At 38.6% G+C, this 132,116-nt stretch overlaps 8 protein-coding genes across 14 annotated transcripts; 4 read left to right on the top strand and 4 right to left on the bottom strand.

The window, feature by feature from the left end:
• Positions 1 to 4,003: 4,003 nt before the first annotated feature.
• On the bottom strand, positions 4,004 to 9,284 carry LOC121638681 (homeobox protein unc-4 homolog). The gene is made up of 3 exons (XM_041983603.1): positions 8,748 to 9,284; positions 7,825 to 8,000; positions 4,004 to 5,492 (listed from the first exon to the last, which is right to left on the bottom strand). The coding sequence occupies exons 1-3, from the start codon at positions 9,004 to 9,006 to the stop codon at positions 4,335 to 4,337; spliced, it is 1,593 nt and encodes a 530-aa protein (XP_041839537.1). The 5' UTR covers positions 9,007 to 9,284; the 3' UTR covers positions 4,004 to 4,334.
• A 15,297-nt stretch (positions 9,285 to 24,581) lies between these two features.
• Positions 24,582 to 29,639, top strand: ubn1 (ubinuclein 1). The gene is made up of 14 exons (XM_041982427.1): positions 24,582 to 25,085; positions 25,494 to 25,595; positions 25,669 to 25,764; positions 25,926 to 26,054; positions 26,192 to 26,283; positions 26,372 to 26,933; positions 27,045 to 27,115; positions 27,542 to 27,671; positions 27,743 to 27,867; positions 28,634 to 28,717; positions 28,812 to 28,940; positions 29,041 to 29,088; positions 29,196 to 29,515; positions 29,626 to 29,639. The coding sequence occupies exons 1-14, from the start codon at positions 24,648 to 24,650 to the stop codon at positions 29,637 to 29,639; spliced, it is 2,340 nt and encodes a 779-aa protein (XP_041838361.1). The 5' UTR covers positions 24,582 to 24,647.
• Positions 29,640 to 30,996: 1,357 nt separating this feature from the next.
• On the bottom strand, positions 30,997 to 37,526 carry LOC121638679. The gene is made up of 7 exons (XM_041983601.1): positions 37,245 to 37,526; positions 35,161 to 35,368; positions 33,467 to 33,539; positions 32,346 to 32,481; positions 31,934 to 32,266; positions 31,764 to 31,856; positions 30,997 to 31,593 (listed from the first exon to the last, which is right to left on the bottom strand). Exons 1-7 carry the CDS (start codon positions 37,297 to 37,299, stop codon positions 31,529 to 31,531), a joined length of 963 nt encoding a protein of 320 aa, XP_041839535.1. The 5' UTR covers positions 37,300 to 37,526; the 3' UTR covers positions 30,997 to 31,528.
• Positions 37,527 to 39,957: 2,431 nt separating this feature from the next.
• On the top strand, positions 39,958 to 42,433 carry LOC121638680 (pyrin-like). Its single transcript, XM_041983602.1, has 3 exons — positions 39,958 to 40,103; positions 41,125 to 41,398; positions 41,492 to 42,433. The coding sequence occupies exons 2-3, from the start codon at positions 41,134 to 41,136 to the stop codon at positions 41,629 to 41,631; spliced, it is 405 nt and encodes a 134-aa protein (XP_041839536.1). The 5' UTR covers positions 39,958 to 40,103; positions 41,125 to 41,133; the 3' UTR covers positions 41,632 to 42,433.
• A 4,465-nt stretch (positions 42,434 to 46,898) lies between these two features.
• Positions 46,899 to 56,918, top strand: LOC121638565 (protein GPR108-like). Its single transcript, XM_041983410.1, has 18 exons — positions 46,899 to 47,486; positions 47,746 to 47,865; positions 49,623 to 49,673; positions 49,862 to 49,953; positions 50,052 to 50,122; positions 50,212 to 50,396; positions 50,484 to 50,546; positions 50,639 to 50,740; positions 50,815 to 50,951; positions 51,682 to 51,757; positions 51,846 to 51,919; positions 52,001 to 52,118; positions 52,205 to 52,335; positions 52,762 to 52,805; positions 52,894 to 52,943; positions 53,402 to 53,485; positions 53,824 to 53,945; positions 55,336 to 56,918. Exons 1-18 carry the CDS (start codon positions 47,391 to 47,393, stop codon positions 55,421 to 55,423), a joined length of 1,704 nt encoding a protein of 567 aa, XP_041839344.1. The 5' UTR covers positions 46,899 to 47,390; the 3' UTR covers positions 55,424 to 56,918.
• Positions 56,919 to 67,752: 10,834 nt separating this feature from the next.
• soul5l (heme-binding protein soul5, like) lies at positions 67,753 to 73,754 on the top strand. Its single transcript, XM_041984124.1, has 7 exons — positions 67,753 to 67,866; positions 68,616 to 68,675; positions 69,875 to 69,956; positions 70,052 to 70,172; positions 70,258 to 70,397; positions 70,988 to 71,151; positions 71,527 to 73,754. Coding segments are annotated over exons 1-7 (1,146 nt in total). The 5' UTR covers positions 67,753 to 67,864; the 3' UTR covers positions 72,104 to 73,754.
• A 2,126-nt stretch (positions 73,755 to 75,880) lies between these two features.
• Positions 75,881 to 95,831, bottom strand: LOC121638831 (calmodulin-regulated spectrin-associated protein 3-like). 6 transcript variants are annotated; one of them, XM_041983854.1, is made up of 19 exons: positions 95,618 to 95,831; positions 91,197 to 91,474; positions 90,630 to 90,770; positions 89,379 to 89,465; positions 89,016 to 89,051; positions 88,424 to 88,471; positions 87,325 to 87,463; positions 86,853 to 86,992; positions 85,289 to 85,382; positions 85,111 to 85,162; positions 83,296 to 83,357; positions 83,180 to 83,210; positions 80,560 to 82,924; positions 80,148 to 80,269; positions 79,708 to 79,994; positions 79,512 to 79,611; positions 77,934 to 78,031; positions 77,708 to 77,826; positions 75,881 to 77,597 (listed from the first exon to the last, which is right to left on the bottom strand). In XM_041983854.1, exons 1-19 carry the CDS (start codon positions 95,748 to 95,750, stop codon positions 77,268 to 77,270), a joined length of 4,662 nt encoding a protein of 1,553 aa, XP_041839788.1. In that variant the 5' UTR covers positions 95,751 to 95,831; the 3' UTR covers positions 75,881 to 77,267. The 6 variants fall into 6 exon arrangements, with proteins under 6 accessions (XP_041839788.1, XP_041839785.1, XP_041839784.1 ...); XM_041983851.1 differs by having other exon boundaries at positions 77,934 to 78,028; positions 80,560 to 83,026; XM_041983850.1 differs by having other exon boundaries at positions 80,560 to 83,026.
• Positions 95,832 to 103,371: 7,540 nt separating this feature from the next.
• lpar2b (lysophosphatidic acid receptor 2b) lies at positions 103,372 to 122,677 on the bottom strand. Of its 2 annotated transcripts, XM_041983548.1 has the most exons (6): positions 122,586 to 122,673; positions 122,298 to 122,396; positions 115,904 to 116,395; positions 112,711 to 113,205; positions 109,551 to 109,810; positions 103,372 to 104,162 (listed from the first exon to the last, which is right to left on the bottom strand). In XM_041983548.1, exons 3-6 carry the CDS (start codon positions 116,157 to 116,159, stop codon positions 104,100 to 104,102), a joined length of 1,074 nt encoding a protein of 357 aa, XP_041839482.1. In that variant the 5' UTR covers positions 116,160 to 116,395; positions 122,298 to 122,396; positions 122,586 to 122,673; the 3' UTR covers positions 103,372 to 104,099. The 2 variants fall into 2 exon arrangements, with proteins under 2 accessions (XP_041839482.1, XP_041839481.1); XM_041983547.1 differs by having other exon boundaries at positions 122,298 to 122,677.
• Positions 122,678 to 132,116: the final 9,439 nt, after the last annotated feature.

The following is a 132,116-nucleotide window of genomic DNA, read 5'->3' on the forward strand; positions in this document are numbered from 1 at the left end:
CTTGTGTTAAAAAGCTTATAACTAAATAAAGGCTGCAGCTGAAGTTGAGTATTTATGTGAAGCTTCTATAACAATATGATTTGATAAGTTAAACTCTAAACTTGAGCTGACTGGCTGATAAGGAATTAAATGTCAAATAGGCTACTACATTGCTTATTTTGGGTTCACATAATTTCACAAAGTAAGTTTCTTTATTTGTAAACGGTTTGTTGCATGAAAAAAAAAACGAATTAATCAGATGAAAATGAGCTTTAAAAATTGGCTAATGAAACTGTTTCTTTTTTCAAAGAACTCATCACGTTCCTCCTCGTCATTGATCACTGACTAATTGTCTCGTTCTATAAATAATGATGTTGTTTATTGATATATTTTCAAAGACAAAATACTGACAGCTTGACAGACATGATGATTAAAAGTTTGTGCTAAACAACTTTTTATTAAGATTGTGTTTGAACAAAGCAATTTAGAAAAAACTAAATCTCTGACAATGCATGGACCAGGCCTATAAGCGTTTATTTATTTATTTATTTATTTTTGCAAGTTACATTTTTTGTAATAAAAACAAATAATAAGTTTGATTTAACTTTCCCATATGACAGCTGTTCCAGGCTGTTCGGGAGACCGCTGATTTCAGAGGTAAGTGGGTTAAACAGAGGTTCACTGATGTGTGATGTTGGCTGTGGGCCCAGTCTGAATCAAAGACTCCTGAATCTAAAGACCAAAGCTTAATTGATTGAAGAGTCAGAGATGTTTGGAGAAGGCTGAAGGGACAGTATTTGGTTCTTGAAATTAGGCTTGTAATTAATTGTGCAAATTTGTTTCTATTCAATAAATATAACATATGAATAACTCAATTTGCGTTGATTAATCCCTCCTCTAAACTGTGAAATAAAAACATGGCGGATTGGGATACAGTGACTGTGATCCTCTGATTCTTTGTAACCTCCGGGATTTTTCTTCGTTGGTGGAGGTTAGACAGCCATTGGACTCTCCCCTCTTTTCTGCTATTTCTTCTTCTTCTTTTCTCGTCTCCTCTTGAGAATTGGAAATGGGGGATGGAGACGGGGAATGTTGAAGGTGCTAAATTAGCTGGCTGATCCGCACTCATTGCCGCATACACATCCCCCTATTACTGCGCCCCGGCGCCGCTTAATATTCCGGGCATGGCGGGAGCGCCAAGATAGCAGATTTATCAAATGGGAAAATGAATGTATGATGATCAGTTAAATTGAAAATCAGCGCCCGGGTGACAGGCCGCGCTGACACCTCGGTAATTAGAAAGAAAAATGATGGCGTCCGAATGCATAATAGAGCAAAAACAATTTGCGCTATCCCCCCACGCCGTAATGATCGCGAGTTCAAATTGAAAATTTCTCCCGGTTGAAATTGAATTCATAAAGTGTGATGCATGAGCGGCATGGACACTGCGGGAGGGCCTTCCCGGTCCAGGTTAGGCTTGATCGATTGGTCGTTTGTGTTGATGCAAACCAAAAGACACATACACACACTCTCTCATCCTCGTTCACCCAACGCTCCAATATAGCCCCTAAACTGGGCATAGATAGATAGATAGATAGATAGATAGATAGATAGATAGATAGATAGATAGATAGATAGATAGATAGATAGATAGATAGATAGATAGATAGATAGATAGATAGATAGCAACGATACCAGCCTTAACTAACTTTCCATACTTCAAAGAAAAAGTAAGACCCCCCCCCCCCACCCCCCTACACACACACACATAGAGAGAGAGAGAGAGAGAGAGAGAGAGAGAGAGAGAGAGAGAGAGAGAGAGAGAGAGGAAAGTAAAAAGAAAAGGATGGGCTGTTAGGCTATATTCTTGCTGCTAAATGCCATTTAACATAATTGTTTCTAAATAAATTCAAGCTCCATAAACGTAACACCTTCTTGATTATGAGACCTTAAATAAACCCACGAGTCATAATAAACCTTTTGATTAATAGGGATTTTACCTGCAGTGCTTACATTTAAAGCTAGTTTCCGCAGCTTGTGAAGAATCAGATAATATGGATAAAAATAGTAGTATGGATGCCTGTTTAAGCTGAGTTTAATTCATAGTTATTTTTCAAGTTTATTGCAGAAATGATTTTTCCAAAAAGTTTCTAATTTAGTTGAAAATACTCTTTTTTCATATTTGTCCTGTCTCAGCACAGTAGTTCGTGCGCGCGCACACACATATACTAGCCTACATGAAGGCCTTGTTGAAGGGAGATCAAACCTATATTTTCTAATTAATCGCGCTCTTGAAACTAACCGATTATAATAAAGCGTTTCTCTCTCACAAAAAAAGAAAAAAAAAGAAAGAGAGAGAGAATAAAAGTAGGAATTTCACACAGCGAACGCGGAATGAACGAGTTAATGTGATTGTTTCGGTCGAAGGGGACGTTTCCTGGGGCCTTATGGGGAAATAATGTCCTTATGAATTAAATAATAGGGTTATTACTTTCATTGATTTTAGCTGTCTGGGAATTTAGTGTTCAGCTTCGGTCTTAACCCATCCTCCCCCTGCTGTTTTTCACTCTGGCTCCCTCCTCATCCTCTTGTCTAATTATTTTTTCCTGCAAGACCCCCGCTTCCTACAGCGCAAATAGCAGAGTCACTGAGCGAAAATTATGTAAATATTATTAAAGGGACTCAGGCACGGAAATTCATTTTAGGTCGGCGCAGCAAAGTAAAGCTCTGTCCCTCGGATCTCCCTCAATTTATTTGCAAATAAAGGCGAGGTGACCGGGAGGGATCAGGGATATTTAGCCGGGCTGTCAACACTGCTCCTCTGTGCACCAGCTCGCCAGAATTAATGGTTTTAATAATTGGGATTTCAGTTTCCAGGGAATTGGTGTCGTTTACACTTCATAAGCCAAACACACTCTTTTCTAAACGGGCAATGGCGCGCGTCCAGCTAGTGCACGCATGCAGGCCAGAGTACATGAACATTTGGGAAGCGCTGTCTCCTAAACATCTTTAATTCACCTCTTCTTTGTCCACTTTTTTTCGTTTTTCTTGAGTTCAGACAACAACTGATCAAAAACATATTAATGCATGCCCAGCACATCACTCGCATCCTCTCTCTCCTCCTATATCTTTATCTGTCTCCCCCCCGAGGGACTTGCAGTCCTATTAGAACAAATGACGAGGGGCCCAGGCGCTTTTGTAAAAAGGCGCAGGCAGGCGGGCGCGCGCCTGTCCTATTATGTGCGACACATGATCAATAGGGCGATAACACTGCAACATCAATATAAGCGACAGAACAATGAGGGATATCATCGAACATCTATCTTAATATAGCCGACTACAAGGGCCGTCTGACAGCCGCGGCAGCTCATGAAAATTCCGCCCCACGAATCTACCATCTCATCCTCCTCCTCCTTGCGCTCAATAGACTATGCGCACTCACGCACACGAGTCGCACGCAAACACACATTGATGGTGCAGCTGGCGCGGCTATTATTTCCCCATTTCAATTTGACACCCCTGCCTTTCATGCTAATTCTATTATTGTAGGAAGTTTATGTGATTCCATATCACTAGAAATCGGTAATGTCTAATAACCCTTTGGGCTGAAAGGGGGGGGGGGGGGGGGGGGGGGGGGGGGGGGTGACTGCCTCGAGACCCGCGGCAGCCAGTGGGAAAATAATTACTTTCATATCAAAACTCAGCAGGAGGCGCAGGGTCCTATAGCCCGCGGCCACTAACCTCATTCCAGCTCGGCCTTTCAAATGAATAAATTTGTTAAAGCAATAAATACAAACAGCCAGACGGACTTGAGCCCCAGCTCTGGCTCACTACACATAGAGAAAAGGGGGATTTATCTGCTGTAACATGACAAAACTCCAGCCGCCATGATCCAAGGCTCTGCCACACAGCAACTACCCCTTTTTTTTCCCTTCACCCCTCAATATGGCCCCGGAAAGACAGTGATTCAATTTAAACAATAACTTTATTTATCAAAATGTTAACATATAAATATCATTTTCTGATTTTTTTTTTTTACAATATCTGAGGATTTATGTTGTGTGTATGTTTATTGTAGCCTAGGTTTTATTACAAGTTGTTCACTGAAAAGAAAGAAAGAAAAGAGAGACCTGCTTCTGAAGGTGTTTGCAGGTTCAGAGTTGGCCTAAAGCCTGATTATTGGGGCAACCACAGCTTTGGGGAGCCATGTGGATTCATCACACCTTCTGATTAAAAAATAGATGAGGATTAAGTCTCCTGATTCCTGATATGCTTCACTCAGCAGAGCTTTGGGAATGTTTGAATAGTCAGAGGGTTGTTCCTGGTCCTTTGTTTATGTTTGCTCCTTGAAAGTGTTAGTCCATATCGAGATCCTCTCCATCTGTTCCGGGTGTTTCTTGACAGTCTGTGTTTGTCTTGAGACACTCGGAGAGATCTGGAGATGCTCGCTCCTCTCTTGCACACTTTTCTTTTGCACACAGCTCAGCAGACTGGCAGCCATTGGCCACAACCTCTGTTTGAACTTTGAGACTCTTCTCGCTCGTGTCACTGGACTGTGTGGAACTCAGCCTGGTCAAAGCTATCTGAGTCATATTGTTTGATGGGGGACAAACATGGAGTTTTTCATTATTGCAGTCACCGCCACACTCATCTGTGTTGCTTCCCTCTCTCCTGCTCATGTGTTTGTGGTGATGCTGTGTGTTAAGCTCCATATGATCCAAGTTCAAAGGGTTGGTGTTGCTGCCAAAGCTGGAGAGGTCAGAGGGAGCCGGGCTCCCCTCAGTTGGCACACACCTTTGTCCCTGACTAAGTCTGTTAATGTCCTGACATGGTGTGGCCTTCAGGGCTGTTTGGGGCACTAAAAAGCCCAAAGGCTGATGGGTAATGGGGTAAAGCAAGAAATGACCCTTACCCACCAGAGTTCTCTGGTTGGGCAGTGAAGGGAAGTCCAGGTGTGATTTCCGTCGAGGCATGGTATCAGAGAGGAGGCTCTCCACGCTGAAAGGGTTTCTTTTCTGCAGGGCAGAGGACCTTTGACCTGCAGGACTAGAGCTGTGCGTGCTGCCTGGAGATACCTGCTCTGGTTCTTCTGTGGTTCTTTGGTTTGTGTGGTTTTGTAGGTGACTGAAGTTATGTTGTGTTTGGTCACAGCTGGAATTGGTTTGGAGTTCCCCTGCACCTTTTGTTGCTGGCAGTTCGATGTGAATAGTCCCATTAATGCTTGCGGGCTGCTGCTCGCTGTCAGTGAACTGTGACACTCCACTGTCACTCTCCGAGCCTCCAGGTGTGTGGAAGCTTTCACCTGCAAGAAGTTTATTCTGTGACTTAAGCAGCTTCCTCTCCTGTTTCCGTTTCTTCTTTTCTGCCCGCTCGTGCTCCCTTCGTGCAATCTCCTCGGGGTCCATGGGCTCTCCGCTGCAAGTGGTCGGGTGGGAGTTGTGAGCGGGTCGTCCAGGCCCTTTCTTTGTGTTCTCCTTTTTTCTCCATTTAGCTCGTCTGTTTTGGAACCACACCTATGCATATGTACACACATAAATACACACATGAAGATATTTACATTTTGCTTGAGAACAGTGCTGTTCTTGCTAACATCTGTCAAACGGCAGAATGTGGTAAAGAAACAGCAGGTCAACATTGGTCTTTGTTGATTGCAGGTAATTATTATGATATCTTATTAAATTGTTGTAAACATATAGTTCAAATTGTAAAGATGTGTTGTTATTCTTTCTTTGGTATGAATGTTTATGCTTTTTCTAATTTAAATATATTTTGGTACTTTGATTCATTCTGTTATTTGAAATCACAATGGAAACTTATCAGCAATTAACAATAATAATTACAATTTTAAGTGCAACATAGTCAGGACTATGATCATACAGACTTTGTGTATCAAGTTGTTTTTGTTTAGTTTTTTTATATATATATATAGCTTAATTCAACAGTAACACACACATTATGATAAGGTCTAAAATATTTACTTTGATTTTGTGTAAGAAAATAGCTACTTAAACAAGTGTCTTTTTATCCCGACTTACACAAAAAACTATGCATTAATTCACTGATGTGGGCTATCAAGCAAATTCGCACCTGAGTCTGATAACAACAGACTTCAAATCTACCAAAATAAAGTGATAAAGAAGAAAAAAAAAAAAGCTAGATAGTGTACAAATCCACATAAATACCAAAAACCCTGAAACATCTCAAATTACTGATCTGTCTCACTGGGTCTTAGCAGTTTTTTAACACCTTAAGACCACACAAGGCTAATAGGTCACAGCCGAGGACCGGCAGATGCACAGATGTGTCTGTGTTAATTACCAATGAGTCTGTGTAATGGGCACCTCCGCAAATTACATTTAATTGTTCCACAGCTAAATCAGCCATATCCCGTCTGTGCATATTCTTCCACACCCAGCCGTCTGCTCATTCGTATGGGGCGCGGAGCACAGCAGTACCCCTCTCCTCACCGAGCCAAGACAGGGAGCTTCCCCCGCCTTGGAGCTCTTACTGGCTGGACTCTGGGCGCTCTAACAGCCGCCTGTTTGGCACTGATAGCACCGGGAGTTTAGCATGCACAAGTAGGATCTGAGAACATTGCATAATAAGAATGGGAGACCAACATCATGTGTGACAATGGTGCTTCTTATGAATTGTTAATGTTGGTTCTATCTTTCTCTGGCAAACCTGGTGATAAAAGAGCATTAAGCTGCTTGAGGGAACAATAATCTGAGGTTTAGGAACCAAATCCCCAAACAACATTCAGCAACAGCAAGCTCTGTTTCTGTCCCGCTTGTATACCCATCGAGAAAGCAAATTGTATGTGGCCTATACATTTATAAATGCATGGATAGCAACTGCCTACAAATTAAACATTGAACAAAAGGAGTAGGTGCCTACATTAAATATAACAATAACAATCAGAAACAGCTATTATATCACTAAAAACAAATTATTATTATTATTATTATTATTATTATTATTATTAACACATTACAGAATAGCAAGCTATAGATGGCAGTCCTTTCATTTTTTAATAAAATGTTGCTTTTGGTTCCACGATCAATCAAATAAAAAAAATTGCATACCCCCAAGCTCTGATAAGCTGTTACATAAATTATTATTATTATTATTATTATTATTAATATTAATAATAATAATAATAATATATTTTTTTTACTTTTCTGATAAGTAAAATACTTAGGTAATGTTACTAATATTAAATAACTGCACAATAACACTAAATGATTACATTAAGTCACAATTATTATTGCTTTTACCACCGCCACTAATACTAGTACTACTAGTAGTAGTAAAGATAGAATTAATAATAGAATGGTCTTATTGGTTTATTCTAAAAATATAAAAACTGCAATTCAGCCATTTAAACCAATAAAACATGCTACAGTGTAATTGTGATCAGTTAAATAGGGTATTATATGAATATTATCAAGTAAAATAATAATAATAAATATGTACATTTAAAAAAAAAACATATCTCAATTCTATCCGTTGATTTTTCCTAATATTTTTTTTTATTTTTAATTAACACATAAATCAATAGGTTGTCTTCATGTATAATTCAAAAGAGGTTCTTTTTTTCCCCAGTGCTTTGATTATTGACAGGCTATCTCAGTATGGGACAGGCCTTCGTGGGCCATCATAAAAAAAAGACTCTGTGGAAGTTGGTGCTAATGACAAATTGAAAAAAAAATATATAAAATAAAATAAATAAATAAAAAATAAAATAAATAAAAACTCGAGTACAGCTGATATCAAACAACATGAAAACGCCAACCTTCACAAATGAAGTCTCTTAAAATGTGTGATTTATTTGCTTGTCTTTACCTGAACTCTTGACTCCACGAGGTCAAGCCTGAGCGCGAGCGCTTCCCGCATGAACACATCCGGATAGTGACTCTCGTTGAAAGCCTTCTCCAGCTCCTCCAGCTGCCACCCGGTGAAATTCGTCCTTGTACGTCTCCGTTTGCAACCGGGACTGTCCTTATCAGGGTCCCCGGAATCTGCAGACGCGTGTGTTTGTTAATGTGTGTGTGTGTGTGTGTGTGTGGGTGGGTGTGTGTGTGTGTGTGTGTGTGAGAGAGAGAGAGAGAGAGAGAGAGAGAGAGAGAGAGAGAAAGAGAGAGCGAGAGAGAGGAAAAGTGTGAGAGACACAGGCGTTCATACGTTTGGTGGCACAGCTGGCTTGGAAATTTAAACCAGTATTTTTTTTTTTATTTGTTAATTTCTTTTCGTTTGTTTTAATTTTTATGTGAGCGGTAAATAATGTCTAAAAAATTATCCTAATACACTCTTTGTGACTATGGCTGTATAGGGTAATTAGTTAATTGTTATTTGGCAAGGCTTCCGACTAACTGCAATAGACCTGTGTTGTGGGCACTGATTGGGCCTGTAGGACATTTAATTTAACAGCCTACAGGCTAATGACTAGATAGTTTCTATTCCAGCCTGTATTTGAACTTTGATGATAAAATTATTTAAAATAAGCATTTATTTATTTATGCGTTTATTAATGCATTTATTTCATCCCTGAGCCCTAAACGTGTTCTCCCCTCTGTTGTCTTCTTTTAGATTTCTCAAAACTCGCCTTCAGTTTTGATTCATTAAACTTTTGTAGAAAGCGCCTTTGTGGTTTTAAAGTAGGCTACTTTTAGGGAAATCTATGAATACACTTCTTATTAATAGCCTATAGTTTCCACTCACCGGTGTTAATGGTTAAAAAGATATTGGACAAGAAGAGCCAGGCCTACCTGAGAGTTTGAACTGCTGACCATCGGACGAAAGCAGTGGATTGGAGCTGACCACCGAGGCCGAGCAGGAACCGTTTAGTAATCCGTCTATAGAGAAAGGTACGGCGGCCGCGGACTGCAGCTGGTGTCCGCTTGTGAGCTCGTAGACGTGCTGGTGATGGTGGTGGTGATGGGGACCGAGCGGGTACGGGAAACCCACCAGCCCGCCCAAGGAGCCTCCGAACTGGGCGTGAGGATGCTCGAGAACCCGACTGTCCATGCTCGCCGGGGCTGCGGCGGGGCCGAAGTGAAGATGCAGAGGGAGGCAGTGTGGCTGAACATGCAGTCAAAAAAGTCAGGGAACGGAGGAAGAAGCGGCGGAAGGGAACAGAAGGAGGAGGTGCAAAAGCGGAGGGGGAGAGAGGGGAACCAGGCAGACGGCCGTCTCTCGCGGCCACGTTGAGGTCTAAAGTGAAACGGTGGTACCTGGCTTTGGGAGACACTTCACGTTTACGATCCAGTCGAGATGTTAACCCTGCTCTTTCTCTCCGTGAGCCAGCTCATTAGGACTCCTCCATCTGCTCGCGGGACCAATAAGAAACGTTAATCGCTGTGTGACGTCAGAGACGAGATTAATAGAGTAAAGGGAAGGCAAGAGAGAGAGAGAGAGAGAGAGAGAGAGAGAGAGAGAGAGAGAGAGTAAAAGGGAAGAAATGGTTTTTTTCCCCCTCGTTTTTTTAAACTCTTTTGGATCAATCGCTAATTACCTGGCGCGGCCCTTTAATTCAGACTTGTCAAAACAATGAAGACAAGCCTTGTCACAAGGATAAACTGGCACCTGGAAATTATCTCATTAAGTAACTGATAAGCCACTCCATGAAATTCTAAAGAATAATAATAATAATAATAATAATAATAAAACACATAAAATACTAACTAAGCAATAGGTCCAGGAAATAGTTCTCTCGGTTATTTCAGAGCGTACTGCCGCTTTGTTCATATAAGTGGTTTACAGAGACGTTCAGATTGATCCAATAACAGCGCCATGTCATCCCCTTTTCCTGAGCTGTCACATCATATTTTAAACTACAAGCCCCTTTCCACACGACCACACCCACCCAAACACACACACACACACACATAAAAGAACCTCTCTAGTGCGTACTCCGCATTTTATTTTCGAGTTTTCATCTGAACAGCTCATGTCAGTGGTGGTAAAGTGGACATAGTCTGATGGGTTTCCTACAGATCGCATTGAATTGGTGGCTGATTATAGAGGATAGCCATGAAAATTTCTTTAAATAAGCTGAAGGAATTGTTTACCTTTAAACCTAACCATGAACAAACAAAATAACTTCAAAATCTTTTGAGTCATGACAGAGAATGTCCAGTAATAATGGGTTTGCAAAACATACAGAAACATATTTTATTTAAAAGTTGAGTTTAAAACTTTTAAAGCAGTGGTTCCCAATCTGGGGTCTCTGACACCCTAAGCCCCCCCCCCCCCCCCCCAAAAGAGCACAGGGTGTCCCCAAAGTTTTGACTGTACAGATCATATGTGATTATTAAAATTAAGGCCATGTCCACACAGGTGTATCTGCTTAAGTTTTTTTTTTTTTTGTTTTTTTTTTTTTTTTTGTGTGTGTGTGTGTGTGTGTGTGTGTGTGTGTGTGTGTGTGTGTGTGTGTGTGTGTGTGTGTGTGTGTATTAATAATAATTCCTAAAATTTCATATTTGAAATGCTAACTTTTTAAAAGATGGTTAATTAACCATTTTAAAATTTGCTTTCGTGTCTGGAAATATGTTTTTGTCCTCCTCCAGTGACCTGTCAATCACCTGAAGTGGCACCTGGAGTGTCCCATCATTTTTTTTTTTTGTTTTTTTTTTTTTTGTTTGTTTTTTTTTAGAGATGGCCAGGTTGGCCGGTGTGAACTGTTGCTTTAAATGACAGTAGTTGCAGATTGGTCTTACTTCCAGTCTTCTGTATTTTTTACCTCTCAAAATCCAGCTAAGTAAGATTAGCCTATATGCTTTAACTAATTTATCAGATGCATATTGTAGTTCAGGTCTTTTCTGGGTAATTAAGCAGTCACCTATCAAGTAAACTGGTGGTTGTGGCCTAGAAGATAAAGTGTATGTTTTCCAATCATAAGGTCATAGTTTGATCTCTGGTTTTCTCAGTCCACATGCTGATGTGTTCTTGAGCAAAATACTGAACCCTCTGTCTTCTTAGGGTGCATTCAGACTGCTAGACTCAGTCTGATTCAGGACCCGGTTCAGTGGGGTGCGTGCAATATTCTTCCAGATCGAGACTGTGTTCACACTGCACTTTTCAAACAGATTGAACCTTTAAGACAATATGTTCCACTCTCCGCCAGAGTCGGCACTGCACCAAGAATTACTGAAGAAGCTAAACAATTCTTCCATGTCCAAAGTAGTTCTCCCATCCAGCAGAGCCACCTACTGCCCCACATGTATGTTTTGGTTATGTTTACCCATAGTGCCGTGCACCAAACCCACAATGCATTTTGCTTTGTAGTCTGCTTCCTGTATTTGGTCCGCTTGAAACAGACCAAGACCTGCATTTGTAGGTGGACCAAGTCCACTTCTTTGATTAGAATCAGAATTTGTTTGCACATTCACAATAACTGAAATGAAGTGGACTTTCTGATAAAAATGGAATGTGAATCAAAAGGCTGGTTTGAATGCACCCATAGAAGTTTGAATGTGTGTATGATACGTAAAGCATCCTGTACAGGCTAAAAGGAGCTGTATAAATATATGGCTGAATGTGGCTTGCAGAGTAAAGCACTTGGAATTATCAAAAAGAATAAATAGTGCTTGCAGGCCATTGTAGAAGAGGTATAGTCATTCCAGGGCCTAAAGCAAACACAGCCATGGGGCAATCCACTTTCCTTATTTTTCACCAATTTTAAATGCTTATTTATCTAAGACCTACTTGCAGCTTTATTTAGACTCAAAAGTCCATTCTGAGTGGCCACAAAATGCAAAATTAAGGACTTCTGTGGTTCAGAATTTTAACTAATCCTCTCATTTCTTGCAAATGATGTGCCTTAAAATAAATAATATCTTGGTTCAATTCGTCTATGGCTCTGTGGATTTGTAGCTTCTCTGACAAAATGATGGCTATTCATCTTTGTGATGTGTTCAACAGACTTTTTTAGAAAGCTAGAAGATTTTTCCATTTATCTCCACTAGCTTCTCCATTCATTTTCCAAATAGGTAGCATCAAAAGTGCATAAAACAGCTATTTCTTTTCACTGTAGACAAACCTAAATCTTTTTCACTATTTTTAATTTGCATAGTAATAATTAGTGACTGTGATCAGCACCCCTATTGATTCCTTTGTTTTTTATTGTGTCATTTACTTTTTGCACTGTTGAGCAGCACTCTTTTAGTTATCTTGGAGAGTGATTAAGGCAGCTCTATAATTATTTTACTTTAATCAGTTAAGCATTTTTTTAATTAAATTTTATGCTTTTTGGGATGAACTTTATTATTTTGTAAAACATTTAAATACAATTCTTCAGTTAGTTGATTGGATATTTATAGTAGTCCTTGGTAGCTTTGCTGGGCCCAAGGCAATTGTTGACCTTTACCTGATAATAAAGTCCACCTCTGGTCTATTTAGCAGTCCATTTAAAATGGACCATGTTCTGCCAGACCAGCTTCATTGATCCTTGGCATTGATACTAAAATGCTGCGGAAGGCTGATAAAAAGATGAACACCATTCTTCTAAAAGATTTTCAGTCATTTGTGTTTTGATTATACTGAAGGAAAATGAAAAAGAAACTGTTTGGCTGGGAGGGTCATATATATGTATACTGCATCAACAAACCATTCATTGACCTCTAGTTACCAAAGGATGATGGGAATCAGCACCTTTTGAAGAGATTATTCCCACATGGAGATCTTTTTTTTTTTATCATATGATGAAGATTATCATTCAAAACAACTTTGTATAATATTTGCAGTCACCTTTTCTTCTAAGAGAACCAGCCAACTTCATTGTGCCCCACTGTTAACAGTCAAGATTCCCTTTCTGAAGAAGTTATGAGTTCAAGTTTCTTCTTTATTTCTTGCCTGCTGGAGCTGATCAAAGCAAGTATGTGCAACCCTGAGCCTTTTTTTTATTAATGCAAAAACACAAAAATGATGATTGTTTTAAGTGTCATGTCTTCACCATTAATATGCTATAACAAAAAAAACAAAACAAAAAAAAACACTATTTTTATTTACATTACAAGCTGATTTAAACACCAAATGTGACCAAAAGATTCAAACTGTAGTAGAATTTTAACCACAAGAATTGGCTTACTAAGGCACACATGCATAGAACATCCACAGCATCAAACTACAACAGCTACATGGTAGACACAAAAAATTGGACTGCATGTGGAAATACATACACATAGTTAATGAGCAGACTTTGGCTTGCTGGTCCGGATGGTATCATCAGCCATTATTTTTACTTTACAGCAGAGTCCAACATCATGAAATCTGGTCAAGGGCGAACACAAAACCATACTTTAAATTAAGCAAGGCCTTTTTGAAATAAGTATTAAAATTAAATACTTGGGCTACTGAATCAACAATAACTTTGAAAGGGATCCGTTATTGTGACTATGGCAGATTTGAGCTGTGAAATTTGCACAACACTGAGTCATAACAATAGCAAAACAAATAGTACAAACAGGAACAACAATGTAAACATTAAAAGTCCTCCTGTTGCATCATGTAAGCATAGTTAGGTGTGAACACAACGGATGGTTTAGATGGATGGATGGGTGTAAATAAGAGACTAGGTGACAGAGCAAAATGAAAAGTCAAACTGTTTAAATTTGTCTCATGAGGTAATGAAGTTCAGGACAAGCCATCATGTGACTGACAAGACAATTCACTCAAAACCACAAAGGTTAGCCTTAAAGTGGTGGAGGAAAAGTTTCTGCTTTACTAAAGTGAAGTTAACTTTTAGATATTGTGAACATCAGCAGAATATTTTGTTCCAGTTCAAATGATTAAAAGATCAGATAGATTGATGCTAGGCAATGGACCAGCCAGCCATCGTATACAGCAAAAGCTGCTAAAATACAAACCACAAACTGTATGATGCCATAAATAACATGGACACTGTCTTTTCTAATGACCTAAAGACTATTTTAGCAAAAGTGAGCAGAACATGTAGAGCATTTAGAGCAGTCCTCTTGTGTATGACTGGTGGATTTTTAAAAATAGGAGATGGCTGCAATTAAAATTTCAAGTTATCCTATCACATGAAGGGTCTGGTCTATTGTGGGGGGAAATGGTGCTCAAATTGAAGTGCACATTGGAAAATGGAAAATGAAAGGTTTAGAGCTTCACAATCATTGCAGAGGCCAGGAGCAACTGGGTGTCCAGGTGGACATCTTTGGGGAAGCGATGGAGAGAAGGAGAGAGAGAAAGATTATACATATAAATTGTAAACGGTGTCGCAGGGGCCAAATCTTGCCCGAGGCAGTGACCGCTTCATTTTGTGTTAAATTTCTTGACAGAGAGCCACCCTCGTGCTGGTGAATACTGAATGGTAATCAGAGCTGGTTGAATAAGTGCCTCCCCCCTCCCTCTTCCATTACTGTGAATTAATTCGACTTTATTTATCCAATTTCTGGAGCTGACAGAATGTTAATTTGAGTTGAGATTTCTCTCTGCTGTTCTGCCTATGACCCGTAGCCCTGGGATTGGCGTGTTGTAATAACCTGAATCTTTCACCAGAAGCTCCGATAATTGTTACCTTATTAGCATGTAAATTGTTTAATTAATATTATTATGGAGAACCATATAATCCCTCCGTTACTTGACCCTGAGTCCACACATGAGCGGGCTCTCTGCATTTCAATGTCTCGTTTTTAAATGGACTCTTTAATGTTGGCTGGTCGTCTGGCTGTTATAACCACCCCACCCCAAAATCTTAGAGCAACTTTGAACGACTTGAGTGGTGCTTTTCATGTCACCCTTCTCTATCCCTCTCCGTTTCCTCTTTTATTTCTTTGCTGCTTTCTCTGATGTGTATTTATTTTGTTGCTGCCATTTCCAAACATCAAACTCCAACGCCTCCTTGTCATTTGCTTATAAAAGGTTTTTTTTTTTTTTTTTTTTTTGTAAAGACCCCCTCCCTCCACTTTCCCAGTGGCGATGTGAGCCAAACACATGCGGTGCTGAATGAAAAGCAGCCCTTGACATGAGGTCCTAAGAGACCGCAGCATTTAAATTCGCTTTTCTTCCTTCCTTCTCCTTTTTGCTGGGCACGAGCGACATTGTCAGATGCTAGCTTTAATTAACTTGATAATAAGATGGGCGACTCACACACAGGCCAGGGTTCGGCTTCCCTTGCCTCCAGCCCTCCTCCCCTTTCTCATCTCTCTGTGTAGACAGCACCACTCGAGGAGGAAAAGATAAAACCAAAACAAAAATGTGCTCCCTATTGAATTGACCTAACTCAAAGCTATTGTCATCTGAGATCTGAAGCAGCTTGAGGAACAACACCTAAATACACTTTTAATTTGGTCAAAAACAGGAACCAGAGATCCTGGACAAGTTGGAGGGGAACCCCAAATAAACACCAACTTTCTATTATAAGCTGATGACTAAGTGGAATCAGAAAATTTATAGATGCATTAAAACAACCTTCTGTCCAAAGAAATGCATTATCCTGTTACAGCAGGATGAACAGCACTAATCTGGGAAATTGCTGACTTACTTAAACATATTTGAAAAAGCAAACATTTCCCTTTTTATGTTCCTGTTAAAAAAAGATGACTCAAACAAATTTTACAAAAATGATTAAACTGTGGTCATTTTTAAAAAATCAAGATTTAGCAGTAAAACAAACTCCTCAACATAAAATGTAGGTAAATGTCTCACATTTTTAAATCAATGAAGTTATAATCGAAAGTTTCATATAAGGTGCCAATGACTATAACTGCTTTCAAGCAGAGATCTACAAATGTGCTCCCTGTTTGCTGAACATCAAACCAACATGTAAAGAGCTCTCTGAGGCCTTAAAAAAGCAAGGATGCCTGTAAGCCTGGCAAAGGATAAACAGTATCTGCAAATTATTTTAACAGAATAGCTCCTTACAGAGAATCATCCACATGTTTTACAAACAAGTTTATCCCAGACAGCAGGGAATTTAATCTCAGTCTTTGGCATCTCTAAAATTAATTTATTTAATCTGCAAATAACTCTTATACCTGTGGATGTAAAAACAGAGTTGACATTTATGAAAGGGTTGCACAAATTTGACCTGCACGGAGGACATGCCTTGGAAAAACACACACACAGAGACACACAGAAACAAAAAAATATGTGTATCTTAGTCACAGACCAATATTTATTAAAGGTTTTTCAGCATCCACTTATTTTAAAAGCAGTTTAAGCTTGATTTATTAAAGAGGAAACAGAAAGAGTTCTTTCTGTTTTTGTTTCTGGTGATTAATCTTTAAAAAGCAGCCTTTTTTAAATTGTGATCATCACTAATATCTGCAGCCATACGTAATGGTCATGTGCAAGGATGGCTGCTCTGTTGATGTTGGAAGACCCTGCTAATGAGATTTTAGGAGAATAAATGTTAAGGAGTCATTTTGATTTTAAGGCACACTCATTTAATTATCTGCATTTCATATTCAGCAAAATGATCAATTTTCATCCCTGTTATTTTAAATGTAATGTGTATTTAACTGTAGTGCAAACTGTGTTTTTATATGTAAATCATTCCTTATCCTATCCCATTCATGAAAAAAAGATGTGTTTGGATAATTAGGCTTAAGCATGAGCTTTCACAGTGGCTGATACTTAAAAGAGAGTGCTTGCACAGCTTCATAAATGCAGTGTGTACTCAGAGTTTAGACATTAAACTTCAGTTTTATATCTGACTCAAAGTCTTTTGGAATAATATGTATTGAACAGGTAAATAAAAGATAGAGTTGTTTGGTATTAACATCAGAAATGTTTGATGCAGACCAAAAGCCTCATTACAGCTGTTTAGCATGGTGGTGGAAATATTATGATTTGAGGGTTCTTCACTGCCTCAGTGACAAGGCAGCTTTGGCTGATTAACTAAATTTTGAATTCTCTATATTAAAAATTGTGTTTCCAAAATATAATGATGACGGCAAAATTCTTAAATCCACCAAAGAATGGTTTAGTGCAGGGTTAGCCTAATCAAAGGCTAAACTATAAAAACCCACAGTGGGGTTTGAAATAGACAACTGTGTAAAATAAGAAGCAATTTTTGTAATACAATTGAATAAGTTCATTTTTTTCTAAAAAAAAGAAAGAAAGAAAGAAAGAGATAGAAAGAAAAAGTACTTTGTCTTTATACTTTTGCCTAATAAATGATTGATTTGACAGTACAAACATAAATGATTCATGTATACTCCCAAGAATTATCACATCCAGTCATTGTTCTTGACCTTTTCCAATATGAAGCTAATGAGACTACTAATCACAGAACTGGCACTGAAGCGTGCACATGCCCTTCAAAGGTGTCAGATTGAAAGAATCGTCACTTCCTTTATCCACTCTCGGTTTTAATTATGATCTAAAAACTAGCAGCATGACATACACAGGCGCTTTAGAAAGTCTGTGATTTTGGCCCTTATTGTCAATGAACGTGGCTCAGGCCATTGCAGTCTGTAATCCAAGGCCTAGACAGGATGCGTTCATAAAACAAACTAATATACTGTCAAGCTTAGTAGCAACTCTTTAAACAAAATTTCAGTGTAGCCACAAATTACAAAGTTCTTTAATAAGCTGGATCAATCCTCCTTCAGATGATAGACTGTCACACATCTATTCCTCTGAGACAGAGTGTTTAGTTTCACTGAAGAATTTACTCAGCAAAAACGTCTTATTAATAAGTCTTACATTTATGTGATTTGTCTCTTAAACTTAATGGTTTCAATTTTTCAAATGAATGTAGCTAAATAATTTTTTGTAGACATGAAATGCAATTTTCTGTCATTTACATTGGAAAAGAAGTAATCATTACTAAACACACCATTATTGTCTGAAGATTTTTAACTTTCCCAATTAACTGTCCTCTCAACGAACAGGGCTGAAATTACACAAGCAAGAACATCTGCAGTAATTTGAAAGCTAACAGGAGGTGTGTTTGTACTGGGAAGTCAGAATTCCTGAGATCCCACAAGAAATTTCCAAATGGAAACAAAAAAATTCAGGAAATTGAGGGATTAAATTCCAATCAAGTCCAACATGGTTGTCCTGGAAAAGCTGTTGTCATTTCCTGTTTATTAGCGTTTGTATTTTAATCTAACTAATAAAATCTGTTACACATAAAGCAGTGTTAAATCAATCAAAAATCAGACTTTTGAATTGCATGTAAACGTGTTTGCTGAGCTCAAATAGTATGAAATCGAAGCTTTCAAAACTCGAATAACATACTCAGATAATGTGGTCGAAGGCAGAGGAACTGTGTGTAAACGCTCAGGTACACTTAAATGGGTGCATGCTCCAAAATCCTCATTTGCTGTATCTTCGTGCAGCTTTTTAAAAGTAAAGCAGAAGTGTATGTCAATACAGACGAATTCTAAAAGTTGCTCCAATTCCTGTTTCTGTTTGTTTCATCAGACCCCCCCCCCCACCATTCAGATAAGTTCAACTTCAGCTATACTTACATGTATGATGTTTAGGTAGAATGTCTTTAACATTTTCTTACAGAAATAACCTGATCAACCTTTAGTACATGTACACCAGGACAAGGACGATGGTCAAATTAAACAGCCAGGTTTTCAGCTAATTGTAGCTCAATTCAGCTGTGGACATAACCACGGTGTGTGTTCCGATCTGAAAAATACAGAGGGAGCCATTGTTATGAACTACTAAGCTAATAGAGTGAAAGAACAAACCTGGCTTTCCAGCTTATAGTGTTGGAACTTGTTTGACTTTGTTGTGACACTATTCTAAGCTCCATCATCTCACCTCCAAGATAAGTGGTCTAAGTAATGCATTACAGTATGTTTGGTATTCAATCAGTCTGTGCACCTGCAGAGAGAAGCCAGGATAAGACGACAAATGGGTTGAAATTGTTTAGTGTGTGAAGGTGATGATCACACAAAAATAGAAACCTTATGAACATATAAGTGAAAATTATTCACAACAAAGTCTGAGGGTGATCCAATTTTCCCTGAAAAAACCTGAGCGTACGAATATTCTATTTTTTCTATTAAAATTACTTCCAGCAGCTTAAAATGTAGCAACAAAACTGGATTGGCTTAATTTACATTTGCAGAGCTCCACTGAATGAGTACTGATGAAAGACATCAAACATTTTAATATATCCTGCTATTTTAAAACCCCTCCACCTCTTGAGTAGGGCACTCGTGTAGCACAGCTACCTCAAAGAGGAAATTCTTAGGAAAAGTTGTGTCTGTGGCTTCCAAACAATAAACAAGTTTCCCAACTAAATTTACTTTGGTCTCTTTTTAATAACCAAAGTTTGAGACAAAGTTTGGCAAAGTTCAAGTCAGGTTGGAAATTGTTTGTGTAAAATGTTAATCTTCCAAACGCAGATACAATGGAGTGATAAGCAATGGAAACACCATTCAGAAGAAATCTGTCTGCAAAAAAAGGCTTAAGGTTATATATCTTTTCATTTTAAACATGGCTTGTGTAAAAAAAGATGAATCTCTGACCGTGTAGGTCACGACATACATAATGAAAATCTCTTTTGAGCCACCAAACCCTCAATCTGCCTCTTGAGAGGAAGAACCAGGTCGTGTTTATTTTTTAATTAGCAAACTAAGGTGAAGTGGTGGAGAATTAATTACTCAATTACCGCTTGCAAGTTAATTTTTAACCAGCTGAAATGAAGTCAGTCATTATTTAGTCGATTGGTTGATAATTAACAGTCTAATCTAAATGAAATGGTGGGAGATGGTTTTGATCGTCCAGCGTGCTTCGTGCAGACTTTAACTTGGAGAATAGATGCAGTTCCAATTAAAAGTGAAGGGACTTGATGTATTGATGCTTTTTTTTTTTTTTACAGAAATCTTTTTTTGTAACAGGAAATGGAAAAAACCTATTTCTCTCCATTCAGTTATAAACTTCCATCAAATTATGAGCATAATTGTGTCTCTAACAGAGTGTTGGGAAGAAATACAAATTAGTAATTTTCTTTAATTCACATCTCTTGTTCTTACGATTAAACTTTACGCTTTTAGAATAAGAGCTGTTAAAGTTGAGAGTATGTTTAAAACTGAGTAACTTCCTAATCCATTTTAATTAAAAATGATTTATTATCTTTTCCTAAAGTGTGTTTATTGTATCCAAAAAAAGAGAAAAATAAGCATGATAGAATCTAAAATAACATTTTAATTCTCATCAGTGAGTCAGATCCCTCTCCTTCCCCCTCTTTCTCCCTCTTTCCTCTTTCTTCAGCCCGTCGTCCTTTTTCCTTGGCTGTCTTGGCACAAGCTGCACGGAAATAGACCTAATTAACCCTGTTCCCCACAGGGGAGTCCGCTATGCAAATTAACAATTTCAAAATATAGTAATTTGAGTACTGGGGATGCCAGTTTTTAATGCACTGACTCCGAGTATTTGCATACACATTTAGAAGGACAATCAATAACTCCCTCCCCATCTCTTAATCAACTGAAGCAAACACATGAGCATAAATCTGATGAAGTAGTGCACATAAAGGAAAAATGGATGGGCTTGTTCGACCACTGGCTGACTACTGGAGCCCAACAAAACCATCTGCTGAGAATGAAGATGTGGAGGAGAAGAAGCAGGCTGCTCAAAACACAATCAAAGAGCTCACCCTAAAGCCGCTTGGTCGATGAGGAAGAATATTTTAATTAGGAAGCAATTCATTTAAATTTCGCATCTCATTTAAATCACTTTAATGAACAGTTCAATCAGAGTGGCCCATGAGCCCTGACAGAAAATAACTGATGTAGTCCAAAATAAAAGCTTTTTTCTGTTGACTCGATTCATGTTTTGTTTTCTGAACACTGAACAAAATGATCCTTTTGATAGGCATATGATGTAGGTGATAACTTTGTATTCTAAAGTCCAGAAACTCTTAACAACTCAAGTAATCTTACTCTGCTAATGCTGCTTAATCAAATGCACAAAAATTAAATTAATGCAAACCTATTAAATGTATGGAAAAAAAAAAACCAAGAAAGGGCCATAAAAATACGAGGCTGTTCTTTATTGTTGGTTCCCCTGATGAGTAATGAAGTTTACTCTGAGCCACAATCTATCAAAATCATGGTTTTACAATACTGAGAGATTTCACTGTTTGATATCACTGTTGTTTGGACATCTTTCACTGCTCTGGCACCAGGTTTAGCACAATTTTGTTTATTACTTGCTGTGCTGGATCAAGAATCACATGTAGCATCCTTTACAATGCTTATCAATTATCAAATCCTCATGAGATTCTTATATGCAAGTCACAAACACAGTACAAAATTCAGGAATATTTTAAGGCTGTTTTTCACTTTGAGCCATATCAGCACATTCAGTTACTCAGCTCATAATTAACTGGTTTGCAAATATTGTGGACACAGACTTCTTATTGCTTTTATGTTTGTTTTTTGTTTGTTTTTGTTTCTTTTTAAATGGTTACCTGATATTCTTGAGAAAATGTTGTACACACAAAACAGTTAAAAGCCTTTTTCCAGCCACTTGTGCTAATCCTTCAAAATACTCAAGGGCAGGTGTGCCATGCCAACAGATTACTTGTTTATTACAGTGGTTCTTTTTATAATTGAAACAACCACTTTTGTTGCTGTATTTCTTCCAGGTTTTGTTTTATAAGGCATGATAACACGCAGTCAATGACACACAGCCAACATGACAGGACAGTTAAAACAATTAATGTTAAAAAACATCAATGAAAGCAAATAGTTTTCACATAAACTGCCACTCAACCAAGCGCAGTCTGATGATACCCTCTGGAATATCCCATCCTAACATATGCCTAATTGTTTACCACCACTTGTTTACATAAATAGAAAATGCTGCAGGGAAGGATGGGAGAAGAGGGGGTGGAGAGAGGGGGTAATGGGGGGTGTAGAGGAGGGTTTAGAGTTGGTACATTTCATGACAGAGCTGGAGAATTAATAACAATTTGTGGCAAATAATTACGTATCAATTAAAGCTGTTATCCTGCCTAATTAGGTAACGTTCATTAAATTCAGCCAATTTAAACCTTAATCAGAGTTAGCAGGGCCTGACAGCACAGCCAGGATCAGTGGAGGAGCGCCCCCCAGTGGAGGTGAAGGGAAATTTTACGTGGAAAGAAGGGAAAGCTTTTTCATATTTATAGTCAGCTATCATCATCAGTGTTGTAATTAGTCCTTAAAAGCTTAGCAAATTTAACAACAAAATCCACCACATAGCTCAGTGGAAATGTTTCCATCTGAATTAATACATTATTGTGTACCAAAGTTTTTTATGCTTTTTATTAATTTTCTGTTTGATGGAATAACTTACTTTGGATTTAATGAGCAATATCCATATAAGTTGTATGTGTATCCCACCAAAAATCTACCAGGCACAAAAGTGCAAAAAGCATTAATCTTTGAGAGTTACCTCTGAAACGTAGATGCGTAGGAGAAGGAGGAAGAGTAAACTAGAATGTGCACACATGTTCAGATTAAACTGGAACCATAGCATGAGCTGCTGCATGAACAAGTTTTTCATTCATTTACTTCAGTGTTTTCTGCAGCTGAGCAGCCGCACTTTTAAGGTTACTCCATTGTCCCCCAAAAAATTATTAACTTAGTTCTCACTGTTAATATGAGCTTTAATTTACCCTAAAAATGTTCAGTATAAAAAGTACAATTACCCTTGCCAACAGCAGGGCCAGTAATACTAGCCAGCAGTTATTTTCCCCAGATGATAATGCTTACTGGTGGCAATAAATACTAGCAGTATGCTACTTCAGTTATGTTTTTAGGTGGTGAAAACACTTACAATTTTCTGAAGTAAAACATTTTTTTTTTTTGGCAAAACCAGCATAAACAATGGATTTAACAAAAACCTACACATATTAGGCACAATCAAAGTATTTCCCTACAATCTAATTTACTGAGGAGTAGGAAAGGTACACCATTTTCCTCCACAATGTAGATTAATAGGGTTTAAAGTTTCAGAAAATTTGTATCAACAAAGTCTGCACAGAAGAACTGGGGCAGCTGATTTAGTTGTTTCTCATTTTTCTATTGAGAAACATAAAGTTCTGCTTTTGAGCACCTAATGATTCCTAACAGCCTCACTTACCCACTGGCCTGTATGGCCTGATTCTAAAGCTTGTACGTCCAAGAATGTGGTGGCCATTAGACAACAAAGCACGCGCTTCACTGGGAGCGAGGCACAAGGACTGAGTTAATTAATATTGGCTCTTGTTTGGTCTAGTTAATGAATGAGTAAATTATGCACCTCTGGGACACTGCCTCCCCAATTGCTTTAAATTATCCCCCACACCCCTCTTCCAACATTGTCCTCCAATTTCCCTGCTCTGATCCAGCTCTGATGGGGTCCCTGTCACTAACCAAACCACCACACATGCACACTAACACACTAACACACACACCCAGACCAAGGCTACCCCTGCCGTCTCCATCTGTCTGTCTTTGTCCTGTTTCGGTGTACTCAGTTCATTGTGCCCGGCACATTTATTGATGCCCTCATTTTTCTTTTCTTTTTTTTTTTTCTTAAAAAAACACTTCTGTTCAACCTTGCATCTCAAGCTTTGGGAGGCAAATAACTTCTATTCCATTAGCTCATTTGAGAGGAAAGGCTAATCAAACAAAGCTTGTCCACAATCTGATCCTCTGCACACGCACTCACTCATACTCACAATGACACATTCAGTCCTGTTGGCAACAAAAAAAAAAAAGGATCCATATTATTTGCATTAAAAGCCTTGCACCATGAAATTCATTTATAATTACAAAGTGGGGTACCATGTGTGTTATGCAGATCAGGGGCATGTGTGTAGAGGGAATCTGGTTTGGATTGGTTATTTTGTGATGGGCTAACACTGAATGTATAGTGACAGATTGCAATTATCCCATTATTGTAATTGTCAAAGTCACTTCTTTGCAAGCTGCATGCAGCAGTATGACAAGTCAAGTATTTGCAGATTTGATTTGTTTTCTTAACAACAAACACACTGCAGTCAGGACTTTCAGTTGTTTTCAAATTTGGGTAAGGATTTAAGGTTGTTTATTACTTATGTTAAGTGTATTATTATTTTTTAAGTCTCAGTAAAAGGTAAACTATCTTTGATATATATCTTTTATTATTATTATTATTATTATTATTATTGTTGTTGTTGTTGTTGTTGTTGTTGTTGTTATTTTACATTAATTAGCTAAGTATTTTATGATGTTCAAAATATTTTATATACACTGACAGTGGCTTTAAGTTTCATTTGACCTGTGTGTTTTGCCAAATAAAATCTGTCCTTTATGTGTGTGTGTGTGTGTGTGTGTGACCAGCAATTTGAATGCACTGTAAACTCCACCTGGAATACCTCGGCTTCAACTGAGTTTTTCCTGTTCTCATGGATCTGCAGCTACCTCTCGTGGTGAATGAGATACAGTGCAGGTCTTCATGCAACAAGTGCAGCTTCTTGAACATCTTGTCTGTGCCTCTTCACTCATAAACAGTTCCCGACTATGAAACAGAAGAAAAGACTATTTTCAGTCCAACAGCAGCCCCTTTACATTTAAAAATAACTGTCCTTTAATATAATTTGGTTAACTTTTGTAACAACTTTTGTTTTTATATTACCAGAAAAAAATGCACTATAACCTTTACAGGTGGACTTAATTTTACCCCACCTCTAAACTAAAGCAATAAACACCAAATATTGATCTATGAACGGAAAAAAATTTCAAATTATATTCTGGAAACGCCATTGGCCGCAGTGTCCGGAACTGACATTGAGCGCGTGTCGGGGGGGACGCGCGCACACCTGCATCTACTTTTACTTAATTAGATTTTCTGTCCCCCAAATCAGACCACAGAGTCGTCGTGTGGTAGCAGGTGCGATGGCTGAACCCCGCAGAATTCAGCTGACTACTCTGAGATGCGATGCGCCTCCATTTAGTGATGCATCTGCTTCGGTCCGAAATCCTTCCTCAGGTGTTCTGAAAGTGAAAGAAACCCGCTCCAGCCGGTCAGGTGACACCAGCACAGTTCGTCTCGAGCTCAAGTTATTTGAGCCCGACGAGCGGAGCTTCCCAGAGTTCAACTACTGTCATCTTGTTGAGAAGGAGGTGGAGCTGCATCCTGGCTGTGCTCGAGAGAAACTGGTGTGTGAGGGTGTCATTAAAGAGGGAGAGAAAAGAAACTGGTGTAAAACACCAGCATGTAGAAACGTTGACAAAGTGCAGGAGTACATTCGCGTCTTTCAAATTTGGAAAATATCATTTTAATCACTAAGTTTTTTTTTTCCCCTAAAGTTAACTAAACGGGCTATTCTCCAGCTGTCGCTGATTTCTTTAGTGTCAGAGCTCCTTTAGAGGTCTAGTTTTCGCCTGCATAAGCTACAAAACCAGGAATGAATGAAAGCAGTCATCTTGTAAAATACTGGCTCTGCGCTGTTGGCTTCTTCACTGCCAACAGGCTTGAATCTTACTTTATCATAATTAGTCAAATCTGACTGAAAAATGGGATCTTTTTTTACCTTGTTCAGTGTGATTTGTTGTCAAACTTGACAGATCAGCCAAACAGATGATGTTCAACTGAGCAGACTTGAACAAGAAGACAAGAGAGAAAATGATGAAATTGCTGCTATTGCAAGAAAGTTGGAGCAAAAATATGTAAGTAACTTTTTCCCATTTTACCAGTGTTGGCATAGACATTTTTTAAACACCCTTTTTAATCTGGTTGCAGGGGTGCAAACATAAGAAAAGGGACCGCATTCAGGACTTGATTGATATTGGATATGGTTATGATGACGAAGATTCTTTTATTGACAACTCTGAAGCTGTGAGTCATTATAAAGCAGCTTTATATTTTCACAACCTTGTTTCTAAGGCTTTTTTTAACCAGTGGGCTTTCCTGACTGCTGGGTTAGTTAATATGGTTGAATCACATCTACCTATATTTATTAAATCCATGATGTTATATCACTTTTGGCTGGTCTCCAGTATGATGAGTTTGTGCCATCCTCCATCACAACCAAATTCGGAGGATTCTATGTGAATTCAGGTGTGCTGCAGTTTCGCCAGGCCTCTGACACGGAGCCTGACAACCTCCCAGTGGAAGAAAAAACAGAAGTAAGTAGTGCATCATAGATGTTTGTCAAGTTCAGTTTAGAAAGGTTCTCTAGTGCAGCTTTATAGAGAATTCCCAAACCTTTCTCACCAAGATTTAGTGTCATGATTAGAACTATATCTTTATTACATATTCTTAGAAATGTAAAGAAATTGGCGAGCCTGATAAGCCAAAGAAGAAGCGGTGCAGAGCGAGTGGAAAGAGGAAAATTGATATGGATTCAAAGTTGAGGTGAGGAACATTAAAATATGATCCTGTTAAGTCGGCGTGAACGTTGAACTTTATGAAAAACTTTATTAAGCATGTGTTTGTCTTGTAGCACTTTATCTGCAACTGGGCCAGATGGTAACAGGATCAAAAAGAAGAAAAAGGCTGTTAAGACACTGAGTGTCACCACCATGCTGAAAAGGTTCCAAAGAGAAAAGGAAAAGGAACGACAGAGGATGGAGAAGGTGGCTGTGAAACCACCAGTGCCCCACCTGTTTCCAGCAGATGCAGCTGGCAGTGGCAGCTCGGGACTAACTGACCCGCTGCTCAGCTTGATTGGCTCCACCACTGACCATGCTCTTATACAGGCAGCCAGCACAGTGGACTTTGACATCGATTTGGACTCCTTGTTAGATGTCAGTGATGACCCCTTGTCACCAAAATCCCTTCCTCAAACTGCTACAGAGCTCATCCAAACCAGAGCAGATGATCAGACACAGCTGAACGCTTTGTTCGATGCTGAAGCACAAGTTCTTAATGCAAAGTCAAGTTCCCAGCCACAGCTTCACTCAGAGCAAATCCAGTCTGAATCCAGCTCTGCTTCACCACAGTCTACCCCCCTACCCGAGGGGCTTCCCCCAGGGCTGGAGGACAACATCAGAAAGCTCATGATGGTAGGGTTTAGGTATTTGTAAAAGCTGTATAGGATTATGTACATGTGCTGAAAGCATAAATACACAAATGCAGAGTTAATATAAAAGTATTCACTCCGTTTTCCCCCGAAGGTTGCCAAAACATCAGAAGGGGAGTCAAAACTCAAGTTCTTCAATCCAGATATTAACTCAATCCTACTGGAGTAAGTTTGTCCAACAACACATAAAATATTCTGTTTTCTCTTAAATCAGAAGTACACTGGGAAACTTTTAATTTTTTCAATTCAAAAACAATTGCAAAACACCAGAAATCATACATCAACAGTTTTGTAATTTACTAGTTTAAACAATAAAATCAGAAACCTGTTCTTTTTACACTTTAAGCCTAACTGCAGTTGATCCTGGTAATAAAAGCACACATTGGTTCTTTAAACCCAGAGTAGAATTTGATCACCATAGCTGGTTTTAGTTCATGCTCTTGTGTTATTGGCAAAACATTAAAGTCCTTATGGAAGCTTAAACAATGAGTTAAACACAACAGTGGATTAAAGCCCATTCTGATTGACTATTTGTGCAAGTATGCCATACTAAATACAGTGTTTTAGGTGCATTGCTCTGTCTTGATCCAGTATTGAGTTGCAGTGTCAGGGGCACGGTGGTCAGCTTCGCTCCAAGGTGTACCGACACCTGTCATCTTTCATGCCCTGCAGCAAAGATACCCTTCTGAAGAGAGTAAAGAAACTTTTAATCACACATGTGGTGAGTATGCTCAGTGTTTCAACTGCATTTTTGTTACATGGCAATATTTAAGTATCTTGCTTCTCTGTAAGGAGGAGCCCCCTAGTGTGGAAAATCCCTTGCAGAAACTGAAGGAAGCCATTGAAAGATCGATGCCTGAGCAGATTGCATCTTTTAATGAAAGCTGCCAAGTATATGAACAAGTCAAAACTTCAAAGTAAGTTCTGTTAGCATTTTTTAATTTTTTATTATGTATGAAAAATCTTTTTTTTTTTTTTTTGCATGAGAGATCACCACTTCTCTCTACAGCTGTTTGTGCTAATGTTTGATTTTTCACCAAATGTGATGTTTACTGCAGCCAGATAACTTCAGACAAGAATAGCCCATGTCTTGCACGTTTCTCCTTTTTTTTTTCCAATAATCTCTTACTATGAAATGATGGAAAGTTTTTTTAACTTGTATAAATATCCTTTTATAACTATTTCCACATTGACAGCGATTCCTTCTAAGATCAGACATTCATTACTACACCATTTTGCTTCTCTTCCACACAGTCTAGTGCAGGGCTACTCAATTCAGTCCTACGAGGGCCGCAATCCAGCAGGTTTTTCATGTATCCCTGCACCAACACACCTGAGTCAAATTAGGTGGCTGTAACAGCCAATCAGGTTCTACACAATGACTTATTAATTTGACTCAGGTGTGTTGGTGCAGGGATACATGGAAAACCTGCTGGATTGCAGCCCTCGTAGGACCGAACTGAGTAGCCCTGGTCTAGTGTCTTAGCTACCACATATGGATATTAGGGTGTGGATGCTTCCAACACCCAAAACTGCCCTGTAGTGGCTACCTCAATACAAGCAGAAAGTGTACTTGTGCACCAGGCAGCTACTTGCACTCTTAATGCCTATAGAAACAAGAATATTTAGATATAAAAAATGTTGTGATTGTCTGTCTGACGTCTGGAACTCTGCTTCTGTCAGGGCCACTGAGGAGGAAAACATGGAGGAGAAAGGTGGGAGAAAAGGGGGTCCAAAGAAGTTGTTCAAATGGAATCAGGAGATTAGGTCAGATTTAATGAGTTTATATTTCACTTCTGAAACAATGAAAGTAGGGACTGAATTTTTTTAACTATACCAATTTGATATTTGAACCCATCAGAGAGTGCTTGGGTCATGTACTGAGGGTGAAAATAGACAAATGTAAAGAGGGTCAGGAGTTGGAGGACTGTATTAAAATCCTGCTGGACGATATCAAACCTCTTTGGCCCAAAGGATGGATGCAGTCTAGGTATGCAACTTTACAGCTTTAATACCTGTATTCCTTCACATAACTGCACAGGTACATATAAACACTTTTTTTGTTCTCTTGATCATTGCTCTTGTTTCAGGGTGCTGATAAGGGAGAGCAAGAAATTGTTGGGTCTTACTTCCTTACCGTGAGTTCAGGAGAGTGCAGCTGCAGTTAAAATAAAATTTTACTAGCATAAATGTGGTTGAAATTTTCATTAAAACTGTTTGCTAACATTGTAAACTCTCTGTTCAGAGGAAATAAGGCCAAGTGTGTCAAGGGAACATCTTCTATAAGTGGTACTTCCAAACCATCAGATGGCTGCAAGAATCTTCAGGAAACTCAAGTGTTGTCTGAAGTCCCCCAAAGAGCAGATCATGTTCTCACAGAGGCAAGAGATGTGTCCAGCCACATGTCTCTTTCTGTTGACCAAAACGAGAATGCTGCTTTAAAAAAGGGTGAGGTTAAGATGGAGTTGGGTGCCCATTTCTCATCACTTGCAGATGGAAACAACCCTCCAGTCAACGCCAAATCTGCTCCCACGCATTCAGTCTTTGCTAATGAAGCACTAGCTTGTGAGCAACCTCTAACACTTTCTCCGAAGTTCTTTGCAGCAGCTGTTGCAAAGCACTGGAGCTTCTGTGTGGACTCCAGTTGTCCTCCTCTCCCTCACCTTCCTCCTCAGTCCCACCCAGTTGATTTTCCTATGAGCAGCATGTGTCAGGTTGTTCTACCTGGGCTGCTGCAGGCTGGAGATGTGAGACTTGAGGGTTCTGGCCAGGTGCCGATTGGCTGTGATGATGCTGATGTTACCGTACGCTGACAACTCCTCGTAGACATGTGGTAAGTTTTACCAATCTAACACTTATTTCCTGAATGAGACAATATCTTGCAGAGAAAAAAATGTGGACTGAGAGGTTAGTGGTTAGGGTTGGCCTCTGGGGAGCTACAGTAGGTAGGCATGAAAATGTAATTGAATGCTAACATGTCTTAACAGTGTGATTAGTGTGTGTGATTCATTAGCTTATTGCATCATTAAACTGCTAGACTTAATTTTGAGTTAGCCAGCATTGTATATGAGCAATGAAAATGCATCCATCCTGGAACGCCTCACCCTTTTTTTTTTTTTTTATAGCCCTTTGCACAAACGCACAGCAGTCTTGAAATGTAGATGTTACTGTTGGGTTGCATGTGAAAATGGTTTTGGCTCCAGAGTGAAAGATCTAGAAGGTTGCAGGTTGAGAAAAGGCTCACTAGAAAGTTTTCTGGAACATCGCCGGCAGAAATTCTCCCACGTGATGTACATGTGTGAACAGCAACTGTGAAAATTCTGCACCCATTTGACTGCACATGCTCCTGAGCATCTCTGGTGTTTCTGTATATGTAGCTTGAATTTTAGAAATGGATAAAATACTGCTGTAAACGTGTCATTTAGATTCTAATTTGCTTTATTTTTGATAAAACTGCGAAGCTCAGTGTCAACCCATTTATCAAGTACCTAGAGAATGATGCTATATTTCCTATCTTTCTAGGTTGATGCAGAGTTTGGCTGACAGACTGAAAACAGGATGATACTAAAACCAGTATGATGAAGAACTCTCTGGGCTTGAAATGTTAATTATGAGTTTGTATAATCAATAATTTATATTGAGGATTTTTTTTTTTTGTTTTACTACATTGCATTTGGCAGTCTGCAGTAGGATAAAACGAGGAGCAACTTTTAATCTGTTCTATCGAAGGAAAATAAGATGAGTCATCTGACACCCCATTCATCTGATTTTCAGCTATTTCCGTCACTTATCCAGTGAATGAAAAGAGCCTTGTAATTCTGTTTAAACAAAAATTAGAACCTACATCCTGTGAAGACAAACAGTTCCGGTGTTGCTGCAGACATTTAATAATTATTTTCAATTTTAGAAAGAAAATCTGGCAAAAAAAAAAAAAAAAAAAAATGGTCTAAACCTTGCATGATATTCATCACAACTCTACCACTGTCACACTAATTGCTAATTCAAAGCTATGTACAGTAATAGTGGTGGGTTTTCTTTTTTTTTTCTTTCTATAAACATTGCCACTTTCAGCACTTTTTTTTCTGTTTTTTTCTTATAGTTAAAATTATTATTGGACTTTGACAAAGTATCGTGTACAAATGTGTTCCCTTTCAACCTAATTGTAATAAGGTTATGTTAGTGTTTTGTTTTTTTCCCCCATATGCCAAACCAGTGATTGAACCTACTGTATGTACACACAAAGATGAATGACACAAATGTTCAGACTTCTAAGAGGAAACATGCTGCTGTCACAGAAAAATGACTGTTGAACATATTAATATGTAAAGGATAAAATGTAAGTTTCCTTCAGAGCCGTTCTCGGTGCTAAAAGCTGGAGTTTCCAGAGCAGAAAGACACGTTTAATGTAGTCAGACTATGTACCTAAGTAGCAGCTTTTTGCCAGACATCAGCTTTTAGTGAAACTTGTGCTGCTTTTTGGAGTATTTGAAAAAGAAGTTGGCAAGGCATATAAATAAACATGAATCCATCCATTTCTTATTGCATGTGATTATCCAACAGCAGGGAAAGGTTATAAAGTCAGTCAATCATCTGAGCAAGAAGGGCAGCCAACAAGAAAAATCCTGTGTAGTTGTTCGTAGCCCCTAGGGAAAAGGAAATATCAGTACAAGATGACCTTAGACTTTTTCCCCATTGATCATGTTTAAATTATCATTTCATAACCACATAGGTATAACAGAAAAATATGCACTTGTAAAAGTTTTTCAGACCAGAGTTTCAAATTGTTCTATAAAATTTGTCATTTGAAACTCACCACTGCCGCCTAATGGTTCTGGGTTTCTTTCCACCTCACATTTGACACTCGGGTTTGCCTGCTGTTCTGTAGGATGAGTGACCTGGGGACTCGCTGAGAGGGATGAAGGTTACAAGTTTGAGTGGAGAGACTTGTTTATGTGTATGTATAATAAATGTAAATAAACGTACAGAGAACAAGTGCCAGGAGGTTTTGTGACTTCACCACTGGAGGATGTTTTGGTCCTTCAGGTCCCAGTTCTAGCTTAACTTCACACCAGTACTGAGTTCTGTTATGCTGTTTCCAGGGCATGATGCTCAGATTGAAGCTTTCATTAACTGGTGTTTTCTCTGTGGTGGTGTTGGACTGGAGTTGAGCCAGTGTGGTCTGCCCTCTGTAGAAGGTCACAATGGCTTTTTCAATGGGTGCAACATCCTGAACGCTGCACTGCAGAATGTACCGATGTCCCTCAAACAGCGGCCCAGAATGATTCACATATCTGATGGAGACCTTTTGTGGAGGCTCTGGAGACAAGGGACAGGTCAGCCAGGCTGAACGGTTTGATCCATAGCTTCACATGTTGGATTTAAACTGTTAACTTACGGTATACTATTAAGGAGAGGTTTTTGTTGCACCCCCCTGCCCCTTCGAAGACTGCATAGCATACAGGTTTAATGGCCCATTCAGTTATGCTGTCCACACTCCAGGTCAGATGATCACTGAAATTTGTTGTTTCCTCCTGGAGTTGTATAGGGTAAGAAATTGAAAAGCTGTTTAGTATGTTTAAAAGACCACTAGAAAAATACAAGAGTACTGTGTGTGTGGTGCAACAACTGGTTACTGGGTACACCTGCACAATGTGATGGAAAAACAGCTGCCCATTAATAGATAGCCGTCTGAGTTGTTAGGTTTGGTCTCAGGTTGCCGTAACAAGAGTAGTGGGGGGGTATCTCAGAGGCAGAGTCTTTAAGAAGCAAGGGTAGGGAGAGTTTCACTATGAACAGTGTTGACAAAAGTTTAGCTATTTAAAAATGTTCTGCTAAATAAGCAGGGGGAGTGGGCGGGGGGCACATATCGAGAAATATTTGTATTGAAACAAAACTGTAAATTTAAACATTTTGATTTTCACATTTGTGTTTAAGAACAATTAAAAACCAATCTCAATGAATGTAGTCCATCAACCACAAATCCATTTTTAAGAAAAATGGAATTAAAGATTTAATTATCCCAGGGGGAAATTTCAGCCCTAGAGGGAAATTTCAATGTATACCAAAAATGTGTATAATAAATATATATTGAAAAAATATGTGTACAAGTACAGATCCAGACAGGTTTGTGAACAAAATTCTTTTAAATTGGAAGTGGAAAACTAACATGCAGTCTCAGGACATTTTCAGTCATTTTCTGTTTAACCAACCACATTGTAATGTTTTTGTCATTCATTGGTTGTATTTCTGAAATTGTTTTGGAGTCCTGCTTTATTAGATCACATAACATCTTATATACTGTACTTCTCCAGTACTGATACCGCTGACCAACAAGTGGCTGCATAATTGAATCTGATTATCTTTGCTTTACAAATTGCTTCATTTTGATTGTCTTAAAGACAGAACAGTGCATTTACGAGTTTAATGAAAATTTTCGTTTCTGTAATTCCATTATTAAAAACTTGGAGCATCAGATTCATTGTTCTGTTTATGTAAGTCATATAGAAAAGTACATACCAGTGAGTCCTTCCAGCCAAGCAGTGAGAACCCATTTGTTTTTGAGCAGTTCGCTCGGACTGGATCACCAAACCTAATAGAGATGACAATTAGACGTTAGCCCTTTATTACTTTCACATAAATTTTGATATTCAATAAGAAGCTTAATTTTCACTTAATCATTGGATGGTATCTTACTATATCCAATCTAAATTTAATTACTAATATTAATTTGCTTTTACTTCATACAATAATTGGCATGCCACCAAATTAGCTGCTTTCTATAAAATAAAATGTACACTAAAAATGTTTAGGGTGAAATTTACAGAAAATAGACTAAGTTAATGCTATAGTAATATTGTGTCATCAAAGTACAGCATGTAAAAATTCTGAAATGCTTATCTCAATTTATTGAAATGTAAGCTAACTACGGTAGTGGGTATACAGCAACTGTAAATGTCAATGTCTCAATAGCTTACGTGTTAGGTGCTGTCTTGGTCTTAAATCTTATTTTAGTAATAGCATGAACTGTTTTAAAATATAACCAATGTTAGCCATTGCAATCAAACCATGTCTTCACTGCTATATCATAAGAAATATATATATATATATATATATATATATATATATTTATATATATATATATACACACACACACACATGCAGCAAACGACCTCAGATGGGTCCAAGCACCTGATCAAAGAGCTGTAGCCTGTACATGAGGTGGTGTTTCATCCAGTTTAGCTAATCACACCATGATTATTAGCATTAATTTATTTATCACCTAAACACAAAATGCTTTTTCCAGTCATTTGAAGGACAGAAGTTCCATCTTCTCCTCTGTCCCCTTTTGACTTCTTGTGTGAAGTGTTTTTGTTTTTCTTCCATGTCTGTCTACACTGACAAATCACTACCAATCTCCTCCTCTTTGAGGACCACAGCCAGGCTCATGTTGTATATTAATGCCATGATGTCATCACTGAAATAACGGCTCATATACTTTTATAATGTCCTCTACCACTACCCGCCCAACCCAGATTTATTAGTTTGTAGTTTATTTTATGTTGCAGGTGTTTGCAGGGCAGTTCTTGTATCTGTGTCACCTCAATATAACTTCTTTTCCCTTTGTACACCATATATGATCACTCCCCTGCTGTCTCACTGCTGTACTGTTTCCTTGTCCTTGACTTTCTCTAAACTTTTGAACGCACATGCACAACTTTTTAGTTTTTAAGTATTTATTTGAAAATGCTGATCTCTACCAAGATGATTAACCACAAAAAGCAAACAACAAAGGTGTCTGAACAATGAATAAACCACTAAATGTTTTGTTTTCTTGACAACTCGAATCTAAACAGTCCTCTTCATCATACTGTTCACATTTCAACATCATCAGACCAAGATGGCATTTAACACAGGACAAGTAATTCACACATTGACATTTTATGTTGTGGTTCATCGCTGCTGTTAGCTTTTGTGTCAGATTGTTTTGAATGAAGAAATTAAATTGTGAAATGAATGAAAAAAAAAATAAAAGAATGACCCGGATATTTAGGATACATGTAATGCTCTCAGGATATTGCCCACTACTTTATAATTTGTTGTTTAAAATGCCAAACAGTTTCCTACAGGGGGCTACTTTCTCTGAGCTGGAGAAAAAAAGCTTAGTGCATCATGCGTATTTGTAATTGACCTTCAAGTCCTTCCTGACATACCTGACCACAACAGTGGGGGGTGATATCTTCAGATCACACTCGGCTTTTTCTGTATATTCCCCAGGGCTGCTTGTGAAAGAGGGAGACAGGGATGGGGTACTGAGAGAAGAGGAACGTCGATACGAGTTGTTTGTTGGTAACAGAGAGGGAGGGGAAATTTGGGATGAAAGAGGTGGAGCAGGTGTAGGAATGACAGGAGACAAGGTAGCTGAGGGCACAAGGATAATTGGGAAATGGGAGAAGAAAGAAGACCATAAATTAATACATTAACACAGTAAATATATGGTATATATCTGTAATCTCGCCAGATAATTGAGAATTAGAAAAGGTTCATGACAGTTAAGCTCAGAACAACTGAAGTCCAGTCCACTGACATTTTTTTTACCTTGCTTTGCATTTTTCTGAAGTCTTGCCACAGTGAAGCTTAACGGAGCCGATTAAGTTATTAAACATACAATAGAGTTCCTCTCTTGAACCTCATAGTTAACTGTGTCAGATTTCCAACCAAGTTTACAATTTAACATGCAACCTGAGTAATTTTCTCCTTTTTTTTTATATCCATCTTTTGTTCCATGCTCCTTCATTCCTGCTTTAGCTTTCTCAAAACAAATTTAAACTTTTGAGATTTTTTCATGGATTTCAGGGATGACTCATTTTTCATACCTGGAAAAAGAGCTGATCTTGAGCTGCATTTGCTGTCACTTTTCAAAACTGTTTCAAAGGTTATATTAGTTTTTACCTTGACCAGGAACTATATTCACTAAACTTTACCATTTAGGTTTTTATTCCTAAACTTTATCAAAAAAAAATAAGTGAAACTGTGAGTGGACACAAAAGTAAACTAAAATGTAAAAAAGTTGGTAGTCTCTAACTCAAGTCTTCAGTAATCCTTCAACCACTTTGGGATGTCTTGTTCATAAATAAAATGAATTTTCTGGCATATTTCTGTCTCTGTCACATAATTGTTTTGTCCAACTTAATTCCTTTAAGAACGCTTTATTGAAGATTTGAACAAATTGTGTTGTAACTGAGTCTGGGTGTAGGAAGGTTTGTAATTATTAGGGGTAAATACTTGTTTTGGTATTGAATAATCTGTTTGCTGTGGTACTTTCAGGTATGTTATTTGTACTGGGTTGTGTAAAATATTGTTTGAAAATCTGACAGTTTAGTCAGAGAAACACAGAGGAAATCAGAAGCCAGGTGGATTCTTTTTCTAATCACTGTACAGGTAGACTTAGTGCATGTTAATGACCAATTATATAATTAAACTAAAAGTACAGATTACATTGATGCATGTCTTCATGTATTTATTTTGGCATCATACGCGATGAGCTTATGACTCATAGTCTCCTGTCTTTGCAAAACATAACCAAGGGTCAACTGAATTTTGCCATCTTGTGAAATAATACCCTTTTTGCTGATGTATTGTGTACCATTGTTTCACAGAGTACCGAATACACCCAGTGTGTTCCTCTGAGGAAGGAAGGACACCCTGCCCAAGAACTCACTCCTCTTTTGAATTGACCATTGTTCCATCAAATCTTGAGGTTGTTCTCTTGCCTATCAGATGATCTCACTCACATGGGGCATGCTGGCTGTCAAGATTTATTGTTATTTTTCCCACTTGCCACTTTGCCAGTTGTTAGTTATGCTTACACAGATAGTCTCATCTAAGGGGTTAAATACATCTACACTGTATACTTGATTTGCAGTTGTACTGTGATAGAAGAAGCACTAAAAACCTTTTTCTTCAGTAAAAATAAAAGCATATTTTGTGCATTATAACACATATAGTACTAAATTATAGTACCAATTATGCTGGAAAGATTATTAAGTGCATAGTACACAGCTTTTAACTCATAGCAGACTATATATATATATATATATATATATATATATATATATATATATATGAATTTTTAAATCAAGCATCCACACATCCCATTTTGAAGATGTTATGAGGGGCATAAAGTTCTTTGCTCTTTCTAACAAAGGCTTTTCTAATTTCTGTATCATCTGATCTATGCTGATGTTTGTCTGATTAAACACTCACAAAGCTCTCATCCAGACGCTGTTTCACTCACCTGAGCCAAAGAGGCGAATCAGCACAAGTGTGATCGGCCATCCTGGAACACACATCCTTCATCAGTGTCCTTCTCGTAGAATACTGGCTTCTGCTGATATGTTGCATGAAAACACACCTTCTAACTGTTCAGGCTGGGACACAGACTCAGAGCTCTAACAAAACACTGGGTACTTCTGGTTTATATGAACATGTGGGTGTGTGCATTTGCTTTGCTTCGGTGTGTCTGAAGCTGATGACCAGGCAGTTCCTTTGCTCTGGCTGAAACCCACCCTGGGCGTTCTCTGTTGGTATATCAGGAGAGGAAGGAAGGGAGGGTCAAGAATAATTCAGTGCAATGCTGTAGTGTAGAGGCCAAGACCAAGTGTGTACAGGTTTGTATGTGAGCACTTAGACAGCAACTTACTGCTATTGAGCTTTGAAGAATGCAAACAAAGAAAAATAGGGTGGGGGGGGGAAAGCCAGCATCAGTATCACTGCTAGTATAATTTAGCCTTTTCTCAGCTCCATCTTTAGATTTATCTTTTATTTAAAGCTGAAATCATTTAACTAAGTAGTGTACTGTCTGCCACTTTACTGACTGGTCCCATCAATGTCAAATTCAGCTATAATCACAAAAAGACTCTTAAGTCAACTGGATCCATTAAGAGTTTTTTTTTTTTTTTTCATAACAATTGTGATAAAACGGTGATAAAATGTGTTCCTTTCCCATGTTTTCTTTTAGAACTAATGTTGAAGATTTGTGTATCATGTTGACTGTTGCTGCTTTTTCTAGAATCTTTTTATTGCACTAGTAAGATAACAGCTGAAAATATGAGGTGACCCCAAAAGATCAGGGTGCAGACAAGATCAGGTCTGCACCCTGATCTTTGCTGCTTCAATGAAACTTTGACGTGAGCTAACATACACCACACTCTGGTGGATTAAACATTGTTTTTAAGCAGATATGGTCTCCAAATAAAGATATAGCTATTTTTACAAAAAATGTTTCTACACAGACAAAAGGATTGTGAATTACAGGTAAACAAATGCGAGTGGAAACAATGGGTGTAAATGCTTCCCCATAAGTACACTGTATCATAAAAAAAAGCCAATTAAAATTCAATTTTACTCTGGGGAATAGTAAACAATGCTGGGCTGGCCCAGCTGATGCGGAACTCCTATAAAAAAGGGTAAACGGAAAAGATCTCATTGACTTTGATGAAGGGTTCATCACTGGGACACAAGCCTCGGTCACAAACACTACACTCAGCTGGCTGGTGTTTTAACAGGAACAATAACAGAGGCAACATCTGCATTTAGACCACAGTTTAGTCTGAAGTGTTGTCGAATGTTTCTCTTTTTTAGATGAGTAGTTTTTGATCATGGAGCTGGTCTAATGTGGCCTTTCTAAAAATTCAATGGAATCAGCCTTTACGCATGTGGTAAATATGCTGTGAATCACAGTGTGTGTTTGCAGACCTGGAGACCTGCAGATTCAGACCCGCAGATCTGGCACTTCCAGACCCTTGGTGGTTCTGCGATAGTGCCATCTACTGGCTGATTATAAAATAGCAACTTGCTGGAGAAGCAGGTCCTCCAAACCCCAGACGAAGTAAAAGTTTTCAGACGAAACTGTCTGGAAACTGCCACTAAATCAGCGTTTAACTCAAATTCCTATTTTTCTCAAAACACTTTTAAAGCTTTATAAGAAGTTTCAATCTTAAAGTAAACGTTGTATTTTGTCCAATTAAAAATATTATTATTTATTTGCTCATGAAGCTTCAAACTACAGAATTCCCCTCTGAAGATCACTACTTTAGATTTATTACAGTATAGTTTCTAGTTGTTTAAAGATTTAGTTCACCCCGATACTAATCATTTTGGCTTATTACTAAACACTAACAATTGGTCAAAAGTTTTCCTGGAACTTTACAGAAATATGTATTATTGTATATATGTATATATATACAGTAACATTCAAATGGACCTCAAACCTCCCAAAACCTTTAACAGAAAATATCTGGTCTTTGGTGTCCAGTTCTCACTTTGTTGTGGAAAACTGAAACAAAAACTGAAACACTGAAATTGTTTTTAAATGTTTTACTAACTAATCAGGAAATCTACAGAGAAAGAAATCAAACCTATCTCTCACAAGCTTATGAATAAATAAATAAACACTTTTTCATAATATATAAATATCAGTCACTGTCAGAAAGGACAGATAAATTCTTTGCAGCAGGTCCTGCATCTATCCAGGTTTGTCTTCACTGTGTTTGTCCAGGTTTGTCCTTGGTGGACTTTTATGTACTCCTTGTCAATTTGTCAGCTAATACTTGAATAAAATATCTAAATATAACCTATATTTTATAGATGTAAATAGTGATGTAAACACACATGATATATAATGTGAATAATAAAACTTTCATACTTTTATGAAAATGTTGGTCTGTGTTTTCTTGTAACATTCACTTCATTACTTATTTCATTTGTCTATATTTAAGTTGTCATGGCACCTTGGTAATATTAAACTAAAAGTATGGGAGCAACTTTCAGAAAACCGTGTCAAATCATTTTAAACTTACCACAGTAGAACCTTTTCTTCTTTGTCACTTTCAAGTCGACAAAATAGTTTGATGGTATTAAACAATGAGATTCGAAAACTCTGCGATTGTTATCCATATTAATCTCCAATGAAATAGAGGACACTGTCAGGGAACCACACGGGGTCCAGAACTGCGGGTCTCCGGGTCTGCAGACACATGCTTTTCAAGCGGGAGTCTTCGTTTTAAACCGAAAGTAAAAAAGAAAAAAAAAGAAAAAAAGTTTGCGCCATTTTATGCATGAAGTCGGTGGTGTATCCACAGCAGACGGTGAAAAGGTAAGTTAACCTACTCTACTTTTGACCATCGAGGGCAAATATTTAGACCTCGTTGGGAAACAGCTTGTTGCTGCTGCGCTTTTTCAATAGAAATAAATTCGTTCAAGCAGACGCGGCAACCAGCACTCTGATCAATCTAAATGTGCTGTTTGTTCTTATTCGGTTTTATTAATCGGGGTTACTTTTAGATACATATCCATACAATTAAATGCATATACATAAACTAAACAAAAAGGCAAGAACTCGTTTCTTATGTCAGACTAGACCGAGAACGAGTCTGTCTTTTGTTCATCTATTAGTCACTTCATTTTCAAGATAAACTGTGTTAAAAAAATCACAAATCATCACCCAAATTATTTATGCGTAAGTGTAGAATAACTGTCTGATGTGTAGATCCAGCTGTGGCTCATCTGGCTTTTTATAAATAGCTTATAAACTGTTTAGCCTTTTTCACTTCCTGATTCTCTCTCGGTGTGCTGTAAACATTAACATAACCGCAGCAATCACATTCACTGCAGCCATATAAGTAACCCTGGTATGTGCTTCTATCTAAAGAAAAATCCACTAAACAATGTATGGCGTAACAGCTGAGAGGAAGGAATAATGTATGATCTTAATGCAAATGCTTGATCCTACTACGCCCTAGATTTACTTTGACTAGAAATACTTTGATTCAGACAGTTATCTTGTTCCAACTATATAAAATGTGATATGCTCAGAATCTGAAGCAACACTCCTTTATTTATTTATTTTTAGTTTTAGGTGGCATGCAGTCATTTGTTGTTTAATTTAGAGTGAAAAATCATTGTCCCTGTTTATTAACTAACTGATATATAGTCTAGAAACATGGTTAGGAAGTGATAAATGTTCAGTAATTTATTAAATACAGAGTTATGTTTCTCACTGCAGGCTGGCCGACTCTTGATGCATTGATATAAGTCTTACTTTTACAAAGCAAATTAAAGTATTGTGGAGGTATAAAAGAGAACCTGAAAACAAATTTCCTCTTTCATCTGTCCAGTAAACAGACATGGTGGTTCCACAGCTGCTCTTAGAAACTCTGGAGGACATGCTCGAAGATGACTTCAAAAAATTTAAGTGGCACCTCACATATAAGTTCTCGGACCGCTATCAACCAATTCCAAAGGCCCATGTAGAACCTTCAACTCGGATTGACGTCATAACTAAAATGATAGAACGCTACGGTGAAGAGGAGGCTGTGCAAATCACCGAAGACATCCTGAAGATGATGCAGCAGATTAACGCTGCAAAGAAGTTAAGGAATGCATACACAGGTAACTGTGATATGTAACCTAAAATCTGTCTGTTACCACCTTTGGCCATGATGCGTCTTTTAATCTCCATCTCGCCATCCGTCTTTTCTCTAGCTGAGGAGAAAAGAGCTGCAGCCTCCACTGTGACGCCTCCTTCTGCTTCAATATCAGCTCAGCAAGAATCTGTGGTCATCGCTCCTGTGCTCACCAATAGCAACGCTGGAACAATTAACATAACCATCAATAAACCTTGATCAAACACTTTTAACACGGTGGAATGACATGATGAAAATGCATTAGATTTTAAAGAATTTCATTGGTTTATATTTATTTAAGGTTTAGCAATGATATTTCTCCAATGATGTGACGACCTTTATGTGTTGTAACTCGTAGAACCGGCTTACCTCTGAACTATTTCAAATACCAGTCAGTAAAATGAAACACCATTTTCTTAGAGCAAAGTAATTTTTTTTTTTTATGTTTCACATTTCAAGTAATGTTGTAGAAGAATTATCAAGAGTCTGGGATGAGTAAAAGCATATAAGGTTTATTACTGTTCACATGGCAATAAACGCTTTGAATTTGAATCAAGGTCTGTGACCCTGGACTGGAGGATTAACTCCAGAAGATTCTGGGTCAGAATCTATTGCTACAACTTCTGAAGTCTCATAGATCTTTTACAGGTCCAATTTCCCTGGCCTCTGGTGGAGGACCTAGGCCTGAGATTTCAACCTTTTCCATAATAACAGCTTGACATGAAAGCAAAGTCTCTGGTTTTTTCCAAATATTGTGTTTTGATCTTAAATTCAAACATCTAAAGTAGCAAAAACATCAGTTTTACCCAATTCTTCTCAGGTGTGTTGGTTTACTTGTAATACTCCACAGTAGAGACTTTGATTTATTTCAAGAAAATGTTTTAATTAACATTCATGTTTCTTTTCTCTTTGAATAACAGTGAAAGTGTGACAAACAAGATAAACAGAGGTTTAACAGCTATATACGTGGTTAAGCCATAATTCATTTTATTTTTTACAACAATGATTTTCCTGCTGCAACTCAGTGTTTGGAGATATTTTTCCATATTGATGCATTAGCTGTAGATTTAGAAAATCTCACTTCTCTGTTTACTAAGGGGTTTGACGCACTAACTCCTGAGTTAAAGGCCCTCCGGGTCATGACACTGCAGAATAGGATGGCTCTGGATTTTCTCTTAGCTGAAAGGGGGGGGACCTGCAAGGTTATAGGGGACGAGTGTTGTACATTCATTCCTGATATGTCTACAAATCTGTCTTCTGTTCAGGATCACCTTAGGGATCTGTTATCTGGGATGGAGGCTCAGGATAGCTCTGGTTTTTCTTCTGAGTTATGGTCTTGGTTGCAGTCAGGTGGCTGGTGGCATGTCTTGCTCGCAGTTTTAGGCCCTATTTTTGCTGTTCTAATTTCCTGCTGGCTTGTGGGGACTTTTCCTCCCCCGGTGCCTCAAGGTTCTGATAACTTCTGCGTTTCCTGGTCATTCCCTCCAGATGTTTGTTAGTGCTCAAGGCGATTTTTCTAACACCCCGTTAATTTCCTGGTTTCTCCACCCGCTTACACTCCCCGGATCTGTTATGATGTTACTGGTCTTCCGCTTGATTTTTCTAGTGATGATGAAGTTTAGATTGTGGGAATAGTTTTCTGTTTAGTCATCTTAGTTTGCTCTTATTCTCATTCATATGTATTCTGATGTGTTTTTGCTGGAAATCACGTGTTGACTTGAGGTTGATTTTTATTTCCCCATTCAGAGTTATGATGGAGTTTCTCGAATCCTCGTGACTTTCAACTTCTGATGTTTTGTCTGAATGTAAATTGGGAATGGTGATTGGATTTGATTGTTGAATATAATCATTAAGGGTTTTTTTTACTACAAATACATTACATTTATTACATTTATCTTTTATGGGTTTTCTGTTTTTTTTGTTTTTTTTGTTTCCTCTGTCTTCCCATTGTTTTTTTGTTTCAATTGTTTTTTTTTTCTTTGTTTTTATGTGTTCATTAGCGGGTTGATGACACCGTGAGAGTTTTGGGTTCACTAGCTGATTGTGGTGTTCTCATTTTTATCCACTGTACATCTCTACCTCAGTGGTTATCCTTGTTTGATGCATTTTTGTGTTTTTTCTTTTATGCTTTAATCTTATGAAATTTTCTTTTCTGGTGTGATCAATATGAAATGGGTTTCATTATGATCAAAAGAGGGGAATTGTTGTGGAAATTTCATATTATTCCCTTTATTATCTTGTGTCTACTGATCACTCTCAGGGTAAACAGGTTGTTTAGGTTCTTGGTAATTAAGTTTAATACTGAGTAGCCTGTTGCTATCATGCATTCTTTAGAACAGTTCGCTCTGACCTGTGTGACTTATCTGATACCAGCCAGGCGCCTCAGGATGACCCAGCCGGGCATCCTGCCTTAATGTCACTGGGGTTGTTTACGTGCTCAATAAACTGAAAAAAGCTCATTAGGTTTGCTGAAGTGTCTAATCCTGTGTGAGGAACAGACAGTCTCTTTGTTTGTATTTCGTGATGTGTTGTGACTAATCATTCTGCTTAAAAGATGCTGCCTGTGTGTTTCTTATCAGATTCTGTTCAGATCTCTGTGCTGTCAGACCTCTGAGCAGTCTCTCAGGAATTGCAATTCTATTCTTTCTATTCTTCCTATTCTTTGTATTTTAATTCTGTGTTCGAATAAACTTGTAATCATTCTTCACTTCAGAACCAGACTCCTCCTTCCTTGACAGAGTAACTTTTTTTGCCTCAACAAAGTAAAAACAAAAAGAAAAAGTCTGTTGTGTATTAAGTGTTGCTCCTGGGGCTGAACCCATCTTACACGTAGATATTTCTGTGTACTTTTATTTTCAGCAGGTAGGTGCCAGGACCACAGTGTTGTGGCTTCAGAAATGTTTGTGGATTGTAAAAAACATCCAGTTCTTAATTCAGACTGAGGAAAGTCTCTGTGTGGAGTGACAAGGCATTTATTAAAACTCTGAATTTTATTGCAACTTTTTCTGTTTCGTGTGTTAAACTGTTTCTGAAGTAAATTAACATTTGTGAAAGGAGTGAAGCATAAAAATGGTCTCTCTTTTGCAGTTATAGCATACAAGGTGCATTATTTTCTAACAAAGTGACATTTTGAGAGTTTTTCTTCAAATACTTCAAAGTTTTTGTAATACCTGTAATAACTGTGTACCACAGAAAGCATCTGCTGAAGATCTAAAAATATTTAGCAGGCACCAATATATGCATGTAGTGTATAAAATCTTAGAGAAAAAACACATTAAGTTTAACAGACACAAAGAAAGATGTGTGCAAAGCGAGCTTTCACACTGTGGATATATGCTTTCTTCATTTCATTAGTACATTTCCACAATGACCTCAGGCCTTTAGCATGATCATGACTTGTGTCACTGCAGCTTACTGCTGATTAATTCTGCAGTACAAGAAACTGAAAGTAGTTTATATTAAAAGATGGTACACTTCCATAATACACCACCAAATACAGGACCTCTGCCTTGCTGGAGGTAAAAAAGAATTTCCTGTTGATAAGGCGTCATTGATCAGAAACGTAGATTCCTTTTATGATCTGGACACTCTGGATGTTCGTGTTTAGGGGTTTTAATACTCACTTATTAATTACATTTTGACTAATTTTGTGTAATTCTATAAATGAAAACTATAAAATATCTTGTCCTTTATCATTAGATCTTTAAGATATTATACACTTATTTATTGTTAATTAATTCATTATCAATCTTTAATGTCAATATCTGTCAATAACAGATCTGGTGACCGTTTTGAGATGATTTGATATTTGAAACTTGAGCATTATCCTGCTGGAAGTGGCCATCTGAAGATGGTACACTGTGGTCATGCAGGGATGGACATGGTCAGCAACATTGCTCAGGTAGGCTGTGGTGTATAATCGATGTTCAGTTGGTACTATGAGGCCCAAAGTATGCCAAGAAAATATCCCCCACATCGTTATACCACCACCAGCAGCTACCTGGCTACCTGAGCTGCTGATAAAGCAGGATGGATCCATGCTTTCATGTTGTTTATGACAAACTCTGAGCCTACCATCTGCATATTGCAGCTGAAATTAAGACTCATCAGACCAGGCAACCTCTTTGCATTCTAATTGTCCAATTTTAGTGTGTGTGTGCAAAACTGATCCTGTTTCCTGCTCTTGGCTAACAGGAGTGGCACCCAGTGCGGTCTTCTGCTGCACCCATCTGCTTCAAGGTTCGTTCAGATATTCTGCATGTTGGTTGCAACCAGTGAGTATTTGAGTTACTGTTCCCTTTCCATCATCTCAAACCAGTTTGCCCATTCTCTTCTGACCTTTGACATCACAAAGGCAATTTGGTCCAGACACCTGCTGCTCACTGATTCTCTTTTTGAGACCATTCTCTGTAAACCCTTGAGATGGCTGTGCATGAAAATCCCAGGAGATCAGCAGTGTCTGCATGCGTGGACTGGTTTGTCTGGCACCAACAATCATGCCACATTCAAAGTCACTTGCATCCCTTCGCTTCCTGATTCAGGTGCTCAGTTTGAACGTCAGGAAGTCGTCTTATTATTATAATTTAATAATAATAATAAAACTTAAACTTAACTAAAATCATCTGCATTGACTTTGTTTTCCTTAGATACTGAAACTAAAATATATAACATCTCTCTTCAGAATTAAATTCAAACTCTATTTTTGTCTCCTAAATATTCATTGTTTGCTATCTTCTCTCCTTATTAACTTTTGTGCAATTTAGTATAACATGTTCAACACTTCCTATTAGTCCACAAAACTTGTGTTTTTCAGTGTTAAATAAGTAGTAAGTTGTCTCGACTATTTCTAAATTAACATTGTTGCCATGAAATTGGCTGGTGTGTTTAACAAGCAATTTAACAGGTGTACCTAATAATTGTTTTTTTTTTAAACATGTAGGTCCATTACAAGACAGTTTAAACAACAGAACATAAGTAAATGTGGGGGGAAAAAAAATCTCCAGTTACTCACATTAAATTTTTCAAACAGGTCTTTACAGCTTCAGTATTTTTTGGAATTTCTTTATAGGCTAAGAATATATATATGAAATTGTGAAATTATATATATATATATATACATATATATATACATATATGTGTATATATATATATATATATATATATATATATATATATATATATATATATATATATATATGTGTATATATATATATATATATATATATATATATAGTATATTTACATTTATGAACATAAGAGTTTGCTAATATAAATATTAGATTCGTGACATATGTTTGTTTTGTTTATAAAAACCAAAAAGGTGTATTTGAGAAAGTGACCAGTGAGTCCACATTCGTACATGCATCACTGTTGGTTGGAAACGTGACTACCCCCAGGAGACGTGGAGGTTCAATCCGCTCGTACAACGTTCACAACCGGAAGCTTAGATAAAGCACGTGATCAAATCTAGGACATGTTTTCTAAGGTACAGACAGAACACAGGAGTTAAACTTTGTTTGACAGGACAGCAACATACGATTGATAATTCTTAGTATGAAAAGACTTTAAAACTTCTTTATATTTCTTTCATAAGCTGCAGTACATACTTCTGACAACTTTGAAAAATAAATAAAAGAAAAACAACATCGGTAGTGTTCACCATCGTTGACGATGGTGTCCGATCCTTATGCAATGCTCACCTTCTGAATCATGACTAGGAAGTGAGATCTTGCTATCGTTTATAAGCTAGCTGTGATGTTACGCGATGAAAGCACAAAAGAATAGCAGAATATAAAACACGCTGTTATAATTTAGTAATTGATTGCATAATTTAACTGTTAACGCGTCGTTTTTAACGCGAAACGACTCTGTAACTGACGAACGAACAGCGAATACTGCTAGCCATCTTGTTATTTAGCCATCTGGCTGGATTGTGGATTGCTAATATTAGCAGTTAGATACTGTTAGCAAGTTTGATTATGGCCCTGGAACACAAATACTGTTGTATGGCAGGATTTTTACTCCTGTTGCTACTGTCTGTTTGCAACGCAAGGATACACCAGCTCACCCTGAAGGTAAGTAGACAGAAACTGCAAGGCAGCTATCATTTTGAATTTTAATGCGCATCTGTACGGCATTGTATTAGCTAGCTTCAGTGACATAAAGGTAGGCATGTTATAAAGGTGTCAAACTTTTTCTAGTTCAAAGAGAAAAGTCGGCTAAAGCATACGGAGTGAACGACAGCTGCTTATTTGCTCTTGAATCCGAGTTGTAGTCAGATGTTTAACTAAACAGATTATCATATCTCTGTCCTTCATTTGTTTTTCTTCTCAGAATGAAACGCGGTCTACCGTCGACCTCAACAACTTTGGTTTTTATGCTAATGGGACGTTGAATGTGAGCCTGTCTTCCCTGTGGCTCATTGAAAAGGGTGTCAACTACAGCACGTATCCGGTAACAAGTGCATGTTTTTGTGTTTATTTGAGTAGTGGAATTTTGTAAGGTAATTTTTGTGCTCCTTTTGGTAGTTCGTACTTAAAAGAAATGCACAGGTATGTACACACAGTTACCACATTGTGTGATACACTGTCAGTACGCAGTCTATTGCTTGAAATTCTATATTTAATATCACTTTTCTGCTTTAACGAGTATTAGTACATATGTCATTGCTACAGATATAGCAATGACATATGACCAGACTACATTATACTGATAGCTTTTTAGATTACATTTCCAGAAATATGGCATTTTGAGACATTAGCTGATAAAAACCAGTACAGAATCGTCCCTAACTATAGTCTCAGCACTTTTTTAGATAACTGGCTTAATTACACTGTACAACTAAATGTGAGCATTACAGGCCTCACAAAATAGGGTTTATGGCTGAACAGTTGTTTTAATTGCATTAAATACAAAACGAGTGCAACATCCTTTCTGTAAACTTGGCATGAAGTCATTCTTTCTCCCTGTTTTATTACTGACAAATAATCCCATCAAAAGATTCAAACCAACATTTGAAGAGTCCTGAAGATTATGCTCACAGTTTGGTAATGCATTTAAATAACTGTTAAACAGATGTTAATCAAAATGTTTTAATTTTTTTTGAAAACGTAAGCACCTCAAATTAAATGTTCAGTCTGTTTGTTTAGATGGACTGCAATATTGTGACATTAACCAGATTTGAACCGTGATCTGAATATGTTTTCACATTTTAGTTGCAACATGCAGACATGTTAATCGCAGTATTATACTTTAGTGCCTTTGTTGTCAATGCATGCAGATGTTAAAAGCTGCTTTACAATGCATGCCCCTAAACTGTATTCAGTGACAGCTGGGAGTTTGGGATTCTTAGCCTTCAGCTGGTAAAATGAGAGAAAATGCTGCAAGAAACCTGACTTCTTTATTTGGTACCCCAGTGTCACAAACCCTCATGTCTGGCTCAAATCTAGGGCAAAAGGGTTAGTAACAAATCAGGCCTGGTCAAAACTAAATGGTATAAATAAAGATATTTATTTTACAACAAACTTAAACACAATCTTTCTATAAACATAAAAGTTAACACAAAAGGGTTTAATTATCACTTGGATGAGTTTACACAAAACATCCTATAAACAAAAATATACCATTACTGGCAGATAATAAACTAGCACCATTAATTACCGGAGTATTAATTTGTTCAACTTAATCTGATAAAGCATGAGACAAAGTACTGTCGAATAAATATTGGCTAATTTCTTTCTAAAGCTAAGTGAAGATGAGAATTTGTTAATAGCAATGCAAAAGAGAGCAGTCATGCATATACTTATTATAAAATAAGTATATGCATTATCTGTTTTTATTTTAAAAATAAACACTTAAAAACATGTAGTATATATTAAAGTGTACAGTAATATACAGTGATGTAACAATACACAACTTAAGAGTCTGACATTAAGTTGTGCTTGACAGCAACACATTGAAATGACAGACTAACTGACTAACTATAGAGCTAGCTTGCTGTCCCATCTAGTGTGAAAAGTGGTTTCAGCTGTAACGTTCTAACAATTTTAATGCAACCAAAGTTAGTTTAGTTTTATATAACTATGGCTTTTAAGGAGAAACATTGAAAGTCTGTACATAAAGTCAAAGCTTACCCATGTAGAGTATTAAAAGATGCATTTGCATTGTGTCTGAGCCTTTAAACTTAATGTCAACATTTACATTTTCTTTAGGTTGGTTTCAGCCTGTCCAGATCACGTGTTAATGGAGTCTTGTCCTACACAGTAAGTACATGACATTGTAAATACTTCTGTTAGTGTTACATGTGGTTTTTCCAGAGTTTTTAAACATTCAATATACCATTATGGTTTTTAGTAAAATATTTAGTGTGTTATTTGGTGTAATGTTTTTACTGTTGGACACTTTGGTTGGATGTGTTCAAAGGTTTGACTGGTTGTTGTTTTCCTTCTAGGCAGAGGAAACAGAAACATGTCCGCTTAATGCAGGAAAGCCAACCAATGACGAGCCTCTCATTCTTTTTTCTATTGACATACACAACCTCAGGTGGGTAGATTTTAGTATCAGTATGTTTTACGTTAATTTATTACGTTAATCTGATTGTGTTTTTGTCAAGGTTGACTGAATCATTTGTGTTTGTACAGTGTCCATGTGAAATCTATGGGAGTCCAAGACAACATCTTGATAGCAAAGACAAAGCCTGAACCAAATAAAGGTCAGTATTGTTCATACTTGACACGTCTTCATAATCTACTGCAGAATAAAGGATGGCATAATTTTAAATTGATTAAACTGGTCCTTTAGGTCAGAGGAAGGCCAGAGACGCACCTGCTGGGGGGGATTCACCTGACGGTGGAAAGCAAAAGCCACCCCAATCAGAAGATAAAATAAAAGCAAAGGAAAATGGAAACACGCCCTTGGGTCCGAAGAAAGAGACAGAGATAAACCCCGATGCAGAAGCTAAGAAAGCTGAGGGAAATGTATTCTATGTAAGCTGTCTTTTGTGTCTATATGTTTGTGGGGTCGGTTCGTGATATAACTGCATGAACTAAACAATGAAGTCCATTTTCTTGTAGCTGGAGAAGCCTGCTAAGCTGACTTTGGCTCTGGACAAAATTAATGGCTCCTACAACTTTAGTGTAAGTGCAATGTTTTTTTCTGTTACATGTGATGTGACGCAGTATTTGATTGAGTATGCTCATGTCCAAATCATTTTATTTCTCCTGCACAGTTTGACATGGTGGTCGGCTTGAAAGCACAGGGTCTGTACAGCCTCAAGTTTCACTACTGTCAGAACAGGATGCCTACAGTCAAGCTACCTTACTCATTCACAGTGAGTTGAGTGTGTTAGTTTATTACACCTTTGTTCAGGTGTGCGCTTGTGTTAATGCAAATGATACCCCACAGGTGGAAGTGACAGAAGAAAATCCAGGAAAGAACTATCTGTCTGCAGCAGAAATACCTTTGTCTCGCCTTTACATTTGTATGGCTGGTGTCTTCTTCATTGCCGCCATGGTCTGGGTGTACACGCTCATGAAACACAGGTACATGCGCAAACAGACACACTGACATGAATGTTACTTTGGGCTGCAGAGTCTTAGAGCTTCCTTATTTCAGAACGCCTCATCATGTGTCAGTGTTGGTGGGTTTGGGTTATTTGCAGAATCAGATGTTTTGTGATTGCTGTAAGGTTGTTATAGCATGTCTTCGTAGCAAAATTAAGGTGTTGCATTGCGTATTTTGAGCTACAGACAGCATATTACTATGTGCACAATTACACAGTTTACCACATAATGTTTAATGAATGAAGCTATTTACCTATTAGCATTACATTTATGAGGAAGTTGCAGCTTGTTAGCCATTAAGACTTGCTGTCTAAAAGTATAAATATTTACTCCACATATATTGAAGTCATGATTAGCTGCCAGCAGGCGGTTTAGGACAAGTTTAGATTTTTCTTTTCCAAGCACCTAGCATAAAATTAGAAACCTCTTCAACAAACATCAGTTGCTTTCTGTGCAAGATTGTATGTCCCTCTCTGCCTCTCACTTTAAACACAAATTGGTAAACCCCATTTTCACACATTACAGTGATGATCATAAAATGGGCATAGTCTAAATGTCAGTGGCAGCTATGCTGAGTGTGGTGTGGTCACCTCTTTAACCACAGTCTGTTCACTAAGTAGCAAAATGAAGAAGCAGCTGCATGGCAGCTGTCAAAGATGTGAATGTCTGTGTGTTCATTAAAAACTATCTAAACATATATTGTTTACAGATACAGCGTGTTTAAAATCCACTGGCTGATGGCCGCTCTGGCATTCACCAAGTCCACATCTTTGGTTTTTCATAGTGTAAGACCTCCATCACCACAGTGCAGATTAAGATCCAGCTTTATGAATCATGTCTGTGTTTGACTGATGTACTCTCTTTCTCTACCAGATCAACTATCACTTTATCAACACTGAGGGGCATCCTATTGAAGCCTGGGCCGTCATGTATTATATAACACATCTGTAAGTACAGGTTTTGCACAAGATGCTCAGTAATCCATTTTGTGTTTGATTTTGACATATGTGTCTATATATACTAACCAGGCTCAAGGGCGCTCTCCTCTTCATCACACTGGCTCTGATTGGTACTGGCTGGGCTTTTGTCAAGTACATTCTGTCTGACAAGGAGAAGAAGATTTTCATGATAGTTATTCCACTGCAGGTACTGAATGTCTGTATGAAGCTTTTGCATGTATATTTGTCTGTGAGAATATATTTTTCATGGCTTTCTCTTCTGTAATCATCCAGGTTCTGGCTAATGTTGCCTACATCATCATTGAGTCTACAGAGGAAGGCTCCAGTGAATACTATCTGTGGAAGGAGATCCTTTTTCTGGTCGACCTGATCTGCTGTGGAGCCATCCTCTTCCCCGTTGTTTGGTAGGATGTGTGCTTAGTCTGTCGAAGCTCTATACGTTACAGTTTGAATCATTTAGAGTCCGTTATAGAATTAGTTTAAGACTGAGGATAAGAAATGTCCCTCGCTTTCTTTGCCTTTTCATTGGCACAAAATAAAATGAAGTTATTGACAGCCTACTGACAGATGAAAGATTGTGAGGAGACTAAAGGTAATGCTAGATTTCAGGTGTAACAAGAAGATGGACGACTGTCTCTTCCAGTCAGATAAAGACAAGTTGAGCAATTTAAATAGGTTCCTGAAGTACTGAGCTCAAAATCTTTATGTATAAAATTACAAAACAGGACAGTAATTGTTTTATGTCATGACAAATTAACCTAGTAAACACTGTACCGACCATAAATACTTGTTTCACCATACTGCCGAGTCAAACATAACTGTCTTCACAGGTCAATCCGTCACCTACAGGAGGCTTCTAGCACAGACGGCAAAGGTAAATAATTTTCATGGCGAATATTAACAAGGTTATATGAACTGTTGTTTGTTACATAAGTACTAATTGTGGTCCATGTTTATTTCAGCTGCCATGAATTTGGAGAAGCTGAAACTCTTCCGCCATTATTATGTGATGGTGAGAAACACTGGAGTTGTGTAGAATTAATTTAAATATGACTATTATTTTATTCCTCTTGAACTGAAACTGACAAATGAATATAGACATCATGGTGTTTAACAGTAATTTAGTCAGTGGTGCTTTGATCTTTTTAATCATTTAAATTTTTTATTTTCTGGTTTAAAGTGTCATCCTAGCAGCAGATTATACTGAGTCACAGCATTTGGCAAAGCCTCTCCTGGCTTTTCATGCAGCAGTCTTTGCTGCAGAGACGGAACAAAAGAAAGCTTTTGTTCCGTCTCTTTACATGTACTTTCTGACATTTTGGAAAATGTGAACTATTCTTAACTGCAGAGCAGGATTTACTTACATTTAGCCTGATTGTAATCAGTATATTTAATTCTTGACTAAAAGCAGCCTTATTTTAAAAATCATTTTTATATTTTAGTGTAATTATTATTATTTCTTTATTTTAGATCGTGTGTTATATCTACTTTACGAGGATCATAGCCATTCTGCTCAAGATCACAATGCCTTTCCAGTGGCAGTGGTGCTATGAGGTAAGACAGCAGTGGTGTACAATAACAGTCTGACTTTACTGCAGAGGACTTTTTCCCAAAAGGTCACACTAGACATTCTGGAGCTGACTGAATCAGCAATGACTAGGCATTATTTTCTAATGTATGTCATAAAAGCAACATTTCTTTAAAGTCTCGTACTTATTTATTGTTCATGAATGTCATTTATTTTAATATCTCAGCAAATTATATTTATGTTAAAAATCATCAGAAGTAATCAGGAATGTATTTTTAAGCAAAATAAAGTTTGATAGTAACTGTTAACCTTTGATTAGATTAGACTGACTGGTTTAAAATGCATACACTTCCTGTCCCCTCAGTTTCTGGTGGAGGTGTCTACTTTGGTATTTTTCGTGTTGACGGGCTACAAGTTCCGACCAGCATCCAACAACCCCTACCTCCAGCTTCCCCAGGACGAGGAGGACGTAGAGATGGATGAAGTGTAAGGATGCACATGTGTTTACAGCCTCATTTAACCCTTTAAATTGTAGTTTTCTCCTCTTTTTATTTTTTGTATTTTTTGCATAAATATTACCTAAAACATTATCAGATTTCCTTTTTCTTAAAAGTAGAGTATTTAATTAAGCTGGTGTTGCAAAATATTATTTTCCACTTTATGTTTTGAGGAAGATTATCTCATTTTACAAGCAATAACACTTGATCAGTTCTTCATATCAGCTTTCTTGGAAGCTGAAGTAGAGCTGCAGAAAGACATAAATTTTGAGGTGTGTTATCAGTAAAGAGACATTTTGTTTTTTTAAAAGTTGAGCCATGTAATAGAAAAGGCCATATCAGAATGAATTATACACAATGCAGTTTTATCTTTTTGTCTGAACTGGACAGCAAACAGCTTCCTGAGCAAATATAATCACATTTTTAGGATATTTAATTCAGCTTTATTTGTATAGCGCTAGTTCACAACAAAGTCATCTCAGGGCACTTTTACAGATCAAATCAATTCAAGCCAATTCATTTGGATCCAATCAGTCCTCATAAAAGCCAAATCATGAAAATAATAGCTAAGCTAACCTAGCTAAGGAAACTAACAGTTTGCATCGAATATTGACTTTGATTCAATCCCCCATCCTGACCATGCACAGGGTGGCGGGTGACACGGGAAGGGGAAAAACTCCCTTTTAACAGAAGGAAAGACCTGCAGAACCAGGCTCATGAGGGCAGTCATCTGCCTCGACTGGTTGGTGTGGAGAGGACAGGAAAGATGTTTCTACAAAAGTTCTCAAAGCTATTTTGAATAGCTGTTACTACATAAATACTGTTAGCATTAGCAGCTACTTATTTGGCAGTGCAGGAGAAACTTTGACATTCCAGCTTAAAACTTTATTCCTTTACCCTCCAAGCTTGCTTGTCTGCAGAGGCGATGTCAAATTCTTTCTGTTTCTGGCTGTCTGTAGCTAGCTGACTAGCTAGCCACTGGACAGATGGACACAGTAAATCTAGTCATGTCCATCCCTCTATCAATCTGTGTTTCATGCTTGGTTTTCTTTCTTTCACAGAAATCAAATAGTCAGTTATAATTAGCAAATCTGATTTTGACACATTTTGATTTGTCCCCCTAGTCTTACATATATCATGTTTTCTGTTGTTTATTCAAATGATGCACAAAAAAGTATCCAGTGCACACCTGTATGTGCTGTTTCAGTGGGCAAACTGGGGTCAAAGCACTTAGTTTTGAATGATTGTGAACTGTGAATAATGATCCATATAAAACTGGTATTGAATGGTACAGCTTTTGTTCTCATTTTATGTTTATAGATTTAGTTAAAAATGTTAAGACAATATTCCCTTGTACCTCTTTGTCCATCTTTGTACAGAGTCACTGAGTCAGGTGCACTTGAGGGTATTTCTAAAGTGAAGAAGACCTGTAATGGACGGGAGCGCCAGAAAGAGCCCACCTTGTGAGCAGGAAGTTGCATCTTGACCGACCAATGAAACACCCCCAGGTCAGCCAGTGCCAAGAGGTACACATGGACCAAGGCTCCTCACGTCCACTGACAGCTCTCCTGTGAAACTCTTCCAGTGGTTGCAGTGGTTGTGCCCACTGTCTGGCTATGCAAAAAAAAAAAAAAAAAAAAAAAAAGGACTAATATGTTGGACTTTCTCAATTTCCTTGGAACACTCCTCCCACAAACTGAAAAGTTTCCTGAGACGTCTGCCACATGGACGGGTGGAAATATGGAAAGGAGCTCAGATGTTCTTCATTGTTTTCATTTCTTTTTCTGTCGCTCTCCAAAGATACAAATTTTAGAAAATGACTTACTTTTGAGTGTGTTGATATCCGCTATTTAAAAAGGTACATCTACAAGCTGTGAGGATGTTTGTGTGTGTGTGTGTGAGAATGTGTGAAGCATCACAAGACATGAACACAACTGGTTTTTCCTTTTGGGGACGATGGCCATACTCAGGTAGAAGGCTTGTCAGTGTATTTAAATTTTACTTAAAAAATCTTTATAGGCAATGCCAGTTTCAGTCCCACTATTCAGGGGTTAATAATTTCCCTTCAGTCAGCTCACATCTTCATCACCACACGCTACCTTACATTTAATTCTCTTGTATATTTGATTTGTATATTGAAATATATAGATGTCTGAGGTTGTATATTTCAGTATATTAACTTATTGAATATTGAAGTGGTTGTATTTTAGTATCATTGTCCATGTTGGAAGGATAGATGCTCCTTCAAATCTGTCATTTTGGACCGCTGCTGTAATTTAGTGCTTTAGTGGTTGAGGACAATTTACATCTCTGTGAAATGAGCCCAGTTGGTGGCATGTGGCCTCTAATTGGCTCTGGATCAGGCTCTGAAGTGATCAGAACAATGGCTCTACTTGTGTGACGGCCTTGTTTTCTTGTTTTCCTTTTGGCCTGCTTGTGTCAACCCGGGCTGAGAAGTGACCTAACGGATTTTTGAATTTACCTGCTTTTGTTTTTACCGTTTTGCTCTTGATGTGAAGTTTTTTTGATTAATTATTAATGATTTATTGGTTGATGGCAGATCAGTAATGTGTGCAGCCAGGCAGGTAGATGGCCATTTGTAAATAAAACTGAATACAAAAACAGGTGTACAACACTTAAAAGGACTTCATGGTGTTTCAGATGATGTTGACATTTCAATAAGATTCCTTTGATTGCTTTTTAATTGACGCCGGTGAGGGGGGAAGAAACGGTTCTAAGATTTAGTCACTCCTGTCCAGAGAGGACAGAACAGCACAGTGTTTACACACAGTTAACATGTCTCCAGACTCCGGGTGTCGAGTACCTGGGCTGCCAGAGTACAGTCAGTATATATTTACTTCAGGTGGTAAAGGAGTTTTTTTTTTTTTTTTTTTTTTTGCTAATTATGAAAGGATGTTTGATGTTTGTATGAAATGTCACAATAAAGCTGGAGTTCTGGAAAGGTCTCAGATCACACTGTTATTTATATATAGCATGTACACATTTATTGAAGTTTAATTCCTCAGGATGGCTTTTACCTGACATAAAATTTTCACAGTTCAAAATGCTGAACCTCAGACCTATTTCAATAAAAAGACAAAACATGTCAAAGAAAACCATTCAACATTAAAGCAGGAGAGCCCAACAAAGCCTGACTTGTTCCCCTCGCTGTCTGGTAAATGCCTTTGTCTTTTTAACTCGATGTATGTGACAGGCTTTCCGTTGTAGCTGCTCAACAGTAAATCACTTACAGTCACCGACACACTGGAGGCTTGTTTTCTTTTTGTCAAAGTTGTAGCAACATCATGAGAGAGGTGGGGCACACTTTTTAATCCAATTTCTACTTGACCTGACGTATTCAGATTCAACCATTTAACATGTGGGTTCAGGAATCTACAGGAGATTCTTATTATACAGAATCTAAATTATGGATGAGAAAGTTTATTTGTTTTATTTGCTTTTATGTAATTTTACAATACAACCCTAGTTCCAAAACAGTTGGGGTACTGTAGGCTATATATATTTGTAAATCTCATTAACTAGTTGTTTCAATCACAACATATCCAATGATGAAAGTGAGACAATTTAATATTTCATGACAAATGAAAATAATGGCTTTAAAAAAGAGCAACTTTGTGAGGCAGAGTCTCATAATTAAAGATGGACAGAGGTTCAGCTATTTACAAAACACTGCATCAACAAACTGGAGCAATTTCAGAGGGATGTTTCTGAAGGTACCAAATCCCAAGACTGAATATTCCATACATGATGTCACTGAAAGACTGGGATGTCTTTTGGAGCAACCAACATAGCTTAAAATCAGGGGCCTATGATCTTCAAGCCCTCACATGGTGCATTAAAAACAGTTTTTCTGTCATAGAAACTATTGCATGGACTTAGAATCATAAATCATGGGACAGTCTGCTGTGACATCCACAAATTCAGGTTAAAGCTCTATTATGCAAATGCTGCTGTTATTTCTGAGGCAGAGCTCATTTAAATGGACTGAAGCAAAGTGGAAAAAAGCTCTATTGCCAGATGAATTGATATTTGAAATTGCAGATGGTGTTGAAGCCCATGGAACTAACAACTTCCACATCCATCAATAATGAAAGGTGTATACAGGTTTTGGAGTACCATATGCTCCCATTCAAAAGACATCTTTTTCATGGATGACCTTGCATATTTCAGCAAGACAATGCAAAACCGCATTCTGCATCTAATTGTTCTTTAGATGAGAAATCTGTGTGCTGAGCTGGCCTGCCTGTAGTCCAGACCTTCTACCAACACAAACATTTGCAACATAATGACAGGCAAAATACATCAAAGAAGGCCAGAATTGTTAAGCAAACAACAATGGGACAATATTCCTCTCCCAATGGTCTGATTTGTCTCTTCAGTTCCCAAACCTTTATGGAATGCTGTGAAAAGAAAGTGGTGAGCATGGCCATGCCATGTATGATTTGCAAACTGTGTAAACTAATCTGTGTGTAACTTTGGGTAGTTGTATGTGTAAAACATGGTTTGTAAACTGTGTAAACCCTTTTTTGTAAGTAAAGTTGGGTACTTGCAAATGTACATGTTCAAATGCACACACAAATATCTAAAAATGACAAAATTTATACATGCACAAATTACAAAAATGAACCAATCTTAATATTTTACACTTTTTTTTAAACCATCAGTTTCATAAAATTAATAGTTTCATGTTCAAAAAAACTTCCACACATACAAATCATTAAATACATGTGCACAAAATGCACCAGTGAAACTGTGAGGCTCTCGAAAGCAACAGTGCATACCTGGCGATTCGTGCACACGTATTTAATTATTTGTATGCACATAAGCCTTTATGAAAACAAAGCTACTTGAGGGTAAAAAAAAAAAAAAAAAAAACAACTAAAATATTAATGTTAATGTATTTTTGTAATTTGTGCATGTGTAAATCTATTGTGTGTGCATTTAATCTTACATTTGCAAGTGTGACCGATGTGTGATGTCCTCTCTGATTGTGATTAACTCTCTTGGAGCTGGTCAGGTCTGGGTAACATCCAGTTTATTCTGCATCTGCATCAGTAACAAACAGGGAGGAATGTCACCTCGAGCGGACAACAGGACATGCTCACTCTCGTGGGAATCCTCCGTTACTTTTAGGATTACCCATAGTTCACAAAAAAAACATTTACAGTATTTAACTGTACAATACATGGAGTGATCGTATAGTGGATCTGATGTCATATAAATGAAAATACAATTAAATTAATTACGCTGTTACCTTCAGCTTACCAGAATTACTAGAATTAAACAAAAAATATTATAAAATCTCTATCAATTTTATCACTGAACTGTTACCCTTTTTCCCAGCATTTTTCATGTTAAAACATTTATCAACTTCAAAATACAAGTCGAATAAATAACCACAGGAACATTTTATCTTAAAACAAACTTCATACAGTAACATACCTGCATCAGTAACAAACAGGGAGGAATGTCACCTCGAGCGGACAACAGGACATGCTCACTCTGGAAACGTGGCACATGTTAATGTTAGCTAGCCTAACCCAAATTTTTCACCAGCAATAAAACATACAAAACTCAAGTCATTACTTAACAAAACCATGGTGAAATTACTCTAAAACATATAATATAAAACTAAAAAGAAGTCAACTTAATTTTAATGCATTTTTCAGTGAGTTTATAGTAATATTGTCCACGGACATTCCATCTGCACCCTACCTCGTGGGAATCCTCCGTTACTTTGAGGATTACCCATCGTTCCTTGCTGTCACTATTATGCTAAGGGATGCAGATACATTTTACACCAGCAGGTGGCATTGTTTTCCCCATTTAGCAGGATTTAACCTGAACCTATTTAACTATGTTACATACACCCCCCTTAAATTCTGCTAAACTGGGGCATTACACAGAACAAAAAAAAACACAACAACCCAAATAAAGCAACCAAAGAGACACATTTCACAAAACACTTGTGTAATAGAAGAGCTTCACCAGTTCAAGTCAGTTAGAAACTTCCCATGTGGGATTATATTAGTAAGGGATTGGCCAACTCCCTCACTAAAATAAGACACAAAAGATGCCGTATACACCTCTCATTTTGTAAACATTGCTCTACGACAAAGATAGCTAAGATATCACAATTAAGTACCAGTGCAAAAAAAAAAGATATATCTCAACACTCAGCAACCTATCCCGGAAACAAGTTCCTCACAAAAGAAAACAATGAATCCCCTTTCGACACAGGCTCATCCACAATCTGTTCGTTCATCTCACAAATGAGTCTGGCTGGGGGCTTTACAGATCTACCCAACCTAGTGCAAAGTGGAGGAGGCTGTGTACAAACTACAGCGTCATATGTGAGCGCACTTGTCTGTGCTTCAGCTACATGGTCAGGGGAGGGGACATGTTGAGCTGCTCCTGTCGAGCGCAAGGAGGGCTCAGGGGAGGGTAGCTGTATAGCATGTGGGATCACAGTCATTTCAGTCACTGGGGGCAGGACATCCACAGCCTTAACAGGAGAACCGTGCAGATCGGCTGTGGTGCCTCCATCACTTGCATCTTCCATTTCAAGGAGCCAGTTAATTGTCTTTGTCTCACTGTCTTGTACTTCAACAGAAATATCAGGTTCACACTGTTCATCTCCAGCAAGTGATGAGCAGCTCGACTCCAAGTCACTGACACCTCCAGCAGGAAGAAAACTCACAGGGAGGAGGAGGTTTCTGTGGACGACTTTATCTCTTGATGTCACTGGATCTCTGATGTGATACACATTAATTCCAGGCTTTACAGATACGACCTCATAAACTGTGGATTCCCACTTGTCTGCAATTTTCCTCTTTCCTCTCTCACCACGATTTGCAACCAAGACTCTGTCTCCAACCATGAGTGGTGACCCCTTTGCTCTGCGGTTGTAGTTCTTTGCCTGACGAGCCTGTTCCATCCGGCTGTTCTGCTGGGCAATGCGTGCAGCTTCAGACAGGTCATGTTTTAAGCGAGAGACAAACTCCCGGTGGTCAATAACAGTGCTGTTATGGATGGCATGCTGGAATACAACATCAACAGGCAGACGAGGGATTCTCCCAAACATGAGGAAGAATGGTGCAAAGCCTGTCGTCTCATGCTCAGTGCAGTTGTAACAGAATGTCAACATTTGAAGCATTTGTGGCCATCTGGCTTTGGAATGTGGAGGCAGGGCTCTTATCATGTTTCCAAGAGTTCTGTTATAACGCTCAACAACTCCATTCCCCATAGGGTGGTACGGGGTAGTGTGTGATTTCTGGATGCCAGCCATCTCCAGGAGCTCTTTAATGAGTTGACTCTCAAAATTTGCCCCCTGATCTGAATGAATGCGTTTTGGGAAACCATATATACAGAAAAAGTCATTCCAGAGACGACGGGCAACTTGTTTCGCCGACTGGTTCTTGCACGGGAATGCGTGTGACAGCTTGGAAAAGTGATCTGTTACAACCAGAACGTCAACACACTTCTTGTCATTTTGCTCTGCAGTCCAAAAGTCAATACACACCAGTTCCATCGGTTCAGAGGTGTGAATACTTTCAAGTGGAGCACGATCCTTAGGCTCTGGTGTTTTTCCAACCACACACCGAAAGCAGTTACTCACATGGTTAATAACATCACGTTCCATACCTATCCAGAAGAACCTCTGTCTGGCAAGAGAAAGCGTGCGGGCCTGTCCCTGATGACCAGCTGAGTCGTGGAGGCCGTGGAGGACTTGAGCCTTCAGTGAATCTGGAACAACAAACTGATGAGTGGTCATATTTAACTGTCTGTCTTTCTTTACCTTGTATAACATCCCATCCTTGATGGAAAGTTTAGGCCAGTGTCTCAGCAGTTTCACCACTCCACGCGATTCACTAGCGCGTTCACGTCTGGTGGGTCTCCTATGACGCTGGATGTAGAAAAAAACTCTGCTCAAGACAGCATCCTGCTCTTGGACACTGACCAGTTCACTCTTGGGTAAGGATGTAGTGTGGTCGACACCGGCAAGCTGGGGAATTGCTGGCCCCGTGCCTCTCACTCGACTAACACCTTCCCCTTCATGTGCCTGCAGCAAAGCTGAGATATCCTGAGAAGACAACGAACCCTGGGAAGAATGTGGAGTGTCGACAACTTCCTCATCAGACTGATCAGCAACCAACTGACAGTTAGTAGTACATCTGAATGCATCCTGTACTGTCTTATCTTCCATTCCGTTCATATGACTCAGCAGCAAAGCATAAGGTTCATTTACAAGACGATGGCCTATGCATGACTGAACAAATGGCTCTCTACTGAGTGCATCAGCAACCACATTTTTTGTGCCAGGAACGTAGTTCAGGTCAAAGCTATAAGCTGCCAGCTTTGAAACCCATCTTTGTTCACATGCATCCAGTCTTGGCTTAGTCAAGATGTAGGTCAATGGGTTATTGTCTGTCCAAACTGTGAAAGATTGCCCTTTTAGCCAGTGGCTGAACTTGTCACAGACCGCCCATTTAAGAGCAAGGAACTCCAGTCGATGTGCAGGGTAGTTCAGTTGGGAGCGTGAAAGTGTTTTGCTGGCAAACGCCACAGGCCTGGCAATTTTTCCATCAGGGGGCAACTGTGAGAGGACAGCTCCTATGCCATCAAAGGAGGCATCAACTGCCAGGATAAATGGTGCATTAAAGTCTGGATGTGCTAATGTGACGCTGTGCACCAATTCATGTTTCAAAGTCCTGAATGATTCACTGCACTCCTCAGTCCAGTCAGTCGGAGACAGTTTCACCTGGGCCTTTTTGAATTTTAGTTTATGGCCCCTCCCTCTTTTCTTAGGTGTAGCTGGCTCAGCAACGAGGTTGAACAATGGCTTGGCTTTTGCAGAACATCCTTCAATAAAATGATGGTAATAGAGAACCATCCCTAAGAAGGATCTGATTTTCTTAGCACACGGTGTCTCTCCATCAGCCTCCATCAAATCAGCTTCCTGCACATCATTAATAGCTTCCACTTTACTTGGATCTGTCTGAACACCGTTTCCACTTATGATGTGCCCCAGAAACTTTACAGTCCGGCGAAGAAAGTGGCACTTCTTTGGCGCAAGCTTCAAGTTGTTGGCGGCAAGGCGTGAGAAAACCATCTCCAGACGCTCCAGGGCAACCTGTTCGGATGGAGCATAAACCATGAGGTCATCCAGATAGCATAACAGGCTTGTGAAATTCTCATCGCCAAAGATGGACATCATCATTCGCATGAAGGTAGCAGGACTGTTTGTCAGGCCTTGTGGCATCCTGTTATATTCATGAAGACCGAATGGAGAGGAGAATGCTGTGTATTTTTTGTCGTCCTCGTGCAGTCTGACATTGTAGAAACCTGACGTGAGATCCATGGTTGAGAAGAATACGTTACCACCAAGTGCAGCGAGGGTGTCTGTCTGATGAGGCAACGGATGGGCGTCTTTCACTGTTCTTGCATTTAGCCATCTGAAGTCATTACAGATGCGGAGATCACCATTTGGCTTGCCAACCAGGACAAGGGGGGACGAATATTCACTCTGAGACTTGCGAATTATCCCCAATTCTTCCATCTCGTTCAGAGCAGTTCGAAGCTTGTCATAATGGCATGGAGGGACCCGCCTGTATGGAAGCCTGAAGGGCTTGTCATCCATTAAGCGGATTCTGTGGACAAAATCTTTCGCCTCGCCACAATCCATTTTGTGCCTCGAAAAGATGGACTCATACTTCCCAATAATCTGTAGCAACTTATCTTTCCACTCAGGGGAAACCTCACAAGATGAAATGTCCAACTCCTGCAGACCCATGTCACTCAAGATGCGTGATATCTCCTCATCAGACTTTGGTGCAGGTGGGGGGGCATTTGTGAACTGTGCACCGACTTGTATCCGCTTTGGCTCTGGTAGATCCTGCACTGAAAGACAGGGAGACACATCTGCAATTTTTGTATTCCTTTTCAGGGTGAGTGGCTTTTCAGTGGGGTTAACTATTTTTACTGGGACCCAACCGTTTCCCCATAATGAAGTTACAACTCTTCCCACCAGGATCTGTGCAGGTCTGGTCTTGGACTGTGTAGGCTCCATTATGACGGTGGTTCCCACAGCAGAAATGTCGAAGGCTGGCAGTTTAGCCCACACCAAATGTTCAGACATGGGCTGTAAGGTGACACATCTTTTAAGTTTAGCAGTGCCGATCCTGTCTGGCATAGCCCCACCTTCCCATTCATCTGAGCAGGACAGTAGAGATAATAAATGGGGCAAGTTATCCGTAGGAGCACTGTTAACTGAGGGTGTGATCTTTTGGCTACTAACAGTCATTTTCATCTGTGAAATCAGCCACCTAATGGCATTACTGCCAAGAATCATTTCATCAGTCTGGCCAGGCACAACTAGGACAGGGATTATTAATTTAAACCCACATACGGACACAGTGAGTTCATAAATGGCAGACGGCGTGACAAGGTGGCCCCCACAACCAACAATGACAAAGTCCTCAGCTGATTTCTTTTCAGTGTTAGAGATGGTCTCTGCAAGTTTTGTCTCAGCCGTCTCACTTATAGTACATGCCATAGAGCCACTGTCCACTAAAGCTCTGAGGACCTGCCCACTGTCTGTCTTCACCTCTGTGTAGAACAGGCTATCAGTCTTTGAGAGTCTATGCAAGCCTTGTGCGATCAGTATTTTATGTGGTGGCACCATGCTGCTGTAGTTATGACACAATGATTCATAGTCATCACTGTCTGACAAATCGAAGGTGGGAGGCTCGCTCACTTGATCTGCGCTGTCCTCCCCCGCACGCAGATCATTCAGTTTCCCTGCTGACTGTTGAGAGGAGAACGCTTCCCCTCAGGACAGTTGCGTCTTGAATGGCCGGATGAGTGACACAGGAAGCAAAGTCTATTTTCCCTACAGTGGATGAGGGCAGAGTGAGAACCATCATTACATATGGAGCATGGTATGTCATTCAAACCCTCTACTCTTGGAAGTCTGTTGTTCTGGGGCTTTTTGTTAGCTCGAGCATGACCCTGGCCTTGAAGTAACACTTTCTCTAGCATTCCCATCAATCTCTCTAGAGTGGAGGTGTCTTGACTAAAAGCTGCTTTCTGTTCGGGAATTTCAGGCACTAGAGTGGCTTTAGGGCTCACCTCAACTGAGTTCATATTAACTCTGCTACTCCTTCCAGTAGAAGATCGGAGTCCTTTCTCCAGGTGGTATTCATCTAGCACTTCCTGAACTTCACGAGCTGTCCATTTATCGATTGTCTTGGACCTAAAGGTAAGTGCTAAATCTCTATTGGGGCAATGTCTGATGAACATGCGTGTGACCTCAATACTGGGGTTGTCAAATGTTTTGCCCTGGTCTTTAAGATAGCTCGCCGCAACATCAGCACTCCTATTCAGTCTGAGCCAGTACTCATAGGGGTCTTCCTGTTCTTTTGGTAAGGTGGAATAAAAGTCAGCTAGGGGCACAGAGGAGCACTGGTTGGTACTGAAATGTTTGTGCAGGAGTCCATAGATTGCATTTGGGTTTTGCTGGACATTAATCTCACCATTCCTTATTCCAAATCTCACGACGTCCTTCGCCCTGCCTCTCAGATGGACAAGAATTTCCTCAGCTTGATTTTCCAGCTGAACACCAGTTTTTCTGATGTAATTCTTCATTGATTCCTCCCACTCATCAACAGTCAGCGTATCCAAACTCTCTCCTCGGAACACAGGTGGGTCCTTGACACCTCTCTGAGTGACAAACTGGACTTGGGAAAGGTCCAGTGTGGGGCATTGGAAAGAGTTCTCATTTTTGCATTTGTCAGAGTTTCCTGCAGCCACAGGGGTTGATGTCTTGAGGTGTGACATAATGCTATCAGCTAGCTGCTGCCCAATCTGCTGCACGATTGTATTCATTTGGTCAGCTAGGCTTACTTCATTAGAGGGCGAGTCTAAAACAGACGTGCTACTACATTGTGGTGGGTGTAAGTCGGCTATGGGCTGACTATGTGTTGACTGTGAGGTGTAACCTGGTATCACATTATGAGGAGGGGGGTCTGGAAGTGATGTGCTAATGCTCTGTGGTGGATAAGTCTGACTATGAGGTGACACTACTTCCACCTGGTGGTCACCAAGCAAAAATGGAACAGGTGTGATACGAAACCCTCTACCTCTACCAACACTGAAAGGAGTCACATTAGAATCAGTAAATTTGCTGAGACTCATGTTGGCTATTCAACACCTCATTCATATAAAATGACCATCTAAGGAAGTATGCCTATTACTCCTCAGAAAGTTCAGTTCATACACAGCAAAAAAAACGGATCACAGCTCCAGTGATGCAGTGGCGAGAAGACATCAGCCCGATCCAGCGTGGTTAAATCCGGGTCACGGCACCAATGTGACCGATGTGTGATGTCCTCTCTGATTGTGATTAACTCTCTTGGAGCTGGTCAGGTCTGGGTAACATCCAGTTTATTCTGCATCTGCATCAGTAACAAACAGGGAGGAATGTCACCTCGAGCGGACAACAGGACATGCTCACTCTCGTGGGAATCCTCCGTTACTTTTAGGATTACCCATAGTTCACAAAAAAAACATTTACAGTATTTAACTGTACAATACATGGAGTGATCGTATAGTGGATCTGATGTCATATAAATGAAAATACAATTAAATTAATTACGCTGTTACCTTCAGCTTACCAGAATTACTAGAATTAAACAAAAAATATTATAAAATCTCTATCAATTTTATCACTGAACTGTTACCCTTTTTCCCAGCATTTTTCATGTTAAAACATTTATCAACTTCAAAATACAAGTCGAATAAATAACCACAGGAACATTTTATCTTAAAACAAACTTCATACAGTAACATACCTGCATCAGTAACAAACAGGGAGGAATGTCACCTCGAGCGGACAACAGGACATGCTCACTCTGGAAACGTGGCACATGTTAATGTTAGCTAGCCTAACCCAAATTTTTCACCAGCAATAAAACATACAAAACTCAAGTCATTACTTAACAAAACCATGGTGAAATTACTCTAAAACATATAATATAAAACTAAAAAGAAGTCAACTTAATTTTAATGCATTTTTCAGTGAGTTTATAGTAATATTGTCCACGGACATTCCATCTGCACCCTACCTCGTGGGAATCCTCCGTTACTTTGAGGATTACCCATCGTTCCTTGCTGTCACTATTATGCTAAGGGATGCAGATACATTTTACACCAGCAGGTGGCATTGTTTTCCCCATTTAGCAGGATTTAACCTGAACCTATTTAACTATGTTACACAAGTACCCCAAGTTACGCACAATACAAACTATGATACTGAACCGATTTTCCCTCCATAGTTTTCTTAATGTTTTTAACTTTAAAAGGTTAAAAATTTAAAGTGTCACATGGTCGTTCTGCTGGATCGCACAATATTAAGCAACTTTCAGAGTAGAGTTGTAATGAGTAATCACCAAACTAGTCCATCTATAATGAAAAAAAATCAAATGGCAGCAAAGAGTAGTATTTTAATCGGGAATAAAACATGGAAAAACACAAGACTAACTTTCTTTTAAGAAATCAAATGAAAATCAGCTGCTGTCTTAAATATGGAAACACACCTTAGAGCATAATAAGCGCCTATTACTTAATAACAATCTAAAGAGAATTTCAGATTTGAAGCATCACTTAACCTCATTTTGTAGTACTTGATGGCGGATTTTTTGGCAGGCACGTGGCATTTGTCTCGGCCGTCGGCCCCTCCCTCCTGTGGGCTGTGGGCGGGTCCTGGTCCCCGCTCCTCTGCAGTAAATCCACCGGCTCCCGTCCGACTGCTGCACACTGCAGTCTCCATCATCTGCTCCGCCCAGAGCTTCCCTGGCAGGTGGAAAGCACACACAAGGGGCCGCAAAAATGTGAGTAGTTAATATAAAAATACAAATATGGATGATGATTACTTTTAATGGCCCATTATCTGCAGCTAAGTTTTATTTCTAAGGAATTTTATTGAGGCCGATGCTCAGGTAAAGTTGATAATTGCGTCATTCTTTATCGGCTGTACATGCTGGAATAACTACAAATTATTTCCACCCCGTTGGTATTGCCTTGTGTAAAAACAGATCTTCATGAGGTGCGATTATAATTTGAGCAATCCATACCCCTAAATAAGATAGTCTTTTTTTTAAAAAAAAAAAAAAGGGAGAGCAGGGGGGTGTTTCTGTCTTTAACCGGGCTGGATGTTTGAGTAAAATTGCTCCAAAATGTTCTGATCAAAGGAAGGTAATAATATTCTCAGCCCTGTCCTTCCTTGACCTCAAAACGCCTTTGACTTAGAGAAGAAAGAGCCTAATGATGCAGCAGATCTCTCCTTCTCTCACCTCTGCGTCGCTCCGACGGCAGGAAAACGTGTCCTGTTTCATCCCTGCACCGACTCCGGAATGCTGCATCCTGACGCGCAGACTGGCACAGTTAGCCATGTCTCTCCTCACGTTTTCACAGTTATCAGATTTGGATTATTCAATATTTTCACCTTTGTTCACTACGGATTTTCATCTTGCATTTGTCAATCACATCCTTTAATAGTCAGTGGTTTTCTTCTCATGCAGTCATTCAGATTTTTATTAAGTTGATTTAAACTTGTTTGACATGTGTGTCCTTTTTCCAGGGTTTTCATCTCAGTCTTTGCTGTTTTAGCCCTTGTGGCTTCATCTGAAGGCAGTGTTGGGTAAGTTTAAGTTTGTTTCAGATGAATGGATATGTATCCTCAAATTGAGAGGAAACTAAACCAAACCAAATGTTAAGATAAAAAAATCCATTGGGCAGAAATATAGAAAGCATCCATCTTTTTAGGAAGATTATGAATGCTTTGTTCAGTTTTACTCCACAGATTTATGTTCTTTATGAAAACTATTGGTAATGAAACAGTTACAAGATGTTTGTTTTGACAAACAAGGTACATTGTGAAATCCTTCTGCATATAAAGAGTTATTGTGTCCTCTACCTGTTTGGAGACGTTTCAGCTGAACAGGGGCCAGGCTGTTGTAAAATTTTGCACAAGTTCCTGAGAAGCTAGAATGACACTATTGTTGCTTGATATAACAAGCATTATTCACTCATTTTTAAAACATTGCCCATTTTTAGATCAAACTAATCATTTTTGATTGAGAATCCTTGAAACCAATTTTTAAAAATGGATAATTTGGTTTTACTTCACATTTGGACTAGATGCTTTCTTTTCATCATCCTTACTATAGCTGAACTAAACAAAACATTAAAAGGCAGGAAGTGACTTTAATTTTTTTAAGGGGGGACTTTTGTTCTCAGAATTGTGGCGAAATTGTGATTTACACTGTGTTAGGTTACACGGCCCAGACACCCAAATTTAAACATCACTTTACACATTAAATGTATCCTGCAAGGTTTCCCAATCCGATAAGCTAATCTTGGAAGCTAACTTGGCTGTTAACTATTATATGATCTAACACAAGCCCCACATAGCTGTTGTATATTGTCCTTGTTTTTATCAGTTTGCCTGCTGGTTACATTAAAGACTTACAGTTAATCCCAAAGGTTTTGAACTGGATTTTTGTCAGAGCTAAACTGGTTTTTTTTTATTTTTTTTTTACCACTTTAGGCAAACAGTATTATTCTGAATATATATGGGGAAATGTCCTATCAGCAAGGACTTTTCCTAAATTTGGAAGAACATATGGATGTGGTGCATATCATGACTGTAAGATTATCCCAAAAAATAGAGTCAACATGGTTGTGATCACAGAGTGTTGATAATATTATGTATGTATGTATATATATATATATGTATATATATATATATATATATATATATATATATATATATATATATATATATATATATATATATTATAATTATTTATTTATTTATCTATTTTTTTTCTCCCCCAGACCGAGTACCAACAACAGCTTCTGCACAGAGTCCAAAGAGTGTCTGGAATATGAACTGGTCTGCAAGACAGATGAGTATGAAGTGGGTTGTCGCCCCCCTCCCCTCTTCCCAGATAAAATATTTTCTATTTCCCATTACGCTTTTATTTTACATACTGTTGATATATTTGTGTTCAGGTACGACACTACAGCCCGACTCGCTGGGTGTCAACAGATGCTGAAGCCTATTTTATGGGTGTAGGTGCAGCCATGGCTTTCAGGAGACTTTTCCAGTACATCACCGGAGCCAACGAAGGAGGTCTGAACAGGACGAAGGGGAGGGGAAGCTGGTGGGTGTACACTAAGTGGTGTTTGTTTATTTTAATCATGTGTGTTTTGGATAGGTTTTCAGATGGATATGACTGCACCTGTGCTGGTTAAGATTCCAGAGGAAACCAAGATGTGGGAGCCAGCTATCTACACTCTAAACTTCCCACTACCTGCAGCCTATCAGGACAAACCTCCCAGCCCCACCAATGACAAGGTGAGCTGACTGCTGATGAGGAATGTGAGAGTGATGTAGTTTCTATGGCGCTGGAAAGCTGCCCTTACCAGTAATAAGGTCAAACTCAGTTTATCCTGCCATGATCTGTCTGCAGCTTGATCAGTGATCTTTGCTTTAAGATCACCAGAGAGCATCGTTAAATATAAGTATAAAGTGCATGTGACTTTAGGTCTGTTCACACTCAGCAGAACAGAAATAAATGACAAAAGCAAACTCAGATCGATAACCTGCATCAATTCAAATGATTGCACAATCCTAATATTGTGATATTAAACTATAATAAATCGATGAATTAAGTTTATAGTACGTGGTCCAGCATTGGCAGTAGGAACGCAGCAGCTTGAATGATTATTTGAATAATTATAAAAACAAAAACAAACTGTAACTTTTTCAGTTTAATCAATCTTTGATTTTTTTTTTTTTTGTTTGGAATTTGCATGAATTTCTGTCTCTGATGTTTCTCTGCTTCTCATTCTGCATACACATGAATATTTGTTTGCTCTGCAGCATTACCTGTCATTTACTGTAGCTCTCTGCTGGCTGATGTTTTGTCTGTGCCACCCACACAGCTGTATTTCACTGAGATGCCAGAGATGGATGTGTATGTGCGGAGTTACGGAGGCTGGATGCTGTCAGTCACCTCCAGGCTTCATGCTCACCTGCTGACTAAAGAGCTGGAGAGAGTGCGAGCTTCTTACAACCACAGTTACCACTATGGAGTCGGCTATGACAGGTGTGACCAGCATCTATTTACCATTCACTGCTCTCAAACTTTGTTCTCATTTCTTGTGAATTACTCACAAAGAAGATTTCAGGGAGAGGCTTTAATGTTTCAGTTTGAAATTCAGGAGGAAACAGCTGCCATCACTCAGTGTAACTGTACCTGTGTGATCTGTGTTATTTATGCAAATCTGTATTTGCCATCAAAGCCTAAGTCCAAATACATGTGGTCATTTATTTAAAGGGTTGTATAGCCTTTTAAAATCAGTCATGGTGGATCAGAAATCCACTTTTCATACTACTACTACTACTACTACTGTTGTGTTAATCTCTCTGTTGTTCTTTCCTTGTGTGTTTATTTGTGTGTGTGTGTGTGTGTGTGTTTTAGTCCCTTGAAGCTGTTAAACAGGCACAATGAGGTGTGGTATGTATCCGAAGGGGAGCCAGTTTGCACCGACCCACAGGAACCAACTCCTGCACACACGCCCCGGCCCACTCCAACTGGTTTATCCACAGACTCTCAGTCTAACCCTCTCCCAGACACACTCTCTGATTTGCCTTCTCTCCCTGACACACGCTCTGATTCGCCTTCTCTCCCAGACACACTCTCTGATTCGCCTTCTCTCCCAGACACACTCTCTGATTCGCTATCACTCACTCCTTCTAATGTGTCCTCAAATACAACATTCAACTCTTCACAGCTGCCTTCTGCTGCACCGTCTGTTCCTCCATCTAAAGCTCCAGTCAGTCTTCCATCCGACCTGCCCGCTGAGGTCACCTTCAGCCAGCCTCCCCCTTCTGCCCAGAGTTCACTTGACCCAACAACCAACTCCTCCGATCCTCTTTCTGTGAGCCCGTCGCTGGAGCCACAGGCTGATGCTGGTGTGTGGAACATCACAGCCCACAGCTCTGTAGACACACGAGCTGAGCATAACGTTGAGGCTGATTCAGATGACACCCAATAGCGACCACTCATCAACATGGAGTCTGAATAGCAAACAAACACTGGAGGTGTCATGGATGGTGTTTGATAGGTGCACATATTGTTCTCTTTGTCTTTAATCTCTATTTCCATGTGTCACTCCAACTCCTCTTTATGGCACTGAATATTCCATATGTTCTATTACAGCTTCCTGTATCACCAAACATACACCCCTCCACTTTGTCGCTCTGAGGTTACAAAATAGCTGCATCATAAAAGCTAAGTGAGCAGTATGTGTTAGTTTAAAACTTAATATTCAAAAGTATTATGCTGATTATTGAAGCAAGCACTGCAGAAAGGAACACACGTTTTTAACAGCAGTTAAAGCCAAAAATTGGTAGAAAGTTATCTGAGTGTAATTGATAAATATAATGCTGGGACTAATCACAGTAGGCTATAATATTAGTAGTGAGCTATCTTGGTGTGGAGTTTGACACTGTAATTAGTTACTGATGGTACTTTCTGTCAAGCTCTAACTTCCTTTAAGCTTTATCAGTTCTTGTAGCAACATGTTGGTGAATCATCAAGTTCAGCGTGCGTGTTCTGTGGGATTTTGGTTGCGATATTAAATATTCTTACTAATATCGATCATTTATAACTGACTTTGGATCTAACTTTTTTTTTGTTGCTCACTTAGTCTCAGTATCTGTGTTTCAAAGTGTCTGCTAAACACTGGCTGTAGTACCAATCATAAGGTTTGGACACATTTTCCTATTAAATGTACTGGGAAAGTGTGTAAAACGTTTGACTGGTAGGGTATGTTGTGCTAAATGTACCTTAAAATAAAAACTTGAGGCATTTTAGTGAATCTTTTTAATGCATTGAAATAAAAATTAATTATGACACTAGGGGTGTTGATAACACACTGTAAAAAAGGAACAGCTTATTATTCAATCTTATTTCAACTACAATAAATAAAATGCATAAATAATCTTTCTTTTAGAAATGATAATAACAAGACACAAGTAATGCAGCTTTCCAGCTTTCATCTTCTTGAGTATGGGCTCAAATCTTTCATGATTCAAAACCGTACGCCGACATTGTACGCTCATTAAAATGCATTGTCCCATTCAAATAAACGATTAAATAAAATCAATTTTTTTTATCTAAAAATATTTTCCCCTCTAAACTTCTCAAGTCAGTGTTACTTTACAGAAGCTGGTTGAAGTTTTGACCAGCAGAGGTGGTGTAGAATAATGCATTGAGCAGTTTTGTATCTGCTTTGTTTTTTGTTTTGTTTTTTAAGTTTAAGGATACAAATTCTTGATAAAATGTCAAAGGAAACAAAAGTTTCATTCTACAAATATGACAAGTAATGTTCAGCGTAGTGCATGCACAGAAAATAAAGCCCTAGCTTCACTCTGTCCCATGTGAAATATGGCTAATACTTTTTGGCGTATTTCTGAAATAAATCAGTCCAAAATGTTTCTTAAGCTAAATTTTTAGATTAGCACTGGCTTACTCTGCAAATTATGTGTTCATAGTAGTAGGGCTGCAGCAAAAATCCCAAAGAATCACGTCTGATTAAACCGATGCAATAACAGCTACATGTGTCAACCATCTCTCCAATGCGTCTTCACAGAGCTGCATACTGAATGTTCTGAGAGAAGTGCAATAAAAAATATATAAAAATATTATCAGTCTCATTGTTTTATTGGTGTTTTTGGACTGTTGCCAAAATAATCGTCTTATCAGTTTTATTTCAAATACTTGTGCACGATTTCCCCTTCAGCTACACACACACCTTCATCTGCTTGAGCTGAAATTTATACCTAACTTTGCTGATATGCTTTTAGTGGTGCTCTTTAGATTCATTTTGTAATTAGTTGATTTATCAGGAACAATACAAAGCGACATAGAGGACATATAGAACCACTGATGTTTTGCATATAGAGTATATACAGGTACTTGTCATAAAATTAGAATATCATGAAAATGGTCATCTTTCAGACAACTGTCAGGTCAGCAGTCTTTCACATGATTGTGTAGCCAACAGAACTAGACTGAGAGACCATTTAAAGGCCTTTGCAGGTGTTTTGAGTTAATTGGCTAATTAGAGTGTGGCACCAGGTGTCTTCAATACTGAACCTTTCCACAATATTCTAATTTTCTGGGATATTGAATTTGGGATTTTCATTAGTTGTCAGTTATAATCATCAAAAAAATAAATAAATAAACATTTGAAATATGTCAGTCTGTGAGGAATAAATGTCTTCATTATACAAGTTTAACTTTTTGAATAGAATTAAATCAACTTTTTCATGATATTCTAATTTTATGATGAGCACCTGTAGCATTAAGCTAATTTGCTCCTGATTTCTCATCCAGTTTCTGGTTTCAGGCTTCAGGATCTCCACCCATTGAGGGAAGATACTTGGTACCAGGACTCATAAAAAACAGAAAAAGCAGCCTGAGAACTGCTGTGTGGAGGTCAGATCATTCATTAGGTCACATACACCATCTGCCAATTACTATTATTTAGCTTTTCTTGCACAGTGGTTGTCTAATGTGTGATAATTTCTTATATAAGGAGTTTAGTTTGCTTACTTTCACAATGAAGAACAACTAAACTTTACAATAAAAAGTCAGAAAGGAGTTATTTGGGACCAAAGTTAAAATAAATTCAGGGGTGGTCTGGTTTTCTCATTAGAGATAAATCTTTACAGTAGTTTACACAATCCCTCAATTGTATGTCTGCGTCATATAGTGTTACAGAAAGTACAAATGGTAGAGTCAATATTACCCAGCACTGATGATATGGCCAGTAATGAAAGCCAGTTCAAAAGGATGCATTAAATGTAACAAGAAAGATTACAAATTGCTATTAAGATGATAAGAATTAAGCTTATGTTGTGGCCAAGGATCAGTGCTCCACCATCTGAGCTAAACAGGCACACTGCTACTGCTGACAGGATGAATACCATTCATTTTTAACTCTTTGAGCCCTTTGCCCTTTTTAAAGCCTCTTCTTAAAAATCACATCTCTGCAGCCACAAGGTCTATTTGATTATTTTAGTGATAGTAAAGGAAACACTTGTGAGGTTTGTTAAGATGTGTAAATATCAATATATGTATTATGTTTCAGACTCACCTAAAAAAAAATTACGATGAATAATAATATTGCTTTGGAATGATGCAGTTGTAGCTCTAAAACTTTATCGAGTTATAGTAAAAATGTCAGCATTATTTTTTCAAAGGTCAACTCGGATAATGTGAAGCAAAACAAAATGAGAGTTTTTAGTATAGACACTTCAGGTGAGGTCTCCAAAATTGCCATTTTGGAGACAGTTGAGCTATCTGTTCTCAATGTTCCCCAACTGTGGGACCTCAGGTTTTAAAACTTTCAAGAAAATGTCCTGAAATGACATGATACACTCTTTGAACTGGCTTGCTTTGATTTAATACCTCATACCTGCTGGATTTTCATGGAGAGTAAATCTGAACCTGAAGAAGGACTCAGGAAGGAAATGAAGTTCTCCCTTCATTTGAAGCTACTTTGGGGGAAAAAAACAAGCAAATCTAAGGTGTAATGTAATTATGTGTCTTGTATTTGGGAACTTTATGTGACACAGAGAGAGGAATGAAACGGTTATTTTCAACGCCCACATACTTCTGAAAATTAGAAATATATAGCAAAGGCAATTTCACTTCATACTCACCACATAAAAGAATAACAGTAAACAATTTTAATTATTGAGGTGTGAAGAAGGAAGTTAGAGAAAAAGAAAAAGAAAAGAAAAATAAGGAAGACAGAGAGGAGTAGCTTGATAATTTGGGTTTAATCCAGTTTATTTGATACATGTATGCTGGTCTGGAACACACCAGTTAACAGCGCACACTCCACCAAAAGTGGAGATGGGCTGAAATAGCATTTTATCAGATCTAAGTTCTGCTTATCAACTTCTATTGAATTCCTTACTGAATCTTTTTAAGCTTGTTCAGAAAATATGAACAGTTTCTGTTTGACTCCAGCATGTTTTTAATGCGATATCCGCAATGACGACATTTTTCCTTTTCCTTTCTGGAAAACATGAGAAAGTAACAATATAGATACCTCCAAACAGCACAATGAAAAGCTATAAATGCATACTGCAATTACTGAACTACTGTTAAACAGAGAATATTGATAATCTGGTACATTTAAGTTTATTTATGTCCTGTTTATTCAAATAACCATTTCCCTGAGTTAAAGCTTGTTTCTGCACTGTATGTCACAGTTTTCTCTCTTTATTAATAGCTGTAGTGTTGGAGTGAGACAATAAATCACTTGAAAAGGAAAAAGATTCATTATGGGATTCAATAGCAGCAGACTTTAGGACAAGTTCAGAAACAGAAGCAGCTACCAGTACCCATCATTACCCAACAACGTGAGCATGTCACATGACTCACCATATGCTGTCGGTTTGATGTAGAAAACTTGTTTAAACTGGCATCTAATGCTCACATACCACCAGATTCATTAAACTACACATTTTTACTGTGATATCATACTGAAATAAGTTTATACCACACAGTAAACTAGCATTCATGCTGTGGTAATCCTCTGAAAACCACTGACAGATTTTACAGATGTTCAAAAACAAAGGTCATCTCTGTATCATGTTTATGGCTATCTTTCATTTAGAAAAACAAATGTGCTTTCATTCACCTACTAGCGGACAGAGAATTGATATCATACAAAATAAAAGTCCAGTCAGTCACCCTGACACGAAGGCATTTTGCTTTTTGTTTGGCTTTATGTATAAAACGTCTTTTTTCGGAGGACTTCAGTCCACCAGACTGAGCTGGAGAGGGACAGAAACCGTACATTATGTTAACAATATGTCAAAAGAAAAAATTAAGTATTTACTTCAAACAATTAAAGTATACTGTATGTATGAGGCCTTTTGAAAGTGAAACCTTTGTGCGCTTAACAAATTTACAAAACCTTCCTCTAAAAGTTGTGCAGTGGACATTTTTATGGACATGGAGGAGAATGGGAACTTGTATTTTGAGAATAATCTGAGGGTGAGAGAGGTAAGGTGGACACATGGACCCATCTGTGCGCACAACGACTACTTTTGTGTTTGACTAGTTACCACTGTAATTACATTGTAATTAGAGTGTTTTGCTTAACGATGTACTAGTCTAATATCCTTTTTCGGTCTTCACTTGGAAATGGCCACCTTTTTTGTGATGCTTGCTCTCCTGCTCCCTCCTCCTGCTCCTCCTCCTCCTCCTTGCCAGAGGTGACTGGGGATGGTGAAGGCATCTACGCTCATGCCCATGGTTTTTGAGGGGATGGCACTAAACTGCTTCCTGTCTGAACTGTATTTATAGATGGTTTCCACCTGGGTGGAGCTAACAGTCCGTGGTCCCACACCGGCCAGTCGTATGAGCTCCTGAGAGTCAGGATTCATGGTGTAAACACCTCTGAACTGACAGCTGGAATCACGGAAGAGAATGAGGAAATGGTTGGCAGGACTTTTCTCCATCTCCTAAAATAAATGCAAAAGAAAGAAAAAACAAAGATCGTGTGGCTTTCAATTTCATGATAACCAAGCATAAAAATTGTGGCAGCAAAGTGGTTAAAAATGCAAACCGCCACCTCAACTATCTTGTTTTTTTGAGTTTCGTTGACCTTCCCAGCAAGGCAGCAGCGAGACAGAGCGTTGTGAATGATGAATTTGTTGGACTTGAAGCTTGGTTCTTTGAAGAGCTTTGGACCTAAAAATAAAAATACAATCTTTTAAAGCAAACCTATTTAAAATATGTGGAGACTACGTACAAGTGTTGGAGACCTGAATGAGATACCACTCTGTATAGTGGTCTACCTGTGTATTCTGGAGCAGGCGAGGTACCATTGGAACCAGACTCCCAGTCATTGTCTCCGTTCTGATTTGCCAGTCTGCTCGGTGAGTCAAGACCGCTGCTAGAAATATGCCAAACAATGAACCAATGAGCATTCACCTCAATACAATCCAGCAGCAGACTGTAAAACAGTGAGCAGTAAACTGGGAAGCACTTTTATTACTTACTGGTTTTAATAACCCATATCTGGCCAACACATGCAAAAGCATTCACTATACCGTCACTATAACGCTGTATCAGCAGAGCTTGAATTAAACATGTTATTAGACTAATTCATTCAGGTGTTGTCTCTTTTTTACTGTATAATTTTTTAATGTTAAAATTCTACTTTTGCATGACCAATGAATCGCTTATCTATATAAAAACTAAAACAAATGCTGCAAATGATGTTCTTAAGTGTTCCCTCACTAACAACTGACAGTCTTCATAAGGTAGTTGGAAGCTAAAGAAAACTATTTTTTCTGACTTTTTTGTCATTTTCCTCCTAATTAAGCCTTCGATCACTGCTTGGTTAGCTTTAGACATTAAACATACTCAGTTAGGTTTAGGGGACAAACTACTTTGGTCAGAGTTATTGAAACTAAGAATGAACAACATTGGTATCTGCCATTATTCAGTTTATTGACTATTAACTGATCAATTAATCAGTAAATATGATAATATGAACTAATGTCAGTGGCTGGTAATTATTTGGTGGGCAACACTGTCTTCAAATTAAAGATTTAGTCATATTTGATATTATTATTATTATTATTCATATACATATATTTAAGTTATAGGTTATATTTAAGATTTTTCAATACATCTGTATGAAAGAATGTGTACTAGATCCAGAGCAAGATCATTGAATTTTTTTATAATTATGTTTTATTATTATTATTATTATTATTACAAATAAATGACACATAAAACCTTCTTAATGTTGTATCAGCCAAGAACTTGACAACCAATACCATCCCTAACTAAAGCATCCTAGCTATAGTTAGGCAGTTAAATACAACATTTTATCACTTAAAACATCTCCAACATTATACACTTAGTGTTGCATCAATTTGGTGCATTAATTCGGGTGGTATCTGGGAAAAAACACGCACATTGTAACATGATGCAAAGGTCTTCTGACCAAGCTGAGACTCACTGTGGGGATGGGTTGACTCTGTAGCCACTGACTGAACATTCACCCGGGTCAGATTACTTGATACAATCATGCAAAGCTTCAGAAAGAGGAGTGCTTGTACTGACAATATGTACTCTGCTAGAACAATTCTGCTAAAGTACATAACATAAGCCTGTGTTTAGATAAGTCTAATTCACACCTGGCAATAACACACCATTTGTGATCAGATAACAAGTGAATGGCTCTAAGTGGATGTGAAGACATCCATATTTGGTCACACAAAGTAATTGGCATTTGTCTCCTGGTCCATGCTGGAAGATCTGACCAGTACTTCCATGTTTCAGCTGCCACACTTGTGGCTAAAACAAAAAGAAAAAAATATTAGAGAAAAGAAAAATGAGAAATAGCCAACACATCAGAGTACCTCTGCGTTTTCTTTGTGGAGGCACCATCATTGTTTCTTGATTCATCGGTGGCTGCAAGGTTTAGTGAGGAGTGAGAGTACACTTTTGTCAGCTTAGAGCCTGGAGAAACAAATGTAAAGGCATTAAAACAGTTAAGCTAATTGAATAATGTACAAATATTATTAAGTGAACCACTTCTTCCACTTGTGAGTTTACCAGATGCTCCCTTGGCTGGACTCAGAGACAGCTTCGTTTCCTCCCTGGTCATGCTGCGAGGCCGTGAGCGAGTTTTTTTAAGGGATGATCGGCCTTGATTGGCTGATTTCTGTCTGATGACTTTGTCCAGGTCTTCCATAATTCGAAGTTGTTGTCTTCGTGCATACTCCACTCGTGTGAAATCACCACGGCGAGCTGGAGTCGCCGGAGGTGTGGGGGATGGCGAGGTGGTGCCTGCAGGTGGTGTGTTGGAGGGAGACGCCACTCTCTTGTCTGTAGATGCCAGTCTGAAACAACCGAAAAGAAACAGATCACTTCAACTTGCATGCAGCTCAGTTTTAGTTTGGATAACAGACTAATTCAAGAGATGCATTATATGGATGATCTATTTATCCAGGTTCATAGTGTATGACGTATATTATTAAATGTGTGAGTGTTACCGGTTTTCCTTTTCTTGATCATGCCACTGTCTCCTCTTCTTCAGCTCCTCTGTTCTCTTCTGTTGTCTTTCCAGCAGCAGTGCTCTACGCTGGGCCATGTCCCCTTCACTATGTACCTCCCCCTAGAAACACATTAACAAATTTGATGAGAATGGGAGGAGCCCTGAAGAGCAAAACACAATGGATGAAACATAAGAGTAAAACCAAAAACTTAACAAAACACCACAGAAAATTCAGCAATTTGAAAGTCAAAATAGAATTTGGCAAATCACAACATATCAATAAAAAAAAAAAAAACAAGAAGAAACACAAGAAAAAAACAAACAAACAAAAAAAAAAAAAAAATGATAAACTTAATGTCAAGGTTTAAAAAAAAGAACAAATTTCATGTTTAAAATCTTTAAAGACTCACCTGAAAGAAGAATCCAATTCCTCCTCTGGCTCCAGGTGCATTCTGCCCTCCACATGGCTCCAGGGTCTCAGTGTGCGTCATGTCTTCTTCTGTGGCTTCAGCTTGTTGCTCTGGCAGATCCCTGGCTTCCATAGCCAGATGAAACTGCTCAATCGGATCCAAGGGTTCTGTTGTGAGTTTTCTGGCAGCTTCAGTTGCAGATTCTGCTTGGTCGCTCATAGAGTCAGAGGAAAACTCTTGTCCCTCATCAGTTGGTTCATCACTGCCCCCCTCAGGCCCTCCAACAGACGATGACGACGCCTCAATCAGGCTGCAAGGTTTCCCTGCTCCTCCACCTCTTCCTCCTTCTCCTCCTGCGCTGTACGCAGCAGACAGGGATAAGGTGTCACTCTCAAATGAGCACTCAGAAGGAGCACCAGAGCTGCTGCCTCCAGCGGCCCTGCGGCGCTCCTGTCGGGATTGTGGCAGGATTGGCAGCCCTCCTACTGCTTCTTCATCCTCTTGCTCCAGCTCCAGACTGAACTGGGTGGGTGTCTCACTCGAGGCTGTGTCTGAGGTATTCTCCTCAGGCTGTGGTTGCTGGGTAGGCTGAGGAGACTCTTGAGGGGTCTTGGGCCCACCAATGCGGAAAGAAGAGGAGGTCTGGACTTGACACTTGCTGGGTGACACACGTCGGAGATGGGGGATCGTGTCCACATTCTGGGTTGGTGTCAAAACACGATTGAGCGGAGGGAACTTGAGCTCGGAGGGCCGTGGGTGGGGTTGATGCTGAGAACGGGTGTTGTGTTTGGGGCTGCGTGGAGTTGAGGAAGAGTGAATTTTAGTTCGCGGAGCTGGGCAGGAGGAAGAAATGATAGATTTTGGAGAGGTGGAAGAGGAAAGAACATGAGAGCGGCGTGATGGGGAAGAAGCTGAGGGAGGACTGGGCACAGCAGGAATCATCCAGGCTTTACTGGTAGTCCTGGTAGGAGTCCGTGTCGGGGTTCTTGGTGGTGTCTTTGTTGGGGTGTGAGGAGGTGTTTTGGGCGGTGTTTTGGTGTTATTTCTTGGAGAAGATTTTGGAGTAGTCTTGGGTGTATTTCTGGGTCTTTGGTTGCTCATGAGCTGCTGCTGCTGTTCTGTAAGTTTCTGCATGTCCTTCTGCAACGACTGCAGAGCTTCACTCAGTTTCTGCACCACTTCGTTGTATTCCAATATGACAACCTCGCCTGCTTTTTCTGCACCTTTTTCTTTTTCTGCTCCTTTCTTACTTTCAATTGAGAATGTGACCTGTTTCTCTAACCGAGGAGTGTTGGAAGCAGACATCTTCTCTTTGTCTGTTTCCTTCGCTTTTTCCTTTTCCTCTTTCTCCTCCTCCTGTTTGAGCTGTTCCTCCATGTGAGTGAGACGCTCCTCCAGGGTCAGATTATCTTCCTCCGCTCCCTCTACTCCTCCTTCCCCTTGCTCTCTTTTCAGTTGAAGAAAAGCAGTTTTTCCAAGCCTCTGTCTGTGTTTGGCAAAAATGGCTTCAATGCGCCGTTTTTGCGCTTCAATGCTTTTGCGTTTCTCCTCAAGGCGAGCTCCCAGCTCCCAGGCCTCTGAGCCTGGTTCAGGCCCTTTGGGGCCTGGGCTGTCCTGGTGATAGGAGACACCTGCTGGTGTGGAGGGTGTCTGTGGAGTTCCTGGGGTTACTGGAGTTGGAGAAGAAGCTGGCTCTTCTCCAGAAGCAGCAGGATGTCTTCTGCGATTGTCTCGCCGTTCAGCAAAGCTTGTCATGCGTGGACTATTGTTGGTACTATGGTTTCCCTGGCGACCATAAGTGGGCCGAATATTACCAGGGGTTTTTCGGGGTGTATCATCTGATGCTTCAGAGGAGTCAATGCTGCCATCTCGTAGAACAGAGTCGTCATCGCGTGACATATCAGTATTCCGGTCTGATCTCTCTTTCCGACTTTGCTTTTCAGCATCAGCAGCTTCCCCTCCAACTGGCCGATGGAGGACTCCTGAACGACAGGGAGCAGAGCTGCTGAGCTGGGGGGTTTCCTCTTCAGGGCAGTGCAGAAAGAAACCTGCAGGTGCTCCCTCGGGGCGCAACCTGGGCTCCGGTCTGACTGCTAAAACTCCCCTTGTGGTTTTCTCAGCTGCTCTTCCCTTCTTCCGATCTTTGCCACCAGGCACATGAGTCACCTGTAGCGCCTCCTCAATGGTCGGCAGTTCCCCCAGTGGTGCTGCATGTGCATAAGGACCCCAAGAAGACCGATGTGATGGGGCTGAAGCGCTGACCAGGTGGCTGAGGTCCTCTGGAGGGCTATACGGGACATGAGTCATCCCTGCTGGTGCCGCCGGTGAGGTCATTGCAGGGATGCCAGTGGTGAGGTTGTCAGTGCTGACAGAGCGAAAGACAGAATCTATTGGGTTTCCCATGACAATGTCAACATCACTGTCCAGGCCAAATGGTATGCTGAAAGTCACTGCTGACAGAGGACGACTGCAGAGATGTGGATGACAGAGAGATGGACAAATGGATGCCAACAAGCATTGAAAAGCAGAGACCACAGAAGCCAAAGTAAGGTTAAAAAAAATTAAAATGTGAATGCAACACGACATTTATGATTAAAACCCAGTTTTTAAGTTTACCTACCTGATTTGTTTCTTTGTCCAACTTTTGTTTTCTTTAAAGATAGAATGTAAATAAGTTAAATTCTAATGCAGTGCTTAATTGCAATAAGATGCATAATGAAGATGCATTCATCCTACCTGGTGACACTGGAGAGGTGATGGGCACAAAAGGTTGTTTGAAGATGTAAGACGGAGAACCACTGGGAAAAGAATATTACACAGTTTACCAAATATGACATCTTCCACCTTGATTCTGTTTTAGTTTTTGTTGTGTGTCTGAAAATTGTAGCTGCAGTCTTGATTGAATTTTTCTGTCAAAACTTCTCTCAGGCTTGACTTGGACTATGAAGCAAGTTCAACATATCGTTGGTATCTTTTGGTTAATTGGCTTATTTAATTCAAATAATGGTGATCAGATCAGCCTCTTCTGTCAGATGCAACACAGGCTGTCTTTTCCTCTCTGTGCATCAAATCAAAGTGGCAAACAGGCAGTGTTATATTTGTTATATGTTTGTTATTATGTTATATACAAATATTTAAGTCCATTTTCTGTCATCCAGACTCTAAAATCTTAAAAAGGTTTCAGTTCTCCAACATTGTCCATTTATTTGTTTTTTCAAACAATTATAAGATAGATTTATGTATAAGTATGAACATACTGACAGATGTCATGCAGTCTGATGATTTGATACGGTTTGATACACACACACACACACACACACACACACACACACACACACACACACACACACACACACACACGGTAGGAGAAACCAGAAAGGGGATCTTTTAATGATTTCAGTTATCTGTATTTATTTATTTTTTAATATTTGCTAGTAATCAGTGTCAGTCTCCTCTGCTGAGACATCTCACATGAAGCTAATTTTCAGTGACAGTAAGGCCTGAGAGGAAATCAGACAAAGACTCCTCTTTGCCTTGTTTTTTTCTTTTCTAAGATCATTGATTGGTTAGGATGTGATGCTATTACATTTGTTGATCTCTTCTTTTTTATACCCTTAACCTGCTCCTGTGGTCTGCGGGTTGGGTTTCTAAGATGAGTTGCCATGGTGATACACCTCGACGTACGATGTGAAACAATTTTGTGATAACGAAAATCCAGAGACGAACCTGAAGTAGGATTAATTAAACCACAAATCCTACTTCCTAGTCCAGGTCCTATTTAACTATCATGGAGGAAATTTAAGTAAAGTTTCAAGTCAAATAGATTGTCGTTCTGCGTTGGGCTTTCTGAAACTGCTCAATCAGGGAGTGTAAATGACAGAAAGCAGTTCAGCAGTTCAGTTCCCCAATTAAGCACAATTAAATGAAGGTCTCAGCAGCATACACACAAACAGTTAACAGTAATCAGGTCATCAGCTGTCTGTGTGTTGTTCTTCTTCTATCTGGTACACACCGGCTTGGTTCTCTATTATCCTGTGACAGTGACACAATCTCATCTTAGTGTCATATGTACAGAGTGGGAAGTACTATTGTCTACATCATATCTAAGTAAAACACATTGTAAGAACCGAAAATAAGATCAACTTTAAGATAACTTTTTATTTTGATTTTAATGTAGTAATCTAGGGTTTAGTCTTGTTTTGTCAAAATAATTTGTAAATTTCCTGAATCTTTGACTCAAATGAGTCAATGATTCTTCTTTTGTGTGTGTGTGAGTGTGTACCTGTGTTTCTTACATGATGGGGACAAAAATCAGACTCAACACCAATTTAAGGGGACTTCCTATAAACATGGCAAAAGAAATTTTGTTCTCACGTGTACAAAGTAATTTTAGTTTTAGGGTTAAGACTTTTATGTAGGGTCAGGGTTAGGGTTAGGCATTTAGTTGTGATGGTTCAAGTTAGAGTAAGGGGCTAAAGCTAAGGGGTTTAAATTGCTTGCAAAGACTAAAACATTATGAGTATATGTCCGTGCATGTGTGCAAGCTGGTACCTGTTGCCGTTCCCACTGAGAGGACTTATACAGTCGAGTAATCCTGAGACATCTAAAAAAATCCAGAATCACTTCAGTTTCAGGTTCTGATGTTATTTAATAGTAAAACATGCACACAGAAAGCAAACTAATGATGGAGATATGTTGTTAGAAATGTTAATTTGCTTTATTGACAAACCTGTTAGGTCAATAGGTTGTACTGGCTTGACAAAATCAGGCTTCTTCACCTCAAACCAGTCCAACAGCTCAGACATGAAGCTCATGATGTTCAGCTGAAGAAAAAGAACATGTTAGGTGACCATGACGTTCATGCACATCTGAGCATATAATCCAGGATCAATCCAGGAACAATAACATTTATGACTTTGGCTTAATATGTAATTAAAAGGCTTATAGACCCAAGTGTTCAACAAAATATAATATAGAAATCTTTTGAGCAATGACCTTTGTAAACATTTTGCTTGCACTGCCACCTTGTGTCTGCTCTGTAATAAGCCTTCATCCTTCACAGAGTACTCTTAGGCCCTGATCTATTAACGCTTTGCGTGTACTAAAACAGGTGTAGACGGCTTTGCTCCGCTAAAATCGGCCCAAGCTTATCTATCAAAGCCGCAAACATGGAACTGCGTCAGTTATCCTGGCAAAACTGCGCCGCTCTCCACTTTGCGTTTCTGAAGCTACTGCATATGCATTATGGGCGTTCCGGCCAGAAAGTGCACATTAGTGGGAGGAGACTATGCAAATAAATCTGGTTTGCGCAGCAGTGGGATTCATGTAGCCCGCAAATAGTTTGCGGTGTTTATGTTTGCTCTGAAAATAGCGTTTCTGAAAAGCAGGTGCTAATTGGCACAACAGTATACGCGCAATGGCTGCAGTAATAATTTTAAGGAGGAGGCACAGACACCATGAAAGGCGACTAAGATAATGCATTTTTTTCTATTATATTAATATATTTAGAATGCCAGAGAAGAGGATTGTGGAGACGATCCAGCGTTGCAATATTAGAATTGCTGGATAAGTTTAAAGACTTTATCATGCCTGTCTTTTATTATTATTATTATTATTTCTTTATAGCTTTTAAACCTTTATTATTTCTTATTTGTTCCTTGCATGTTTTTATATGTACAATACCTTGGTTCCTAAAGGTTGTTGTTAGTGTGCCTTATAAATAAATTGAACTTGAATATGAAACTATATTGCAGCATTTCTGGTGACATTTAGATTTTTTTCCTCGACTTCCGCAATATTTTTATTTGTCTCCTTTATTTGTCTCAACTTCTATCGGATAAAAGTTAATTTTGCGTTTGCGGTTTCCTTGCTCTCCAGAACCTTACATGACAGAGCAAACAGCGCCGCTAAATCCTCATTTAAATACTGCTGTTTGCTCCGCAAATGATAACAGGAGCAGTCTTAATAGATCAGGCGCTAATCGTAGAAACATAACCAGAGCAAAACTGCGCAGCAAATGTTAAATAGCGCAGCAGTTTTGCCCTCGTCATAACTCAGCCCCTTAGAGTACAACAAATTCTCCCCACCAAGCTGTAACTCCTAATATGGTTATTCGGTGTCCAACCACTCATCCCACAGACATCAGTGCAAGACTATTTTTTTCCCTGCAGTGAGTAAAGTCCATAGTGTCTTGTTTTAAACCCTTATCAACACTATTTTTACATGCATATGGAAATATTTCTGTATGAACCAACAGTGGATTAATGTCATTAATCAAAGATGCTTATGCCTACATGCAGAGCCGGAGGAGCGTAGAGCAGGTCCTCCACTGCGAGGGGGCAGCAGCTCTGTAAATTGCTCTCACAAAACTCTTTGATGAGCTGCAGGTTGTAGACACTGTCAGCCACCGACATAGTGTCCTTCAGACACACATCTGGAAGAAACAGAGTAACAGATAAAATAATAAGCAGTTTTTAACATCAATGAGCATATCTGCAGGTTTGTTAATAGTTATCAAGTAAATTTGCAGACATTTTAAGCAGATAAGTTTACTAAATTTATGTTTTCTAAATCTGCAGGACATGCAAGTGAGGAATGAATACTAAAAGAAAAAGGCCAACATATTATATCGATTTAGAACTAATGTGAGTTGCAAAAAATTCTTTATTCATGACACCTGATTAAAAAAATTTTTTTTAAATGATGGTTCATCATTTAAGCTGTATATCTGTTCTTTCGAGTAATGTATTGTCAGGGTCCATGTACCCTCTAGAGGCAGCAAGCTGGGGCAGTAGTAGTGCAATACAGCAGCTATTGCGCAGCCATTAGACAGATCTTTGACCGCAGAGACCAGAGGGAATGTAGGAGTCAGCTTGGACTGCACTTTGTCCTTCCTATAGCGGATCTGGAGAAGAAAAGATGGGGAAGGAGGAGAGAAGTGAGACAGGGAGATTATTAAAGGAGAAAGTTTGCACTTAAAAAAAAGATAATGAGATAGGCAGACAAATAAATAAATAAATATGCATATATGAAAATAGACCAAAGAACTATATATAAAGGTTGTGTTTAACATAACTTATTAGACTCAAGGTGGCAAAGGGAATATAAAAAACAGCTAGGATTGTCTTTTAGTAGAACAAGAAATCAAAGCCATGACTCAAACTGTGAAGCCAGCCAAATTGCAGAAAGAAGAAATCCAGCAAAAACAAAGCACAAGACCAGTTATGCCTCAATTAGTAAATATTTGCACACATACACACACCCACCAATGTGCAGCGCAAAACTTGAAAAAGAAAAGAGAAAGATGCAATGAAAAGAAGGCTATGGGTAGAAAAATATGTGAAAATAAGGATAGTTGTCGTCTGGTGTCCATGCAGCAGAAACAGGAACTTGTGAGTCCTCACTTCTGAACAGTGAAAGAAAAAAAAATAAATAAAAACCTACAAAAATCACATGGAAAAAGTAAATTCTAACTGCTTGGATGCTGTACTGCCATTTGACATCCGGTGAGTTAAAACACATCCAAAAACAAAGCAGACGGTTTATGTCATTAAGTGCATCTTATGCTGCTACAGCCATGCTGGAGGAGGGCAAAGATGGCCAATTCAGAACCAAGCATCCAGTGTGTTCTGCCTCCTTTAACATGGCGTTGTAACACAAATTCTAAGTGTTGATAAACTATGTTAAAAAGCTGATGAGCTTGAATTGTGCTGATTAGATTCCAGTCAGTCAGTCAGTCTATGTTGGTCATCAGGGTGGGCGAGGTGTGGCAATTGATTGGTGGGTCAATCTGTTAGCCGAATGCATTTCTACAGGAAACGAGGAGGGCGAAGGGGTGAGAAAAGAGCGAGATGTTATACGTTACCACTGGTGGCTTATTCCCCGACTCCTTCAAACAAAAAGCGATAGCATGCTGGATGGGGGATGGCAGAGAGAGGGAAACAGGCATAAATGACAAGGGAGCCGATCATCAAGGGAACTGCCACACCACAAAGTCACATGGCTCTGCTCGGGAAAAGAGGAGCAACGGAGGAGGAAGAGGAAGAGGAGAGGAAGGGAACAATTAAAGGAGGCACATAGGTCTTTTGATAACCATTTGGAAGAAAATCAGAAAACATTTCACCTCTGTCTGTTCCTCTCCAACATCCCCTTCTCCCCTTTTTTACTGATTGCTTATTTTGAGAAGAAACTGATGACCGAATGTAACAAAGTCAGAAACCTCAGTAAAAACATCATTTAATAACAATGCTATGAGACAAATGAGAAATTTTGCTTCGTTTATAAGCTCAGGAGAAAGTAACAGAAAAAAAAACAAAAAAAAAAACAACTCACCTTCCTACTAAAAGCTACTTTTCACAGAGAGATAGATCAGATGTCTTTTTGGCATTTCCAGCAGGCACAATGTCAGCCATAGCAGACAGACAGAGAAAAGAAAAAAAAGAGAGGGGTACACTTACGGGGACTAGTTTCCAGTACCAGCGGTTGGAATGACACTGCCAGAGAGTGAGGAGTGACAAAGGCAAACCAGGGAAGACAAGAGAGAATCAGACCAAAGCTGATGTTAGAAGCTGCAGCATTGATTTTCTGTAAAGCAGCAGTGAGACACAGCTGCTTTACAGAAAATCATCATATATGTGAGCATGCTTGTCTTTTTAGGCTTTGCATTAGATTCGTGATAAAAGATAAGATAAGATAAGATAAGATAAGATAAGATAAGATAAGATAAGATAAGATTCTGAGTTGGGAGTTCAGTTGCTACAGTTAAGATGACTAAAATGGGAAAATTATGTATTTGACAAATGTTTTTTTTTTTTTTTTACCGTTTCTTGAACTGGCTGCAGGTCTGTAGATGTCTGTGACTTGGAGGGCTCTTCTTCTTCTGTGCTTTCTCTCAATATCTGGTTCAACTGACAATACAGGACAAATATTGTGTCAGGAAAAATATCGCACAGAGCTTTTTTTTAAGAAACTACTAAGGAAACTCAATTTAATGTAAGCCCTGTTTAGTGTCAGAACATCCACATTGTCCTACATTAAAAGTATGAATCCATGTCAAACTCATATATGAAGAAAAGATGGAGGGAATTCATTTAAATAAATTTCATTTATTTATTTTTATTTCATTTAAAGTAGTATGTCCATTTTGCATTTACCTTCAGTTAGAATCAGCTTTATTGTCAAATTTTGTAGTCCTGACAGAAGACAGCTAATTAAATATGGATTTTGCTACAACAGCCAACAAATCTTTAAACATTGATGCTTTACTTGCGCTCCCACAGCCTGGTAGCAGAGACAATTTATACAATCACCACATTTTCAATGTAGGAGCCCAAAACTAATGTCACTAAACATGAAATATGTTCAAAATCTGAATTTCAATCGTATCGTAATCGTAATCTTAATAGTATACGGGACAAAAGGCCAAAAACTACTCTGTACAAACATGTCTGAAGGGTTCTGATGACAGATTTCAGTCACGTGTTGTATTCAGGTTTGTTGTATTCAGGTTTTATTCATGATTTCTCTGGCCTTTTCATAAACATATGGTAAATGGTCTGTACTTATATAGCACTTTTATCCAAACGTTTTACATGTACGTCACATTCACCCATTCACACACTGATGGTGGAAGCTGCCATGCAAGGGCTAACCACGACTCATCAGGAGCAATTAGGGGTTTGGTGTCTTGCTCAGGGACACCTTGACATGAGCTCGACTGGGCCGGGATCAAACCGGCAACCCTTGGGCTACAGGACGACCACTCTACCCACTGAGCCTTATATGCCGCCCCTCACAAATATATGTTGTGACTGTAAAAGTAATATCAATAAACCCATAGTGAGAATACTTTTTGTGACACTTTTATAGCCTCTAATAAAAACACATTAAAATAAGATTAATATGAGGATTTGAGTCTTTAAAAAATTCAAATCCTCCCTAAAATTATATTGAGATTATGGCAACTAAAGCTGTTGATGTGTGTTTATGACGTCTGAGCCTAAAACCAGTGACAGAAGCTACCAAGTGAGAGTGACATTAGCAGAGATGCCTGGTCGGTTTTGTGGCCTCACCCTGTTGACCCAGAAGAGCAGAGCATTCTCCCATGGAGTCCCGGTACCCATCTGCTCCACCTCCGCTGCCATCTTCACACAGCCTACTGTCTCCTTGGCAGCCAGTGACATCAGCGAGTCGATGAGAGCGAGATGGGCTTTCTGTGCCAGAGACAAAGATAGTTTAGGAAACTTAGCAGCACTGGAAATAACAGTTTGAACGTACTGGTTCCTCATTATTTAGGTGTAAGTCTGTATTAAGAGACTCTAGTTAGTCCTACATTTTAAATGGGATATAGTACTTCATACACTAAATTAATCTGACATTTAGAACCTCACATGACAATTTACAATGCTCTAAAAAAGAAGAACATCCAAAATCAGATTCAACATCTATAAAAAAGCATAGCTTTCTTTCTTTCTTTCTTTGTATATTTCCCTAGCTCCCTCCTTAAGTTCTTCTACTTCCTATCATTCTTCCTTGAATGAATGCAAAGTGATGGAACTTTTGGTGTTATTTCTGCCACAATCAACTGGGCAGGCACTAAAAACCCAGTATGGACCACATACACGGTCTTATACACACACCGTCTTGATGGGGTTGTTGCTAAGGTCCTCTTCTGTGACATCTGAATCCTGGACCTTTGGGGTGAAACCTTTCTTAATGAGGAACTGAAGCAGGGCTGAGTTGTCGGCCAGGGACTCCTGCGACGCCGGCAGAGAGACCCCATGCGCCTGAGCCAGCAGGGCCTGAGCTCGACAGTAGATCTCTGGAGAAAGAAGCAGCTTCAAGACGGACGGCTTGAGGTGCTCTTGTTCATATTGGTCCTTGTACAGTGGCTCTCGGAGCTCTACAGGAACGTTTTCTGAAAATGAAAATATGGCCCCAATGAGCTGCAGTTCTACAAATTCAGTAGCTATTATAGGCCTTTAATTTTTTCCAACTTCTATTAACATTTTTGTTGGGCCCAATACACACTGCAAAACAAATGGCCTCACCATCATCTGCTGTGCTTGTGCAGTACAAATTCATAATTCATAGTGATCTGAGGCTGAGGTGCTGTAAAGGGCAAAGATTATATCTGCTAAGCATTAGCTTGGAAACATCATGGATGCTGTTAGCATGCTGAGGTAAGAAGAGAGCCTATTATTTATGTTTTTGTAATTAAAAGCTGAAGAAAGTTAATGGCAAGTTGAATGAGAACACTAAATCACTGTTTACAACCTGAGATAAATACAGAACATAAGTACTAATCTATTCATCTACTAAAGGACATTACTTTGAGGTGCATGAAAGGGAAAACGTGAAGCAGCTTTTTAGTACTTTTGCAAAATGTCTGACCCTCCTGCTGACATAACAAAAAATGAATGTTCTGCTGCATTGTTCTCAAAGAAAGAAATCCTTGGTATAATCCTACGGCAAAAAAAAAAATGCTTTGTCAAGGAACTGCACCCATTAGAAAAGGTTGTCATGCAGGCAGCAGTGCAGAGACTGCAGTCCTACTATATTCTACATAAATGAAGTAACTTCTGAGTAAACCTGGAGGCGTTTTTCCACAATGGAAATTGACAGTCGGGGACACAGTCTGACTGCAGAGGAAGATAACGTCATCATCTGCATGAACAACTCAGTTTGGTTTTATGGACAAGAGTGTGTGCATGCCAAGTTATCTCAGACGAGTATGAGTGGGTCATTCATAGACTTCCATGCACTGTGGACTCAAACACACACTTCTACACTTGACCCATATTCCTACTCTGGATAATCCTGAAAATTGGAAAATGACTTTGTAAAGGAAATATCAGAGCCTGCATCTCTTCCACCTCACTTTGCAGTCTTCATTCCTTTTGATATTATATGTCTGCTGCTTTAGTGCAACTACGATGAACAATGGAGGATACAAGTGTTTTTATTTTCTTTCTCTCTATAAGCCTCTGCTAAAAGGCTTTCTTATGTAACTTTATCCTCCCGTCCTCTGCCCCTTTTCTGTGTTGTTCTGAGAGGAGAAAATATGTCCATGTTGCTACATCAACAAGAGTTTAACCACATACTGCACTGTTGTGTGACACACACTGCTTAGAGTTGAATTCTTGCCTTACACACTCTACTGCGTTAGGGGGGATGTAGGATTGCCGTCACTATGGAAACGGGGCAAATGGAAAGCAGCCATTTGTCCCAATCACAGCAGAAGCAATGAGACAGGACTGCAGAGCAGGAACGGGAACCAATGAAACAACTCAATATAATGGTAATTCTGTTGGGAAAAGACAGAACCAGGCCTGTAAGTTTAAACACCACGGAGAAGATACACTGGATGGATGTTATGATCAAGTTATGATCATGCTATGATCTTATAGTTAGGGGTGGTTAGCCATCTCTCTGTTATGCTGACACAGGCTAAGGGTTAGGCTTAGACTGCTGAGAGACGTTCAGTGATGCATTGAGCATTTCCTTTTAATCTCTCTGCTCCGTATATATATCTAACAATATAATATAATGACACTCATTCAACTCTCGCTCTTTTAGACTGTTCAGATAGTTACATTCATTAGCATCACTGTGGTTGCATCTGCTGATCTAATGAAACTTGAAGGTCAGTTTACAACTCACATTCATAATGTTTTTATCCTTATCTGTCCTACAGCTGAGCTGAAGGAAATTTCATTTTTGGTGCTCACAACATTGAAAATATTTTTAATATTTGGTGCATAATAATACTTGATACTTAATACTTAATGTAAAACAATAAGTTTTGGGATAAATATCTGTCAGTTGTATGGAGCTTTATCATGGTTTTTGGCACATATTTTTCCTTGTGTTGCACATACCAACAGATCATTTAAAAAACGCTGAAGGCACATTCCCACCAGCCATTTTTGATTCCAATCTTAGGCCGTTTACAGGGAGGGTCTGCTTCATTTGGAGAATTGCAAATGTGCAAATTAACTGAGCGTTGCACCAAAGAATGGGGAGCTTACAAACGTGGGTCTTGGTCTACTTCAAGTAGACCAATTCCAGAAATCAAACTTCTAAGCAAAGTGCATTATGGATTCAGCTCACAGAATAGTGGGTAAACGGAGCCAAAACATAAGCATGTATGAAGAGAAATGTCTCGCAGTCAAATGTGGGAAAATTCAGTAAAAGTTTTAATAGAAATATGATCAACCCACGAGCGCGACCTGATGCAGCTTCATATTTAGCTTTTAGTGGTAGAAACCGAAATTGTAGTGCATTAACCAAGATGAACGAGTTTTTTTCTTCATCGTATGTCTCGTCTTCGCCATCAGTAATTCTCGGTGCAGCACCGGCTCTGGTGGACTGGGAATTCGCTTGAGTAGTGCAGCTGGAACGCAAACTCGTCCCGAAATAATGTTGCATGTAGAATTTCAAGCAAAATAATTATTTAGCTTACAGGGGGAAAAACACATAACTGGCACCATATATACCCTCAAATTTCTGCTTACAACTGACTTGGAAAAACTGAATATTCTCAACAACAATAGGAAAACTGTTATGGATGAAGCTAAATATAGAAAGAAGTCACACTTTGGTTGAAAAAAATCCTTGCAGCAGCAGAAATGTGTGTGGTAAATTAATACCACTTGTGACAATTTTTTTTCAGATTTTCAATTAAAATTCACCCAGTTGGCATTTTCCAGTTAACAGTTAGCAAAACCTCCCAAATGAAAGAGTTTCAGCTCATCTCCCCCTCTGTGTGACTGGCACAACAGACTGGGAATTCTGTCTGGAACCATTACTAACAGCAAAATGTGTGGGTTAAGAGTACACATGCAACATTTCTGTTGCAGTGTTGGATGCAGTTTGACATCATTGTGTTAGTCAGCAGAGTCTGAACCCTGACACATACAAGTGACGTTGTAGGGTCATAGCAGATTAGCAAATTGACAACAATTCAGGTAAAAATAAATTCTTATATCTAATGTGAATATTGGAGAACCTTGCTTATTGCAGATTCAATGAAACTGGGGTTTTGATGTTAGCTCTGAAAAGCTGAGCATGTGATAAACAAATGGTCATAACATAAAGGTTTGATTGTTCATTCTAAATATAATCAATAACTGGAGCCCCAAGAGGAAACACCTAGAAGTATGATGTCATCCTAATCCAACACATCCCTAAACAACACAAAGACATCAGATGAGGCTAAACAATTTTATCACCCAAATATTGAAATGCATCAAGCCCTTAAGTATCATAAGTGCAATTAAATGGGATTACAGTTTATTAATTATGTGTTTAATCTGTCCACCTTGTTCTGACTCCTACTTAGATTAAGGAGATTATTCAGCCCATACAGAAAACTGATCAGCTCCCCTTGCACCTCCTAAATGTCTTTCTAATAATAATAATAATAATAATAATAATAATACTCCATTGTCCTATAGAACCCACTGTGTCACCTTCACTATACTGCCACGCGCTAAAGCACCGCGTGCGTGCGTAACACTGACACAAATATTATATGGCCCTGACCCATTTACAACCACCCCAAACATACGCTCTCAATGCATCTTCGCCAAAACCTGCGCCAGACAAAGACTTGCACAGCTACAAGCAATAAGTCCGTTTTTGCCCTGGTTAACTGTCCCTCCACAGGCCTGACGTAGCCCGGCTCTGACAAAAGGCTTTGTTGCATTGCAGCGTTGACAACCCTCCCCTCCTCATCTTCATGCATCACGCACTACTGAGGAAATTCCTTTTGACAAGCCTCAAAGTTGCAGCAAATAATTGGCTGAACCCCCCCGCTCTGTTTAAGACACCATACAGTATTTAGCTGCACGCCCAGGGGGCGATGCGCAGGTTTTACTGTAGGAGCATCAGGGCAGCGGCTGATAAGGATGGATGCTGATGCAAGGATGCCCGAGGTTCCCGTAGATGCCAAATAAGAAATCAAGTCTACAATTGGGAGCACCATATATAGCAGGATAAATAATTGAGCGCCCCACCCATGCGAGCGGCGCCTCGGTGATGAGAGGACTGGGTCTACCTGCGGAGCCGTATGACTTCGACAGCAGCCATCGAACGCTGGCGCAGATCTTGGCCCGGTTAAAGTCGTACTGGTCCAGGGGTTTGATCTCCGGGACCGAGAAGTTCTTCGTGACGCTGGGAGAGTCCACCATGGCCGCGCTCTGCCGCACGGAAGACACGGAGGCAGCAGCAGCGGGACGCACCGGGAAAATGTGGAGGAGGGATGGAGGAGGAGGAGGAAGAGGAGAGAGAAGGAGGAGGACCATGTGATGAAGGCACTGGTTAAAAGGGATTTCAAATAAGCTACACAAATAACAACAAAATATTAATAAAGCTCATAATGTATGATGAAAATACATTTATACGCTTGTAGCAACATGAATCAGTAAAAAGGATATCCTGTGCCCACGATCCGGCCCCACGCCCACCTACACGTCACATGTCGCTTTAAATGCTTATTTTTTTATTGGCTCGGTAGTTATAGGCCTCAAACAAATCCTTTCACAAACGCAAATGTAGGGAGATAACAGACTTCTGTGAGGATTTTGAAGCATGTTGGCCTGAGGGGGACGTCTGTACTATTGCCCAACTTCTCCACGTGGAGGTGCCCTCGAGCAAGGCACTGTCCTCCGGTCGTAACGAGTGTGTCAAGTCACTTGTACATATTATGTAAGGCTGTAATATGGATAGACAAGTTTCATTACACCATGGCTTTGTCATGAAAAGTCAACATCATCACTAAAATTGTATTAATTATATTAGACAGGGTCACTTTCTCATTATTTAACTTGTTCTCAAAACGTTTAGTCTATTTACTTTAAGGATTTGAGTTAGGTCAAATAATTAAGAAAAAAGGAGTCCCTGAATAGAAGTGACTTGCAGAACCCCATCTGTTTTTCAGTGGACAAAATTTCTGAAAGATACAAAAAAGATGCAAATGATTCAGATACTTATTTGGTTATTTAAATCCCCTTCTGCCCACACAACTGCCCCAGTTCTTGGTGGAACATTCCACAATATGTTGGAAACATTCCTTACAGACTTGGTCCGTATTGACATGATAGCACCACACATCATATGTTGTTTATGCCAAATTCTCACCCTATCATCTGAATATTGCAGATGATATTAAGACTCATCAGTTAAGGCAACATTTTTCTAGTCTTCTTTTGTACATCTTTTTGGAACCTATGTAAATTGCAGACTTAGTTTCCTGTTGACAAGAATGGCACCTAGTTTTCTGCTGCCCATCTGCTTCAAGGTTAGACATGTGTTCAGAGGTGGTATTTTGCATATCTTCATTACAACCAGCGATTATTTAGAATAGAATTATAAAAAAATAAGAAACCTAGTCCCTCAGTGGGGGACACTGCTTTGTTGCAACAGTACATGTGTAGTAAGCTGAAGCACACTGGGGATATCAAAATGAACACGCACACACACACACACAAATAATAAGTAATAACATGTACAGTATATGGTCTGACTGGATGAGTATGTACAGTTTATAAATATGTACATAAACATGTATATAAATATTTAAACACAGTTTACATGTATTCATTGTAAAGCCTGACAGCTGCAGGGTTGACAGACCTGCGTTATCTCCCCTTTGCACAGTGAGGATGGATCAGTCTAACTCTGAAGCTGCTCTCCAGAGCAGACAGGGCGTCCTGTAGGGGTTGTGACTCGTGGTCCAGCATGGATGTCGGCTTTGCCAGGACTCTTTTGTCACCTCCCTCGTGCACTGAGTCTAGAGAACAGCCCAGGACAGAGCTGGACTTCCTGATGATGTCCAGCTTCTTCCTCTCCATCTCTGTGATGCTGCTGCTCCAGCAGACCGTACAGCATGGCTGATGCCACCACGGAGTCAAAGAAGGTCCTCAGGAGTGCTCCCTTCACTCCAAAAGACTGCAGTCTCTTTAGAAGATAGAGCCTGCTCTGACCCTTCCTGTACAGTGCGTCCTTGTTGTGAGTCCAGTCCAGTTTATTGTTTAGGTAAACATCCAGGTACTTATAAGAGTCCACTCTCTCAATGTCCTGGATGTTCACCGGTGAGGGGACAGCAGGCCGGCGTCTGCAATAAATCAATCACCATCACCTTGGTTTTCCTCCCGTTGATCAGGAGGTGGTTTTACTGACACCTATCCACAAAGTTCTGTGTCAGTCCTTTGTACTCCAAGTTGTCCTCCTAAGTGATCAGTCCGACAATCACAGAGTCATCTGAGAACTTCTGCAGAACACAGCTGTCCATGTTGCGTCTGAAGTCTGCAAGTCTGCAGTGAAAAGGTGATGAGAAACGGGGCCAAGACCTGGGAGACACCTACGCTGCAGGTCAGCAGGTCAGACACACAGTCCCAGGCTCTCACAAACTGGGGCCGATTTGTGAGATAATGCAGGATCCACTCTGCCAGATGAAGGTCCACCCCAACCTTCTAACGGTTGGCTTTCAGAAGAACCGGCTAGATGGTGTTGAAGGCACTGGAGAACTAAAAATAACACAATTATCTCAATGCTGCCGGGCTTCTCCAGGAGAGCCAGAGCATGGTGTAGCAAGAAGGAAGATAGCAGCGTCTTCCACTCCAATGCCAGGCTGGTAGGCGAACTATGGAGGGTCCCACTGTGTAGCAAAGGGTGATGGGTGCTATGGCATTTTGACGCCTGAGATAGTTTTCAGGCTTCTCCACACCCCACTGATGTTCTATTCCTCTATCTTCCTCTTGTAACTGGCTTTCCCTTCTCTGATCTTTCAGATGTACTGTGCATATGTTGACAGAACAGATGATGGAGAGGCGTGATTGAAGTTCCCAGAGATGAGGAAGAGGACCTGTGGGTGATATGTCTGTAGCCTGCTGGTGACCGAGAGCAGGGTGTCAAAGGCTACATCCACATTAGCAGAAGGGGGCGCTTGAGTTAGTGTTGACTTTCTGTCATCTTTAACCAGCCTGTCCATTCTTGTCTGACCTCAAAAAAGCATTTTCATCCTGAAAACTGCTGCTCACTGGATTCTTTTCTCTTTTTGGACCATTCTCTGGATGGTTTTGTGTGAAAATCCCAGTAGATCAATAGATCCGCTTTCTACCTCTCATTCTAATACTCAGTTTAAATTTCTACAAGTCATCTTCACCATGTCTACATGCCTAAACGCTTTCAGGTGCCACCTATACACACACACACACACACACAACTAAGATAGTCTTCTTTTTTGTTTGTTTGTTTGTTTTTGTACCTCTTCTATGGTTTATGTCTCATATTAACCATTTTCTATCTTTTTATGAATAGCAAGTAGCACTTGAGGTCATTTTATGAATCAAAATAATAATTCACTTCACTTTCATGTTAATATTTCACATTCAGAAATAAAATAAACATCCACTTATTGAGCGTTACGATTCAAGATATGTACATTTACTTAAAACCAAAGCTAAAAAAATATGTTTTTGTTGCAATCCAACTTAAGAGGCTGATCCTGATTAGCACGAGAAATTTAAAGAATTTTAAACATGAATAAAAACTAATCTGATGAGCAGAATTTTAATGACTGCTTTGATGATCAAGTAGAAAAATCTGTCGTAGAGAGGGTAATGTTATAGGAATTAAAGAACGAGTCACACGTAGTTGATCAACAAACAAAAGGCTGTTTTTATACCATTAAAATGTTCAAAACTTAGTAAGCACGAGGTAAACAGTTAATGTTTCATTTATTAGGTGCAAATAAATCCCATCAACATCATCATTTCCAAGTATTTCACACACCGAGCTGTTAGTTCACCTCAAGCAAAAATCTAACATAACCAGACAGCGGTTCTGCAGTAAACCCTCCTGTCACCAAGTTCATGAGATTAACTGGTGTGAAAGAAATTTTGCTGCATATGTTAATCACTTATATATACTCATATAATAATCACATGTATATTCAGTTTTCTCTATTAATTTATTATTGTTAATCCATTCACTTGTACATTTTTATATTGTGTTCTCATTCTACAGAATACTGAAGATACAGTTTTCATTGTGTGTGTGTGTGTGAGGTCAGACTGACCACTTTCTTCCCAGAACTCTGATATGGCAGAGTTGAGACTGGTTTTCGACATGCTAGATAGCAATAGTTGTTTGGGATATCAGCTTGTTGTGGTATGTGGGCTTTGTCTGAAAACTGGAAGAAAGTGGCGCCACTAAGTCTTCTATTCCTCATTTATTATTTTACTGTTTGACCTTCAGCTGGGGACCAGCTGAATAAAACAGCTTCTCTCTGATGAATCCTTGGAGTCTCTCCCGACTCCATGCGAGTCGGGACGACCACTCTCTTTACTTGCAAGTAATTCTTTATTCAATACTTCTCCTGTAAATAAACCTTATATACTTTTACTCATTCCGGATTCTTGGTAATTTTTCTACAATTGGCGTTGTCGGCAGGATTTCGCGAGTGACCAGGGGGACCCAAAGACGGTGTCTGACCGACCCGAACCTGATTTTCAGGCGTTGTTTTTGAAAGGGGGACCCTCGTTTGGTTCTCTGGAAGTCATCGTCGAAATCAACAAACTCAAAATATAGTCTGAAAGATAAGTCTGGTGAGTTAAAAGTACTTTGTTTAATTAAGTTGTGAAGCTGGTTTGGAGACAGAGGGGTCTGTTTGGGCTTGTGAGAGTCTGAACCACGTGGGCGTACGTGGTGTTAGCTGTGGGAGACAGGCCTCTTTTTCTACAACACTGGGTCAACGGATCATAACTGGGTTATGTAGTTTGTGGTGGCATTGTGCACTATAGGCTCTGTTATACATCTTTACCACAGCTTAACAAAAAACGTTTCTCTGATTGGCCATTTTGTATCTTTTTATGAATAGCAAGTAGCACTTGAGGCCATTTTATGAATCAAAATGGTCTTTTTAATGTCTTTATTGCCATTTTTTGTCTCATTTAACATCTTTCTCATGGTTTGTACCAAGAGAGTCTGGTGTATGACAATGATTTTGACTCTAGTTTTGGGACATGTGACACCATAGTTGTATAACCAGGTTGTTTTCCTATTAACACAATGTAATACTGAACCACCAAAACTGTTATTTCGGCTGATATAGAGTCCCCTTTTTACAGTAATATTATTTATTTGACAAACAAATGCCTGTTTTAATTTTTAGTCACATTCTTGATATTCCCTCCAGCTGATGAGAATGCATTGATAGGCCCAGACCTTCTTTACAGACATGCTATATACTTGACAAGAACCTAATATCTCTGCTTTACTACTACAGCTGTCTATATGGCTGTATAATAAATCTAAAGACTGTTCAGAGCCCATAGAAAACAATTAATTCTACAGAGCAGGTCTGAAGAATTGAAAGCCAATTATAAAGTCCATTTCAAAAGACAAGCTTGCTCTGTGCCTTCCAAAGAGGAGTAGCAAAAACAGCATCAGCCTCGGAGAATGTCACAGAACCAGTTCATTCTTCCAGTTGGTGCTTTTTGTGAATAACATGTGACTGCATAGTGAGAGAAAAAGGGGGAAGTTTCTTCGTTGATCTGTCAGATACAGGGCAGGTAGTGAAACTAGTATCTAATCTGCTTCTTCAGGTACTTCCTGTGATAGTAAATGTAAGAATAGATTCACTGACTTTCAGCTTAAACCTGAGCACAGAGGGCACAAAAACACTGTTACGCTGACTGCAAAGACTTGAGGAGAGTAAGTACCTTTATCTGTATGTAGGTGTGTGGCTTGTTTACGTTAAACTTCAAGAGCCTCATTTTCTTTACATAGCATTGTTTTCTTTTAAACACGTTAAAGGCTATATTAAGACTTTACTCTGTAGCTGTATCTAGTAATTGTGCTGATAAAGATATGTTTACTCATTGATATCAACATTTCCTCTCCTAACTGCACCAACACTGAATAGCCTATATCCACAGTTAAGCTTCTGTAGCTGTTTCACTTGTATGCTTTCATTTAAGTAGATTTAACATTTAATGCACTGGTGGGTTTCTTGACTAAATGTAACGAACGTCTTTATAACTCTGGTCTGAGTTTTGGATCTTCGCATACTGTATACCTGTATGTAAAAGAGAAAAGAGGCAACAACATCCAAACTTTAGGAGCAAAAGAGTAAGTAATTGTGAGATTTAATCATCAGCTTGAAGGACTTTTTTTTTCTTTAATATTTTCCACAACTGCTTTTCAGAAACTTGAGTAATGTTTATATGAAATTTTTAAATAAAATTGTACAAGTCATGAAAACATATCTCCTGCTCCCTCTGAGATTTTCAGTCTTGGCCGATAAAAATGAATAAACTGGTTCATGAATTAATGTTTCTTCCTCCTTTAGATTAACGGGCTATGGGTGGATCCTCCATGAAGAGTGTCTTCTTTTGGAAAAAGAAGAAATCACCTCTTCAAAAAGCCTTTAGCCAAGTGAAGAGCAAACTACCCCAAAGGAAAAGCAAGAGCATTCTGGAGAAACTCAATTCAAACAAACGGAAGAAGGACAATCATTTCAAGAAGAGATTCTCACTGACAAAAGACAAGAAAGACAAGAAAGCGTCAACACCGCTGAAGAGGCTCTCCCTTGCTAACATAAGGAGGGACTCCTTGCAAAATGCCTCAGCAGGAAGGAAGGAAAAGGACAGAGGGGGGTTGGGCCAAGTCAGAGAGCAGATAAAAAATACATTTTCTAAAAAAGACAAAGAGCTCAGTGCTCCAACAGAAGTTCTGCCATCACCTGCGAATCCAAACACAGAAAACGAGGATAAAATGTCTAAAAAGAAGCTGAAAAATATCATGAAATTAGCCTTTAAACGGGACCCAAATGAGAAAACAAGCTTGGAGCAGAAGACAGAATAAAGACTGGTGAACAAACTAAAGCAGAGTCACCAACACACGTGATCTTAAAACTGTTTAATGACATTTACAGCGACTTAAAACCAGTATGTTTCCTACAGTTTACACAAAGATGTAAATTTTACTTGATATTGACATTAAAAAGTTGGGCTGTATTTACTACCATTCTCCATTACTATCTTGTCCTGGTTGCTCCCTTCTGCTTAAGAAAAATGTACCAATAAATAGAGTTAAAAACTAAAAACAACTTTTCTGTTTGATATCCTTTTATATGGAATTGCCTTTGGCTCATCTGGCTGATTACATCAAATACTAAATACAATGGAAACCATCAGATCATCATAAATACAATTTTATAATAGAAGCAATTTAAAGAGAAATATTGTGCATAATTCTAGCACAATTTACAGTGTGCAGCAAAAAATAATAAAAAAAAACAAAAAAAAATATTGAGCAAGGTAAGCTTTAATTATAAAAAAATAAAAACAAAACAAAAAAAAAATAAATAAATAAATGGCAGCATTACAAACCAGTGTATTCACGTTCATATTCAGAAATAAACATCCACTTATTGAAGGTTAAGAAGTTATGATACAAAATATGTACATCTACTTAAAACATAAGAAAATCTAAATATTTTTGTTGCAATCCAACTTAAGAGGCTGATCCTGATTAGCACGAGAAATTTAAAGAATTTTAAACATGAATAAAAACTAATTTGATGAGCAGAGTTTTAATGACTGCTTTGATGATCAAGTAGAAAAATCTGTTGTAGAGTGGGTAATGTTATGGGAATTAAAGAACGAGTCACATATAGTTGATCAACAAACAATAGGCTGTTTTTACACCAATAAAATGTTCACAACTTAGTAAGCATGAGGTAAACAGTTAATGTCTCATTTATTAGGTGCGAATAAATCCCATCAACATCATCATTTCCAAGCATTTCACACACCGAGCTGTTAGTTCACCTTTAGCAAAAATCTAACACAATCTTTTGCACTATAGGCTGTTATACATCTTTACCACAGCTTCACTAAAGGCTTCTCTGATCAAAGTTTAAAGCAATATCAGCAAAAACTGATTAATGGAAGAGTATTTGAACTTGTTTTATTACATTAACAGCTAAATTATTTTGAGCTCAGTTCACCTGACAAAACTGACAACCTATAGCACTTGTATACACATGGCGTGCCAGGGCTTATTAGCCATTTACATTCCACATAACATGCTTTGTAACCGGCTACATATTTTTAGTCATTTCTTCTGTTCACTGTCAACGTCTTCCAGATGTTCCTGTGACAGCATCTCAACATTGAGTCAGTGTCTTAAACAGTTCCTCATGTTCAGTAAAAGGGCAAGTAGTTAGAGAGGGGGGGGATGCCTCCTTACATCTGCTGACAGGGCTGTTAACAGTACCAACTAGTACTGAAAGTCAGTTCTTTCCCTTATAAATACATACATTCAGTAAACCCCTGTCAACTGGGAACAGAGGAAAAAGAATGATCCATGTCACTCTGTTGACTGGGGAGAAACACTTCTTGAATCTTGTTCATTTAGCCATGCACAGGTCAGCAGACTTCACCTGTCAGTTGAGTATGCATGTCTTGAGCATGCTGTAAATGCACTGTTAAATTCCAGTTCTCTGAAGAAGAAGTGGTGTCTTCAGAGCCTTAACGTATGAGATGTGTCCCGTTGCACTCCTCTGTCCTCTGGACAGTATGACGCTTGGATTTCTACAGAGAGCGGTGGAGAGACAGATTAAAAGGTATGAAGCCAGAGTTGAAAATGAGGTAAAGGACCATATGGGTGAAAGAAAAATGAAGATTGGGAGATTAGGTTCAGGAGAAACAAAGAGAGAAAAACAAGAGAGTGAGTTAGTGATGTGTGAACTGGCAAAAAGAGTAGCTGGGACAAGAAGGATTTAAATTAAATGTTGTCCCATAGATTGTACATTTCCACAATTATCACAAAAGAGCAGTTATAACAGACAGCAAAGCAGGCAGACATGAGCACACAAATCACACAAGTTGTCATATTGTCCATTTATTCTTATTAGGTGTACCAATGTTTTTACAGAAATAAACCCCCAATAATATAAAAATACTTCAGTTATATACCATCAGTGTGCTTACATTGACACAATGTGTAAAAACAGTTACTTAAATTCCAGACAATTATAATGTAGTTTGAATTTACAATCACCCATTACACAGCTTCTTGTAATACAATTCCCTTTAAGAGTACTTACACTAAATGATTTACTGTTGCCAGTGAAAGGTTAAACGTTTATTTACATACGTCACTGCATACTTTGCTATCACAACACCGTAAGGACAAAGGCCTAATCCTGCTTTCCTTCCCGTTCGAGGTTCCCTTTTGATCTTAATGTCAAAAAAAGAAAAAAAACACAGAAAACAATGTTTCTGTGAATCACTGCTCTTACTCAAATATGCATGTGCACATAAACAAGATATTCGTGACTACACTTCCTGTGGGTGTGTGTATATGCAAGAAAGAGTGCATGCTTCCAACTTATACACATGCCAGAGTAACGAGTCAGAGGAAATGTGGCAAAAAGCGTGACCTACTCTAACCACCACAGTGCATCTGGACTGGTTTAAGACACTAAAACATAAGCACACAATCTAAGACAGACATTAACAGGCTGCACTGAGGACACAGAAATACTGTGGTCACACTGAACTAAGGAAAAAAAATGCATGGGGCAACAGTATGAGTCCAAGCATTTGCATAATTCCAAAGACGAGGCTTGTTTATAGCGTGAGGCAGTGAGGCCATTAACGGTATGTTTTATGAGATCTAAGGAGTTTGATCAAGGTCATTCCTTGATGTTTTGCAGAACTGTGCTTCATGGAAAATCTGACTTTTTGGCTTGATTAACTTACATATGCAAGGAATTCTATCTGCAAGAATAGTGGAACATGTGTCCTAGAAAAGAAGTAGATCATTTGTAAACATAAGCTGTGTGTATGTATGTATATATGTATGTATGTATAATATATAATAATTACAGACTATGTCATGTGAACAGGGTTGTCATAAGAAAAATTTCATTCAGACTCAGTGCAGAATTTCTGTGTCAGGACTTGTACAGGAGCAAGAGCAGAGACATACTGTAGATATGGGACAGATATGGGACAGTAACAACAACATGCACAGTAACTGCGGCAAGTTCAGCTGCAACAATGAGTGCACTACGAATAATAGAAAAATAAAAACACCCAGAAGTCATAGAGCTATTTGGTGTATGAATAGGATAACCTGAAATAATTTTCTTTTTGGGTTTGACTGGACAGTTGTTGTGGTTGTTTTCCACCTTTTGTATCTTTGCCTCCTTTTAAACCCTCTTTACTTCACTTTGTTTCTTACGTCCACTCTCTCCCTTCATTTGTTCTCCCCACCCCTGTCAGGCCCAGCATTAATATGTAAATTCAGCAATAATGCAATCACACAATGTGTTCTGTACAAAGTTTAAGATAAGACTGTTGTAGTTGTTCTCAGCCTCACATTAACATGAGGTCGAGATGCCCCACCTTGAAATGTTATCTTCATTGTCTGTGAAGTGCCAAAGCTGCATGTGCTGTAGGAATGCTCCACAACCAGCATTCACAGAGGCTTAAGTTAGCTTGTCCAACTAACATAGCTTGTATCTTGAGTTATGCATTTCTCTTTACATTTTTTTTTTTTTTTCCTCACTGTAGTTCGCACCAATTTCAATTCTTTCTAATTTGCTAGTTTTGCCACAAGGTTATATAATTAATAAAACAAAAAATAGCAAAGAGGTGTATAATAACAAAATGTACAAAACAAATAACACTATATGAACTAATCTGATCTTGTTTTCGTACAGTAGCATTGCATTAATATTTCTTTTTATTCATGGCCATTCCCAAACTCAGCAGATCAATACAAAACTAAAATGACAAAACTCAGCTTTTATACGAAAATATGGTGTTCTTTAGCAAAAGAGGACACGAAGGAGATTTTTTTAGACACACTAAACTGAGTAAAAGGGCGGTGACAACATGAAATAAGGAAATAAATACATTTACCCTGAAAGAAATGTCATTTTGTTTGCTCAAAATAATTTCATAGCAATATTCTCACAAAATCTAGGATATGAGAAGGGGAAAAAAAGTCTCTTCTGTTCAAAATATCCAATTTTGGTGTCATAAGTGAAACAAAAAATGTGACGCCCTACACATGGGGGAAATTAAAAACACTGCACGAAACCACTGACAAAAAATGTTCTAAAGTTCAAGTTTTAATGTTCAGTACGCAGGGAGTCAAACACCAAATTTCATAATCAAATGAGTCAAAGCTGCTGTCATTATGCAGAAAAACAATGTTGATAATGGCTCAGATAATCAATAAATGCTGCCATTATTTCTCCAGAGCAAATGTATAATGTGAATGAGCTTTAGGTTATTTTAGTTAGGTCTGTTTTTTAGCCATGTATCAAGATTTTCAGCACATCTGCATCTGCTTAATTCCCACGTTATCTCACTCAGTGCAGCAGCACCAAGCAATAGATGCACCACAAAGACAGATGTAGCAGAAGTTCAAACAGTACAGAAAAAAACATGGTTAGTTCACATTTATAAAGGCTAGTTACACCATAAACATGAAGCCACACACAGCTCTTGCACACATCTATAATTTGGCCAAGCTGGGCGCAGAATTCCCCCAGTGTCTTAGTCCACGTCAGCATGGTTATTTTGACAAACTCATATCTACATAGCGGTCTACAAGAAATACCCACAAAGGAACAGAAAACACAACCACAACACAGTTTTCCACAGTGACAGTTAACGAGTTTTAAATGGCACACGTTTATCTAATAATTCTCCAAATGGCCTATTTGACATTTAAAGTCCCTTCCTGTCAGTTCTGTGTGTGACAACTTTTCTGACAGCAAGCCACAGAGGAACCTTATTACCCAGCAACCATCACATTATTGTCAAAAATATCTATCAACTAGAGGTCTGATGAAGTCTCATGTAAAACTGGGGATGTTATCAGCTGGTTCTGAGTTAGATTATGTAGCAGTGACCTCTGTAGAATATTGTGATGCCCCTTCAATATCATTGGAGAGCAACTGATGTACATGTACTGACATGTAAAAAGTCTCAATGACAAGGTTAGCATTGGCAATATCTAGCATCTCTTGTTGCTATGTCTACAACGACATCAGTGTATATAATCCTATCAAACCAAGGAGATAGTAGTGCACAATCTGACATGGCAAGCCCAAAAACCCAAATACCTTGTTCACATGACAAAACTGTAACCAGAGGTTTTGAACAACTTTTAAATATGTGTTTTCAGGGGCAAAGAACAAGTGTTGTTTTTGGCAGGCATCCCAGTTTTAGTCTCAGTTTTAGTCGTCATGACGTAAATGCTTATTAGTTTTAGTCACATTTTAGTCATTTCTAAGTTTGATAGTTTTAGTCGACGATAACTTAAAAAGGTTTTAGTCTAGTTTTGGTCAAATAAAAAAAAGTATTAGTCTTTTAACAAATTAATTTAGGTCAATAATACGTATTAAAAAGTGAACTCAAGGTTGACAGGTTATAACAAGTAATTCATAAAACAAGTTAACCTTAATGCTTTTACATAATAACCAGATCCTTTACCAGACTGAAAGCTTTAGCCGAGACTTTCCCATCAACAGGGATGCAATGCTGCCGGGCTAAACTTAACTGCTGTCGAGCAGAAACCTTTTTATTCCTATAATTCATCTTTTTTCATTAACTGATGCCCTACTTCATTCAAAAACGTCACAAGAAAATAGCTGATCTATAAGTTCAATATATAGCAACACATTGTGAGCTTGTTGTTTGGTTATTTTCATCAGTAATTACATAATTAAAATCAATGGTTTTAGACTTAGAAGGTTTCCCAACCAACAGCAAATACTTTCTGATCTACATAGGGTTATGCAATGCACAGATAAAGTGCTAACTGTGGAATCAATTACTTCTAAAAAACAAACAGCATCCTTACTTTGGTAACTGTGGCTTTATTTCGGAGAATTTTCTTAAGTGTAATACTCCACCCTGAACATACACATGTCCAAAATATGAGCAATGGATGAGGAACACATGCTCAACTTGACCTGGTCTGCCAGTGAAATTATGATGGATTATAGTTAAAATATGTCCATATATCGTTTCATTGCTTCCACCAAACCCCTTCTTCCACACTGCCGCCATGATTTATGTATGAATAAATAAACTGCTTGTCTGTGTGCGCTGCACGTCTGGTGGTGGGTGTGGCCAAGGTGCAGCAGCATTCCTGACTGACAGATGATGCTCACAATAGGCAGAAATGTCGTTTTTTTTAATATTTTTTAATTTTTAATATCAGACAATCATCCCTTGAACATTTTCGTCTCAGTCATCAACGAAATTTTGTCATGTTTTCGTCATCAGAGAGCCATTTTTAGCTCGTCACCGTCTCGTTATTGTCATGAAAAAAGGTTCGTCAACTAAATAAATTTGTCATCGTTGACGAAAAAAAACACTGCCAAGAACCAATTTAGATTAAAAAAAAAAAAAAACCCACAAAGACAGAAAACATAGAAAATGCCAAGCCTGTCAAAATACCCATGTTTGTGTGTACAACGCTTTAACGGTCATTTACAACCATGTAAAAAGAAAAGCACGTTTCTTCTCAGATAAAGCAGAAAATGAACAAGAGTCCCATTTGAGTTGTGTTTGTATCCATAGATGGCTCTAATATAATTTAAGAGGTTAATTATCTAAATTATTGATTTGCTCTGGACAAAATAAAAAATGGAGCCATCAGGGTGCCCAGATAGAGCCCAAGAGTGGAGAACAGAGCTTTAAAGTGTTGTATGGCTGCAGATACGGGTTTCTCACTTTAAACATCAGTGTCTTATTAACCTTGTTTAATAGGTTGATATAAAAAAAAAGAAAAAGAAAAATAGAAGCACCCAGCTAATTGTCAGGTTTCATGATCGTCATCTATTCAAAGTCAGTGTGATTTCAGGGCTTTGATGTGATAAACAGTCATTAGTGTGAGTGGTTGTTTTGTTCGTGATTGCTTTCATGAGCTCCATTACTCCCAGACAGTACCTCTTGCTCCAAGGTGTTAAAGTGAACTTCTGAGAAGCCTCTTGGGTTCCTGTCTCGCTGGCAAAGACAACACAGGATTTTCTTAAAGGTGCTTCTCATGTCTTTGTCCCTGAAGGAGTAGATGATAGGGTTGACGAAGGAGTTGCACTCAGCCAGCACCAGGAAGTACTTCTCGACTTCTAGCACCTTACAACCCTTACAGCCCAGACCGTCGAGCAGCAGCACAACCAGACCTGGCGTCCAGCAGATCACAAAGCAGCCTGTAGATGGAAAGGGAGAGTGAGAGAATATAAAGTCATCTGAGGATCTTAAATAACACAGGAAATCTACAAGTTACAGATTACCAAAAATAAATGAAAAGTTTAACCAGAAGAAAGAAAATGAATAGAACTGTAAAGAATGTGAAGAAGTAGGTGGTTTCTGAAGGGGAAAGGGAGTGAATTGTGGACATAGTCATACAGTCGGCATGATCAGATTTCATTATCATAATATTTGATAGGGCAGCTGAGGAATGCACACACATACTTGCAGCACACTGAGTACTAATATATGCATTTAAACAAACTGGGGTCGGAAACGATAAAATGTTGTGGAAATCACACTCGCACATACATCATGTATTCCTCATACTCGAAACGTAACCCTGTCACAATCACAACTTACCTTAAACTGAAATCTAAACTTTATCCTCACCTGCAGAGTAAGGAAAAGCCAGAACTGCTCACTCAAGTTCAAAATTTCACAAATATGGAAAGACTGGATTATACTCCCCCACACACAGAGTGGTGTCAAACAGGCATGGGTTGAAGCTGTTGTCTGTAACAGTGCCTGAATTATGCAGCACCCTGTCAAGACACGCTCTGGGTTTCCCTTTGCCTGCCTCACAAGCCAAATGGTTGGATACTGGCTGCTGAGCGACAGAACAAAGGTGTGTAATATCTTTAGATTTCTGAGGAATTTAATCCAAAGTTCACAGTAAATAAGCAGAGACAAGGGAGGCTGGCAAAGAGAGCAGACTAAAGATAATTTAACAGAAAGCCACAGCAAGGTTAGGAAAAAAAAAAAAAAAGGAGGTGGAGGTGGATATGTAGTGGTGGTAGGGGCTGGCTTAACAAGTACAGACAAAGATAGGGACATGCATTCGCAGCCTGTGACCGCATTCATAGGTTGGAGGGGCTTTAGATTTAAAATCTGTGGGAATGTTTCCTTGTAATATTGTTTCTCAATTGAACCTTTAGGAAAATTAATAATTAACAAAAACCTCTGAATGGTCACCCAATTGTAATAGAGGTCCTGAATGTATATTTGGTGGGTAATTCATATGTTAATTTTGTACTTTTAATGCTTCATTGTAGAGCTACATATAGAATCTGAATCAGAATGTCCTATAAAAACAATTTAAATAATAAGAAAAGGGACAGACTTCAACCAAAGCAACTCCTCAAGCCTCAAGTTTAGGGCAAAAAGGTGTACATGGGCCAACACTAAAAATGTAAAATGCAGTTCATACAGTTAGTTTACTGCTTTGCCCACTCTCAATTATAATATAAACACTGCTGAAACTCCCACAGATAGCGGAGGGGTCAACAAATTTAAACAAATCTAGCTCCAAAACTCGAACAATCTTCAAACGATCCCACATCACTTTGGTCAACCATGGTTGTTTGAAAGGGGCTTCATAAAAAGACAAAATGTTGACATTAAAAATGCAAATATTCATAGAACATTATTAACATCCAGTAACTGGTATTTCTGTTTTCCTAGCTCAGCAACATGGATCTACAGTCTGTGTGGAGGTGAAATTTAGGCCGCAAGTCCACAATCAATTAGATTAAAACATTTACACCAAGACATATAGTGTGTGTGTCGAACAAATTCTGAAACAATGGGACTAGGATCAAAACAGGATGGAAGAGGAGGCATGTGATGATTTAATTTGTTTTGTCTTGTCTGACCTTTCTCCATTCACAAACTTAAAAATCCATCTTATGGACTAAGGCTGTTATTAAGGCTCCACACTATTTATTTTACTGAAAATAAATAAAAACATGTAGAGAAAGAATGGATCACCTATGCAGTTCGAATTAAACACCACCACACTGGTTTCCAACAGAGGACAAACTTGCTGTGAAACATGTTTATAGAAGCAGTAGTAAATACTGTTTGTTACCGAGAACTGCTGCAGGAATGTCCTGAGATAAGAGGATCTGCTGGAAAGAGCAGCTGCACAGAGATCGAATTGACCAGTTTGACTCATGTCATTTCCCTCCTCGCTTTCCTCTTTTTATCTATTAAAAGGCTAACTTTGTACTGAATCTCCATTTAATCATTTCTTAAATAGACATGCATAAGCTAACATTAGATTAATATAAATTGTAAGCATGTATAGAATTTTATTGGAGCTGTAACTGGAATTTTAACAAAGGCGCTATTAGCAAGAATTAGCATCTGTTTTAGAGGATGTTTTCAATTTTCCACATGACTGTGCAAGTTAAAATGTAAATAGAGTCTTCTTCATGAGCTGGTGCTGCAGCAAAATGTAAAAAACTGATGAGGCATCTAGAACAGCTCCATCTGTCCAGAGCAGAGGATGAGTTTCTACTCTCTTTTCTTTTATTAAAGGACAAACTGTGCTAGTTCATGTTGCACACAGAGCCTACTTAAACAAAGTTGAACATTACAGATGACTTCACAGAAAATATTCTATTTTAGAGGCGGCCTTAAGTGAGGATTTTTAAATCAAGTCTAAAATAACATTTTCTACACAATCTTAAATTTGACTTTTTCATGAAAAAAAAAGCATTAGTCAGTAGTAATGGTTTTTTTTTATGTCCTTTGCAGCCATTTTATTTCACACATTATCAGTTTTGATCTGATTATTCACAAAAGCAGTGGAAGTTTCCAAACACCTTGTTGTGCTTCTTGCTACAAGATGGTCTTCACAGATCAGAAAAAAGGGAAACAAATCTATAATTCTCTAACACTTTGTTTATATTTCAGTTTTAAGCAAACTTCGAACTCAATGATACCAGCAGCACATATGTAGTTTCAGGTAAACCATCAGAGCGAAGAGAATTTACAACCTAAAATCAGTTTGATCAGATGTTTAAACTTTAAGATAAATCCTTGATGTGTGTATGTATTGTGAGTGTTTTCTTACCCAGGATTGCAAGGACTGTCTTCATCAGGTTTAACACAGTCTCTCTGTATTTTATCTGGTTTGTGTGCTGTGACATCTGCTGGCATTTGTGCCTCACATAAAGGAAGATCCGGATGTAGACGACCACCATTATGGAGAAGGTCAGCAAATTGAGAACAGCCCAGAACACCAGGTAGTTGCGGCTGTACAGTGGTGCCATGGTGGAGCAATTGTCTAAGTCGCACAGGCAGTTCCAGCCCACTGTAGGTACCAGGCCCAGTATAATCGCCACCAGCCAGATGAACACAATGATGACGAGAATCCGGCGGGTGCTCATATTACTGTGCAGTTGCATGTTGAAAATGGTCTGGTGACGCTCAACGGCCACTGCCAGGAGGCTGAGTACTGAGGCTGTGAGACTGGTGTCAATCAGCCCCTGCCGCACAAACCACTGGTACTTAGACAGCTTAATGGTCCAGGGACCAGTATGAAACATCAAGTGGAGGTATGAAACACCTGTGAAAAAGACAGGGAGGATTTTATTACGAATTTAAAACCAGAGATACATACTTTTGCATATAATGTAGACTCAAGTTGTGGTTTTCAGAATGGCAAAATCCCAAACATCTGTTTCATAACTTTCTCTGCCGTATGAGTAAAACAATGAATGAATAAAAAACTATTTATAGTAACTAAATAAACTATGCACATGATCAAACTATTCAACTAAACTGGACTTTGTATTCACAGTCTGTATTTATAGGATTGCTAAATTCTAAGGAGGAAACATTGGTTTGTGACGTAGGGAAAGAAAGCTCAGCACTACATGGTCAAGGCTTTTCACAGGCCTGCTACAGATCTGACGAGTCAAAACACAATACTTCTTAACTATGTAAGCAGCATTTTCAATCTATTGCTGCGAGGTCAACTTTCACACACGTGGAAGGCACGTTTATTTCTGTAACACATTTCTAGTATAAAATGACTCAAAGTGCAATATTTATGCCCATCAACTTTCACAAGCCTCTTCAAAGAGACACAGTCCAGACTCACTATCAGTTCAGCAAATGTCAGAGGTTTTGGTTGACAGTGCCTCTATGTGTTACACTTCAACCCCATAGAGTGATAAAATTATGGCCTTGAAAAGGAGCCAACTCTAGAAATAGACCAAATGGAGATTCGTTATGTAGACAAAAAGCATGAAGGAGAGTAACTCTCTTCATTGCTGGAGCTGCATGCTATACAGAGCTGCATGTTTTACATAAAGAAAAGAGCGATATTTCAATGTGACAGTGAAAAATAAGGAAGTTTACCAAAGAAGGAGTGACACAATAAATACCACAAGCAATGCAGTTTTATAGTCGCTTGTCGTGGTGTTTAAAGCTGGAAGCTATGATAGAAACTAAAAGATAATATATCTCTGAATCATCACAATTTCTCAGGTGTTTGTCAGCCATCTCTTACACTTAATACCATCAGTTCTTCCAAATATAACAAATTAGTTAAATGCAAAAGGCTATCTCAGTTTTGACTAACTGGTGTCACAACAGTCAAAAGAGGTACAAGAACCAAAAGACAAATCCTGGTGCTTTTACTCGTGCTTTTAGAAGGATTCAAGGATTCAAGGATTCAAGGAACTTTATTGTCATACCAGCTCACATTTACATGTTTATGGTACGAAATTAGAACTGAGGTCCCGGTTTGAGCCATAAGAAGGAGGGCAATAAGTGAAATAAAATAAGACATGAAGAAAAATAGAAATATAGGCTAAATATAAATAGAATATAAGCTAAATACAATAGAATATAAACAGCAAAATTACGAACTACTTCACCTTGGTGGCCTGCAATGTTATAATGTAGTTAAAGGCGATAGCTACAACTTTAACTCCTCCCCACCAGCAGGTGTCGCACTCACACTCGTTCGCTCTCGCGCCAACCTTAGATTCTACAAGTTGCCAGATGTGCCAAAAATCCACATGAATGAGCTGAAGCTAACCGTATTTATTAAGCAGCAGCTTGAAATGAAAACTGCAAAAAGAAAAAACTCACCACAAACAAACATGGACAAACCCGCTGCAACACACCTGTGCCAGTTTACAGTACTGGCTGACCGTTAATGAGCATTAAAATGTTACAGTAAGGCTGACCATTAATTAGCATTAGCATTAGTAAAACTTATTACCTGTCGAGAATAGTGTTGTTTTTGGCAGTCATCTCAGTTTTAGTCTTAGTTTTAGTCGTCATCACGAAAATGCTTAGTTTTAGTCGCATTTTAGTCATTTCTAGGTTTGATAGTTTTAGTCTAGTTTTAGTCGACGAAAACGCAAAAAGGTTTTAGTCTAGTTTTAGTCAAATAAAAAAAATATTAGTTTTTAACAAATTAATTTAGGTCAATAATACGTATTAAAAAGTGAACTCAAGGTTGACAGGTTATAACAAGTAATTCATAAAACAAGTTAACCTTAATGCTTTTACATAATAATCCTTTACCAGAATGAAAGCTTTAGCCGAGACTTTCCCATGTCCATGCTGAAATGTCGTGCATTTTTAATGTTGGACAATCAACCCTTGAACATTTTCGTCTCGCCAACGAAATATCACAAATGTCTCGTCATGTTTTCGTCATCAGAGAGCCATTTTTAGCTCGTTATCGTCATGAAAAAAAAGGTTCGTCAACAAAATAAATTTGTCTTCGTTGACGAAAAAATACTGGTCAAGACGGAAAGTGGCAACCTCCATGTGACTTTTAAGCCCCTTTTCTTCCTTCAGGCGGCACCAACGCTCAAATGCTTGACCAATGTTCAACCTCGTCCTGCTTCGTTTTTTGTCCGCTCTAATTTGAAAAAGGTAACTGGTAGATGCCATTTCTAGACAGTGCTATCGATCTGGCAACTCTGGAGCTCCGACTCACGTGACATCAACCTACTAACGCTACTGGCTTAGAATCATTTAGTGTAGTCGTTGTCATTGCAACCAAATGTAAATATTTATATATTTTGGACCCATCAAAATTTATAAAACAATTTTTATATCCTATATTTTTCGTTCAAATAAATCCTTTTATTCTGCACCCCTCTAGACGTTCTTTTAGATGTATTATTTTTGAAAAATTTATTTTTTTGATGAAAAAGTTATAGCTATCCCCTTTAATGTATCTAGCCATTATTTAAATTCCAGCACAGAAGCAGATACAGGAAAGTAAAGCGTGTTACCTGAGAAGAGGTCCGACAAAGCCAGATTACCCAACAGGTAGTAGATGGGAAAGTGAAAGCGTCGGTTTTTTAAAATGGCGGCTATGACCAAAAGGTTGGAAAAAATAACAATGAAGCAAACTCCCATGCCCAGACTGACAATCACATAGTCTCGTGTGCGCCAGAAGGGGCTGATGTTCTTGCCACTGTGATTGTAGAAAAAATCGATACTGCGGTTGAAATAGCACCCGTCAACATCATTAGTCCTCGTATCCATTCTGAGATCTCTGGTGGATGTAGGATCAGAGAGGAGATGAAGAGAATGGAGAGGAGAGAAACTTGTTAGGCAAGGCGCAAAGAGGAAGTTGTAGGGCAGATATCAGGCTTGCCCTCTTCGCTGGATTGGAGATCGGCATGCCATTAGATGGACAGATGGGGACTGGTAGGATCCAGTTTGAAGTCTGAGGCCTTTACTGTACTGGTTGTTTGCAGGTCTGGATCCACGTTTTCAGCCTGTGGAGACATCATGTGTTACTTTAAGAAAGCAAATGCAGACATCATATATATATAACTGACATAAACATTTTAATATACAAGTGTTCTTTGATTAAGTAAAAGCATCCAGTGATGTGATGCCGAGAATCTTCATAAGTCAGTAATGAACAGGTCAGGAGCATAAGGATGCGATTAAATCCTGGATTTAGGCTATGCCTGTATTTTAAGCTAATAATGAACATACTTACTGTAAAAAAAAAACCTCTTGACATGCAGTGTCTTCACATTTCTGATAATGTGATGAGATTTCTGTTCTGTTTTTTAGTTTGTGCAAGCTAAACATGAGACGCTTGTCAAACTCTGCAATAGCAGTGACCCGGCACTGTTAAAAACACAGTTGGGTTAAAATAAGGGTATGAGTTCAATCTGCCCATTTCACTTGCCACTATCCCCGTTCCAGTGTGTATGGGAAGACATTTTTCTACAAGGGTTGCAAAAAGAAATTCTGCACACACAAGGCTGTAACTTAGCCGACCTGAAGTAACCACATCAGGTAAGAGTAGAGTAGCGAAAAAAATTTCAGTTTAGTTGTGCTTTTTTGTTTTAATGCACTTCAAGAACAAGAATAGGGTTAGTAAGTTTAAACCCTGAATTTACAAAAGCAGCTTGAACCACTTTGCACCCCTGTAAGCAAAGCCATAAAAATAAAAGAAAAAATAAATTAAAAAAAAAAGTCAGAACTTTAACTCTCACAACATTTGTTCAAAACATGACCAACATCAACAGATTTTAATCCACTCGTTTACAGTAAACTTGCAGTGGGTGCTTGGTGCATTTTGGGTCAACAACACTCCCTTGCATAATCTTCATTTTCCTGTCAAAGCCAAAAGCAGTACGATGACACTCCAGCTCCAAGTACAACTCCCTCAACAATGGAAACAGCAGAGCAGCTCTCTGCAGCAGACACACCTCACAATTACACAATCCAGCTAAGAAACTCAATCTCAATCCAAACATGCATGATGCAGCCCGCACACACACTGAGAGGGAGGGAAACATCATTCTTCTACAAAGTGTGTGCAGAAAGAAATCCGAAATCAAAAACAAAAAGATGTGTAGAGTAAGAATTAATTAGATTAAGAATGAAATGAGACAAAAGTGTGAGGAAAAAGAAGTTTGATCAGAGCAATAACTGAAAAATTTAGAGAAAGTTGATAAAAACTGTACTAAGAGAAAGTGAGAACTAGACTTTTATATAAAGATATAAATCAAATGTGTGTGCAAGCATGACTGACTAAGGCACACCACATACAAATTCACATCAATAGTAGAGAGGAAGTGAAAAGCTACGTTGTTATGCCAGTGCAAGAAACATCGCTGCTGACCTCAGAGAGGAAGATGGTGCACAAAATAAGAGATCCTGAACATTTTTATTATTTCATCGATTCCCAGTATTCTCACTAAATTAACCTTTATTCGATTTATTGCAACAAAAGTAACTATCCATAGACTCATTTTGTAGTTTTTTTGTACTAAACAATTGCACAGAATTAAGGCTGATGTTTAAAAGTACATTAGAATTCATCCTGAAATATGTTTGTTAGCAAATACAAAACAACATGAAATAGCTCATATAGTGAAATTACCTATACTGAAAATGTCTGAGTATGACATTGTTCATACATCATAACTGTCTTATCTACCAGTATTGGAGTGTTGCAGCTATAAGAGCTGAATTTAAAAAGCCCTGATGCATAGATGCCAAGTTTATTTGAATATATAACCTCTCCAAAAATGCTCAAAAACCAGCATAGCTCTCATTCAACAATATCGCAGCTAGATCTTTGGAAAGTCTGTGTAACTTAGATGCTGGACACTGAAAAGCCTGCTCAGGTCTGCAACATGCAGCAGTAAGCTGTTGTTACAGATACTAGACCAGCGACTGTAAGCAGACAACAGAAACCACTCTTCACTTCTGCATTTTCTACACCAAATATGCTGCAGTGTCTAATGGAAAGAGATCAATGCAGCCAACCATGTTGATGTATGAGGACAGACAGTTCTGTAGGTGAATATTGATGGTAGCCTTCTGTTTAATAAGGATGTACCAATGCTCCAGAATTTGAGATACTGGTAAATGTCACACCATTATCCACTGAATCAACAGAATATTGTATCTTGATAAAAGTGTGATTTACACTCCTAATAAATAGTTGCATGTTTGAAACCAGGTGCCTTATTCTTACACTGGAAGAGAAAAAGAATTTTGTGAACTGCTAAACTGGCTGAAAGTTAGCTTAAACTGGAAAGAGGAAGACCACAGCAGAATTTACCAGATTGAGGAAGATGTCTGGACAAAAAAAAAGGAATGAAGATGTGTGAATGAGAAGCCCATTCACTAGTCTTTACTTTGTTAAACTCTGTTTGACTGCACTCCAATGAAGCTGTTTATCCAAGTGGCTACCTGACATGAATTGTGCCTGGAGGAAGACAGTTTTCCTTCTTTTGCTCTCTGTAGCCTACTGGATCCATACACTATGTAGATATATAGAGCACCAGCTCTTTATGGTGCAAATGAATTAATTTTATTGCCGACAGCCTCAGTGCCACATTTCCGTGATCCTCAGCCTGTAAAAGGTGATACGAGTTTGACATTTGAGATGGATTTCCTTCTTCCTTCTTGTTTAATGGACGTTTGGGGGAATACTGCCCCTAGTGAGCAGTTGCTGTATATGCATGACGTTGGCTCGCTTAAGTAAAGTGCAGTGCAAAAGCAAACCAAAGGACGATGCTAATCCTTTTTTGTGTCCAGGTTCAGCTGTTTTTATGCAGGCAATTTTGCATTACTATTGACCCAAGCCCTCAGTTCAGAGGCTGAACTAGAGTTTATAACAGGGTAAATCCTTCTGATGGGCAGATTAATTCAAACCTGCCTGCATCTCTCAGTGCTTATTTTATTTTGCCACATTCAGATTGTCTTCCTCTGAAGTGCAGATTTGGCTTTGGCCATTTATTTTATCTTTCAATGCCAACTTCAGCATCCTTATAAACACACGGCTTACAAAGCAAATGTGTAGCTCAGTAATGAATTTAATAAAAAATGTATTTAGTTTGGAATAATCAGTTCATATTTAAGGGTTCTCCTCCATTTAGAAATAGCTTCATCAGATTTATCCAAGTAGTCAGTTTGGAAGGGCTTACGCAGTCACTTAAAATGACTGAAAGACCAATATCTTTTTATAAGTCTTATTATAAGAGGCTTGAGGGAGCTTGAATTAAGGCAACTGGACTTCTATTGTTTGGTTCTTGAAGATGTTATACAGCTCATCTAAAGGGCTTCCTCAGCAAAAAAAAAACTGTCATTTTCATTTTGTTTAACAAGACATCGATGATTGAGAATCTTCACTAGTATATAAACAGGACTGGATGTTTAGGATTAGGTGTTTTTACACATTCTTTCCTCTTATTCTAAATCTCATCCGTCCTTTAGTAAGTAAGGTTTCCAATGAAAGTTTCCATGATTTTATACCATGATAATGATTTAACCAGCTTCATGACAATGAAAATCCAGAAGTGAACCTAAAGTTACCCAACTAAACTTCTAAACCTGCTTTCTAATACAGGCTTTTGGTTGAACAGCAAAAACAAAGCTGTTCAGTTCAGGTCTCTACAGAATCAACTAACTTGCAGTTGGGGATATGTTTAGTTGCTTTTGTTGGTTTTTCTTCTGAACAGAAATAGATTACAATATCTAAGTGGTAGGTGGACATCAGAGCAGTGTTAGCCATCATGGATAACCCTGACCGTCCTCCGTCAAACACTGGCTAAACGGAAGAGCGCCTGCGACAGCTTCGGTGTCCTACTGACAGATATCGGAAATCTTTCCTACCATCTGCTTTCACTTTGTTCAATAACGCTTCTCTGGCAGACAGGGAACAGTGTGAATAGGCATCGCTCTGTCACACTTTTGTTCAAACTTGTTTTTCCAACTAGTTTTTAATTGTTAGACATTTGCTAAGCTTTGTTGTTTACTTTTACTTTCTTTATGTTTACGTTTACTTGAATAACAATGTACATATGATCATTTGCATTCCTAACTTATGTATATTTTACATCTCCTTTTCTGTTACATTTAGGATTCTTTTGAATTTTACTGAGTATACATTTTTATCCATTGATTTGCATATTTTGTATACTGGCTGAAGAAACATCCCAGTCAAGGGATCACTAAAGTTTATCTATCAATACATTTAATCTTACTATTTCCTGCATAGCTCAGTAAACTGTGTATATCCTTCAGCCTTTTGTACTATTGTCTGAGATGCAAATACATGACTCCAATAACAAGTTTGCTATGCTCCTTCCACCATGGCTCCAAGGGACTGCATTTTTTTTGTTTGTTTGTTTTTCCTTGCATCGTGTGCCTGTATTTGTGTGTGAATGGATAAGCTGAATCAGTAAACACCAGTTTGAATGCAAACCGGTCATTACCAGAAAAGCCACACCCGAGTCTCCTCTCCTTCTGAAAGGAGAGACTAGCAGTTCAACTTCAGTCAGCATTACAATGGAAGAGGAGTCTTCCAGCACAAGAAAGCACACATGCACACAGTCACTGACACTTCCGTGTAGACGAGGACATTTAAGGTCTGTGGCACCTATTACTCATCTTTTAAGGAGGCACTTTTTTTTTTGGTGTCATCTCTGACTTGCTGTCATCTGCATCACAACTACTTCATTTATTTAAATTACAGGAACAAGCAGACTTTCCTAAACTGCAATGGAAAAAAAAAAAAAAAAACTGTGGTCTGTCAGTTAGAAGTGGTGTTTTTTTTACCTTAAACAAAAACAAGTAATCAAATGATAAAACTGTTCGGAAAAACACAGAGCCCTTAAGCAAGAGAAGAGATATTCTGAACTCTGAGCTGAATTTACTCCATTTAAAATAATCTTTACTTCAGTACAGCTTAAAAAAGTTAGTTTTTTTTATTCAAACTCACTGGTACACAAACCCTGGTGTAGGCAGGTTGGTTAGGTGGTCTGGCTTATCTGATGTGATTTAGATTGGTAAATGTAATTACTGATTTCAGAAGACAAAAAAACACCTAAATCACTGACAGGAAATCTCTCAGTGCATGGTTTCCTCTTTATTTGATCAAATTAATCATCTGTTCACATAATGGGGAACAAGACAGGACTGAGCCAACAGGTCTATCACAATTTTAAACAATCTCTGGAAAGTATTATTTGGACAAAATAAACATTTTAAAGACTTTAATGTAAATGTTAAATTTTTTCCCCCCTTACAGAAAGTATGGGCTTGATACAAAACTTTTTATTTTCCTAAATGACAGAGGAAAACCAGATCCCGTTTAGTACAAAATTGCCCTTGTTTCCCTTATGCAAAGACTTCCAGAGTTGTTAGCTGTGCGTGTCAACAAACCCTGAGCAGCAGAACCTTTACACTGGTAAATTTGTTGGGCTGTTCTAATTGAATGACATTTTATTGTGCAGACAATTTAAAAAAATACAAACATCTGAGTTCTGAATTTATCTATGAAATTTCACCTTCTAACCGCATGTGTGCTTTATGCGCAGAGTCTGCGAAATGTGCAGCAGAGGTATGAGGAAGCTGATGAAAGATACAAAAATTAAATGTCTTATCTTGTACAGAAACAAGATAACATTGTTTTTGCAAAGCGTAGGGCAAAGTTGTCTGTTTGGATAAAAAAAAAAACCTTTCTCAAAAGGGGCATGGTCAGAGTAGAGGATGTTCAGACCTAAATGACTTGCCCGAAACTGAGACTGATAGGACCTCCGGGCAGAAACAATAAAAATACACCCACTTCAACTTCATAATTATAAACCATACAAGTTATTTATCCCAATATCTAAAAAAATATAAGTACACAACTGAACTCACCTTTCACTGAGTGTGAACTCGTCTCTAGGATATCCAGATTAGATCATGTTAAGTTGTGAAACAATTGCCGCACCTGGATCCCTTTGTTCCCAACAAACTCTGAACACGGAGAAAAACAAGAGGAGCAAAGAAAACACAGAAACTGTTGTGTTGGAGGAGGTTGTGTCGAAGCTTCTTTTCAGTCTTTTTTTTTTTTTACCACCTAAAAAGTTAAATGCGAAGGTCATACAGTCTCCGTCTCTGGGTTGGTACTTTTCTTTGGCTTCCGGTAATTTGAGAGGCTGTTACCTGTGCAGATAAACGCGCGCAGGAGGAGCAGAAGGGTGCGGCACAGACCCGCGCGTCAGCTGCTGCTTCTAGTTCTCTCCCTCTCTCTGGCCGGCTCGTTCTTACAAACGAGAGGATTGAATCTCTGGTATGTTGCCTCTACAAACCTGAGCACTAGGCGCCCGCCCCCAGTTGCATCCTATTGGCTGAAGAGGAGACGTATCAGCCAATAAGGGTGGCGCCGAGGAGTGATTGACAGGAGAGAGCGGCGGCGATATCATGATTTAAGTAGGAGGTTTTTCCCATTAATAATAATCAAGGTCACCTGGGGTTTATTAATATGTGGAAGTTATGAGCTGAATCAGAAGAATGTTATGGAAGAAAAAAGAGAGTCAAAATTATTTTTATTTTTCACTTGTAACAACAAAACAATGCACACTAAAGATCATCAACTCCGGCCCTCAAGAACCAGAGTTGATGATCCCTGCTAAAGATGGATTAAAATCTTCGCTGAAGTTTTGTGTTAGTCTACTTTTGGCAGTGTAAAAAATTTTCATTAATGACAAAAAATAAAGATGAGAAAAATATTACATAGCCTACATATCAAAGTGTATATCACCTTGGATATCAAAATGTTGGTCAGTTAAGGGAACAAGAAAAGGAGAAAGAAAGATAGAAACAGCAACAAACTATAAAAAAAGAAGAAGAAAAATTTGTGTAGCCTAATACTATTCTACAGTTGAGAAACTGTTAACAACTGTCTGAGACAGAAGTGACATGGTGTAAGTATAGGACAAGCTGTGTTTGTGAATGTGAGATGGTGTAAACCAGGGCAATGCGCTGTTAAACAGCAACTGTGCAGCAGAGACATTAACCTGTTGGCGGTTAGCATGAGGCCATATTATCTGCCATGGGAGTTGTGATAGCAGTGTATGTGCCCCTTCTGCCAATGTGGACATAGCTTCTGACACCCTGCTCTCAGTCACCAGCAGTGAAATTGTGTGTGCTTCTGCTTACTGCACCTGTACTGCTGCAATAAAGCAGTTTCCCCACTGAGGGACTAATAAACATTTTTCTTTTTCTAAAATTAGATGCAAAATTTGCTCACATCAGAAAAGAGCACTTTGGACCACTGCTGAACAGACCAGCTCATTGTTTCTTTAGCCCAGGTTAGACGCGACGTGTTTTGTTCAGAAGCGGCTTGACAAGAGGAATACAACATTTAAAGCCCAGGTCCAGGATCCGTCTGTGTGTGGTGTCTCTCAAAGCACTTACTCCAGCCTCAGTCCACTCCTTGTGAAGCAACCCCACATTTTTAAATGGCCTTTTCCAGGCAATCCTCTCCATCCACATCCACAGACACAAAACTGATTTCCTCTTTAAAATGTCTTCTGTGAAGACAGAATCATTTTTAAAAATGTGTGTCCACACAAAACTTCTTAAAATGCTGTCGTACATATGCCAGGCCTGTAAGTGGCAGAAATATACCAAAACAGAGTATGCACAGAAACTCATGTTGGTCGGGCAATGGTGTCATCAGTTCAAGAAAGACGTGTCTGGATTGTAAACACTAGAACAAAACTGAGACATTTGTACATTTATTAAATTTGGGACTCGTTTTTAAAAATGAGCTTTTTCAGGCTCTTAAATCACCAGTTCCATGTGGATAAAATATCCAAATATTTAAAAAAAAATTTTAGCGGGTATACCTAAACTCGCTTTCGTGTGGACATGGCCTGAGGAAATAGCTACATGGAGACATTTTGTTTTCAAAATGTTTTTGTATAGATGGAATTCTTTCAAGAATTCTTTCACTTCACACAAAACCACTAGAATGCTGTATATCTGGCCTGTAAGTGGTGTGTTAACGCTACTTCAGAAATAAATCAAACACAGAGAACAAGAGATGGAGCATGTGCACAAACTCATGCGATGCAAACAAAAAACAAAACAGCTAAAATGGAGATAATTGTGTGGACTTATACCTTAGACTGGGGGTTCTCAAAAAGGGGGTCAGGACCCCCATGGGGGTCACAAGATCATTTTAGGGGGTCACCAGATAATTGTAAAAAATATATAGCCTAAATTTATCAAATAAATTTGGGATTTTTACCAGGGATGTCAAAATTAAACTAATAATGAAGAGGTAAATCTTTGAAATTAGCACCTTAAATTTTTTAACAAATTAACAAATTAAATTTTGGGAATGTAGGTGCCATGTTGCAGTGGTGAACCACCAAAAAACATTTTATCCTATGAAGATTCTGACAGTTTTCCAGCCTTACATTTGGAGGATGGCTGCAAGATGACCCATTTAATACGTCACACAATTAATCACTAAGTCGTCACGTGGGGGTCGTAAACACCAACATGTTATCTTGAGGGTCGTGGCTCAAGAAGACCAAGACGAAGCTCAGAGGGGACAATGAGTTTTCATTTGTCATTTGTCCCAAAACTGTGGAATGATCTGTTGTTGAAATTAGGCAAACCAAATCACTTTCTCTTTTTAAGTATTTTATTAAAAACATTATTTCTCATTGGCTTTGAACTCAGCCTGAGATACTGTCTTTAATTGTTACCTCTAAATGTTTTGTTTTTGTTTTATTATGGAGTTATTTATAGTTACATGTTTTACCTTTACTGTGCACAGCACTTTGGTCAACAGTGTTGTTTTTTAAGTACTCTGAACATAAAATTAAATTGGATGCTTCGTCCGTGACGGGGCTGGTATAACTGCAGGGGGGATGTCTGTGTTTTTAAGTACAATGAACATCTGACTGTGTTATTTCATATTTAAAGAGAAAGTCTGTCCATGGCAGAGGGGGTTGTGTCCGTGTCTTTAAATCCCACGTGTGTTATATACATTTATTTACTTTCTCACCACCTCAGTCAGCTGTTCCTTAAAACTATTCTCTCAGCCTTGCATCAGGGGAAATGCAGAAGCCACAACTTTCCGCTTTATTCTTTTCCACATTAACCTCAAATGTCAGACGAATCACCTAATACTTCTCAGAGCCCCACGAGAAGAAAGTTCTGCTAAGCCGATGTGTCAGGAACTGTTCCCATTTACGTCTGTGAGAACAAAATGACGTCATTTGTTCTTGTGGCCTCAAGAACAAGAAAAAAGTTCTCACTTCTTGCTGAGTATGTAATGGCCTTTAATCCTCCATTGTCATTAGGTGCGGATTAAGGAAGAGGTGAGGGTATAGCATCATCAGTTCAGAAAAGACATGCATGGGTTGTAAACAAGGAAATGAAATGATGGTGCTTTCAGATTCAATCACTTTGGGACACAGTTTCAAAAATGTGTGTTTTTGGCCTCCCAAAAGCATAGTTCCATGAGGACAAAACAGATGATTAAAAAAAATCTAGCAGGTATGTCTAAACTCATCTCTGTGTGGATATGGGCTTTAGAGGTATCTTTTGGATGGGGAAATCATCTGAACTGGAGGCTTTGACATTCTGAACCCAAGCTAAAAATAAAAAAAAATTAATTCAGGAACAAAGCTGCAATGTTACATTTTAAAAACAATTAGATGAGAAGCTGTCAGGAGTTATTTGAAAAAGGTTTATGGTATCAAAAACAGTTTAGAGGATGCACAAACATTATTTGGTGAGAATCACATTTACCACGTAGCATAGAGGTAGAAATAACCAATCTCTCAGATGAAAGCACAATATACGGAAAGTCTTTTTTTCCAGCTAGCTTATAGTGAGCTAACCACATCCTTATCCACATCACGTTTAGCTTTGCTCTGCAGATCAGCAACAGCTAAAGTAACAACTTGACTAGTCTCCAGTAATAAAGGGTGATCAGCATTATCTTTAAATCAATGCAAAGTAATTCATTATTGAACGTGAAGGTAAAAATTGATTTATTTTTACATTTCACATCAACAAAAGTATGTCAGAGATTTAACCTTGTATCTGGCTTTTCTTTCACTGTTAAAGAGCAGCTTAATTTCTGCAATAAACTTTATAGAACTTCTAAAGTAAACCAAAAGTGCCAACAAATACCTCCTAATGAAAATGAGTGTAGAGAAAATTAGTTAACAATATGGAGAAAGTAAGAGGAAGATTTTACAGCAGCAGGGATGAAGTAAATAAAAAAGCAGGTTAAGGAAGAAGTGTTCCTCCTTTCCTGTTTAGGCAAATTACTAAGTTTGTTGAAGGTAGTGTGTGAAAGACATGGCGGGCATGATTCTTAGTTAAACATATTCAGCCTTATTTCCTTATAAGCACATTGCATGTTGCGTGTTGTATACAGTATGTGCTCAAGCAGTCGGTTTCCTGGTTGTTGTGACCTTGTCATTCTCTCCTTTCCTCTCAGTGTCACAAACAACTGCCCTGAGGCAACAATTGTTGTTGTTGTGATGATGCTGATTGCCCTTAATGCCTTCCACACCTGTCTGACACTACACATGGCCAGACAAAATTCTCATATCCAGATATACCATGGAGGTGGATAAGATTACCAGTGGGCCAGAACAGTATACTATTGAATTTAAGTTTTAAAATTGGATATCCTTGCACAAAGAATTGCATCTTATGACAGCTTTCCATATTTAGTGAGGATGAAACGCTGGCTAGGTTTGTCTTCTAAACGGATAAACAACATCCATTCGCAGCTGATTGACAACACAGACAAAGGGATTATCACAACACTTGAAGATTTTTCAAGGATCTATGGCAGGGCTACTCAATTCGGTCCTACGAGGGCCGCAATCCAGCAGGTTTTCCATGTATCCCTGCACAAACACACCTGAGTCAAATTAATGAGTCATTGTGTAGAACCTGATGGGCTGTTAGAGCCACCTAATAACTTAAAAAGTTATGGATGAATTTTGATGAAAATTTCAGGAAATCTCAGAAATGGAATAAGGAACATGTGATTAGATTTTGGGGGTGGCGGAGGTTGCACTCTCTGAGTGCTTCTGGTTTTATTTGTTTGCAAACGATAATTTGTTCGCAAACATGTTACCTGGTAAAATAGAGGCCAAATAAAAAAATGTAAAAAAAACAATATCTATACAGTCCAAATAGATCCACCTTCTATGGTGTGCTGCTACATCTGGAAAACTAGGAACATATATGACGTTGCTATTTGTGGACAATAGCTCTACTTATAACTCCATCCTGCCAAGCAGACTATTCTACAAGATGCAGGACTTGGGCCTTTACTATAACATCTATCTTTAGGCACAGACCTTTTTAACTGACCAACCACAGTCTGTGAGAATGGGCCCCTACCTTTGTCTAAAAGTACAGGAGCCCCACAAGGTCATGTTCCAATACCTTTCCCGTAATCCCCATAAAAACACACATGGCTTTCATTAAATATGCAGATGGCACAATAGTGGTAGTGACTGATCAGTGCAGGGAATAAGACAGGGAAGAGGTATGCAATAAAAAGCTTGAAAACCAGAACATTAAGAAACCAGAGGTTATTACAGACCCTGTGGAGAATGATTAAAGCTGCACAAAAAAGTAACAGACACACAGCATCCTGCCCGTGTAGACATTTTCACCTCCGGCTGCCTTCTTCAGGATAAACACATATTCCTGGACTCATCCCATCCGGCTCACACCTATTTAAATTCCTGCCCTCAGGCAGGCGTTACTGGGCAGCCAAAGTACAAAACTACCAACTGTTAAACTGTTTTTCTCTAGAAAAAAACAAACAAAAAAAAAAAACACCACAAAACACCAACCTGAGAAAGAAAATGACTGTGTGCAATAACAGAGTACCTGCAATAATTACATGTAAAATTAAGTATTTAAAAACCCATTGTGGACACTAAGTGCAATATTTTAATGTGAATAATTTAATGTGATAACTACTGGGCAACTTGTTTTAAGTTTATAGTGTAGTTGGTAAATGTGTGAATGAATGTGTATGTGTACTATATGCATATATAAACGTTTTATTTATTCATTGTTGCTTAATCTGAATCTGCCTGAAACATAGTTTGAGCTAGGAAGGAGGCAAACCAGGACTGAACACAATCAATTTCATGACAAAGCAGACGAGGCACCAACAATGATAAATAGCAAAGAATCACACTTTTGCCGTGCTATGCTTCTGTCGTTTGAAGCAAGTATATACACAAACGTAGCAGAACATTGACGTGTACGCTTTTGTTCACAGTGAGTATATCCCACCCCTAAGCCATTTTTAGTAGGGCTGTAGGAAAGCACAAATTTTGGTATCAATCCGATACCAAGTAAATTCAGGACAATTATCGCTGATACCGATATTGATACTTTTTACTTAATCACAATCATTTAATGGGTTTACCTTTAATTATCTATCAATATTATTATCATATTCAAACACAGTATGAAGATTATTGCTAAATGAAACATCTTTTATGAATGGCAGAACCAAAAACACTGAAGATTTTTGTGTATTTGTAAACAATATAAAATAACATCAGTAATATAACAAAATAATAAAATAATTATGTTATTCCCTTTGATCACAAACAGTTGTTTGTTTAAAAATTAAACCAACAGTGCAAATTGTCTAAAAAAAAAAAGTAAAACCTACTATTGGTTGGCTTTCATTCACATTCTTTGTTTTTTTTTTTTTTGCCCTCAAAGCACTTTGCAAGAAAAATATTAACTTCATCACTCTGATATTGATTGATTCCAATACCAGCCTTGGTATTGATAATACCGATATTTGGATTAATCTGCCCAGCCACTCATGCACCATGATTTTTATGGATAAAAATCTGGCCAATTTGGTCTGAATGTATCTAAATCTATCTATAGATATTTTTACAGTTGCCATTAGAAAATCACTTCATAGCAGGACATTCTCCACTGGATTTGCATTCTCATGGTTTGAAATACCATACAGCAGTGGTTTAGTGCAGGAACTTTCACTAAATTTTAGTGTAACTTATATTTTAAGTAAGTTAGTGCTATTTGTATTCTTGCTACAGTGGCAAAATAATGCAGAAAAGCCAAAAGGTTATTTGGAAAAAAACAAAACATAACAAAACAAAACAAAACAAACCCCTCTCTGTTACTAAAAAACTCAGACAAACAGAAGTTTTAATATAGACCTAGAACAGGATATAGGAAAAGGAAAGGCTTTGAGGATCCCTATAGAACAGAGGAAAAGGAGAAGTGTTTCATAGTGTATTATTGAGAAAAGCATAAAGACTTTGAATCAGTGTAATGAAATAGCCGAGAGTGAGAGGACGCCCAGTCAACAACCAAATGGCAGCCAGATCTTTTCCCACTAGGGACTATGTGCAACACAAAGCAGAGCACGAGAGGAAGTTGCATGTAAGCGGCACACTGTCACCAAGTCCAACTGTGTTTTTGACAGAGCTATGTGGAAACTTGTGCAATGTGTTTAAATTTATATTGTGACTGTATGTGTTTGTGTGCCCATAAATCACATATGGAGTTGTTTATCATCATCTGGCATTAATTCTTTGGAAGGCCTTGATGCTCCAGTAATTACTCTCATCACCGATTTCAACCCCCCACGTCTTTTAATGTTATTAACAGGAAAACTGGAGCAGCTGTCTCCCAATCTGAGAGTGGAGCAGGACTCATACATATACTTCACAATCTGCTGGTGCTTTCTATGGGGAAATTCCCATCCAGTCCCCAGATCATCATATTGTTTCCTATAAAGATGGCATCACCATTCACAGAAATGTAATTTGCTATATTATCCGTTGTGTAATCTGGGCCCTGTTTCAGTAAGGAGGTTTAATAAACTCTGGGTTGAAATTTGTACTCTTGATAAATCTAAACTGTCAAACTCTTGAGATGTTGGTTTCAGAACAGGTGGTAACAATTGGTTCATGTAACTGAGTAACTTTCTATTTGTCCTATATTTAATGTTGCTTTCTGGAATGAAATGAACTGTGCTTACCTGCTTCTACAAGAGGATCACATGACTTCTCCATGACCTCACACAGATTGCTTGACTGGATTAGCTTTTCACTTATCTGCTGCGGGTCAAACTGTTATTCCTTTTATATTTATTCATTCCCTTCACATTCATTCAGTAAATCTCACCTTCAGATAGTACAAGTAGTCTTTGCCACAAACGCTTTAAGATTTACTATTTGCACATTCCTGGAGTGTTTGGGTGTTTTCTTGTTCAGTGTCTGAAAAGTGAATGCAGTATATCAACCTTTTCTTAATGTTGGCTGTTTCTCATCCTCAGGAGACAATTTAGTTTCACTGACATCTTCAAGAAGTGGGAGTTTTGGAAACTCAGTAGGCTTCTGTCTTGCCCGGGTTTAATTTAAACTATTTAAATGCAATGCTAAACCAATAAGACGCTCATTTTAAAATATAATAATATAAATAGTAAGGACTGGAGCATGTTTCTGATGAGCAAGATAACAAATCATCACAGCTCCAAATTTAATCGGCATGCAAAGCCGACCAAAGCCACAGGAATAGTTTAAAAGAAGTGTTAACATTACCAGCTTCGTGTATTTAAAGATTCAAATGTGCAATACCAGTGTGTGAGTTTCAGGTCTGTATGAATCTTCTGACAGATGTTTCTCAAACTTTGCTGCTGCTTCTTCAGTTGCAGGTGCTTTGAACTGCTCTTGACCACATCCTCTGTTGCTGAGCTGAAGGAGCACATTGTGCATGATGCTCCAGTCACGGAACAAAGCCCTTTACCTTTTACCCATGTTGTAACAGAGCAGAGATGTGAGAAGCAGCAGATAACTTACACTACTCACAAAAAGTTAGAAATGCTCAGATTTTGTGTCAGAGTGAATCTAAAATCCACTATAACATTTACAAATTAACTTGACTTTTTATAAACACATGTAAAACTGTTCAATGTTCGAGTAATTATTGCACAACATGCTATTCACTAGCAAGATGCAAACAATAAAAAAAAAAATTAAAAACCCATAAGCACAGACATAATTTTTTTTTTAAATATTATTTTAATACTTTTCTTAAAAAACGATGCTGTAATCCATTATCTGAAGATGACTATTGACCTCAATGCCTCACTCATCAACATACCAACACATTGTTCTGGGTAAAATAAATCAAAGGAAAATAGCAAAGAAAAAAGAAAAAAAAAACTCAAATGTAATTATGAAAAGTGAAAACTGAAAGAAACATAAAAAGGTGATTATAGATTTGAAAACACTCTTGGATCTCTGGGCCAACCTACAGAAACTGGGATGAGCTCCCACTTCCATGAAAACACAATGGCACACAAAATCCCAAAACTGTTACCATGGATGATGAACACATTTCAAGAGCAAGAACTAAAAGACAGAATCAGACACAAAGGCCTATTATACAGACTGCTGAAGCTTTGGAGATGATTGTGGTCGATGACACGGTTAAGGAGGACTAAAAACATGTACATGATGAAAGGAAGTAATGAAAGAAGAAAAAAAAAAAAGAGGACGATGCAAGTAATTATAAACACACAAGTGCAGATTTATCACACACCTACACAATGACGGAGACCTAGTAGTCACATATCATTTTAAAACCGCTTTTTCCAACTATCACAGAGCAAACTGTTGCATAACTTCA

Source organism: Melanotaenia boesemani, chromosome 4 (assembly GCF_017639745.1).
Source record: "Melanotaenia boesemani isolate fMelBoe1 chromosome 4, fMelBoe1.pri, whole genome shotgun sequence".
In the NCBI taxonomy this organism is placed as follows: Eukaryota; Metazoa; Chordata; class Actinopteri; order Atheriniformes; family Melanotaeniidae; genus Melanotaenia; species Melanotaenia boesemani.

Excerpts from the sequence above, each read along its gene's own strand:
- LOC121638681 (XM_041983603.1), bottom strand. The coding sequence starts at position 9,006 with ATGGACAGTCGGGTTCTCGAGCATCCTCACGCCCAGTTCGGAGGCTCC. Across the intron at positions 8,001-8,747 it reads TCAGCAGTTCAAACTCTCAG|ATTCCGGGGACCCTGATAAG; the intron begins GTAGGCCTGGCT and ends ACGCGTCTGCAG. Across the intron at positions 5,493-7,824 it reads TCGTGGAGTCAAGAGTTCAG|GTGTGGTTCCAAAACAGACG; the intron begins GTAAAGACAAGC and ends ACATATGCATAG.
- ubn1 (XM_041982427.1), top strand. The coding sequence starts at position 24,648 with ATGAACGGAAAAAAATTTCAAATTATATTCTGGAAACGCCATTGGCCG. Across the intron at positions 25,086-25,493 it reads GCTGTGCTCGAGAGAAACTG|ATCAGCCAAACAGATGATGT; the intron begins GTGTGTGAGGGT and ends CAAACTTGACAG. Across the intron at positions 26,934-27,044 it reads ACATCAGAAAGCTCATGATG|GTTGCCAAAACATCAGAAGG; the intron begins GTAGGGTTTAGG and ends TTTCCCCCGAAG.
- LOC121638679 (XM_041983601.1), bottom strand. The coding sequence starts at position 37,299 with ATGTGTGTTCCAGGATGGCCGATCACACTTGTGCTGATTCGCCTCTTT. Across the intron at positions 31,857-31,933 it reads CCTCCTGGCACTTGTTCTCT|CGAGTCCCCAGGTCACTCAT; the intron begins GTACGTTTATTT and ends CATCCCTCTCAG. Across the intron at positions 31,594-31,763 it reads AGAACCATTAGGCGGCAGTG|GGGCTACGAACAACTACACA; the intron begins GTGAGTTTCAAA and ends CCTTTTCCCTAG.
- LOC121638680 (XM_041983602.1), top strand. The coding sequence starts at position 41,134 with ATGGTGGTTCCACAGCTGCTCTTAGAAACTCTGGAGGACATGCTCGAA. Across the intron at positions 41,399-41,491 it reads GTTAAGGAATGCATACACAG|CTGAGGAGAAAAGAGCTGCA; the intron begins GTAACTGTGATA and ends TCTTTTCTCTAG.
- LOC121638565 (XM_041983410.1), top strand. The coding sequence starts at position 47,391 with ATGGCCCTGGAACACAAATACTGTTGTATGGCAGGATTTTTACTCCTG. Across the intron at positions 49,954-50,051 it reads ATTGACATACACAACCTCAG|TGTCCATGTGAAATCTATGG; the intron begins GTGGGTAGATTT and ends GTGTTTGTACAG. Across the intron at positions 53,946-55,335 it reads GACGTAGAGATGGATGAAGT|AGTCACTGAGTCAGGTGCAC; the intron begins GTAAGGATGCAC and ends ATCTTTGTACAG.
- soul5l (XM_041984124.1), top strand. Across the intron at positions 68,676-69,874 it reads TCATCTGAAGGCAGTGTTGG|ACCGAGTACCAACAACAGCT; the intron begins GTAAGTTTAAGT and ends TTTCTCCCCCAG. Across the intron at positions 70,173-70,257 it reads CACCGGAGCCAACGAAGGAG|GTTTTCAGATGGATATGACT; the intron begins GTCTGAACAGGA and ends TGTTTTGGATAG.
- LOC121638831 (XM_041983850.1), bottom strand. The coding sequence starts at position 95,750 with ATGGTGGACTCTCCCAGCGTCACGAAGAACTTCTCGGTCCCGGAGATC. Across the intron at positions 90,771-91,196 it reads GCAACAACCCCATCAAGACG|AAAGCCCATCTCGCTCTCAT; the intron begins GTGTGTGTATAA and ends TCTCTGGCACAG. Across the intron at positions 85,163-85,288 it reads ACAACCTATTGACCTAACAG|ATGTCTCAGGATTACTCGAC; the intron begins GTTTGTCAATAA and ends GGATTTTTTTAG.
- lpar2b (XM_041983547.1), bottom strand. The coding sequence starts at position 116,159 with ATGGATACGAGGACTAATGATGTTGACGGGTGCTATTTCAACCGCAGT. Across the intron at positions 113,206-115,903 it reads TTTGTCGGACCTCTTCTCAG|GTGTTTCATACCTCCACTTG; the intron begins GTAACACGCTTT and ends TCTTTTTCACAG. Across the intron at positions 104,163-109,550 it reads TTAACACCTTGGAGCAAGAG|AAATCCAAGCGTCATACTGT; the intron begins GTACTGTCTGGG and ends CGCTCTCTGTAG.